The sequence below is a fragment of the Gigantopelta aegis genome, chromosome 3, assembly GCF_016097555.1.
Source record: "Gigantopelta aegis isolate Gae_Host chromosome 3, Gae_host_genome, whole genome shotgun sequence".
NCBI classification, from domain to species: domain Eukaryota; kingdom Metazoa; phylum Mollusca; class Gastropoda; order Neomphalida; family Peltospiridae; genus Gigantopelta; species Gigantopelta aegis.
Window position 1 is genome coordinate 77,811,991 of NC_054701.1, and position 144,179 is coordinate 77,956,169.

Here is a 144,179-nt window from a genome sequence, read left to right on the forward strand (position 1 = left end):
AGTAAAGTAAAGTTTGTTTTTTATTTAACGACGCCACTAGAGCACATTGGTTTTTTATCTTATCATCGGCTATTGGACATCAAACATATGGTCATTCTGACGCTGTTTTTTAGAGGAAACCCGCTGTCGCCACATAGGCTACTCTTTTACGACAGGCAGCAAGGGATCTTTTATTTGCACTTCCCACAGACAGGATAGCACAAAGCATGGCCTTTGTTGAACCAGTTATGGATCACTGGTCGGTGCAAGTGGTTTACACCTACCCATTGAGCCTTGCGGAGCACTCACTCGGGGTTTGGAGTCGGTATCGGGATTAAAAATCCCATGCCTCGACTGGGATCCGAACCCAGTACCTACCAGCCTACCGAGGCCGGTGCGAAATGAATACGTCACCGGCCTCTGTGGTGGTGTGCTTTAGTCATTGGACTTAAGGCTGGTAGGTACAGGGTTCGTAGCCCGGTACCGGCTTCTACCCAGAGCGAGTTTTAACTTCTACATCCTCTTCTCTCTCACTAACAACTAAAAGCAAACCCACTGTCCTGGACAGACAGCTCAGATAGCTGAGGTGTGTGCCCAGGACAGCGTACTTGAACCTTAAAGCACGAAAAACATAAATGGTATCTAACAAACGTGTAGTATTCTACTTGTTACATATTCTTAAAAAAAAACAGGTTTAAAAGAAATCTAAAGTGGCTGTCACGGGGATCCTATAATACCCGTAACTGAATAAAACACGATTATCCAAATATCTCTCCTAACTGTATATCTATTTGATCTCTCTGTATCGGGCAGTCTAATACCCGAGTGGCTCGGCTCTAGGTATAATCAGAGATAAGATCTTATATATAGATATATATATCTATATATATATATATATATATATATATATATATATATATATATATATATAGCACGTTTAGTTCACTAGAAAACACAACAAAACACAATACACTTTGGAATCTGTATTAACACTACGCTGACAAATGTACTTGCCGCAGTAGTTAATTAACAACAACAATATAATAACAACCCAGAGCTAATCACTTAATTAGTTAATCACTAGATGTCTAGTTTACACAATATTCTAATCACTTCACCGTGATACAACACACACACGTGTGATAATTGAGAAACGCTTCCAGGGGAACTTAATTAATAAAGGAATTACAACTCTATTCCTAACTGGTTAATTTTTAATTAACCCTTAAATACTCAGTCAGTAACCTTGTAATACAGAATTAATACTGGTACATATCACAATAAAAGACAATAACCTACAGTTTACCTAGGTCCTCTAGGATGACCGGCTAAGCTTTATCTTACCAAATACTCGTATAAATATATTAGAACAGTGAAGCCTACAATTTACTTCGTCAGATTACCGGAGACACTGTCTAAAGAATATTGGTATAATACAGTATTAAAATATTTAAAGTCACATCAATCACATCAAGGTTATACAACAGAGCAGAAAAATATATTTACCAGTCCAGTCGGACAAACGTTCCCCGGGAGCCTTCCAATGTTTCTCCCCGATATATCTAAAACCTATCTATTTATTCCAAAATTTCAGAGACAGCGAATATCGCCTGGGGGCACAACGCGGTACCTCACCTATCATGTGATATTTCCACAACTCCCAGGGACGGTATTTTTTCTTAGCTGGCCAGACTTACTGTCGCCAGTTCGCTAGAATACCCCGGTCGTAAAACGCACTACCGGAGTTATTACGTAACTACTGGCCACATGGCCTCCACACCTGGTCTAAGTGCATATTGGGACGCAGCTCTACCACGTCGCGCGGGGGTATTACGTAACCAAGCTGCACACGGCCCTCTAAAACAATTAACATCGCCACAGGCGAAAAGATAAGAGCATGTTCCGTCACAGTGGCAGTCTCAGTTGCATGACACAAAATATTAATTTTTCCTGTGAAATGTAAAGTATATGCCTTGAATTACACTCCACACACATACATAACACACACATACATACACACAAACACACACAGGCTACATACACACACATACACACACCTACACACACACACACACACACACACACATACATACACACATACACACATAGGCTACATACACACCTACACACACACCAATACTCCCATTCCCCATCCACATAAACACACCTACTCACCAACACCCCCACACACCACACACCAACACACACACACACACCAATACTCCCATTCCCCATCCACCCATCCACATACACACACCTACTCACCAACACAAAATGTGGGATCATTTATCACAATAATGTGAAAATGGCGAAATGTGGCACTTGCACCGTTATGCGTTGTATGTTTGTTTTTGTTTTGTTTTTCTTTTTTTGGGGGGGTTGGGGTTTAATTAGGTTGGGTGTTTTTTAGGGATAGGTGGAGTGAGGATAAAATTGGGCCCTGCCTGGACTGTTTTAAAATAAGTAAGTATGCCCAGGTAGTCCTTGTTTTGTTGTCTGTCTTTTTATCATTGGCGTAGACAAGATTTTATATTGGGGACATACTGATATTGAAACTGGGGTGGGGGAGGGACACTATCTATGAGTCATGCTGTGGGGCGACTGGCAAATAAAAAGGTGGTTCGGGGGTGGGGGGTGGGGGAGGTGTAATTTCACGGAACATATATGTCCCACCCGTGGCAACGCATGTAGTTTTTATCATCTGCGTACGGGCTCCCATCTTAATTTTTTCTTCTCTTTAGTGCGATGGGTGGATGTGGTGGCCGATTTTTGCACGAATTATCAAAAATGCCAGAATCTGGACAACATTTAAGCCTATTTATATTACTACCAAACAGCTATATAGGGTCCATGCGAATCGCTACATATTTTAACATGAATTACATTCCTAGTCTGGTGCTCGTCGCGGTAAGACGTGTTTGTGCATACTGCACGTGCTTTCGCGGCTCGACTTGGGGATCCTTCACTTTTGTTGTTTTTATCAGCGAAGTGAAGTTTTCTACTGGGATGTATGCGGCCATTGGAACTGACTGAACGCTGGAACGCTTCTCGTTTCGACAGTCTGCACCACCAGGTTGGATTCTTTTTTAGCGAGATTCCTTGCCTCCGCGTCATTTCTCCGTCTGACTATGTTGACTTTCTTTTTTTCGTGACTCGTATGACGGCCATTCTGCAGAACGCCACGGTTGTTCGCATTTAGTCTCTACATGTCCGAGTCTGTTCTAGCAGCACTGGAAGATTGACCGCCCCACTCTAAGAAGAAATAGGAAGCGGGGTCGGCCACTACTACTCTTTTCTAGACTTTATTTTGTTTTATTGTGATACCATCTCGTATCCTCCGGAGTCGGGCCCGTCCGCACCACTATACCAACCTATGACGACTGGACTATACCCTAGTCTGATTCTCTCTCTCGTTCAGACAGATCCGGCTTTTCAAGATCTGTATTTCAGCACAGTACTACACCTTCAACGTCTATTGACTGTCAATCTAGGTGGGGGGTTTTTTGACGGGATGCAACCCATCTCGTCCCTACAAGCTGTGCACCCTAACGGCCTTAACGAGGCCACTCGCGTGGACATATAGATCGGACTTTAAACTTTTAGACCTTCGTTTAAAAGTTTGTCGAAAATTACTTTCTTTTTTTAATATTATTAAATAGTCCGATCCTCTCTTCTTTCTCTTATTTATTTTTGGACTGTCCTTCTAAAATGCTCCAGATTATATAAATATTCGACCGAGCAGTCAGTTCTTTTTATTTTTGGCTTGTAACTTCTATTTTTTCTTTCAAAATTCTGCCCATTTTCAACTCTACCCCCCCCCCCCCCCCTCTCCATCTTATTTAATTTCTTTTTGACCACCCGATCTAATCTAGCGACCAAATTTAATGAGTAAAATTGTCTTTATTATATTAGAGATGCTCATCAAAATTTTAAAGGCCCATTATTTAATTTTTGGATGTAAATTTCACAATTGTCCGCTTAAAATTGTTTTCTGTCCCGGGACAAGCCCCTGGCTACCCAGAGACAGGCCCCGGGCATGCTCGAAACTCTAGTGGTATATGAGCATGTAAAAACTATTCGCACTCGCACTCGCATGAATTACAACTAATATTGAGAATAGAATGATGGAACCACACGGTAAAAAGATGTTAGGCCAGTTTATTTTGCTCGAACATGTCCATCGTGTTTGTTTTCGTTAATACGATTTTTTCCAGCATTGGGGGTGGGGGGGGGGGGGGGGAGTTGGCGCTACTGACACTGACTGCGTCTTGTATGCTTACGTATGGTTTATTGTCGATTTAATTTTCGTCAGTTTGTCATGCTAGTATTACATTTTTTAACTGTGAAAAGAAGGGGATTCCCCCTAAACTTTAGTTGAAAACAACACCGTGCACTCTTATTGTGGAAGAGTTGGCGTGTCTTTCCATTTGAATGGGGGTTTAATAAGGTTGGGGGGGTTTTAGGGATAGGTGGAGTGAGGATAAAATTGGGCCCTGCCTGGACTGTTTTAAAATAAGTAAGTATGCCCAGGTAGTCCTTGTTTTGTTGTCTGTCTTTTTATCATTGGCGTAGACAAGAACTTATATTGGGGACATACTGATATTGAAACTGGCGTGGGGGAGGGACACTATCTATGAGTCGTGCTGTGGGGCGACTGGCAAATAAAAAGGTGGTTCGGGGGGTGGGGGGAGGTGTAATTTCACGGAACATATATGTTCCACCCGTGGCAACGCATGTAGTTTTTATCATCGGCGTACGGGCTCCCATCTTCATTTTTTCTTCTCTTTAGTGCGATGGGTGGATGTGGTGGCTGATTTTTGCACGAATTATCGAAAATGCCAGAATCTGGACAACATTTAAGCCTATTTATATTACTACCAAACAGCTATATAGGGTCCATGCGAATCGCTACATATTTTAACATGAATTACATTCCTAGTCTGGATCTCGTTGCGGTAAGACGTGTTTGTGCATACTGCACGTGCTTTCGCGGCTCGACTTGGGGATCCTTCACTTTTGTTGTTTTTATCAGCGAAGTGAAGTTTTCTACTGGGATGTATGCGGCCATTGGAACTGATTGAAAGCTGGAACGCTTCTCGTTTCGACAGTCTGCACCACCAGGTTGGATTCTTTTTTAGCGAGATTCCTTGCCTCCACGTCATTTCTCCGTCTGACTATGTTGACTTTCTTTTTTTCGTGACTCGTATGAGGGCCATTCTGCAGAACGCCACGGTTGTTCGCGTTTAGTCTCTACATGCCCGAGTCTGTCCTAGCAGCACTGGAAGCTTGACCGCCCCACTCTAAGAAGAAATAGGAAGCGGGGTCGGCCCCTACTATTCTTTTCTAGACTTTACTTTGTTTTATTGTGATACCATCTCGTATCCTCCGGAGTCGGGCCCGTCCGCACCACTATACGACTGGACTATACCCTAGTCTGATTCTCTCTCTCGTTCATACGGATCCGGCTTTTCAAGATCTGTATTTCAGCACAGCACTACACCTTCAACGTCTATTGACTGTCAATCTAGGTGGGTTTTTTGACGGGATGCAACCCATCTCGTCCCTACATGCTGTGCACCCTAACGGCCTTAACGAGGCCACTCGCGTGGACATATAGATCGGACTTTAGACTTTTAGACCTTCGTTCAAAAGATTATTAAATAGTCCGATCCTCTCTTCTTTCTCTTATTTATTTTTGGTATATGAGCATGTAAAAACTATTCGCACTCGCACTCGCATGAATTACAACTAATATTGAGAATAGAATGATGGAACCACACGGTAAAAAGATGTTAGGCCAGTTTATTTTGCTCGAACATGTCCATCGTGTTTGTCTTCGTTAATACGATTTTTTCCAGCATTGGGGGGGGGGGGGGGGGGGGGGGGGGGGGGGGTTGGCGCCACTGACACTGCGTCTTCTATGCTTACGTATGGTTTACTGTCGATTTAGTTTTCGTCAGTTTGTCATGCTATTTTACATTTTTTAACTGTGAAAAGAAGGGGATTCCCCCTAAACTTTAGTTGAAAACAACACCGTGCACTCTTATTGTGGAAGAGTTGGCGTGTCTGTGCATTTGAATGAATGTAGGTCTGCTCATAATATTACGCTTCAGTTGAGCTATTCACCCACCTACTCGAGATAATTGTGGGCGAATATGTTTTAAGAGTTGTGTGACGGAACATGCTCTTATCTATTCGCCTGTGGCGATGTTAATTGTTTTAGAGGGCCGTGTGCAGCTTGGTTACGTAATACCCCCGCGCGATGGTGGTAGTCCTGCGTCCCAATACACACCCAAACCAGGTGTGGAGACCATGTGGAGAGTGGTTACGTAATACCTCCGCGCGACCATGGTATCTCTCGCGAACTAGACGACGACCAGTCTAGGCTTCTAAGAAAGTATACCGTCTCTGGGAGTTGTGGAAATATCACATGATAGGTGAGGTTCCGCGCTGTGCCCCCAGGCGATATTCGCTGTCTGAGATTTTTTAATAAATAGTTAGGATTTTAAAGATATCGAGGAGAAACATTGGAAGTATCCAGGGGAACGGACGTGGTCCAACTGAACGACTTATATTAGTTCAGACCGGACGTGGTAAATATATATTTCTGTTCTGTTGTATAACCTTGATGTGATTGATGTGACCTTAAATATTTTAATACTGTATTGTACCGATATTCTTTAGACAGTGTCTCCGGTAATCTGACGAAGTAAATTGTAGGTTTCACTGTTCTAATATTTTTATACGAGTATTTGGTAAGATAAAGCTTAGCCGGTCATCCTAGAGGACCTAGGTAAACTGTAGGTTATTGTCTTTATTGTGATAGGTACCAGTATTAATTCTGTATTACAAGGTTACTGAATGAGTATTTAAGGGTTAATTAAAAATTAACCAGTTAGGAATAGAGTTGTAATTCCTTTATTAATTAAGTTCCCCTGGCAGCGTTTCTCAATTATCACACGTGTGTGTGTTGTATCACGGTGAAGTGATTAGAATATTGTGTAAACTAGACACCTAGTGATTAACTAATTAAGTGATTAGCCCTGGGTTGTTATTATATTGTTGTTGTTAATAACTACTGCAGCAAGTACATTTGTCAGCGTAGTGTTAATACAGATTCCAAAGTGTATTGTGTTTTGTTGTGTTTTCTAGTGAACTAAACGTGCTCAATATTTATATAAGGTCTTATCTCTGGTATACCTAGAGCCGAGCCACTCGGGTATTAGACTGCCTGATACAGAGAGATCTAATAGATATACAGTTAGGGGAGATATTTGGATAATCGTGTTTTATTCAGTTACGGGTATTATAGGATCCCCGTGAAAAGTTGAAAGAAACGGGGAATACCCAAACAAATAGTCTATAATATATATGATTAGCGTCGGGTTTCTTCCATGTAATTATCCGGTCTGTGGGGAAAGTGCATATAAACGATCCCTTGCTGCATTAAGAAAAATGTAGCAGGTTTCTAGTGATGACTACGTGTCAGAATTACCAAATGTTTGAAATCCAATAGCCGATGATTAATTAATCAATGTGCTCCAGTGGTGTCGTTAAACAAAATAACTTCTGTAACTTTGGTACTGGTTCAACATTACATTTAATGACGTTTAATGTTTTGACTCGACAATAATCAAAATAAAGGTCTGTGGCATAAAATTTAGGGGGAGGGGTATTTAGGACAAAATAGCTGGCGATCATTTGGTTGTCCACAATTCCGCTTTTATTACATAAATATTTCTCAAGCTCTGGTAAAAGTGTAGGTAAAAGTATAGGACACTCGAGACAGGATTAAATCTGCTTCCGCCACTTACCGACCGGCCTCGGTGGCGTCGTGGTAAGGCCATCGGTCTACAGGCTGGTAGGTACTGGGTTCGGATCCCAGTCGAGGCATGGGATTTTTAATCCAGATACTGACTTTAAACCCTGAGTGAGTGCTCCGCAAGGCTCAATGGGTAGGTGTAAACCACTTGCACCGACCAGTGATCCATAACTGGTTCAACAAAGGCCATGGTTTGTGCTATCCTACCTGTGGGAAGCGCAAATAAAAGATCCCTTGCTGTTAATCGGAAAGAGTAGCCCATGTAGTGGCGACAGCGGGGTTCCTCTCAAAATATGTGTGGTCCTTAACCATATATCTGACGCCATATAACTGTAAATAAAATGTGTTGAGTGCGTCGTTAAATAAAACATTTCTTTCTTTTTTTCTTTCCGCCACTTACCGGTGACTTATACCAGCAAAGGACAGGACAGTACATGTCACGGCCTTCGAGGTACCAAATAGGACGTGTGGTAGACTTGAGTCCACTAAAAGTGACCGATCCTGCGACCCATCACACCTGAGGCAAACACTTTACACCCAACTACATCCCGCCCGTTATAAATAGTACAAGAAGCTAGACGAGATTTTATTATATTAACGGAACAAAAACACAACAAACAAACAAAACCATTACAGCACGTCATTGGCCTTTTTCTTTTCTAAGCTGACGTTCAGTAAATGTAACAATGAATGAAGGAAGGAATGTTTAACGACACCCCAGCACAAAAAAAAAAATACATTGCCACCCAATAGCCGATGTATTTTTCGTGCTGGGGTGTCGTTAAACATTCATTCATTCAATGTTACATTTACTGAACGTCAGCTTAGAAAAGAAAAAGACCCTTTACGTCTTCCACTTGAACCACACTCCGAACTTCACAATACCCTCCATTTGAAATGAATATAGGGCGTAATAAATTAACATCTTACACACCCGTTGGTGAGAACACATGTGCGTTATTTTTTTTATAACACATAGTTGTTTACACATGCACGTGTGTTGACAATTTCAAGACATACGACTGGCTGCTCCTAGGTGATGACCACCAATGCCATACGTCCAATAAAAAAAACCCAGCACGGTCAAAATCGATTACACTGTGAGGTATAGTTAACCTGGCATTCATGTACATGTGTCTGTGACGCGTAAGTCAGCTACAAGGGTTGTAAGTATCTTTTAGTCGATAAAGATGTTAAAATTTGCTTTAAACCAGGTTTTTGAGGATATGTAACAAATAGAATAATACATTCGTATCCGTTATATACCATTTATCTCACAACCCGTGGTTTAAAAATGTATCAAACTCGCTTTCGCTCGTTAGGGAGGAAGGAAATGTTTTATTAACGACGCACTCCACACATTTTATTTAATGTTACATGGCGTCAGACATATGGTTAAGGACCAGACAGATACTGAGAGAGGAAACCCGCTGTCGCCACTTCATGGGCTACTCTTTTTTTATTTAGCAGCAAGGGATATTTTATATGCACCATCCCACAGACAGGATAGCATAAATTACCACGGCCTTTGATATACCAGTCGTGGTGCACTGGCTAGAACAAGAAATAGCCCGATGGGCCCACCGACGGGGATCGATCCCAGACCGACTGCCCATCAAGCGGGCGCTTTACCATTGGGTTACGTCCCGCCCTCTCTCGTTAGATACAAACAACTCGTTGTGAGATAAATGGTATCTAACGGCCACTCATGTATTATTCTCTATTTCGTTTTAGCAGGAGAGATAACATCTTGACCGTCTGGGCGTTTCTGGGGATGAAATGCACGTTAGCATAGTTTAGAATATTGGAGCTTAAACACATGGGGGTGGGGGTGGGTGGGGTGGATACGTGCGTATAAATGTCGGCTCGTTCGAACCCAACTTCGATTTGTTTTTGTTTTGGCCTACATATGCAGTATTCTTTACAGCTTCGCAATGCAGATACCAAATGTTGTTCGCGAAATTTATACGCCATTAGTCCAAGGCGAACCCAGTAAATTGCGAAACCCACACTTTTGCTACGTCCGATTAGGATTAGGCTTAATATGCGCCAAGGTGCATTTAAAAAACAAACGTTGAATATTCGGTTGACAGTACTACACCCCTAGATTCCTAAAACCATCCGATATACACACAGTATGCAGCATTATAAACTAAACTTGAAATAAAGTGGTAGCTTAACTGAACAAATGCGATACGTTCTCGCTTGCCTATTAGCAAGAATAAGCCGACTGAAAGTAGACCATGAACAGGTACATTAATTAAAATTCTAAACACGATTCTCAGGTGTTTACTTTGCGTCCTATTTTAACCATTTTCGTTTCAGTAATTTGTTACGTACCTATATGCAGGATCACAGTTCCCCTTCAAGAAATAATCCACACATGAGATAACTTGACTTAAGTAATTAACGAGCATCCTGAATGTAATAAATATATACTGACGGGGTATGGGGGCTGTCCCACCCAATCACACACTCCCCACCACGTTATATATTTTCCTGTCGCCCCGTAACACAGACTCACGGACAATGAGAACCCCTCCACTCCACCCACACTACCAATATAAAATACTGGCTGTGCCCGTTTAAATATAGGCCTATCTTATTGGCAAAAAAACACAATATTGTACATTCAGTAAAGTCAAAACAAATATCATGACAATGTAACATTACAGAGAACAATTTGAAACAAGACTACACTACACATGACTACACTACACATGCTATCGTTAAAACTAACAGTAATACAACTGTCAGGTTTAATAACGCAGTGGAGCTTTGTCAGTTGCATTCAATAGGTATGGGGGGGGGGGGGGGGGGGGGTAGCTGTCGGTTGAGTGGTCGCATGAGGTGCTTATGTTGCAGGATCGAACCACCTCAGTGCATTCAACTGATTTTTTTCTCGTTCCAACTAGTGCACCACAACTGGTCAAAGGTTGTGGTATGTGCTTTCCTGTCTGTTGGAAAGTGCACATAAAAGATCCTTTTCTGCATTAGGAAAAATGTAGCGGGTTTCCTCCGATGACTGCCAGAATTATCAAAATGTTCGACATCCAATAGCCGATGATTAATTAATATATGTGCTCCAGTGGCGTCGTTAAACAAAACAAACTGTTCAATAGAGATGGTACATACAAAAGACCCCTTGCTGCTAATCGAAAAAAGAGTACCCCTTGAAGTGGCAACAGCAGGTTTCCTCTCTCAATATCTATGTGGTCCTTAACCATGTCTGATGCCATATAACCGTAAATAAAATGTGTTGAGTGTGTCGTTAAATAAAACATTTCCTTCCTTCAATTTAAATGTATTTAAAGGGACTTTCCGGAGTTGGCTGCCATTATAACATGACGATGACTAAAATTACATATAGATATTTTTTTGTTTGGAATATCAGTGTATGTACACATAGGCGTACGGGCTCCCATTTTTGTGGTTTGGGGTGGCAAGCTGGCTTTTGCCCGAATTAAACAAAAAGTACCCAAATCTGGACAACAATGTTTATTCATATTAGCATTACCTACCAAACAGCTATATAGGGCTGCAAATGAATCGCCACACATTTTAACATGGATTAAAACTAATATTGTGTGTAGAATGATGGAAATACATGGTGAAAATGGTTCAGGCCAGCTTATTAAAATCAAATTTTTCTATTGTTTTTGCCCAAATTTGAGGATTTCTCCAGCACTGAGGGTCATTTGCCACCCCTCCCCTTGCCCCGTGTCTCATACGCTTATGTATGTATATAAAATAGTATTTGTTGTAATAGTTAATGTTTGTAACAGCCCAAACCAGGATTTTACCTGCCAATAATGTATGAACATTTTTATATTACTTAGTATTATGAAAAGTGAATGCTACAAACATTAGCACACTAGTATTCTAAACAAAACAAATATCTTTAATATGCAATTTAGTAAATAAAAAAATAAAAAGACTGAAAGTACGAATGTACGAAACATCTTAAAATGGCTGCAAATGTTTTAGTGTTTGTATGTAGTTGTTTTTCGGCTATTATAAGGCATCTTTTATCGGTTTATCATGATTGCTCTTTGTAAGCATAATTAACAGATTATTAAAATACTGTTATTCCATACTGTTAGTTTTCAGGTTTTAATTCCTGGGATTTTTATGAAATTGTATGTAATATGCATAAACAGAGTTGTTTATAATTTTTATTTGAAATAATTACGACTATTAGTATTAGAGCTGTCTTACCAATAAATTACACAAAATGCTTAAATTATCCATTATGGCAAATCTAATATTGTTGCTAGTTCATGTTTGTAGAAGTCCTAAATTTATTTTATGTGAAATAAAAAAGCTAAGTACCTCATTAAATAGGTAACTATGTGTAATTGACTTTAATAAATCATATTTACATCGAATAAAATAAGAGAAAAAAGATCATATTCAGTGAAACTTTATTTGTGTTCATGGGTAGAGTATAATCAATACAAACACATATGAACAGAAACCAATAATAATCATTAAAAAAAAAAATTACATGCACTTTGTTCTTTCGATCTACGTCGAATAAATGTCCAAAAAGCAAGCCATTTCAAACACACTGTAACATGTATGTTTAATAAATTACAAGGAATAAAATATACTGTCGAGATATTCAACGTGTTTGATATAAATAAAGACAGCCAGCATTCACACTCGGAAGTACAAAGCAATCACCTAACATGCCATCTATTTACATACTTACACGTCAACAAATCAAAAGGTAGAAATATCACAATGGCGTCTTCTGATCTCGCCACATTCAGTACTTGTGTCTTACATATATATATATTACCCGGCTCTTGCTTTTATTATTCTTGGTTTTGTATCAAGTCTGTGTCCAAATAATAGTTCTTAATTATGTTAAGCAACACTGGAACCAGCATACCAAAAGGTTTTTGCTGGCAAAAACAAAGGTTTTGAAATTGATGCTGAACAATAAATTGCCAAATATCACATAAATAATAATAAACTTATATTAAATCATAACTTTTATTACATTTATAGTGTTGCCATGGTAATAAAAATCTTGGATGAAAATAAAATAATACAAATGGGACCACAAAAAAAAAGGTTGTCTACAGAATATTTAACATTCAAAATAATATTTTGTAACATTTTCAAACCCGTTGACGATTTTGTTCCATTATACGTAGAAGGAAAGTTACTGCTATAATGCATGTGCCATTTCTTTGTCATGAAGAACAACACCATATTAAAGTAGATAATTGTTGCAGAAAAATATTAATACTTAATAAACTATATTTAAAGAAAATGACCCCCGTTTTAAGCTGTGTAAAATATTTTTGGCTATTAAAGCTTCTTCTTTTCATTTTTTAAACATTAACTTACACATTACTTGTTTCATTTAAATTATCAATTTTGGCTAGTCAAACATGTTTCTGGTTTTCTTGGTGTTTGTGGTAGGTAAAAAAATCATTGCTTAGGAAACCAAAAATTAGGGTCAGTGACTTTAACAAATAAAATGTAAGAATGTAGTATTTGGACATGCAACAGATACTGATGACTTCCCCACTAACCATTCTAAGTCCAACATTTCATTTGATGTAATTCACTCAAGTTCTCAATGTCATAAGATGATAAATTCTTTGCATTAAATTATGAAAACCTCTGGTGGAGGATTGACATAACTCATGCAAGTTTCATACCTAGACATTATTTACAAAGGCCCTCTTATGAATCATACACAGTGTACAGGCTGAATGTAAATAAAAAAATCAGAATCTTAAAATACAAGTGATAATCATCTATGGTCCGTCCCATCCTCTTACAAAAATGTTGTGGGTTTTTGGTAAATAATTTCAGTGTGGTTTGATGTAGGGGGAAAAAAAAAAATCATTATTTTTGTGTGCAATTTAGAAAACAATTGGCTCAGAAATAAATAACTTGAAGTAAATTCCTATAGTACGGAAACAGTCATTCCCAGTGGGAAGGACCATAGATGATTCTTATACTTCTTTGTAAGGAGAATCAGGCCTGGTGCTTGTATAACTTTAAAAGTCTAGACTCAAGACTCTAAGAGTCATGACAACGCCATACACATTTTATGTGTATGACATCATTAGAGATCGAGTCTGGACTCTAAAAAGTTTTATAAGCATGGACCCAGCATGATGCTGGATGTGCGTATATCAAGATGATGTTATATGTATGGGAATATATCTTAGTATGATCTTGTATGTATATATCTCAGTATGATCTTGTATGTATATATTTACAGTTTTATGTTGTTTATCAAAATAGCAGCACCAAATTTTAGGTGGTCAGCAACTCATTTAAAAAAAATAAAAAATAAAAAATCACTTTCTATAAAAAATCCCAACTGATTTATTCCATTCCGAATTTATAATCCTTGATATGCATCTATAAATTTTTTTAAAATATAAAAAATGAAATATTGACCTATATAATACAAGATAAAAAAAATCTTATTCTAGTGGCTTTGTATTTTCATTTAGATGAAACAACATATTACATACACCTGTACCAATATATGTATGCATATTAGCTTTTAGTCTTTGAATATTTAAATTACTTTATCAACATGTACAAAGCAACACCCAGATTAAGATGTTAGCCAATTTGCTAAATATGGATGGTACTTCAATTTAGAAAATAAATTACATTTACCAACTAATTGAACCACCATGTCAGGTGTAAAAAAATAAATAATTAAATCACGTTTTGCTGTTATAAAAGCTTGTATTTCACCATCTACATTACTAGCTTAAATCCTGGGCGACTTTGGTGGTGAAACCAACCACCAGTGACCTTATATTCACCCAAAGTAAACAACATGCAATTAGAATTGATTAAAATCAGGAATTATGATCAATAATGCATTAGAGGTTTTGAAAAAAAAAAGAGAGGAAAAAAGAAGATGATAAACTATAGAACATTTTCATGTCTTGCATCAATATATGCCAAAAAGCTTCTTTGGTGAAATAAATTTAAAATTAGTTTTTGACATGGGTTGTCTTTTTTTTTAACTTTCTTAGATCAAATACTTTCATAAACCACACAAATATTTTGATAAAAACATTTCAACTTATTTGCACTTCCTATACAAAAGCTTGGAGGGGAAAGAAATATCTATTCTCATTATGCACAGAGTTGTAAATATCCTGGTTAAATCAGTGACATTTCACCTCTCTTCTCCCCCCACCCCCCCCCCCCCCCCCATTTTAAAAACAAATTTGGATGAAAATCTTGTATTTTATTATGCCTTTAGCGACAAAAAACCCGATATGAAATCATGGCAACTCATTTTTTTGCATAATTATTCTGCATTGATGGGGGAAGATCCCATAATTATTCTGTCTGAAGATTAAGGTAGCAAACCAAATGCCAATTTGTACTGGCACTTATCCTGTTTAGTATTTTTAAATTCAATACTATGAAAAACAATGAAGGTACATATCTTGGAAAATAGGGTTAGGCATAGATTTTCTGGAGAGGTGTGCATAGTGGTTGCATTATTTTGGAAAACTAAACTTTCAGTAGCAAAAGGCTGACCAAATATGGTACCCTCCCCCCCCCCCCCCCCTCAACTTCCAACAAGATAGGACATCTATTATCACCACAATGACCCTGAACTTTTAACAATGCCACAGCACATTTTAAACCAAGTCTATTTGATGTTAACATATTGTTATTTCGACACTTGATCGACCAAGGAGAAACCCACTGCACATTGCATACCATGACCTTGGTTATACCAATTGTAAGAAAGGTTGGAATATTGACATGGCTACATATACATGTAGTTTTAAGAAATATGTCTATACCTTTCTACTTTCTTATCCTGGAATTGGCCACTGGTGTAGTCAGAGGTTAAAATCCAGGATGGGCGTGCCTGAATTGTTTGGATATGGGCACATTAATAGAGTTCCCTTCCACTTCTATATCTTTCTACAATGTACAGTTTTAAGTTGTTCATAATAAATGTTTTGTGGATTTGGTTTCTTTTTCTCTTTACCTGCGGGTATACACATTCAACTGTTTTATCATCAGGTAAACCTGTCGAAACCAGATGTTTTACTTGGTACCTTCAGTGTTGGGGGTTTCACTGTATTCATTATATACTGAACTCCCTTAAACACACACAACTAAAGATTTAGTTTTTGAGTTTGTTATAGAACACACAATACCTCTAATCTTTGTATACAATTGTTGGGTTATTTGCTGCCAACAAGAATGCATAGTTCTACAAAATCATTTAAATGTATTTTTTTTTTCTCTTATTTTTTTTTTTACTGCTGTAAGTCTGACAGGTGAGTTTTCAATGACATTCAGTAATATAATAGGCTACAAGTTGAAACTAACAACATGAAAGGTCACAGCATTTGAACCGGTTTATAGTCTGTCCCATCATTCTACGAAAATGTGTTTTTTTGGTAAATAATTTTAATTTGGTTTGATGTAACAAAAAAAGTAAGTGTTTTGGAAATAACCCCCCAAAAAGTACTTTCGTGTGCATGTTAGAAAACAATCTGCTCAGAAATAATAAACAAAAAAAACTTTGTAGTAAATTCCAGTGTAAAAAAAGGCGTTCCTTGTGGGCAGGACTGTAAGTGATGCTTTGGGAGGCTAGTTCTTTACTTTATCAAATCACTTAAATATAAATCAACCTGCCTTGAACAGTTACCTTCCTTAAAAGAACACTTTTTCAGACCTCGCCATTTAAAGGAGCCATCATTCTGTCCCCATCACTCCTCTGAAAATAGTTTGAGGAGAATAACTTTTAGCTCTCTTTAGCATGTCAATTTACATCTTAAATAGCTTCCCACAATCTAAGTTAGGGAAGCAATTAATCACTCCACTCAGTTTTGTTTTTTTATGGCCAGGTCAGCTTTTTGAAAATGAAAATAGCAGATTAACATACAATGTAACTAGTCAAACCTGAACAAAAGCTGAATTGTTCTCATAAAGCCAACTACTTAAATAGTTCAGGTTTTTTTTTTCTCCCAGTATTTAATATTAAAGCTGGTCTGCTGTATGAAAAATATTTTATGCAAAAAAACTAAAAACAACAACATATATATATATATATATATAACGAATCTGAAATCAGATAAAAAATCTCTGCAAGTTGTTGTTGGTCTTTTTTCCCCCTAAATTAAATGCCTGCTTAGATTTGACTGTACTGCCAAATATTTATGGTCGTTCAGAAACTACATTAATAATGCAAAATCAGGAATTTTCAAAACAATAATTTTCATAATAATAATCACAAATACACTATCCCATTCCCAAACTTGTCAAGATTGTTGATTAAAATCCCGGTATATCATATGCAAAAAAAAAACAGGGAACCAAATTTGTGTGTACACACAAACATGCCCTTGTAAGTCACACACACATACACATACACACACGTGCACGTACATGTGCACATGCACGCTCACACACACAGACAGACACAATCACATATAAACTCTATGCTCCTAAATTCAGTCAGTCATTTTATGTTGTCCATATATCTATATTATCTATTGTATCAATATCCGTCCATTAGATTACTCAAACGAACTCCAGTTCATGGACACACACAGAGGAACAAATGTCAAAAAAAATAATAACGGCTGCAAAGATTAACAAGCAAGGATAGGTGTAGACCAAATCAATGGTTTCCCATGACGATACTTTGTAAAACGGTTCCATTATAACTGCACGTCAGTCACATCAGTCAAAGATCTGTTTATTGTCGTAAATAACACACAGAAGGAAAGGAAATCCCACTCTGCAAAGTAAAGACAGAAGAACTCTTGTGGAAATTAAAACTCTTTTTTTGTTGTTGTTGTTGTTGCCGAAAAAAAACCTTCGATGAATGCAGATACTTCGAAAAAAGGGAAACAACTAGTTGCTTGGTGCAGTAAGGTCACAGCACATCCCACTGCTCGGTACTATGCACGCCTAACATCATGTGGAGGTGTCCATCTCATCCTGACCATCGTACAAGTCTGACGGCTTATAGCCGTTGATTATTGTGCTGTCTTCCGACCCGCCTGTGGCGGTCACAGTCGTTTTCATTTTCATAACAACAGATTCTGGCGCGGAAACCCGGCGCTCGTAAACAAGCACGTATGCAGCCTTTGTCTGAAAATAAAAATAAAATGAATGAATGAATGAATGAATGAATGAATGAATGAATGAATGAATGAATGAATGAATGAATGAATGAATGAATGAATAAATAATGGATGGACGGACGGATGGATGGATGGATGGATGGATGGAATGAATGAATGAATGAACGAACATGCAAATGAACAAACATCCAAATAAAATAAAAGATTCAGATCTTCTTGTTTTCACTCCTCGTTGTTCCTGAATACCGTAAACTGCTTCATTGGTTGAATCAATGAAAGGTCATCTGAACATGGGATAACAATGACTTTGCTCAGATCTTTTAACAGACAAGACATCAGGGTCAGTAAGATCCAGTTTTAATTTGATAAAGGATGAAAGAAGGAAATGTTTTATTTAACGACGCACTCATCACATGGCGTCAGAGATATGATTAAGGACCACACATATATAAAGAGAGAAAACCTGCTGTCACCACTTCATGGGCTAGTCTTTTTTCGATCAGTAGCAAGGGATCTTTTAAATGCACCATCCCACAGACAGGATAATACATATCATGGCCTTTGTTACACCAGTTGTGGAGCACTGGCTGGAACAAGAAATAGTCCAATGGGTCACCAACGGGGATCGATCCTAAACCGACCGCACATTGATAGATGTAAGAATTACAGTAATTTAACAATAAATCCCTAAGATTGATCACAGTAGTCAATATTTTTAACAGTAAGCCATTATTACATGTTCTACATTGTTACAGGTAACATACAAATGTATTTGTGGATAATCACTAGAGACTGTGAGTAGACCTACCACAACAGCATCTTCTGAAGACTGACTCACACTCGAGTCATCAAAATAGTACCATTCCTTGTCATCCTTGTTTTTGCAAAAAGCAGTATCTGCAAAACAGAGACAATAATAAAACAAAATACTCAAAATAAAATGTTTTACATAACAGACAATTTTTTTTTATCAAATTAGTAGCATTTATCCTGGAACCATTTTTTCTAATGGCTGATTATGATGACCGATCAAAGCAAAGTCATATACATCTACTAACAGATTATGATTTTTGACATCACATGCATAGCCACATTACAAAATCGCTCATTTGACCTCTAGGTCATTGTACAATTTAGCTGAAATAACAGCTTTTCCCCTTAATTTTTATGGTCTGCAGGATAAAGATAATAACAAGTTAATGATGTAGGATATCAGCTTTATCCTGTTCAGGACAAATTCTTACCTTCACAGGATAAAGCATTATGAGCTCTCAATTTTGTAGGGGAGGGCGTAGGCTAATTTATGCCCAAAATAAACGAAAATGCCCAAATCTGAAAATGTGTATTCATATTTATATTACTACTCAATTGCTATATATTGCATTTCAAATAAATCACTATGCATTTTTACATAGATTATTCAACTAACATTTTGAACAAAATGATGGAAAAACAAAGTAAAGATTTTAGGCCAGCTAATTTCCTCCCAACTTCTCCATCGTTCTTATCAAAATGCGAAGATTTTATCCAACATTGGGAGGGCAGTTAACCCACCCAACCCTATCCACGAACAGTCACTTACAGTGGCCTCCACCAAGTCCTCCAAAATGGTTTGACACGGCTATCAAATCATACGTCGCGTCCTTGTGTCTATCGTCAAGAATGTAGTCAGTTAGCTTCAGACCTCTGAAAAAAATAAGTGACCATGGAAATACATCCAACTTAATGAAAAATACTACACTGATAAACTATAATTCCTAAAATCAGGAACAAAAAATATCTTACATTGAAAAGAAGGAAGGAAATGTTTTATTTAACGACGCACTCAACACATTTTATTTACGGTTATATGGCGTCGAACTTACATTGAAAAACCCCGAAAGCTTAATTGAAATTCGTAACCAATGAAATATATTTAACTTATAAGCAACTCTTACAATAGAAATGGCATTTCATAAAATACATTTAACAAAACAGAAATTTCTACATTAGTATGAGTATTTTATAAAATGAGTGTCGTACTTGATAGGAAATTCCACCACTGCATCGATCTTGTCACGCCAGTAACGGTTATACGAAAATCTCTTCAGATGAATAATAAGTATCTGAGGCAAAGACCACAAGTCAAATTTTTTGGTTGCTTGTTGGTGCTTTTTGCATTCTGGGCAATACCTGCAAGGAACATAGATTGTTTGAAGAAAATATGGCATGGAAAGCAATGTCAGCAAAATGTCCTACAATATTAATGTGCCAATATATATTCACTATACAATACTAAATATTAGAGTATACTGATAAAACATTGAACATTTTAATTAAAGTACTAACAATAAGCAAGTTATTAAATTTAATAACTGCTTACATTAAACAAAATTGTTATCTGTTACATGTTTAGGGAGCAAACTGGCATATACTACTGTCAACACTTGTGATTCAATGATTTTTACAGGATTTTTTTCATCAAATAGTCACTGGCTCATAAATATTTCTGTCAATATTTTTCTTGCTGCTAACTAGTTTGAAAAATACTTTTTAGATGTTAAACAAATGAGTAGCAAATGGTCAACAATGGAATAAAAAAAATCCATTATTGCAGTTTATAAATTTGCAGCTATTTGCTGTTTTAAGCATTTACTTTTCAAAAGAGAGAACAGCAAATAAAAAGATCTTCGGACGATTTACCTCATACCTTGTACTCCTCAAGCAGATATACAACAAGAAGCCATGTCCAATTATTTCAAATATATTAACTGATAAAGTGTTTCAGATAACAACAAAGAAACAACACACTAATTCCTACCATGGATCATGCTGGCTCAGTTTTTCGGAATCGGTAAAAAGCTTCAAACAGTCACCCAGTTGAATTGGCTGGCGTTTTTGCATTAGGTTTCGGTTTTTCATGGATTCGTCTTGTTCAAAATCCTAAAGTAACAAATGTGCAAACATAACTAAAAGCTATCTTAAAAATCTCATTAATGTGGTCCCAAATGACTTCTTGCGTCAGCCACCACTAAAATCTAAGATATTCCTTTTTTTCAAATACATTCAAGATTCCTTTTTTTATTAATGTTTTATTCACCTGCTTTCTGCAAATAAATGCCAAATTTCCCACATTTTAATATGCATTTAACCTACTGCACTTTCATGATTACTTATTCTACGCTTTTAAAACAAGGAAGGAAGTGGTTTATTTAACGATGCACTCCACATTTTATTTACAGTTATATGGCGTCGGACATATGGTTAAGGACCACACAGATATTGAGGGAGGAAACCCACCGTCGGCACTTCATGGTATACTCTTTTTGATTAGCAACAAGGGATCTTTTATATGCACCATCCCATAGACAGGATAAGCACATACCACAGCCTTTGATGTACCAGTCGTGGTGCACTGGTTTGAGTGAGATATAGCCCAATGGGCCCACTGACGGGGATCGATCCCAAATCACCGCGCACCACTAGGCTACGTCTCACCCCTTTTAAATCAAAAACCTTGCACATTACTACTATTATGAAAATAAAACAGATCCACAGTACATCTAGTTATAGCTGTGTGTACAATAACACGCCAATAATCATATTGCAAGAGTATGACAATTTTGCACAACCTGTTACAACCATGTATAATGTGCCAACATTTAAAAATAAAAAAATTTAAATCAATATTTGACTTGTACAAGCTCTGTGTAAACAAAACTTGACTTGTGCAAGCGCTGTGTAAACAAAACTATCATTCTAGCAATTTTCATAGACCAGTATTGACATAGTCAGCTTACCTCAGCTGCTTTATCATCATAAAACTTCTCTTTGGCAACTGGATCCCAGTCAACAGCCACGTAGGTTCGAGCTGGAAAAGCAAAAACTACAGATAAAATTCTAATTTCTACTTAGCAGATGACAGTAATTTTACTGTATCTGTTTTACAGTTACAAAAAAAATGCACAGAGAAGTGCCATGTTTCTTAAATTATAATGAAATGTCACAGATAATGCAAGTACCAGAGTTATGATACACAATTTAATTTTTCTTTGAATATACTCATGACACCAAATCAAATATTTTACCCTTGAAAAATAAATCAAACAAGCATTCTTAGGAGTATTTTCAAGTGCAATACATACTTAAAATTTTCAGATTTCCACTTTTGACAGTTATAGCACTTGAATAAACACCCATTAAAATTGATGTTCGATCTGAGACATTATAAAGCTATATAAATATTATAAAAAAATTCAGCTACAAAAATTGTATGTTAGACAGATGGATTGATGGATAGACAAAATAAAAAAAAAAAATAAAAAAAAATATGGTACCCTCCATAAGGGACTAATAAATAAATATAACTACTTATACTTAAATATAACTACTTATACTTAACAATTTTCTACCTTGCTTTTGAGAAACAGAAATGTTTTTCATCATATTATTAGTGATGCTCTCGTCCACATGTTGTGGCTATACAATCAACACATTGAAATTGTAATAGTATTTACAAAACCAATTAAAAATTAAGAACAACCTGCAACAAGTTACTGTACTGGATTAATTTTGTGCAAATTCACTTTACAATGATACAATTTTCCCCCAAATTTACCATATAAATGAAGTTTATTTACCCTGTGTCCATATATAACTTTCACCAAATTTAAAAGATTAAACAATTAAAAAGCTCTAAAAACAAAGAATATGTAACAAAATAAGATTGAAGATGAAATACAGAAATATACAGCATGAGGAAATACATCCATTGGCTATTTGGAATTTTGGTACACTCCATCATAAATAGGTGACAATGCACTGGAGTTTGAGGGTATGATTAGTACAGGGGTTGAAATTAGATGAAATTTCTGACAGATATTCCACCCAGGAAAGCTATAAATTGTGTCAACCCGAATCACAACCTACCAGACCAAAACAGGGTTGACTCAAACTAATGTGTGAATATATAAACGTAAAATGATTGCTGGTCCGACAGATAAAAAAAATCAACCAGCCCATGGCGATGTTGACCAGCAAAAACTGGTAAGAATGGCAGTTTTACAACCCCTGAAATATTATGAAAACTAATTAGAACAACTGATCTAAGTCCGTCCCACAGGGAACACTTTTTTCACACTATGGAATTTACTACAAGTTATTTATTTCCAGGTCGATTGATTTATAAACTGCACATAATTTTTTTAGTTTTTTGTTATTTTCAAAACACTTTTACTTTTCTTCTTACGTCAAACCAAACTGAAATTATTTATAAGAAAATATTTTTATAGAATGATGGGAATATAGGTTCATCTTCAGAATACCTGTCAACTTGAGTGGATGTCCGTCGTCTTTGAGCTTGGTGTCGAGCTCGGTGCTGCCGTACGAGTTGACGGCGGTGAACGTGAACATACGCCGGAACTTCTCCTCTTCGCGGGTTTCTTCTTCGTCCTCCTCGCTGTCCAACATCTTGCCATTCGTCTTGTTGTCCAGTTCATCATCACTGTTCCCAACCTCCATGCTGTTCACGCTTTCTGAAAACAAACAAAAACAATTTCCTTGTTTACTTTAGTAAAAAACAAACAAGAGTAATATACTACTCAAAAGAATTTAAGGGTCAAAAATCTATAACCAAATAAGTTTCAGAGTGTATGAGATTGATGATGTAAACTATACCAAAAATTTAATTTATTGTTCCATATTTACAAAAAACCACAAATAAACGTCACTGTATACAAGAAAGTCACATGACATGCTGTCAAAGTTGAAGGTTGTCAAACATGGATTTTACACATTAGAACATTCGTTTAATAGTGTGTGAATCCACCCCTGGCGCGAATACACTCAACACATCGTTGCCTCATGCTGTTGATCAGACGTCTGAAGAACTCTTAGGGAATGGCCTGCCACTCTGCCATAAGAAGTTGACCCAGATCATGAAGGTTGGCCGGAGGGGCATGGTTATCCCGAACTCTCCTGCCTAATTTGTTCCTGGCATTCTCTATTGGGGCCAAGTCAGGCGAATATGCTGGCCAATCCAACCTGGCGATACCTTGTTGTCTGAGAAAGTCCGTTACCAATGCGGTGGGGTCTGGCATTGTCATCCTGCAGAACTGCCCCGCCGCCAATCTGCTGAAGGCCTGGGAGAACCAACAGCCGGATAATCTCATTCAGATAGCGGATTCCATTCAGATTGCCATCCACCACATAGAGGGGGGTCCTGTGGTGGATAGAGATGCCGCCCCACACCATGATGCTGCCACCACCGAACCGGTGACATTGTCTAACGTTAACGTCAGCGAAGCGCTCCCCAGGACGTCTGTAGACACGAACCCGACCGTCGTTGAACTGGAGACTAAACCTGGACTCATCAGTGAACATCACTCGACCCCACTGAACACGTTGCCACCGCAGATGAAGTGTGCCGTTCTGTGACGTGGTAGGAGTGGCGGTCGAACAGCCTGGCGACGGCAGCGTAGATTATTGGCTCTCAGACGATTGCGTATGGTTTGATCAGACACTCGAGTTCCAGTCGCAGTCCGCAGATTGTCACGTAATCGGCGTGCAGTGGTTGTGCGTTGACGTAGAGCCATATTGGTGATGTAGCGGTCCTCTCTATTTGTAGTGCTTCGGGGTCTTCCCGAACGTGGACGATTTCGAACAGAATTCGTTGCGTGGTACCGTTGCCACAGTCGGCCAACGACACTCTGACTGACACCAAGTCTCAGAGCAACATTTCTTTGCGTATTGCCATCCTGAAGCCAAGCAATAGCCCTTCCTCGATGTTCGATAGTCAGTTGAAGCCGTACCATTGTGCACCGTACACGAACGCAAGCTCCAATTATACGGAAATTCAGCATTGGGAACATGGAATACACGTGCAAAGCGTGCAAATGAAGCGCTTTGTGAAAAATCAAGTTATGGGCACTTAGCAGACCTTTCGCTTTCGCCCTAATTTACATGCAAATGTAAGCATGTTTTCGCCATTAGAACTAGTCGACAGTGTCAATGACAGTGGATTTTAATTCATTTATGGGTTGCTTAGACCCACTTTCGTCAAAATGGAACAATACCATGCGTGACATTATGGTCTAGCTAATATAATTGACATTCAGAAAATAATGTCGAAAATATCGTCTGACCCTTAAATTCTTTTGAGTAGTATATATGAATCCTGACAAGTTTCGTAAAATCAGTATGACTCACACACGAGTGTAATAATTTCTTTATTATTTACTTTTTTATGAATAACAAAGACCGTCTAAAAATGTTTAAACACAACTAGAAGAAAACAATGAAATGAAATCATATTTCATATGCAGTCTGAGCTAGGACTGGGGAAGCAATGTCATGTTATGACATTGTTTCCCAAAATTATGTCATTACACTTGTTATTACACATGTCCTTCATACGATTTTTATTAACTCGGTTATATGGAATCATGTACATAATAAAATTGTATATTTCACCAGTGATAAATTTGCCTGCCAAAATTTTTATATTCTTTTAAAGTACTAAATCTGGTTCCATAAAGCCCATCCAAGTTTAATATTATGACACGGCACTAAATTCAACAGTTAAAGTTTGTTTTGTTTAACAACACCACTAGAGCACATTGAATTATTAATCATCGGCTATTGGATGTCAAACATTTGGTAATTTTTAAGTCTTAGAGAGAAAACCTGCTACATTTTTTCAGTAGTAGCATGCGATCGTTTATATGCACCATGCCACAGAGAGGATAGCCTTTGATATACCAGTCGTCGTGCACTGGCTGGAACAAGAAATAGCCCAATGGGTCCAGCAATGCGAACTGATTACCACTGGGCTACGTCCCGCCCCCTAAATTCGACAGCTTACAACTCTAAAAAGGATCTGGACTAAAACCTACACACAATCAGCCTTTTGAAATAATACACGAATGATAGGTTAGGTCTCGTATTGGTAGGTCAGGTCTTGGTTTCGGTTACATCTTTGAATTTTCCCATAACCATTTCTTTGCTTGTAATCAAGTGTTCGGAATGTATATTTTTTATAATTTTCTCAGGTGACGGCACTGTATCAAACAATACCAAAATTATGGTGCTGAAAATTCTTACTAACCCCATTTTAATTGCAATAAAATCTCACAGGATTTCATCTCATGGGAATTAAATGGTTCTAACTAAACATCCAAAGCCGTTCTTATTAGCAGCCTATTTTGCCTTCAAGTTGAGATTTTGAAACTTAAAAGAATAGTAACCCAATAGGTTACGCTGACAACAACTTATTTCGAGGGCAGCACAATCCACAATTAAATGCGAACTTACCTGCATTTACTTGCACCTCTTCCGTCTCCTGTGGGTTGACACTCGATTCATTCTTATCCTTCTCCGGCTTGACTTCGACGTCACACTGTGCCGGCACCTCATTGTCATTTGTCACTTTCGACTTGCTCTTCACCCACCATTTGTCATCAGGGCCTGGTCGCCGCACGTATCGACTAAAGACAGAAAAACCCCAGTTAACTCACATGACTTTTAGGGTTTATGCAATAATTACTAATATAACGCTATATCCTGTTTTATGCTAACCAAAAGTAGGAATAGAATGTATAGAGCAAATTCAATTTGTCTTAACATAACAAATTTAAGGTGTATAAAAATGTTAGTCCTTAGAGGATATTATATTGAAAAACATTTTCCAATTTCAATTTTTATTCATATTTGGTGAATGATAGATGAAGCACAATGTGATATACTTTCTGTGAGAGTAAAATGTATCCCAAGTTAATAATAATAAAAAACTAGATACCGGTATTAGTAATCAAAAACCTACTTTTAATAAAATTTTAAAAACCCTATACGCAAATACTTTTGAAATATTTAATATTATTCATAATAGAAAAAAAAAAAAAAAAAAATTTTTTCCAATTTGAAATGCAACTAACTAGTTACAGAAACGTATAACCGAGTTTTCTGGGTGTAGAAACTTGCAAGACTTACGACATTCTCTCGAGAAGTATGTTGTACAGATTGTCGTAGGTGCACGATTCTCTCGGAACTGGAAGCAGTAGAGGCTGACCAAACAGCTGGTTACTGGAAACATACGTGTCCCTTGCTGATGATCTGTGGACCAAAATTATAACAAAATTTAAAATGCATAATTCTAAAACAATGTCATTAAAAAGTGAAATATTTGCATCAATCATTACAAGAGACATACTGCATTACAGAGTCGAGGTTTCAAAATACATATCCATAAAAAAGACAAATATTTTAATATATCACAGAAGAAAACAAGATGTGTTTTGTTTTACTGTTGTTTTACCAACTATAAATAAAGCAACACTTTAAAAGCTATCACAAGTTAAAGGGACATTCCTGAGTTTTAGGCAATTGTTAAGATGATGTGAATCAACAAACACTTTTTAATAACTGTTATCACTGTCATTTCTAAATAAAATATTAGTGACTATATATTAAACATGTTTCTGATCGTCCTAATGGTTGTACTAGTTCAAACTTAATTTTAATCCCTAATATATACTTTTTCGTACATACGAAATTATTGGGATACCAAATCCAGTTTGGGCTACTTACAAATATTATGATGACCAGAAACACATCGAATATACAGACAAGATATTCTAAACAAGAAAATATATTTAAAATGTAAGTTTAATCGTAGAAATATTGTAGTAGTCGGAAACATCTTACAATGCAGCAAACTCAGATTAAACAAAGATTTTGAGAGTACTGCTAAAGCAATACATGTCCCCTACAGGACCTAACAAATTTGCGTATCTCTTACATTCAAAGGCCATACCTCTATGAAAAGTAGATAAATCACCATGGAAGATAAACTTGATCAACACATCAGTTAAAGGGACAAAAAAACCCACCATAATTATTAGATATATAATTACTTTTTTTCCCTGAGGTAAATAGGAACAATCATGATTTCAGGATCATCAGTAGTATTGACAGGCACTTCATATCTGAAAAATAAAAATAAGTTAAAAATTAAATTAAAACATACACAGAGATACACTGTGTGTGTAAAACTATTTTGCTACCAACATTTTTCTTTTTGTGTTTTAAAAAGTAATATGGATGTAATTAATACTTTAATTTGGTAATTTAATAGATTACTGAATACGTACACAAATATATCATCCCTGTCGAGAACATGGTTGAGTCCTTCGTCGGGTGCAAACAGGCGATGAAATCTGTGGTTATAAACATCAGTCACAAACATCTGGGGAAAAAACAGAAACAATATAATAAAAGATTTAACACACTTGTTCCTAAGTACAGTTTTCAACAAGAAAATAAAAATCATTTTAGATGCTTCTTTTACAAAATAAAATGATGAAGTCAAAGTTCAAAGTGTCCCAAGTGTCAAATTGAGCATTGAATACTGCCATGTCAGCCATTGGCGAGATATTTGACAGGTCTGGGTTGTTTTACTTAGACAGTACATTCAAAGTAATTTCATAGGAAATTAGTATCTGTGTGCCAGGCACAAGTATTCTTGAAACACGCACAGAGTGCCACTCCAGTTAGCATTAAATCCTGAATTCATCAGTCACCTAGCATATATTTAAAATTTACACAATTAAAAAAACAAAAACGTTCTCATGTGCAGGAATGCAAATGAATTCTATGACAAACTGACACAAAATGAGGCCTGGTTGGTGAGCTATTCAAAATATTTAAATATGAAAAAAATAGAGATTATAGCTTTAAATGCTTTGGGGTTGTTTTTCTAAATAAACTTTTTATGTTGTTACAAACAACATATGGAACTGTACCTTCAAAATGTTTACATATAAAAATAATCTACAGCAGATTTTGGCTTTGTTTTTGTTCTGTTATAATCTTTTTACTTTGTTACAGATAACCGGCACTTGACCGATAAGCTATTCAAAATGTTTACATATAAAAATATACTACTGTAGGGTTTACAGCATTCACTGCTGGGTTTTTTTGTTTGTTTTTTCAAATAAACATAAATGTTTTACTGTATTTGTAACAGACAACATATTTAAAGGATATCAAATCAGATTCCATTTGATATCATGTTTATTTTACAATGGACATAATATGAAATTGTAGTAAGTTGAATATCCTATCTATTACCCATAATCGATTTTAATTTATATAATATTTATCATGTTTACTTAACGAGGGACATAAACACAATATGAAATTGTAGTGAGTTTAATATCCCATCTATTACCAATAACTGATTATAATTTATTTAACTGATCTACTAGTAGTTTGTTTGACGATCCAGTAAGGTTGTAGTGCGCCAATCAATGTCGTCATGTGACGTCAAAGTGTTATGTCCCACTTGGCGTTCTAGTGGGACGTATCACTTTGATGTGTACTAAGGTATTTTTAACCATATGGGTAATAAAAACACTGTACCTTATCCACTGGCACTTGCACAATCTGTGACAAAGAAGCACACAGGTCTGCTACACTCCCCATTTTAGGCACTGTAAGTTTATACTGTACTGGTTTAGCCTCGGAGGCAAGAGGCACCCAAAACACTTCCATCTGCCGTTCCTTCTTTATGGGTAGCGGTAAAGAAAGATAACAGAAAGGGTCAAAGGTTACTGAAATTTTGTCGCAATCCGGACAGTTAACAGTTGATTTGAGAAGTCCATGAAAAATGTCAATAATAATAGAATCATTTCTTTGCCGGTAATTGTCCCAGGCTTCTTTTGCAACAATCTGAAAACAAATGGTAAATTTTTATGAATCAAGAGTATTAAGCAAAACAAGGACACATTATTGAAGCACAAATTGCAAAAAAGAAAGACACCCCCCAAAAAAACAAAAAAAAACAACAACAACCCAACCCTGATTATTTTTAGTCTGTATTCTTCACAAGCAAAATGTGTTTTTTTTAGTCTTTCTTAATTGTTTGTTAAGATTTTGAAACTTTATTTTGTGAAATTCAACAATATTTTACTTTAAGACAGTAAAACCACCAATATAAGTCACAAACGTGAAAACAGAATAAAGTTATACCCTAATTTAAAACCAATTTGACAATGAAAATAAATCAAGCTGAAAATTTAATAACAATCTGTACAATAAAGATACATGTGTACAAACTGTGAGTGCTCTAGTTATAATTTATGTCAATAATAATAATTTTTAAAATATGAGCATACTTCATCGGGTCTGCCATCTGCGTCTTTCAGTTCCAAATACGGTTTGGTTCTGATGCGATTGAGATCCTCATGCAAACCGTCTAACAGAAACGCCATTAGTTCCTGAGAATCTTGCTGCTGGTATCCCGAGAACTGGGGTGCAAAACGACCCACAGCAACCTGAAAATATAAACTGATCTTCACAGCTAGGGTTTAAAACATATGTACAGTCAGACCTCGTTACGACGATCATCGTTACTACGACATTTACACCATTTGACCACAAACTGTCGGGAACGAACGTACATCAATGTTATTCTGTTCATTACACCAAAATTCACACCTTCCGACACCAACAGAGTAAAGTGGGAACAAAGGTGCATCCGACGTCTCAAAACACCTCTTTACAACAACATTACATAATCACAGATGTTGTAGCATGTTGGCAGTACACACAGCCGTTTGTCATCATTGATTTCGTCGCCAGCCGACAGTGTCACATGATGTCCGAGTTACCAATGTCGGCTAATCTGTAGACGTGCATTACTTTTGAAAGTAAGTCTTTAGTTTCATTCATTTAAGGGATTAACTTGGAACTATCAAGTCTATTAGTTTCATGACATTTTGTAAACAAAGTAGGTACCAATCGATTAGATTGACAGTAAATGCGTCATGATTAATAATAATATACTTAATATATAATAATGGTTTGTGATCCATCCCCATAGTTGGGCCCATTGGGCCATTTCTCATTCCAGCCAGTGCACCACGACTACTATATTAAATGATGTGGTGTGTGCTATCCTGTCTGTGAGATGGTGCATATAAAATATCCCTTTCTACTATTGACACCCAATCGCCGATGATTAAAAAAAATCAATGGGCCGAGGTCCGAGTGTATATGTAAGATGGAATATAGAAAATTTTAGGGGTGATCTTCTTTCAAAAATAATGTATCCGGTCTTCCAACATTAAGAGCAATTCTTCACTCATCAATGAATGTTCCTCAATTTTATGAATACAGATACTATTATTATTTAAAAAATTAAACTTCATGGTAAGCATTACTGAATCATGTGACACATTCTTCATTTAACTTAGACATATCCATGAATTTGAAACAACGAAGGAGAAAATCCCAGTATTTTCCAATTATCGGAAATGGAAAAATCATTCTCTTTACTACTTTCAGAACTCCTTCAACTTTTACTATCATAATTTTTCTATCTACTTGAATTTACCTAATAATCATCAATGATGATCCTAAGTTTTGATATGTCTGCCTTTCCCAAGTTGGCACACATCTTAAAATACTAAAATGAGATCAGATTAAAAGCACTTGCCTTGAAGTTTCGTGGCACCGTGTAGCTGTATTTGCCATTCCACATGGTCTTGATGAGCTCGGCATATGACCGTGCGATTTCTCCTTTGTTTCCTAGAGGGTTGTCCTCATTCACTTCGCTGACCCATCGATCACTTAACATGAACTCTGTCAGCAGTGGTACGTTGCTCATACACTGAATAAAATATTATTTATAGCGTAAGTTATGTTAAAACCCAAAACAAAATTGTGATGGAATATTAAAAAATGGTGATAAAAATAGGTACGTGGATGGAACTGGTTTCATTTGATGTTTGTATTGCATTGAAATCAAACTTTATACAAATTTTAGTAGTCGTATCTAAATTTACATCCTTTTCAAGGGTTTTATTTGGTTTCTGGTTTTAGTGTCAAGTTAATGCCTATTTTGGAGTCGGGCAGTTTTAAACTGTGACATTTATTAATAGTAAACTTGGAAAAAAGAGTGAATGAGGATAATTTTTACAACTCGGTCAAGCTACAGCAAACAGATTTTTCTTTCATTGACAGACACACACAAATAATTAATTTAATATGACAAATCTTTTTTTCACAATGAGGTACCTGTAAAGATGAATTCATGAAGCAGGTGTTGCCAAGATTGGCCAAACCACAGACGCCCGGCACTGCACTTCCCTTTCCGGTTTCATAGCCATTGTAGCAGCCACTCGTCCCACCGTAACTGTTGTAACCAGTGTCGTAGCTACTTCCACCGTAACCACCACCCGATCTGAAAGGAAAGGAAGGTTCAACAACAGCTCAGCACATTGTTTAACCGGCAGCTGTTCTCAGCACCTTGTTTAACCGGCAGCTGTTCTCAGCACCTTGTTTACCCGGCAGCTGTTCTCAGCACCTTGTTTACCCGGCAGCTGTTCTCAGCACCTTGTTTACCCGGCAGCTGTTCTCAGCACCTTGTTTACCCGGCAGCTGTTCTCAGCACCTTGTTTAACCGGCAGCTGTTCTCAGCACCTTGTTTATCCGGCAGCTGTTCTCAGCACCTTGTTTAACCGGCAGCTGTTCTCAGCACCTTGTTTAACCGGCAGCTGTTCTCAGCACCTTGTTTAACCGGCAGCTGTTCTCAGCACCTTGTTTAACCGGCAGCTGTTCTCAGCACCTTGTTTATCCGGCAGCTGTTCTCAGCACCTTGTTTATCCGGCAGCTGTTCTCAGCACCTTGTTTAACCGGCAGCTGTTCTCAGCACATTGTTTAACCGGCAGCTGTTCTCAGCACATTGTTTAACCGGCAGCTGTTCTCAGCACATTGTTTAACCGGCAGCTGTTCTCAGCACATTGTTTAACCGGCAGCTGTTCTCAGCACATTGTTTATCCGGCAGCTGTTCTCAGCACATTGTTTAACCGGCAGCTGTTCTCAGCACATTGTTTAACCGGTAGCTGTTCTAAGCACATTGTTTAACCGGCAGCTGTTCTCAGCACATTGTTTAACCGGCAGCTGTTCTCTAACACAGGGTTCACCCTGTCCATTGCCAAGTTAGCAATTGTCTAGTTTCTATACAAAGTGGCTACAACATTTAGTCTTTGCCTAATAACATGTACCTTAAATTAACCATTTTAAAAATAATTTTCATGGAAATACACTACGTATCCGAAAATTAGCTGAACCAAAATTTGTTCCAGTGCAAGCTCTGCTAAGGCCCAAAACACACTGAAGCTTGGCCTGGTGAGTATGGTACCAGTGAATCAAATATGACAACAAACTACCTCTGTGTTGACGAAAACTACAGATCTGGCTGCAGTGTCCAACTCACCAGACTATCAGGTATTTACTTTTTTTCCTTCTTTTTCTTTTTTGTTTAACTAAACTGCAAACTTTTTTCAAATAATAGCTGAACCAAAACCATGAAATGTTACTGTTTTGAAGATTACAGTATTAAATTATACAAACCTTGTAGTGTATGACCTGTCATGACTAGAGTTGTAGCTACTTGTACTGAAAAAAATACAAACATACAAGACTGTTTATTATGCTAATTTTCATCTTGTTTAATTGTGGATATTATTATTTTGGAAGGTACGGTAGGTATAAAATGATAAATAAAAAGTAACCAGAAGACTAACTCACTAAACTCTTACAACTTTTTAATCTCGCAGTACCATGAAAAAAGGTGGGGTGGGGGAGAATGTCCATCCGAAAGCAATCAATTCTACGACCCATCTCATTTCAAGCTTGAGAGCAGTCTACCAATGAACTAAATTGCATTCTGTAACACAATGAAAATATCCATATTGTGTAGGTCTTGTCAGTCTTTTAAAAAGTGAACATACCTTTTCGCTTGCCGTGGCCATGTTCCATCTTCATTTTTCTGCTCAATAACTATCACCTAGGAAATGTAAGCAACAAACACATCTGAATGCTTTGTTATACATGTATATAAATAATGATTCTCAAGACACTGGAATCAGATAAATGGATGAACATATAGATAGGGCAGAAAGAAATATTTAACACCTCAGTCTAAAATATGGTTATTTGGCTGACAGAAAGAAAACCCATTGCTGTTGCAGACTATTCTTATAGAAAAAGCAGCATGGGATCTTTTATGTTCTTTCCCACATACAGGACAGCACATACCAGTCCTTTTAATGGGTTTTGACAAAATACATGTGGTAAGATATACATTGTGAAAAAGGTAATAACCACATCGAATCCATCAAGAGCAACTGATCGATCCCATGACTCACCTCAGGCGAGTGTGCTTTACCACAGAGTTACATCTGACATGCCTCGACATGCAGAGCTGATCTTTAGCAAATGAATTTTCAAATTATCAGAGCTTGCGTCGATGGACAAACCTAACATTACGAGTCCATTCCACCACTCAGTGGTTGGGACATAATGATATTATATGCACTTGACAAGCCAGAAAATAATTATAGATAGAAGGAATGAATGAAACGACACCCCAGCTCAAAAATACACATGGGCCATTGGGTGTCAAAGAAAGATTATTATCCGACATAGCACCTGTCCATGGTAGAGGCCTGCATCTTGTAGTGTATTGTCGGGTTTATTCAGATGTTCGTACGTGCTACTCATGTAGCGATTCCAGAGTCGAACATCTTTCTCATCAGAGATCTCGAACATGCGCCTCATCTCTTTCTCTAGGGCATCTGTGAGTAACAATAAAAAGGTTTTTTTTAAAACATGTAACAACCTGAAATTACTGTTAACAAACTGGTCAGGTACTCAAAAATCAACAAAAAACAAGAATTCTGCAGAATTAAATGTCTTGCCTGCCATAAATGTTTTGGTGCACTGTGATGAATATCCATAGGTGTAACTATAAACCAAGTTTTACTGACTTTGTAAAATGGTCGCCAGAGGCTCGCATAATACAATTTTTTATTCCTAATATACGATATTGACGATACCGAAAAACACCGGGAATAACCTCTCCGTCTGTCGGTCCGTCCCTCCCTCTCTCTATACTCTTCAAAAAAAGTAGGGGAACTCTAATAAGAACTTAAAATTGCCAAAATTGTAAAGTATATTTAGCTGTGGAGAATTGTTATATGATAATAGTGAATTAATTGGGTAAACATTACAACTGGTAGTTGGTTTTATGACCACCAAAGATCTTGAAGGACGACTGGGTTCAGAAGTGAAATTTGAAAGTTGACGGGTTTTTTATCAGTAAATCGCAAATTCAAACAATAAAAATGACTAAAAACAAAACAATAACAACTGTATGATCAACAGAATGAAAAAGATTGACAGAAATAATGTTCCACAGTGATTAATGGACCTTCCTGGAAATTGTCAAAATCGAGAATGACACCACGCGCACATGTACGGAGCAACAGTGTGATGCATGTGTTTCCGTGTGTTGATAAACAGACCTGAACGTTCTTTACTAGGATGTCTGTGGTCAAAACATGTTTTAATATTTCAAGTTTCCCTACTTTTTTTGAAGAGTATAATTATATAATTATTATTATATAACAAAAAAAGAAACTTCCGATTTGTACATATAGTATTTGTGTTAAAGAATTCATTGTGTAATGAAATTATATACTGTAAACTGTATTAATATTGCGACGTGTTTTTTCGCGAATGTATACCTTAGCGCATGTTCGCGACATGTAAATTTCGCGAACCGTTGACAGCTAAAAAAAAAAAAAAAAGTGGATAAAGACAGCTCACTGTAATTGTTATAAAGTTACTGTCTGTAAATCAATATTCTGTTATCCTACATCAAGCAATTGTGCCTGGTACAGAGTCTATAGAGGGGATTAGGCCCTACCCATCTCACCTGTGTTAGAATCACAACTCACAGCTTCAGTTGTTAACTGTTAACACCCTTTGGTAGATAAAACAATAAACGATTGGTCGCCATCGATTGAAGTTACAACTAACTTTATGAGGGCCGTGCTGGTGGAGGGCATCGTGGTTGGGACGGTGGGGGGGGGGGGGGGGGGGGGGGGGGGGGGGGGGCGGGAGACCACCGGAGGGTAGGAGGTAGGCGTAGGCGTAGGCGGTTTGGCTGTAGGAGAGTTAGGGTTTGTCCGGGGGGCTCCGGCCCCCCCTCCCCTGGGCCTCGGCCCCCTCCTGCCTGCCACACTTGGATTACCAATACCGGCGTGGCGCCTCTTCCAAATGATACACTTTTCCGTGTGGCGGTTAAGCTATGGATGAACCATACCCCTAATTCCCTTAGGGCTAAATAGTAAGATATAGATTAGAGGTGTTTAAGTTTTGACTGCCTGGTAAAAAATGTGGCTAAATTGTTAGGAATAGGTTTTTTATGTTAGAAAAAGGCACAAACAAATTGTTAATGTCCCCTAAAATATTTTTTGGAGTAAAGTTCAAAATTGCCCCTATATTTCTGTCCCGGACCACTCCTGCTGGCTATCCAGAAGTGGGGCCCGTGACAGACATGCTTGAAACCCTAGTGGTATAGGAGCATGTAAATATATATTGGATTGGATTGAAGTTACATAAAACAATTAAAGGGACATTCCCGAGTTTGCTGCAATTTTTAAGATGTTATCGACTGACAGACTTTTTAACAATTGTAATTACATATCAAATATATTTTGCTGCATACAATATTAGTGTCTGTATGTTAAACGTGTTTCTGATCGTTTTTCGTACGTGCGAAATTTGAAGACAAAATCCAGTTTGAGCTTCTTACAAATATTGAGACGACCAGAAACTCATTGAATATACAGACACTGATATTCTAAACAAGGACATATATTTAATATGTAAGTTTAATCGTAGAAATATTTTATTTGTCGAAAACATCTTACAATGCAGCAAACTCAGGAATGTCCCTTTAACGATTAGTCGCCATCAAGGAGAGCTCATGTATAGGCTGTGCCTGTTGAGTGAATCTTTTTGTGAATTTTATTCTCAATAAAATATTTCAAACCAAACCAAATTAGTCGCAGTGTATGTTAGCTTGTTCAATAAACATGTAAACAGTAAACCTATTCACGCGAACTGGATCGTTTCTGTGTTTGATGAAATAAAGTGGAAACGTGAAGTTTTTACCACAGGGTGGAGAAAGGTTGGACTAATTTAATTACTAGTACACGTATCTGTTAGCAATTCAAATCATTCGTAAGTAAACGAACATTAGTATTCACACGCTCAAGATTTATGTTTATGAGTTGGCGAAATGGAACAACTACTAGTAATTATTTCTGAATATTTTTGTTTCTGATCAGTGTTAGTTACCAGTTATTAACTTATTTGTGTTACCTTTTGTAAAATGAATATTGTTTTCCTTTATGGTTTACTAGAAAATCGAGACATCACTTTAAGCACACTTCAAACTGGAAAATAATGCGTGCGTATTAATTTCGCGACATAAGGTTGGACGTGAACGACGCTAAATTTATACACACGCATTTTTTTCACGGTTTACAGTAGGTAGTATTAGCCTTGAGCTGTAGTATCAGGATTCATGAATTTTATCGATTATTTTTGCACTGTTAATCATCGACAATGTGAAATTCAATTTGCACGTGCATGCATGGTTTGACATGTCCCGCGTAGTATTCGGTCAATTTGTTTTACTTGTCTTACTGACATTGTTGTCAAGTGAACGAAAACCCTTCAAAATTTGTAAAACAAATGACAGTTTTTTACATTGTAGAATTTTTAGTATGCCAAGAATACCCAATAATTTACGCGAACGGGCGATTGGCATGCTTGCAAGGCATGTTGGGAGTTCTAGTCGAGCGATTCGAAATCTTCGCGTAAGATTTCGACCGACAGGAAGCACCACACCGTGGATGTCCGCGTGTTACAATGCGTGGTCAAGACCGCTCTATCATGAACACGCATTTGCGCAATCGATTCCAAACTGCCACTGCTATTGCTGCTAAAACACCTGGGCTTCATAATAATCAAATCAGTGGGCAATCGTCTGCGGGAGAACGGTTTACATGCACGATGTCCTTACGTCGAATGCGGTTTAACGCAACGTCATCATCTAAATCGTCTTAATTGGGCACGTGTACACACTCGTTGGATACGGCGATGCTGGAATACCGTTCTTTTTTCAGATGAATCCAGATTTTCTTTACAACGTGGTGATGGCAGGGTGCGCGTCTACCATAGGAGAAATGAACGCTATGCTGACTGTTGTGTTCTTGAACGAGATCGTTTCGGGGGTGGGGGTTGTGTCATGGTCTGGGCAGCCATTGCCCATGGTTATTGTTCACGACTAGTCGTCATTGATGGCAATTTAAATGCTCAACGTTACCGCGATGACATTCTCGCTCATCACGTCATTCCTCTGTTCCATAACAACGTCAACATCTCAATTTTTCAGCATGATAATGCCACCTCTCATACAGCTAGAAACACTGTAAATTTTCTTAGGACAAATAACATTGATGACTGGCCCGCTAAAAGTCCTGATCTCAACCCCATCAAGCATGTCTGGGATAGTCTTGACAGACGATTGAGGCGTCGTCCCAACCCACCCGCTAACATCAACGAACTTCGTCAAGCGCTCATTCAGGAGTGTAACAATATTCCACAGGGAGAAATCAACACTTTAGTCAATTCTATGCGCCTGCAGTGGTCAATTCACGAGGTGGTCATACCCGTTATTAAGTGGATTTTATTTTTTAAACCCCTACCACACTTGGTCAAAATTTCTCCCAGTTTCTGTTAACCTATGGCCATGATTTTTGCACCAAACGATGCATCATGGAACACTATTTAAACGCATATATAACAATTATTCCCCCGGTTTGTTTTCATCAAGTTATGTTCAAGCAAAGTTAGCGGAAGTTTCTTATTTTGTTCAGTATATATATAGAGAGAGAGAGAGAGAGAGAGAGAGAGAGAGAGAGAGAGAGAGAGAGAGAGAGAGAGAGAGAGAGAGAGAGAGAGAGAGAGAGAGAGAGAGAGGTTATTCCCAGAGTGTTTTTCGGTATCGTCAATATCATATATTAGGAATAAAAAATGTTTTGTTCCTAATATATGATACCGACGATACCGAAATACACGAGGGTAATAATCTCTTTATCATACAAGCTCAAGCTTAATACAACGGGTTTTTGTAAACTGTACACGCAACTTTAATTCCAGTCCGCCATTACTAGATATTCAAATGACGTAAGAATATGTGGCGCGGTGACATCAAACACGGAAATGACATCAAACACGAATGACGTCATTTTGGATGTCCTTACATCAAAATAACGTTTTTTGTTTTCTGAACGCTGGACAGCTTTCAGTGTCAAATTGTCATTGAAATGTTTTTATTTGATGACTATGAATGCATATGTCAATCATGGAGTGTCACCCAAGTACGTTTGCTTAAATGTCAATAAACCTAGTGCTGAGACCTCGACTAATTTACATCTTATTTGCAAAGTTATCAAATTCTTAAAGCCGCACACCCTAGTTCCATCCAGCGAAAATAAATTATAATTTGGTTAATCTACAAACCTGTAACACACTTAGATCACGTTTTTATCAAATGGAGTGAAAAAGCAGGTTTTATATCGATAAATACCATGGGAATCCCCATGTCCCAATTGCTTGAAATAATTTTGAAAGTTAGTATTCTGATGTCACCGGTAGATGTCGCTCACAGCACAACAATGCCTACGTCACGACAAATTTCACAGACTTGGGGTGCGTTTGTTTCACCTCTCCTGGACATGTTCCAACTGTTCTGTCCTGGTTGTACCCCCTCTCCAGATCTCGTAAGACTTAGCAAAATTATTGGTTTTAAGGGTTTGTAACGTTTTGTATTGAGACACTTACTTGTCTGAACTTTATTGTTACTGAAAATGTTCACGAACTGTGAAGAAAAATCTCACAAATGAACAACAACAAATAGGATGTTGATTGCGCGAACTGTGCACGAGAAAACAAACCGAACCAAAATGTTAACGGTCACGTGATATACCAGCGTCTGTGACATTGAAATGGAAATATCCCTCTAAAAATAGATTGGACCTCGCTTGCTTAACGGTTTTTTCTCGACAACACGTCTTGTGAAAAAATGCAAAAAATGCATTTCGTGGTTTTACAAACATCAGGATTACCAAAAGCAATGGAAATGTGTATTCTAAATAATAAAATGTAAGTAAAGTGCAATTTTATTTGTGAAAAATGGGGTTTAATAGCGAAAAACAACGCCGTAATGGTTAACAAATAAACGTAACTAGGGTGTGTCCCTTTAAAGTCTGTGATCTGAAAAATGCACTGAAAATGTAAGATATTATATGATATATATATATATATATATATATATATCTATATATATATATTGCCAATTAACTTTGTAAACTGCGAAACCGACTGTTTCGTCCGTGCATTGCTCACAGAAGTTTAGTTTTGTGTAACCCATTTATTTTTTTGCACATTTAAATTTGGAAAGTCATTTACATGGTAATGCAAATGTTTTTTTGGAGTAATCCATTTTATTTCTGCATTTATAGATTATGCCAATGTTTAATTCTCATAGACCAGCAAAAATCCACTAGGGGTATTACCGAAAAATATTACAGCACAGCATAATAAAAAGATGCCTTCATGACACTGACAGCCTCCACATGTACAATAAGTACAACTGATTTTGTGGTGTGTGACTCATTCACAAGGATTCATTTACCTTTATTGTTAATAATATACCATCTGCATGTTTATGTATTAAATATAAGAAAGAAATATATATTATTTTAAGAAATTTTGAATGGCAAACCTGTTAACATTAGCCTAAAAACCATTTAAAACATTTCTTTAAACAAAAATACTAATACATCACAAACCTCAAACAATTAAGTACACAAACTAAATCTATTATGGTTAATGAGATATATACATTAACAGAAAACTTGTCTAAGCTACACTCTTTTAATCTAATATTTTATTAGTTCCAAATAAAATCAGTTCGGACATTAAAAATACAACAAGATGTATTCAACATGCATTAAGTCTTTTTTCTGGGCAGGATGGGAAGATGTTAGAAGTTCTTTATAATTTAAGAAAAGAATACAAAAACAATCAATAACATCAAAGAAAACATAATACAAAAGAGAATCCACAATTTTCAAACTACAATAACTACCGTATGTAAAAACTGTTAAACCAAAACAGTCACAAAAAAATTATTTTATTAATATACTCATTTTCTTCATCCTTTATGGTAGTTAAATGATTTTAATACGCATTTAATACAACAAATGAGGACACTTTTTGTACCTTGGTGAAATAAAACTTCAAACTATATTAAATTTGTCTCTACTAATAGAGGTTTGTTAAAATCATAAAACATTTGGACTATAAAATTATGACACAGGTCATTGTTTCACACCAATAGTCTAGTGATCAAATCACTATGCATGCCACAGTTAGAAAACTAAACACATGCTCTAAAGCTTCTGAATAATGGTCCCCATCTTCCACAAACAATTCAATACAGCACTTACTTGCCGAGAGAAAAGCTTAGCTTAACACAAAAAAGTGTGCGTGTGAAACATGTACCTATGGTTGTGGTTCTACTGAAATCTGCCGGTGTAGCAGTTTCCGTAATGTCACTGTCAGTACTATTGGAATTATTGTAGCAACAAAGCTTTAGGATGTGTAGGTACACTTCAACCTTAAGTTGCTTCAAATACACGCCATCGTCTATGACTTTTCTAGCAATGGGTTCCTGCAATATACAGAAGCATTCTAACACAATCTACAAGGTACAGACCACTACACCACATGCAATATATATTTGAAATGGAGGAAAAAATGTGTTAAAAGTGAAACATTATCTCAAATCAGGACATAGTGATTCACTTCAAACACTCGTGGGATTAGTAGATGAGATCATTTCAGGTTAATTTTAATTAAATTATCTCCCCCTTAAAGCCACTTCAAAAACCTTAATTTTTATGTTTCAGTTCTTTTTGCTACAAATCTGTTGGGTTGGTTTTTTGGGTATATTACTTTAGGTTTTTTTTTTAATAATTAATTAACAAAAATTTAAATAAAAGTAAACCAAACCTGGCTGAAAAAAGTACCAAATAATAAATATAGAACAATTCTAGAATAATTTTGCATGTTTGATTCATGTAATTGCAAAATCAACATGAAACGATCTCAAATATATTACACCACTACACACAATGCATCAGGACAAAAAGAAAACACATAAAAACAAAAATCAGAAATGTTCACAGCAACTTGTCAAGTAATCAAGTGGTCCTTATGTAACACAACTGAGCTATTAAATTTTATTGGAAAATCTTAATAGTTATTTCCAAATATATTCATTTACAATAACAAAATGTTACCAATGCAGGGCTAGCACTGGATCAGCAGAAATTTTGCCACATTATCTATTAAACTTCAAAACTATCATTCATTTCATGAAATTATTTCGCCAAATTAAAATAAAATTCACCAATTGGTTTTAAAATTTGCAATTGGCGAATTTAGGGAGTCCAAAAGCTAGCCCTGTAATGTGTTATAATTTACCAATTAGTGTACAAAAACATGTTTATTTGTTTATTAATTTAAATGTCGTGTAGACAATTTAGAATAGAACAGATGTTTTACGACACTCCAGCATCATAGACAATTTATGTAACATTCAAATCAAAATCTCAAAAATATTTTTTTGGTTCATGTTATGCATTTATATAAATTAAAGTGTACGCATGTTGTTTTTCAATCAAATACGGAGTTACATAAGCACCACTGTTTACAACGACAGGTTGCACTGTCAGTCTATCCTGATGCTACCTATTGTATCAGTTCGACTGAACTGTTTGTTGACAAATTTGTTGGATTCAGAATTTTCACAAAGCTTCAAGTCGAGAAGGTACACCTCCACTTTACAATGTTTGACAAACATTCCCTGCTCAATGACCTTGCGAGAAATAGACTCCTAGAAAAAAACAGACAATGTCAAATGGTCCTAGATCAAAAGGCGGGTAGTTTGAGATGACAATGCAGGGCTTCTATATTATGGCTAGTGATATTCAATCTTGGGCTAGTAAATAACTACTATTGCCATGCCCGATGGCTAGTGAAAAAAAGAGTCAAATGTTGCAGTTACGTCTATTTTGTAAATATGAATATCGTGACACACCCCAACCCTCAATGTTAGTGTTTTTAAGCTCCCTCTTTAGGTGACATATCTGATTATTACTATTATTTAGTAACATTGTATAAACTTAAAGTAAGGTAGAGCTAGTAAATTTTTAAAATCACTGATTGGCTAGTGGATTAAAAAATAATTTTAGAAGTCCTGCAATATAAGAAGAGGTAATGACAAAATCTAAACATATGAACTGTACAAACCATGGACGTTTAGTTTGGTTTAGTTCAGTGTTTCTGCCAGAGGGTACTGAGGGCAAAATTACGTACCTTAAAATCTCAGTAATTCATGGATTTTTTTGTGTTTTCAGACAGTTGAAAGTAACAGAACTGCAGTTTAATATGTCAAAGCACATAAAATGCAATGCAATTTAAAATAATTTAAACTCATAACCACCTAGAAGGGGCACCTATGGTCTGTTTTGTTTTTATTACATACCCTCAAATTCTTCTCTGACAGAAAGCCTGTTCATGTACCTGTATGCTATCAATAATCTAGTATTCTGGGTAAGCAAATATTATTCAAGTTATCATTTATGTGTCCATCAAAAATGTAATAATAATTCTGTAACAGGCCATTGAGATATGAATTGTGAAAGAGATGATAATAATAATAACCCAAGTGATGTGGTAAAACATGAATTGTGAAAGGCAGAACTATTACTGTCAGCGTCAAGTTGAACAAAATGAATTGTGAAAGATGTAAAAATATGTCTGTCCCAGTCAAATGGCGAAATATGAAAAATTAAAGGAGCAGACCCTAGTTTTTAAACATTATGACATATTTTTCACTATTAAAGCCATTTTTAACCATTTAAATTAGGAGTACTTACATTTTACTATTTAGAATATTTGTTTTCATACACCTGAAGTGGTTCTGGTACTCCAGGTTTTTGTAATAACCCAAAATGCTCTTTTTTATAGTTCTAAAAATACACATTCATCTGAGAAGTAATGGTTATCGAGACAGGCTCTTGTCTATTTATAGACAATATTTTCAGGTTTAAACATCACAAACTTCAACTTTTCTCAGTTATAACCGTATCCAAATGTTTTGTAGGTTTGTAGACTAACTGAACTTAGTGTCCATTTTCACAGGCTAAAACTAGGGCCTGCGCCTTTAAAGATATAAAAATAATACTGTCCCAGTCAAGTGATGAGATACGAACTGTGAAAGATATAAAATAATACTGTCCCAGTCAAGTGATGAGATACGAACTGTGAAAGATATAAAAATAATACTGTCCCAGTCAAGTGATGAGATACGAACTGTGAAAGATATAAAAATAATATTGTCCCAGTCAAGTTATGAGATACGAACTGTGAAAGATATAAAAATAATACTGTCCCAATCAAGTGATGAGATATGAACTGTGAAAGATATAAAATAATACAATCCCTGGTCAAGGATGAGATATGAATTCTGAAAGATATAAAATAATACAATCCCTGGTCAAGGATGAGATATGAACTGTGAAAATATAAAATAATACAATCCCTGGTCAAGGATGCGATACGAATTGTGAAAGATGTAAAAAATAAATAGTCCAAGTCAAGTGATGAGATATGAACTGTCAAAAGAAATTTAAAAAACCTTTAAAAAACCCACCTCAGGCCATGTTGTGATATACTCATATGAATTGTGAAATAGGTTAAAAACAATATTGTCTCAGTCAAGTTATGAGATATGAATTGGGAAAGAGTTAACCAATACATGTAGTTGCTCATACCTGTCCTTCAACAGTCCCATACCAAGCCACTAATTTGGTCCAGGCCTCAGCTGGCAGTAAATAGTAGTCAAGATCATCAACCAGGTGTTCCTTCAAGGTCTTGTTGTCTTCTGGAAAACAGACAAAGAAAGAAAGAAAGAAAGAAATGTTTTATTTAACGACGCACTCAACACATTTTATTTACGGTTATATGGCGTCAGACATATGGTTAAGGACCACACAGATTTTGAGAGGAAACCCACTGTCGCCATTACATGGGCTACTCTTCCGATTGGCAGCAAGGGATCTTTTATTTGCACTTCCCACAGGCATAGCACAAACCAAGGCCTTTGTTGAACCAGTTATGGATCACTGGTCGGTGCAAGTGGTTTACACCTACCCATTGAGCCTTGCGGAGCACTCACTCAGGGTTTGGAGTCGGTATATGGATTAAAAATCCCATGCCTCGACTGGGATACGAACCCAGTACCTACCAGCCTGTAGACCGATGGCCTGCCACGACGCCACCGAGGCCGGTCTGGAAAACAGACAATAACTGTAGATTATTTCATTCCAATTGAAAGCCATTATAAAAAATCACATTCTTTTTCAGGGCATAAGATTTCAAATTTCATGGGAAACACTTTTTCAGTTCTGTGCCTTGTGATCATGGGAATCCATTGGAAACTAGTTTAAAAAAATTATATACATATATATATATATATACATAAATTACATTCTTTTCCACATTTTTTTTTAAATACAAAAAGTGTATTAAAAAAAGTGTAGCAAGGTATTTCCAAAAACAGTTTTGTTTAACAAACCCACTACAGCACTTTGATTTATTAATCACCTGCTATTGGATGTAAACAATTTGGTAATTAATTCAGAGTCTTAGAGAGGAAACTCACTACATTTTTCCACTAGTATTAAAGAATCTTTTATAGCATATGCACAGACAGGATAGCCTTTGATATAACAGTTGTGGTGCACTGGCTGGAATCACATCGAATCTAAACTAATCGCACATCAGGCGAGCACTTTACCACTAGTCTACATCCAGCAGGAAATATGAAAAAAAAAAAAAACCTCTCAAAAACCTGAAGCGAATTAATATTTATTGTAAGAACCTAAAAAATTATTATAAAAATTAATTTACCATCAAAATACCTTGAAGTTCATACAAAAATCCAAACCGAAAATGTACACAACTACATTTATCAATAAAATAATTTAAAATGTGACATGTACAGGTACCTTTCAGTAAGGAGGAATTATCGATTGGTCCAGGATTGGCACTGTCTTCGCCTGCCTGATCTATGTCCCATGATTCAAATCCAACAAACTTCTTCCACTGCTTAAACCACCTTATGTCAACCAGATACCTTGAATAATAATTAATAAAAAAATAATAATTAAATAACAAAAATACTTAGAGGGGACAATTAAGGCATTTGGCCTGGTATGCATATTCACGATATTAAAAAGTAAAGTTTGTTTTATTTAACGACGCCGCTAGAGCACATTGATTTTTTATCTTATCATCGGCTATTGGACGTCAAACATATGGTCATTCTGACACTGTTTTTAGAGGAAACCCGCTGTCGCCACATAGGCTACTCTTTTTACGACAGGCAGCAAGGGATCTTTTATTTGCGCTTCCCACAGGCAGGATAACACAAACCATGGCCTTTGTTGAACCAGTTATGGATCACTGGTCGGTGCAAGTGGTTTACACCTACCCATTGAGCCTTGCGGAGCACTCACTCAGGGTTTGGAGTCGGTATCTGGATTAAAAATCCCATGCCTCGACTGGGATCCGAACCCAGTACCTACCAGCCTGTAGACCGATGGCCTGCCACGACGCCACCGAGGCCGGTCATTCACGATATTAAATGCACATTATTGGTTAATAGCAACAAGTATAGTCGTATAGTTAATTAATAAAACGGTTAAATGTCACTGCTATTATATATAACGGGTGCAGCCATTCTGTACCATCCCAGTGAATACGCCCTCTGGTGAGCTGGTGGTTACGTAGTGCCTAATGTGTCAGATCAGGAATTAGTCTTCGAACTGAAGAAACAAAACATACTTGATTTTTGCGGATGCATCGCAATGTTCTGTAATAATAGTCATCCCAGTAAGCCAGCAACAACTATATATTATTTTTCAATACAAAATAAACCACCATTGTCAAAGTGTTGAAATAACTGTATTATGTTTTGTACATAAATTAACCCATGTACTGAAATAATAATCGGAGTGTTTTCTTGGTGAATTGGTCTTTTCTTTCTGTGGCCTGTACCTGTGGTTCCTGATTGGCAGGTGTGTATTTAGACGGTCCCCAGACACTGTCTAGACACTAAAAAGATGTGCCTCTTTTATTAAGATCACAGAGTATGTGTGATAACCGCACGGATATCCCTCAAATCGTAATAGACTTATCAGCCTTCCTGCTTTATTACTGTAAGTATTTTTCTAAAACCCTTAATTAAGTAGACTTTCCCCATCTAAAATCACAAAACTGACCAATTACGTCGTCCCAAAGAAAAGAAAAGTATCACTTGGGTATTGTGAGTGGTCATTTTTTGCTCGAAAATACCCTACCAATAAGCCTAATAATATGCATTTTTTCTTTGGATTTAAAAAACCCCCCAAAAAATTGTAACTCCATTTCATTCTAGTGTTGCAAATTGAAATAGATTTAGCTAAATAGTTTATTACACTATCAAGTCATTTATGTTGTTTTACAAGTCAGGTTGACGAAAGCGAAGTGCCTTGTCATAAATTAGAGCGTTTGTATACACTGTGCATACACGAGATGGACGGAGCTGACGTCACTTCGCCCCAAGCTATACCACCGGACATCACAAAAACGAAACAAAATGGCTGCAGGAATAATCATTTTTTTTTATTGACTCTAAAATTACGCCTTTTTTCATTTGTTAAAGTGTCAGTATGTGTTGGTGGTCCGGGTATGTATTTTTCCAACACATAAGGCTCTTTTTTCAGCTGACCCTACCGTTAAAGGTCCAGGCTTATAGAAAACATGATTCACTATTGTTTGGTATCTACGTATACCTTTCACAATATATATGAAGTATCAATAAAACAAATTCCAAAACATTTACCCGTTTTTAATATATTCGCAATAAAAAGTTACGTTCCCCCCCCATCACTTGCCAAAACACCTCTGACTCCATGAGCCAAGTCACGTGACCCTATGACGCGCTATCTGGCATACTATGAAAGCATTATTGTGCACAGCCTTTAATACCTGACTGGACCTGACCGTTTCAAACATTTGATTTGGAACACGTTTAAAAAAAAAAAAAAAAAAAAATGTATTCTAGTTAATTGAATTGTATGGATGGAATATTCTTTTGGATATAGTTATCAAATGTTAAATATGGTGAACCAGTGTTTAGTGTTTGGATGTACCAAAGCTGCAGTTTTTCCAAACTTTAGATAAACCGACAATCACAGGGTTTGCATGGAAGCGGTTCTGAAACCGAAAACATGCGTAATGGAAAGGACCATCACGATGGGATAGGATCTGCAGTGACCATTTCATCCCTGGGGATTACGACAATTATTTAAGGTGGTTAATAAGTATGACATCTAATTTTTTATTTTTTTTTAAACATATCTGTTCCAAGTCTGTATCCCCAACGGCACATGTTCTATGATTGCGCATGATACAGCAAAGAAGAAACTATGACGAACACCAGCTAAACTACAGCTCAAAAGGGTGGGGGAGGATACCAGTGCAGGGGCGGCAGTGTAAAATATAGTGGTACGGCTCGAGGTTGCCAGACTCTTCTTTCAAATTCATTTGTGAAGGACATTTTAACAGATACAACAAATATAACCCTCAAAAGTGCGTCTTTGATGGGTGGTACGGCCATGCGCTGCCCCTGCAGTGGCATAGGGAGGGGGCCACAAGAACATGCCCCCACCCCACCTCATTAAAAAAAAAATTAAACTATTAAATTTTATAAAATCATACATACTCATGTATATACATAGTGTGGGTTGTCCACCCCCATCCTAATATAAATATACAGCACAAATCTAAATACTACCACCCCTCACCCTTACGGTGAAGCAGGACAAATTGGGGGTTAAGATGCTCATTTCAGAGATAACAGGCACATGTAGTATCTATGATTACCCTAGTTCTGCACAAAATTGGAGCACTTTTTTTTTTAACAGCCTGTATCCCATACATGTTTCAACTACAAGGCTACTTGACACAGTAGCAGTGCTAAATTCATGAAATAAAATTACATGCATTTTTTTGCCTGATGAAACTATTTAAAAAAGATTTCAAACAAATACACTCACATTGACATGACTTGTGGGAGTAACTGCTATATGATAAGTTGGGTGCACCGTAACTTTGACCCAGCAGTAAATTATTTGGTTTAGTACTACTTATAGGGGAGAGAGGCAAATCATTTTGTGTTACTGGAGGAAATGCTTCTCCCTAGAATAACTCCAGCATTACAAACTTTTGCTCTTTTTTTTGGTTGGGGTGTGGTATGTGTTATAAAGGCCATTTTAAAATTAATTACTTTTAAAAAGCTTGTTTCATTTCAGGCTTCTAGATTATGGTAGCCCCACTCCGAAGGCTAGTGATATTCAATGTTGGGCTAGTAAATAACTACTATTGCCATGCCCGACAGTTAGTGAAATCTTTTTGGGTCAAATATTGCAGTTAACTATTTTGTAAATATGAATATTCTGCCCCCACCACAAACCCCTAAATGTTAGTGTTTTAAAGCTCTATCTCCCTCTTTAGGTGACATATCTGATTATTACAATTATTTAGTAAAATTGTATTAAGGCGTAGATTTTTGGTGCCGACCGTAAACTTTTTTTTACCCCCCCCCCTCCCCTTTTTTATTTAATAATCCATTAATATCAATCCTAATTTTCATTGACTCTAAAAACAACAACTGCAGCGAGATGCCACGAGATCTGTCAATCCAAGATCTCGTTACTAGAAGACCCGGAACACTTCGCGCAATTTTACTTCCGAAGAGTTCCAAATAAAAAACTTCCGAGAGCCATTCGGAACTCCTCGTACATTTTCACGAAATGTAAGCGTAGCGGAATGTGATGAGGTATTCCGATTGGATTCACAAGTTCCGAGTAGTTCCGAATGAGTACAAGAACACGTCCGAGAGCATGTGGTGCCAATGGCGTCTTCCATTTACAGAGAAGAATGTCAAAAATGTGCTCATTCAAATCAAATAATATTATTTAAATCAATTTCAAATGAAACGACATTCAAAGAATTATTTTCTACCATTCACCCTCCCGGTGTCAGATTTCATTTTCAAGCCAGCTGAACTAAAGGATGACGATATCGCGGTGGATGATTCAAACGTCACTGTTGGCCAGCTGGCCGAGCGTTTTTCTATTAAATATATCAAATTTTGTTGCACAACAGATGATGAACTTGACATAACTCCAGTCACCTATGTCAAAAATAAAAATGTGTTTGATATCCCAGGGGTTCAATAATCCCATCGCCCGACGCCCGTGCCAAGTAGAATTTTAATGTCGGGCAAGTAATTATGTTAACTGCATATGCCCAATGACAAGTGACTAATTAACACCTAAAACTGTTTGGTTTTTTGTTACAAATCTCAGTAAAACCTTTGGAAAGAGTTCCAATCGTTCGAGCATTAACATCTAGCTCTAAGGAGAACTAACCCTAACCCCAAATGCTGGAATGATCGGAACTCTTGCCAATGCATTAACACCAAAACAGAAAACAATGTTTTGAAAAGTTCAATAACATCTTTAGCGTTATTCCCCTTTTACTATAGACTAAGATCGGTAATTTCCTCCACTGAACATTTGACTGAATTCGTACAAGTAATCGGTTCGATGATCTTCAAACTTGGAAATAGCGTCCAATACACTTTACGCAATGTCCGAGTAACTCTCCATTCCTGAAAAATAATGGAGACGAGACCCATTATTTTTCAGGAATGGAGAGTTACAAATACTACTGAACAGACAAATATACTACTCAAAAGAATTTAAGGGTCAGACGATATTTTCAACATTATTTTCTGAATGTCAATTATATTAGCTAGACCATAATGTCACACATGGAATTGTTCCATTTTGACGAAAGTGGGTCTAAGCAACCCATAAATGAATTAAAATCCACTGTCATTGACACTGTCGACTACTTTTAATGGCGAAAACATGCTTACATTTGCACGTAAATTAGGGCGAAAGCGAAAGGTCTGCTAAGTGCCCATAACTTGCTTTTTCACAAAGCGCTTCATTTGCACGCTTTTCACGTGTATTCCATGTTCCCAATGCTGAATTTCCGTATAATTGGAGCTTGCGTTCGTGTACGGTGCACACTCCAAATTCGACAATGGTACGATTTCAACTGACTATCGAAGATCGAGGAAGGGCTATTGCTTGGCTTCAGGATGGCAATACGCAAAGAAATGTTGATCTGAGACTTGGTGTCAGTCAGAGTGTCGTTGGCCGACTGTGGCAACGGTACCAAGCAACGAATTCTGTTCGAAATCGTCCACGTTCGGGAAGACCCCGAAGCACTACAAATAGTGAGGACCGCTACATCACCAATATGGCTCTACGTCAACGCATAACCACTGCACACCGATTATGTGACAATCTGCGGACTGCGACTGGAACTCCAGTGTCTGATCAAACCATACGCAATCGTCTGAGAGCCAATAATCTACGCTGCCGTCGCCAGGCTGTTCGACCACCACTCCTACCACGTCACAGAACGGCCAGACGTCACTGGTGCACACTTCATCTGCGGCGGCAACGTGTTCAGTGGGGTCGAGTGATGTTCACTGATGAGTCCAGGTTTAGTCTCCAGTTCAACGACGGTCGGGTTCGTGTCTACAGACGTCCTGGGGAGCGCTTCGCTGACGTTAACGTTAGACAACGTCACTGGTTCGGTGGTGGCAGCGTCATGGTGTGGGGCGGCATCTCTATCCACCACAGGACCCCCCTCTATGTGGTGGTTGGCAATCTGAATGGAATCTGCTATCTGAATGAGATTATCCAGCCGTTGGTTCTCCCAGGCCTTCAGCAGATTGGCGGCGGGGCAGTTCTGCAGGATGACAATGCCAGACCCCACCGCGTCAGGGTGGTAACGGATTTTCTCAGACAACAAGGTATCGCCAGGATGGATTGGCCAGCATATTTGCCTGACTTGGCCCCAATAGAGAACGCCTGGGATGAATTAGGCAGGAGAGTTCGGGATAACCATGCCCCTCCGGCCAACCTTCATGATCTGGGTCAACTTCTTATGGCAGAGTGGCAGGCCATTCCCCAAGAGTTCTTCAGACGTCTGATCAACAGCATGAGGCAACGATGTGTCGAGTGTATTCGTGCCAGGGGTGGATTCACACACTATTAAACGAATGTTCTAATGTGTAAAATCCATGTTTGACAACCTTCAACTTTGACAGCATGTCATGTGACTTTCTTGTATACAGTGACGTTTATTTGTGGTTTTTTGTAAATATGGAACAATAAATAAAAAAATTGGTGTAGTTTACATCATCAATCTCATACACTCTAAAACTTATTTGGTTATAAATTTTTGACCCTTAAATTCTTTTGAGTAGTATACATTTAGTGCTTCTTTATTTGTGCAATCAAACCAATTACTTTCAATATTATTACATTATTAAGCACTGTATTAAATTAAATAGGAGTAACACAATTGGTTACCTTAAGAAGTATGGGCAAATGGAAAAATATATGGGGCAAGTGAATATCTGATTGGCACTTGCCCTGTGGCAAGTAATTTTTTTGAAAATTTTTGAACTCCTGATATCCTTATGGAAAACCGAAAGTCTTTAAAAAAAAAAAGAAAAAAAAAAGATTTCCCTACCTACCCTATTTGTTTTTGGCATGTAACACTACTAACAGGAACCAAACAATTTTTTTTACTTGGCCTAACTTAAAGTAAAGTAGGGCTAGTGAATTTTTAATCGTGGCTAGTAAATTTTTATAATCACTATCTCATTGCTAGTGAATTTTATAAAAAAAAAATTAGAATTCCTGCATTTCAGGGCACTATAACATGGCACTTGACAGTGTTCGAGATTGACGGTATCCCGATATCCCGGAGATACCAGAATTCAATTTTGGATACCAGACTTCAATAACCCAGTATCCCATCAGGATGTTGTTGTTTTTTTAATGCTGCATTTTTATTTTTTGCTGAAACGATGAAAGTCGTTATTTACTGTTGAAGTTAAGTAACAGTATTTTCGAGCTTGTACTCGGTCTAATCCTATGCCATAACAATATCTCCCCCAACTCCTTACCCAGTCTAATGCTACACTGGAGCAATAGCGGCATAGCAATGGACTGGGAACCGCTATTGTTTGTTTTTATTTGAGATATTGATTCCACATCTGCAGAAAATTGATACAGGTAGAAACACTTATATATTACCACGGCTGTAGCTAGCGGGGATGGGGGGTGTGGGGGGGCAGTTGGTGTTATAGAAACTTAAAGAAAATTCTCTTCTTGACTGTTTAAGGAGTTTTATACTATTAACTACTCCCCCCCCCCCCCCCCCCCCCCAACAAAAAATCCTAGCTACGGCCCTGATTACTGGTAAATTAATTTATGTCGGTATTACTCAAAAATAAATGCAACAAATCTTTTTGCTGATTCAGTTTGATTGCAAATTTCACTAAATACCCAATTTCGATTGCGGCGTAGCAATAGACTGGGAACGATAACAGTGTCTTCCAAGTTTGTTATGTTATTTATTAATTCCATTTAAGTGGGATAGTAAATTCTTAGGTGTGATACCATATTTTGAAATGTTAGTATCCAACTGGGATACTGCCCAAAAATTTTAATCTCGGACACTGCTTGACTATTAAGGCATGACTAAACCATTATGTCTTATAAAATAATTTATAGTTTGATAAGCTGCCAGTAGTCCCCATAATTTATGAAGATACCTGTTAATTGGTTCGACAGTATTTACATAAAGGACAGGGCTTTAGTAAGATCTCACTAATTTGGGCTCAACAGGTTCTTTGTCTGAAATCTTGTAAACTTTTATGTACATAGTATAAAACTATTGTTACTGGTAAAGAGTTGTAGATATTCAGAAATGTATTTCAAGTTATTTAAAATCCAATTGTATTAAACAGCATAACATTTCAGTCGTTTTGAGGTGAAATGTTTTGAGAGATCAGCTTGTTTATATTAAACTTGGGCGTACTTATTTTGGACAACGTTTATCGCTTTAGTATATGAAATCTAAAACCCTGAATGGGGATGCAGTCAACTAAGATTAAGTTATATTTTAATTTTACTTGATAGTCCTGTTTTAAATATTCAGTTCTTAAAACATTATTAAAATCAGTTTTAAAATAAATTTAACATTTGCAATACATGCATAAAAAAACCTCTTTTTAAAACATATAATGTCATATTGCATGTATTCCAACTCTTGAAGATGTCTGAATATTTAATACTGGCCACTTGAGGTCACTACTGGAAAAAGTATTCAGTAATGTGGTACATTACATAGGAGTGATATTTTCTCAGTAACAAAATATGAATATTTTCCAATTAACTTTAATTTACTGACATTGTGTACCATACAAATATTGGCATTTTAATGTTACGGTTTATTCCATATCAAGATTTTTTTTATCTTAAAATCTTTTAATCAGTCCAACACTGTCTCAATTTTAAAACCCTCCTTCCATTCCAGAAAGTACATCAAAACTACAAATCTTGACATTTATAACCCAGCTGTAAGATGGTTAACTCAATAAATGTACTTATAAATAAATGTAGTCTTTTATTGAAATGTTACAAGCATACCACTCAGTCCACTGTTACCAGTTGAACTAGTGACATAAGATACAAACATTACAAAGCAAACAAGTTTAGCCAGATGAACATTATGATCAACTTAAATGTTGTGATGACTGCCTAGGGCAATGTTCCCACATTCTCAATCACAACTTTCTGTTTCTTGGGACACTCCCAACAGATAAAAAAAAAAAAAATACTGTAACACAACACATGGTTTAATTTCTTTAAAATATTCACAAAGAGAAAAACCTAATCTTTTATTAATTATAACAAATTATAGATTTGTACATAAACTGATTAGTAATGGATTATAATTATTTACGTCCGGATTGCACTTTTTTCCCCACATAAATCTTTGATCAATGGCAATGCGTCACAGAAACCGAAAACTCGACTCGAAACTATGTCAGTCTGGCTGTTCACATAACACTAATATATTCGTATTTCACTTTACAAAATAATCGAATACACTGTCTTACCAAGTGTCTCCCTTTTTAAGGGATTGCTTCATTAAATTTCCTATTTGAAGCTTCTGGGTTTCGCAGTCCGGTGGTCCAACTTCCGCCATTTTCGTTTAGCGATCACGTCTTTATTAATAGTTGTAATACTTGTTCTGATTGGACGAAGCAATAATGACGTTAACAGCACCAACCCACGTTGTAATTGCTTTGTTCATTGGCAAATACCTGCACTCGACCACGCCTTTTAAAGGGGCAATCTCAAATTGAATAATGACGAAAAATATTTTTAAAAATTTCATTTGAAATGTAAATATTATATTTTTAATTACATTAAACCACAAATAATGACAAATGAGTTATTTCATTTACTACTATTTATAAGTGAATATAATGCAAAATTCAATACAGTGATCATAAGAATAATACTAGTATGCAAGTTTAAATTTGAACTGCATCTCCATATTAACAAAGAATTGGCTACGTCTTTGATGGATTTTTAATTAAGATTTTCGATATACACATGTACCGTATATTTCTTGCCAAGAATTCCTAAGAAAACCATTGCGTATGCAAAGTGGCAGCACATTACAATTTTGATATTATCATAATTATGTAGTTAATTATGCAAAGATTAAATGTAGTGTCAATTAATTTGCAGCGATTATCATGTTCTTAAGGGGCGTAGCCAGAAATGTTTAGCATTACGCACGCCGCATTATTGGGAAAACTTAATTACTGAAAAAGGGAAGAGGATATTTTATAGAACAGACATCCTCGACCTATTTCCAGATTTGTTTGCATTACGCACGTGCGTGCTGTGCGTAATGGGAGCTACGGCTTTGTTCTTTGCGTCTGTGTTGTCAATTAGGCCTATCTTGTTCAAAGATTAAATTTTCAAGAATCCTGACTTGTTTGTTAACAACCATTGTAAAAAGTACGTATGATTTTTGGAAGAGATTGACACCAATAATTAATTCACTAACTGTAACGATGTAACACACACACACACGCACGCACGCACACACAAAATGCTCAACAAAACAGAAAAAGAAAATCCAAAACAAAAAATGAACACCTCTCTCTCACACACACACACACCACCACCACCCACACCACCCCCAAACCAAGCAACAACAAAACAAAAGTACTGGTGAGGTACATGATAGGCTACGCCCATATGGAGTTTGTTTGAAAACCATAGATATTAATGAATATGTTATGGGTATGATTTAATTCTAATTATGTGAAATTTTTCATTGCAGAACGTGATGTCTGATTAATGAAGTTATTGTTTTTAATTAGAAAGGGAAATTTTGTTTAGTATTTTCTTCAAAGGCTAAACAAGAATTTCCTATGATGTTCAGAACATAGACAAATTATTTATAGACCGGGAGCCAGGTGAGATTTAATTGTTGCGAGAGTTCCAAAAGGTTTGAGGTGGTTGAGGTGTAGAGGGACCCCAACTGACTACAGAAACCCAATTCTTATGTAAATATAGTGCGGGAGTAAATAGGGGGCGATACTGAAATTACCCCCAAAATGGGATTTAATTGTTGTGAAAGTTCCATCCAAAATTCCTTTGCTACTTATTAGAGGACATCTCATTGAGCCCAAATCCACAACTTAAGAAAAAATATTTTGCGGGAAAGGCTACTTAAGAAAAACTCTAATTAGTGCTAATTAGGGATTTAATTGTTGTGAAAGTTCCATCCTTGGAACCAAATGTAAAATGTAGAGTATGCTCACCCGATTCAGAATTACCAATTTAAGAAAAAAATATTGCGGGAAAGTGCACTTAAGAAGAGGTCAAATGCTAATTAGTGCTAATTAGGGATTTAATTGTTGTGAAAGTTCCATCCGAAATTACTTTGCTATTTGGTAGAGGACATGTCACTGAGCCCAAATCCACTGCTTAAGAAAAAATATTTTGCGGGAAAGGCTACTTAAGAAAGACTCTAATTAGTGATAATTAGGGATTTAATGGTTGTGAAAGTTCCATCCTTGGAACCAAATGTGAAATGTAGAGTATGCTTACCCGATTCAGAATTACCAATTTGAGAAAAATATACTGCGGGAAAGACAAGATAATGACTTATAGCATCAATGTGAAAGGGTTTTTCTTTCTTTAGAACATGGACATGTAGTACATCATTGGATAGCTTTTGGTGAGTATTGTACAGATAAGTCAATATTATGTATGAATATGGTATACAGAGTCATAAAACATGTTAATAGCCATTTTTAATTAAATATAGTTTTAAAAAGTCTCTTTTATTCCTTCTAAAAAACTATGCGGATTTAGTTTATATTACCGGTATACAATTTATATATGCCTAAATTATCTCTATTTCTTAGGTAAATTAAGAGAATATACGACATTTTGTATTATAGTGATAAAATAAAGTCTCTGTCTAAAAACCACAATTAAATATCTCAAGTTAAAAAGCTCAACGTTTCGTCAGCTAAATGCTGACATCCTCAGGAGCATACTGTATTACCTGCCCATTAATATTATGTGTGCATTTCAGCTAAAAAGTTTCACTCAATATTAACATCATCATCCAATTCATCATCATCAAGGACAAACGTGTGTCTTTGATGATAGAAACATGCCATTTTGCATTTTAGGACATATCTTAGGAAATATTTTTGAAATGGCAACATTGGAGATTTATTCGGTGATTGTTGTGGCAGCCATTTTCAAAATGGTCATTTTGGCTGCCATGGAAGCCATTTTCAAAATGGTCATTTTGGCTGCCATGGAAGCCAGTGTAGGTGTCAGAATTGAACATACAAGTTTTTATTGCTATAGACACACTTAATAACACAGATTTACACATATAAGTCCGTTACACATCTTGTAGTTTACTGCTTAATGACAATTTCATGTTGTTTTTTCGTTAAATAGCTAACATAGTTTATACTGGACTAGTATTTCAAGGGCAGCATCAGAATTAATGCCACCAAACACTATTTATTGAAGAACACCTCTTGGTCAATACCGATGCACTTTAGAAACAATCTATGGGGAACCAAATGTGAAATGATCAACACCACACAGTTCATCGGGAACATACAAATCCTGATCTAAATTAAGAGCCGTAACCAACAGTGTTTGAACGCAGAAGAAGAAAAGGGTTATGTCCACCATATCTCTTTGGGGAAAGTGACTTACATAGTTAATTATGTTGCGAACATCGCAGGATTCATATTACACTGGTTAGTACATATGCCCAGTGCACATATTGCAGGCATGAACCTCGTTGGTAATATGAGTCGATGTACCAGGAATAATTTTTGAATGGTATGGTTTTGACGAAGATGAGATTATTCCACGATAACCATCAGCCAGGGAGTGCCACCCCTGAGAGGAATGTGCCTATCATTTCTCTTGTATTCCTGTTTTTGTAATGCTGCCTATCATCACTCAATGTGTGTAGTGAAAACAGAAGTTCGCATTCTGAATCCCAACCAAATATTCATAATGCCACACATGTATGCCAGTGACAAACGTATTGAATGTATATGTCTTTTAAGTCAGATTGAATATCACTTAATTGTGTTTCTCAGATGCCTTCATATGAAGATGGCAGCATTCAAAGTGGTAGCAGATCTATATTCTTGATGGTAGTGAAATAGTGGATGTCCTAGTATATGTAGGCTGGAGTTGCCTCTTCAGGATCGACAGATTCCTTTCCCAAAAGTCACTAATGTGACGCATCCCCACCCTCCTACAGTAGAAGACATGTATGATTTATACTTCATCAGTCAAAGACTGCTGCAATCATAGAGCTGAATCATGAACACTGTTCCAAATTTGTTTTTCAGTTCTGCAGTTGGAAATAAAAATAATTCTCTTTCTTTAAGCATTTGAAAAGCAAACTTCATTTTAGCATACAAGTATTTTATCATTATTGGTTTCTTGAAACAACACAAACTAGGTGACTTTCAGTGCATTTGCAAGATTTGGCAACACTTAATGAATAAAATGTTGATGTGTATGCTGAATTTTGGCAGGGTGCCTGTCAATAAAAAACAACATGATAACCATTCTTTGCTGTTGCTATTGACCAGGAACATGAGGAGAATAATGCTTCTATGAAAGGTGGTAGCAGAGCTGGAGTCATTTATGAAGATTGGTCAAAAGTTGAAATATTTCAGACAATATGAATAGACCAAATACACACAGAAGATATTTCTGAGAAATATCAGATTGGGACATATGGAAAATATATTTAAAGAAAGCAGCAAATAGATGAGGCATTGAAGTCCAAGCTTTCAATGATATGATGAACAGACGTATTGAGATGGGCAATGACAAGTATGGTATATTTATGAAGGAATGGCTTGTTTCTTAGATCGTTTCGAGATGAATAATCTTTTCTTCAAATGACTTCTAGTTTATAATAAATCCAAAGAACAACAGCATCTGTCTTGAATGAAGACTGTTCCAGACTTTATTACATTTCTTGTCAAATACAGACACATTTTGCTTTAAGTAGGTGATGTTGTCAGTGAAGGACATTATAAAATCCAAATACACACAATGGACAGTTTTCTTGGTTCTGCGTTGGAGTAACATAGAGCTAGAAAGTTTGTTTTGTTCAATGACTGGTTAATGGATGTCAAACATTTGGTCATATAATCTAAGAGGAAACTGCTATAAGTTTTTGTTTTGGGTACCAGGCGCGGGGCACTGGCTGAGGCAGGAAAGACCAATCAGAGCTTGGGTTCACCTAAGGGATTCAATCCTTCGACTCAAGCATCTCAGGCGAACACTGTACTTACTGAGTTAGATCCTGCCCCCAAGGAGAGGTAGAAGTCAGTGTGGACAATTCTACTGTAGGCCATTAATGCATGTCAAAAATTACATTTATGTCGCTGCAAGAAATGGTGTTGAAATGTTTTCAGGCTTTTCTGTTATGCAGAGACATGTCAGTATGTTACACAAGCAGATCCTGGTGGTACAGGGGGTGTAACCACTTTTATGACATACTAGTATTTGCTGTATTGTGACAGGCTGCATGGTCGAAAACTATTTGTTATTAACTCTTTAAAAACAATCTTTAATATATTTTGCCTTGCAATAAGGGACCATCTATAAAGTACATTTGCCCAGAAAGGGGGGGGGGGGGGGGGTCGGGCATTACAAGGGGAGGGGTATATACTTCAAAATGTATTATTTTATTGGTGTCAGATGAATGCAGTCCATGCTCCTAATTGTGTCCGATGTACTTTTCAGCATCGAAGATTAATTTACACCTGAACACGCATGGGGGGGGGGGGGGGGGGGGGGGGGGGGGGGGGGGGGGGGGGGGGGGGGGGGGGGGGGGAGTAATTATCAAATATACAAAAGGTGTACATGGAGCAGGCATGATAAAAAAAATCCCTGATTTTAAAAAAAAACCCACTTTATGGATGGTCTCCAATTAGCAGTCTGAAAAACCCATTTTACAGTGACAAGCTGGCGCACATCACTCAGCAAACAAAATGGCTATTAACATGTTTTATGACTCTGTATACCATATTCATACATAATATTGACTTATCTGTACAATACTCACCAAAGCTATCCATTGATATACTACATGTCCATGTTCTAAAGAAAAAAAACAAAACCTTTCACATTAATGCTATAAGTCATTATCTTGTCTTTTACGCAATATATTTTTCTTAAATTGGTAATTTTGAATTGGGTAAGCATACTCTACATTTCAGATTTGGTTCCAAGGATGGAACTTTCACAACCATTAAATCCCTAATTAGCACTAATTAGAGTCTTTCTTAAGTAGCCTTTGCTGCAAAATATTTTTTCTTAAGTTGTGGATTTGGGCTCAGTGAGATGTCCTCTACCAAATAGCAAAGAAATTTCGGATGGAACTTTCACAACAATTAAATCCCTAATTAGCACTAATTAGCATTTGACCTCTTCTTAAGTGCACTTTCCCGCAATATTTTTTTCTTAAATTGGTAATTCTGAATCGGGTGAGCATACTCTACATTTTACATTTGGTTCCAAGGATGGAACTTTCACAACAATTAAATCACTAATTAGCACTAATTAGAGTCTTTCTTAAGTAGCCTTTCCCGCAAAATATTTTTTCTTAAGTTGTGGATTTGGGCTCAGTGAGATGTCCTCTAAAGTAGCAAAGGAATTTTGGATGGAACTTTCACAATTAAATCCCAGTTTGGGGGTAATTTCAGTAGCGCCCCCTATTTACTCCCGCACTATATTTACTTAAGAATTGGGTTTCTGTAGTCAGTTGGGGTCCCTCTACACCTCAACCACTTCAAACCTTTTGGAACTCTCGCAACAATTAAATCTCACCTGGCTCCCGGTCTATTATTTGTATCACAATGACCTAGTAATAGTATGCGACACTTTGATGGTCCTGTAAGCATCTATATGCAAGATATGGTCCGGACAAGGATTTACTGTTATATGCAGTAGACCATGAAAAGTATGTCACAGTGATTTAGTAATAGTGTGTGTGAGACACCACCATCCCAAGTTGTTCCTACATGTGAGGTTTGATGGTCCTGTAAGCATTTATATGCAAGATATGGTCCAGACAAGGATTTACTGTTATGTGCAGTAGTCCGTGAAAAGTAGGTCACAGTGATTTAGTAATAGTGTGTGCGACACACCGCCATCCCAGGTTGTTCCTACATGTGAGGTTTGATGGTCCTGTAAGCATCTATATGCAAGATATGGTCCAGACAAGGATTTACTGTTATATGCAGTAGACCGTGAAAAGTAGGTCACAGTGATTTAGTAATAGTGTGTGTAACACACCGCCATCCAAAGTTGTTCCTACATGTGAGGTTTGATGGTCCTATATGCATTTGTATGCAAGATATGGTCTGGACAAGGATTTACAGTGATGTGCAGTAGACCGTGAAAATTAGGTCACAGTGACCTACATGTGAGGTTTGATGGTCCTGTATGCAAGATATGGTCCTGTATGCAAGATATGGTCCGAACAAGGATTTACTGTTATGAGCAGTAGACCATGAAAAGTAGGTCACAGTGATCTAGTAATAGTGTGCGACACACCACCATCCCAAGTTGTTCCTACATGTGAGGTTTGATGGTCCTGTAGAAAAAGTTAACAAGACAGATGTATGTATGGACGGACGGACAACACCATACCATAATACGACCCATTATAGATGGGCATATAAAAACCCATCAACCCTGCAATATAAACAAAATACAAACAAAAGGTTTAAAATATATGTACTTTATTACAAATCATATAGATCTGTAGGGAAACATTTTTATTTAAGGGTTTGTAAAACTGGAGGCGGACCATCACTAAACGAAACACACTGAACACAATATGCAAAATCACAATGAATCAAAACAGTAAGTCTAAAATTTACCATAAATATATAGAGGATATGTCATGGGTTTGGGTGTGTTGTTGTTTTGTTTGTTTATGTGTTTGTTGGGGGGGGGGCATTGGAGGGGGGCAAATATGATTTGTATCTCATTTACTGAAATCTGAAGTCATACATGATGAGTATGATACAAAATTGCAGACTTAAAAGATGATATATGAATCATATTTGACAACAACAACAAAACCCACCCAAACGATAAAATAATAGTTTTTATTACAACAGTAACACCTTTTGGGTGTGAATTTCACTACTTTCCCATAGTACTATCATTTTAAAAATATTTTCAGAAATTTCACCAAATATGATACAATAAAGGCTATAATTTAGTTAGCAATCCATCTGTATTTCTATGCTATTTACATAAACTTAGACATGTTTAAAAATAAATATTTTTCAATATCTAGTTACAAATTCCTTAAGACTAGTATAAAAAACGACCATATAAAATGGTCAGGGGGAGGGGTAGGGGTGGGGAGATGGCTTGCAATATATCAAACACTGTCACACACAATAGCAACTATATTATAATACTTCACATAGCACCACATTTTTTGTATGTAGTAAATGCTACACTTTTTAAAATACATGTAAATGGTTTCTGTTGCCATCTCCAAATAGCGAAACATGAATAAAATCAACATTTTTATTGTAAATTACTAGCATCTTTAGAAGAAGGAAAACAAACACTTTGTCAAGCTAGCAAGGTAATACAAAGAAGGTAGTTAATAGAGCTGGGGGAAAAAGCAACTTTTTCTGTGTTTTTTTCAATAATAATAATAATAATTATTATTATTATTATTATTATTACATGTGTATTTGGGTTTTTTTTGCTTATGTGATCCCAAGTCCCACTCACTAACAGTGTCACAGATTAATTATTATTCCTTTTATTTATTACATAACCAATTTTTAGGGAGTTTATGAACAGGCAGCAACCAGTGCCCTAAGACTAGTAAATCAAAGGTACAATGAATGGTATGTACTGACCTGTCTGGTGGGGGGGGGGGGGAAGAAGTCTATATACACATGTATGTGTATAAAAGATCTCCTCCCACCCCCTTTCTTTCCCTCTCCCTCCCCCACCTCTCTCTCTCTCTTAATCTCCCTTTCTCGCCCCTCCACCCTTTCTCTCCACTCCACCTTTTTCTCCACTCCATCCTCTCTCTCTCTCTCTCTCTCTCTCTCTCTCTGTCTCTCTCTGTCTCGCTCTGTCTGTCTCTGTCTCTCTTCTCTCTCTCTCCCCCTCTCGCCTTTAGCAAATTTCGTGCTATTGCCACTATGCTGCATGTCATCTACACTGTAGTCTGTCTCCAGTACCATACACTGTATAGCAGCATATATTGCAACACTCTGGGATCATTTTCAGCCAAAAGCAGCATATGCAGTGATATATAAAATAGTTAAAAACACAAAAATTAAAATTTTTCATTAATATCATTTAATAAAAAGCTTCATACGTGCTTTAATTTGAATCACAAATCATTCAATAAATTAAAGAACTGTTGCCATTGGAGGCATTTCCGACTAATAAAAGGTCTTTTAAAATTACACTTAAATTATCCAAATTTTTTCTTATTTAGAACATCAGTGTTTCTATATTGGGTGTATTTCTGGTCATGCTTATGTTTGTAGTAGCTTAAACTTCTTTTTATTTTCTAATATATATTTTTTTCATACATACAAAATTATTGTAAGATAAAAATCTACTTTGAATTACTACAAGCACCAGGATGACCAGAAACACATTAAATATACAGACACTGATATTCTAAACAAGAAATATGTTGCATAATAATAATATGTAATAGTAATTGTTAAAAAGGCTCTTCAAGTTGGGAACATGTTACAATAGCCACAAATTCAGGACAGTTTCTTTAACTTGAGAATTCAACCACTAATTTTGTGTGTGGAATATGTGCAATTTAAAATGACTAGATTTGTCATCCTAGCATTTGAAATCAAAACATTATCGAAACAGTAACAAGTTATTTGAGCATTGTACATAAAATCATTCATATTCTGTTACAACTGAAGACTTAACAAACATTCTCAGGCACGACGGAAGCAAGTAGACATGGGGGGGGGGGGGCTGACTCAGATTGACGACACAAAGCTAAGTTTCTAGGGGGTTTGGGGGTACACTCCTCATTAAAATTTTGAAAACTAGATGTCCTGAAATGAAATGTCCTGCATTTGTAAAATTCATCTCTTCCTTAAGATTTACTACCAATAATATTTTTATATTTCCGCCATGCCCGATTCTGAGAATATTGCTAAAGCAATACATGTCAAGAAATGTTTATATCTCCTAAGTTCAACTCTGCCAAAAATGGACACATTGTATTATTGACATAGTTATGGCCCTTGAACAAATTCCCCTAAAACTAACTTGCTCTGTAACTCTACATGATAAAGCTATGTACAAATTTCAGCTCAATATCTTAAAGCATTGTGGCAAAAACAGTCCAGAAAATTCTATTAGGGACAGACAGACAGACAGACAGACAGACAGACAGATAAATTGAATAATTCTATTGAATAATCCTTCAATATATAACAGACAATGGATGGACAGAGGGACACTGAAAGACGGAAACAAAACCAATAGTCCCCTCTGGTTGGACTGGTAGGGAACTAAAAATAACCAGGGGGTTTACCAAAAAAAACTAATCTTGTGGAGATGGGTCTATACAGTGTTACAAGAAGAACATGGTCCTTTAAGGAGTTATTTTTTTCATATTCTCTATTAGGTGGTTTGTTAAAACATTTGACTAGACTCAAATAAGACACATTATCATTTATGATAACGATACAAATATATGAGTACCAGTATTCATTTTTAATCCCATAATGCTTAACTGTTGTATTTTGAAATCATGGGTACCGGTACATTTTTCCTTTTTAACAATTTTGGTTAAGTTATTAAATAATTAATAATATTAAATATAATAATAATATTCAATATGGGTACCCTGTCAGAATTAGTCAATCAGGATACAATCAGTGCCCGATTTATAAGGGGGCAAAGGGGGCAAAGGAGGCAACTGCCAGAGGGGCCCCCCCAGACTAAGGACTTCCTTTATAAAAATATTTTGATAATTATAAAATTAGTTCGGTTTTTTTATTTGTCATGTAATTTAATTTCTATGTTGAGGGACCCCCGAACCTGAAGTGCCCCGGGCCCCCCAAGGTCTAAATCCGTTCCTGGATACAATATCTGCTTAAACACATCAACACCCATTTATTTTAACTGAGACAATTTCTCTAAAATCAACAACCTGTATATTTTAACACGTATACATATCACTTGGGATTCACCACATTGCTATTAATGTGAGGACATTAAACTACCATATAAAGCGAAATATATCTTCTAAGGCACTGAAGCATAACATACATATATATTTGTACTACAGTAACTGTAACAATAAATTAAAATTTAAATCCATTCCAAGCCAGTTCTTTAAAATTGGATTATTTTGGTGGATATTCTTGATTTTTGCACGACCACAAATATTTAAGTCAAAATATCAGTAAGATGATCATTTGTTTTATATCATTACTAGATACTGAAATACTCTGTTTGTTAAGCTGGCAATCTGACCACCAATAATGAGGTTGATAACAGTGAAATACTCTTTAATTTTGTAATAATTACACATTAAGATGATACAATATTTTGTCCATTTTAATTAATTCAAAGTGATCAACTTTTTCACGAGCGTACAAATCACACACTTCTTGGCACCCTTTTCCCATCCTAAAAGCAATACATATTGATTTTACAGACACTTGTTTTAAAAGCATAAGGTGCATAAAGCCACACACACACACACACACACACACGTACACGTAGCAGTGCTAGCTCTGGGTCGGCAGGAATGTTCGCCAAATTATCCATTAACTTCTAAACTTTATAGATACCCAGTTATTTTGAAACATCAGTTATTACTCAAAATTATTTTTGACAAATTAAAATAAAATTTGCCAATTGTTTTAAATTTCACAAATGGCAAATTTGGCTGAACGCCAGGGCTTGCCTGCCTAGCTTATGGTTTTTAGGCTTGCGAAAAGGTTAATAATTGTGCATGGCCCTTAATTTGGAACCGAAAATATGACAGAAATGTTTCTTAATACAATTTTCAATTAAACCAATATTTGATTAGTATTATCAGAATAATCAAGAACTATTAGAGATGAGACAGGTATTTCCAATAAAATATAAACTCAACAATATTATATTAATTTATATTATTTAAACACCTTTCATAAAGTTGTTCTTTTGAAGTGGGTCATTATTACACTGTTACACAGATTAGTACACTGTTAAGGTTATTGTTTAGATTTCTGATGTTATGAACAGAAAATACCCCATACTTATTTGAAGCTAGTCACAACAAAAAAGTGAGAACCTTTCTTCAATTGATAACCAGAAAAATATGACACATAATACTATTAATAGCACCTTTTTATACAATGTGTTAGATATTATCAAACAAACATTTATTTTTCAAAATGTTAAAGATAAAAACAAATCGAGCCTGAAGGAAAGCAATAAAGGACTGTTTATGGACACAACAAATATAATCTACTTTACATTATACCATCATTAGGTTACAAACATATATAGTTTTTAAAAAATGAAAAAAAGAAACCCACTTCCACCACTTAAGCTGCTCTTACTGATTAGCAGCAAGGCATCTTTTACATGCAGTTTCTTGAGCGTCACAATTACCAAATGTTAAATACTTTTAATAGCCATATTTTCAAATAAACTGAGGTATCCATTCCTTTATTTTTATGTTCACTTTCCCTGACAGGATAGCACATACCACATCCTTTGATACACCAATCATTGAACAAGGCTAGAATGAAAAATGTCATACATGTCCATTCACCAAGTGAGATCGATTCTTTTATCACCGTAGTAAATACAACATCCACAGAGAATATGTGTAAGCAAAGATATGTTCCGAGCATAAAATATTCCTGCAGCAATTTAATATCAGTGCATCAGAAAAACTGGTTCTTGATAATTTGTTCAATTCGATCATTAGGGTTAAAGTTAATGTTAGTTTTAGACTTAGAATAAAAATTCTGGAAAATAACATGCAGTGGAACATATGAAGAGTTCATTTTCAAAACACGATACACACCAATTCCCAGATTTTGGACTTAGTACAACTCAGCAATATGACAATGGAGTTTCCATCAAAAGATGATCTATGCCCATTTAACAGTATCTGTCCTTTGTGTGATATATTACTGCTTTCATTTGGTGCTCGTGAATATCGTGAATTCTCAAGCTCCAAATTGTGAACACGACTTAACCAAGTGGAGAGTTTTCTGACAATTTATAGATAATCTGCACTGTCACTCCAATCTCATACACCTCAACTCATAATTGCATGAATGATTTGATTTGTGGTTTGTTCTGCCATATTTCCCACAAGTGTTGAAGATTGAGACAGAAAATCCCACCTCAGTTCACAAGTTGTGTTCACGGGTTATTTAGCTAAAGAAACGTTCTTCACAACTTGTGAAAAGGGAAATATGATATCCGCGACTCCTAATGAATACAGCATTAGTTACGTCATGTCATGTTCAACAAAATCATGTTTTTCACAAAATGAGGAAAATGGTTATATTGCATTTTGGAAATGAACTCTTCGAACCTCTAGGAAGATTCAATATATTTTATTATGACATAATAACTTGTGACCCTCTGCTGACAAAAATAGAGACAAATTCCCACAAATCAAAACCGTATGCTACACTACTAAACTACAACTTTGTCACACAAGCAATCCACAAAATATTAATAATTTTAAGAAATACCAGGTTATAATGTTCCACACCTCATCACATCAGGGAAGTAGGAGGAAATAATTTTTATACATACACGATTCACAAAATATATAAAGTTTTAATTTAAACATTTGATGGCAAAAAACATGTAGCAGACCCAACAGGCATAAAATAATAATTTACACCTCCACCAATCCACTGATCAATTTTTAAATAGCCTGAAACTTCATTGTCAGTACCCTGAAACTTCATAACTCTGGACTTCAATGATCCAAAAATCTCACCAGTCAAATAAAATAATTTTTTGAGAGTTGAACCAGAACTATGCCACAAACACACAAGGCATAAAATAATAACCCCCCCCCCCCTCCAATCAGTTGTTAAACTGCCAGAAACATCGTCAGTACAGATAAACTTCATTAATCTGGACTTCACTAATCCCAAGATCACACCTTACAGATTGTAGTCAAATAAGAAAGAAATACAGATAAACCTCTTATAACCAGATGTTCTATACGCTCTTTTCAAAAATAAGTACAAAACTTAACCTCTCTAAACCGGGTTATCTCCTAAAATGGAACATTATTCTCTGTTCCAAGGGTGTTTGGTTTAAAAGAGGTTTCATTGATACTGCATTTCGAGATCTGAACCAGAACTTGTAATGTCCACTCTTTGCAAAACTAATTTTTATAAAAACCATGTCTTTTTGACATGGCCGGTTCTGGTTGTCAGATCTTGATTTCATCTCTGTAAATATATTCATTAAAGGGGAAGTCTCAAACTTGCATTAGAACCAAAATTATTCATAATTTTTTCTTATAACATGGAAAGATTACACCCTGAATTACATGACCCCTCCAATAATTTTTTCTTATAACATGGAAAGATTACACCCTGAATTACATGACCCCCCCAATAATTTCAATTACTATTTATAAATTTATTTTTTTATTCATAAAAAAATCCAACAAGGGTAACTGGCTGGTTAAAACATGATATCACAGTTTGAATTTGAATTGCACCTCTAGATTGACGAAGAAGTGGCTGCTCTTTTAATGGACATGTGATGAATATTGTTTTATGTACTTCAGACTTTTTAGCAAAGATTTTTGAAATCCCTGTTTAAACCAAGTGGTAATACATTACAATTTTGTAATTTTTGAGTTCATTCTATAAAGATTATATGTGGGATCAATTAATTTTAGTTATTTGTCACAAAAACATGAAAAAAAATAGCCAAATATGACACTTGCAATTTTAAGAATGCATCTTTAATCTGCATATTTAGCTTTCAGATCCGGTCAGTCAGTATCCAAAATAGTGAGAATCAATGCAGTAGGATGGAGTCCTATCAATATTCAGTAAGAGTTTTTACTTCAAATGCTATCTGGATTAAGAAGTTATCAGAGCTGCTATTGCTATTGTCCCGTGGTATAAATATCCCATAGTAACAAGACTAGACAAGGCTGTCATTGTTTTGTTGAAATTTGACACTGTTCTCTCAGTATTTGTTTTCCTTTCAAGTCTTTGATAGATGTGATCACAGATTTACAGAAGAAACATTCCTTCTTTCCCATCAACTGCTGAGTGATGCATGTTCTGCAAAGGAAAAACAAAACTTAAAAACTCAGGAATTTTTTTTACATTTGCAAACCCCTCTTATTGGTATGATTTTATGAAAGGCATTTACCATATACAGAGCACACATTTTTATGCAGTTCAGTTCAGTTCAGTTCAACTTTATTTTCGTGCTTCTATCCAATTAAAGTTCAAGCACACTGTCCTAGGCACACACCTCAGCTATCTGGGCTGTCTATCCAGGACAGTGGGTTAGTTGTTAGTGGTTAGTGAGAGAGAAGAGGGTGTAGTTGTCTTATCCATTGAGTCATTAAAACTCGCTCTGGGTGGGAGCCAGTACTGAGCTGCGAACCTTGTACCTACCAGCCTTATGTCCGATAGCTTAACCTCGACACCACTAAGGCTGGTGTTTTTATGCAAACAGTCATTCTTTTCACATATCCGTTATAAAATTTTAAATCATGCGAATTGTCCATCAGTTACATGGTGAATCTGTTAAATGGTTACATATTCTGAAATTAAAAATTGCAAACTTTAGAAGATTATTTTTGAAACAAATACCATTTTTTACTCCTGAAAAACATTTTTATATTACATATTATATGAATTAATTTTAACTTGATTTTCATAGTTATATCCAATTAAGGTTCAAGCATGCTGTGCTTGGCACAAACTTCAACTATCTCGGCCGTCTGTCTGAGAATATGTGTTAATGGTTAGTTGTTAGTGGTTGTTGAGAAAGAAGTTGATATACTGATGTTATAGCTTGCCATAGAGCCATTAAAACTTGTTCTGGGTAAGAATTGGCCTTGAGATGTGAACTCGGTACCTACCAGCCTCAAGTCCAACTTTTGGTTTATCTACTACACCATTGAGAGTGGTGTTATCTACATAACATGGTTACGTTATATAATTCAACAAAACAGATGATGAAAGATAAAATTCTGATATACGTGAAGAGTATATATGTTACAAATCACAATAATTATTAATAATAATAATTATTACAGTTTGGAATCACCAATTTATAACCTGCTAATCCTAATCTTTTTTAAAATGACTGCCAAGAAAATCATACAAGACAGTCACTTTGGTGTTGTGGTGATCAATTTACAATATTTTTAAACTTACCTATGCTAAGTACCCTAAATTTTTTCCAGCAAATAATAACGGCCAATTTTTGAGATTCGGCCAAAAGTGGTCTACAGAAAGAAGAACAAATCGGCAAATGTTACTAATATCTGATCGTACTTGCAAGACTGATGGCCACATGGAACAAACACTGCAGCCTGTTGACTGGCGTAGCAGATAGTACACAGGTCATCTTCGCTGACGTCAGACTGAAACAGAATAGTCAAACTAGTGTGAAAAATAACCTGAAAAGTTCAAGTTTGTTTTGTTTAACGACACCACTAGAGCAAATTGATTGATTAATTATCGGCTATTGGATGTCAAACATTTGGTAATTTTGATACACAGTCTTAGAGAGAGGAAACCCACTCCATTTTTCCATTATTAGCAAGGGATATTTTATATGCACCATCCCACAGACAGGATAGCACATACCACAACCTTTGCTATAGCAGTCGTTGTGCACTGGCTGGAATGAGAAATAGCCCAATGGGCCCAGTGACATGGATTGATTCTTGACCGACCGTGCATCAAGCATCCCTTCCCAAATTACCATGATTAATCCAAACAAAATATGTTGCTGGTCTCGTGTCAGTGTGTGCATTGATTTTGACATTGTTTAATTTTTATTTACCATGGTAGCTATACCAGAAATAATGCTGTGTCACCTCAACTAATAATAAAAAATAATACCAGTAATTAAAAAAAAATGCATGGATGCATCAATTTTGGGACTTTGCTCTGACTAGAGACAAGACTATATTTTTGAGGGCAGCCATAACAGAATAGTCATCTGTTCCATTGTTTAGTGGAGGCTGGCACCAAAATACTGTTGTATTGGATCAATTAACTGTGACTCTGGTATTTAATTTTGTTTGGCAAATCTGCTGTTTCTGGCCTAAAATGCACTCAGTTTTGGTGTAAAACCCACCTGCTGTTGTTGGTCCAGATCTGTCTGTTTTTTCTGTAGATAAACCAACATGTTTTCTACATCCTCCACCTCTTCAGCACTCACCTCCTCAACTGAAACCAGCAAAACCAAAACTTTATTTTCTCTCTTCATGAAGCAAAGTATTGTTGTTAAAGAGACCCAAAGAATACGCATATGTGTGTGCGCGTGTGCGTGCGTGACGCAACCCTGACATTTTTGTGCTTTGGGACAATAAACATTAAAAAATTGGGGGGGGGGGGAAGAGATTTCCTCAGATTAAAAAAAATTATTCTTAATAATTAATCAGAGGTCAAAAGTGGCTAAAATTCCTGCCAGACATTCAGTCCAATAAGCTACAAATTCTGCCAGACTGAATCAAAACCTGTCGAACCAAACATGATCAAATAGTATCAATGTAAAATAATTGCTGGTCCGAAGGGACGGAAAGCAAAAAGATCTCCTGGCCTGTGGTGATGTTAACTGGCAAAAACAACACTATTTTAACCACTGAAGTCATCAAAAAAGAAACATTGGCTATCTATGCAATTATTACTATCTATGGTCTATATTGTTATTCCTAATAACTAATAAACAATACCAAAACCAATTTGGAATAAAATCATCCAAAATAAATTTTATTTCAATCAAGATAAAAATTATATTTATTTCAAAAATACAAACTAGGTTAATCCTGACTTACAGTTTGACAGTGAAAATGATTTCTCTTTTGGCTTGGTTGGAGGAATCCTGCCCAGCACAAACTCTAATGTGGACAGCTGAAAACCGGTATCTGTCAGCAACGCCTTGGTTGCCTTCTCTTTGCTGAAACGAACAAGCATTTTGAGAATACTGCTAGAATACATGTCCCCTATTGGCCCAACCAGTTTTCTTATCTCTTACATTCAAGGGCCATAATTCTGTAAATCATCATGAAAGTCAAACTTGATCTATAACAGTACATGGTAAAGCTATACACAAAATTTCAGCTCAATATTTTGAGGCATTCCGATAAAAGAAAGTCAGGAAAACTATATGTGAGACAGACAGACAGACAGACAGACAGATAGACAGACAGATAGACAGACAGAAGGATGCTGACAAACCTATAGTCCTCTCCTGTTGGAATAGGTAGGAGACTAATAAGATGTTGGCCTGTGTCCTTGTATATCTTAAGAATGTGAGGTATTCCAGAATGTTTATTGTATGTCTAAAACTAAACCTAACCCTAATGTATAAATTGAATATATAATAATTCTTCCTTCGAAAAAGGTCAAATAAAAACCTGCTCTGATATGACTTTGTGGCCACAAGGTCTTCTTTTTTTTTTGTATGTTAAAATATTCTTTTAGATAAAAATTGTTAAATGATTTATTTCTTACATTAAAATAAAACAGTTGGATAAGAATTGTGCTCGTTTCTATTTCTGGCCAAGATATATCATCAGGGCTGATACACTAAAATAAAAGCTGAAATAATATTTTAAAAGCCAAAAGCATTATATAATAGTCCAAGCTCCTGTTTAAGCATTACAGATAAAATCCAATATACTCTGAAAAACTTATTTTTAAGCATCAAAAAGCTGAAATCAGATAAAAGGCTAAAAATCACAGCAATGTATCATTCAAGAAAAAAAACCCCAAAAATCCCAGTGTAGGAAGAATTTTCTCTGTCCTGGATGGAGGAGCCGGCATAAGTTGACACCTGTGTCCATGGCAGGCATGCACTACAACAGCTTGCTCTGAACCTGCATGTTAAGCCTGATCACCTGACCTGACCTGAAGAATTTCCTTTTATTTTGGGGAAGAGGTTGTTTTTTTTTTGGGGGGGGGGGGGGGTATTGAAAAAACATTTAGGTGGGGTTTTTTATGGACTAGTTGATGATTACTGACTTACTTAGAGCCAACTGGTTTGTTGATGAGCTGATTCAGAATTCCCAAGGCAACTGTGAGCACAGGGAAGTAGGTGACACTATCCAGACCTGTAAAGAAAACAACAAAATGTTATTAAGCAACAAAAAAATAAAAGGAATATTTGTTATAGGGAGGGAGGGAGGGAGGGAGGGTGTGTGTGTTAGGAAACCAGAGATACAGGAAGGAAAACAGTGTGCTACCATATGGGCAATTATGGACTAACAAATTGAAGAGATTTACAGAAGCGGTTATGTGATATATTAATATTAACGAAATTAAGAAATAAAGCATACCTGGTATGGGTAGTGAAACAAGGCTTTCAAAGGCTCCACCCTTGGTTGTTATTCGACTGAGAACTTGACTTAGCAGCTGTAAAAAAAAAAAAAAAAAAAAAAAAAAATTAAATTCAAACTCTAAAACACTACAAGTACAGAAGAAATCTATAGAATATATTAAAACTCAATTTTTTTTTTACATAAATGAAAAATCAGCTCAATTTCAAATGGAATATATAAGAAATGAATGAATGAATGATTAACAACACCACTGGGTTATGTCCTGCCCCATACCTGCTAATGAATGCATTACGTTCTGTACACTTACTTGCATGATACGTTTAAGAAAGAGTTCCGCCGATGGTCGGGTCCAGTCGGTGAAGAGTTGGGGCGCTATGGTCGCCACCATCTCCAGAACGCGCATCAGACACACGGAAATCTCAAAACACGCCGCACAGATCTTCAACTGACGACCTTCCAGAAACAAGTGTTCAGTCTTCGACACAAGCTGCTGGATCTAAATGTGATGACATTCACAGAATAATTCTTCTATTCAAAATTAATATTTTAAAAATTTAATAATTTTTTTAATAATTATATTTTCAATAATTACTATAATTAAAAGATTTTCAAAAATTACGGTAATTAAAATATTTAAATTTTCAAACAAAACAATATTTTAAAATATCAACTGTTTATAATTTTGTCATAAAGCTTTACTGGACATGTCATTTTCAAACACTTGCACTCCATGCAATGCTAAACAAATTAAAAAATTAAGAATACTACCTTTCCCAAGAGACAACATTAAATTCTTCTAATTTATAATAATCCAAACTGACTTGTATGAAGTGACCATCTCACTGAGTCAAAGTTTGACTTTAAAAAGAATATTAAATAAGGTTACACCTGCCATCAGTGAGATAAGTGACAGAACTTGATGTCATAAAATGTTGTTTCATCTAGCCACTAAAATGCCTGTAATTTGATTTGAATATGGATCAATGGTCCAGGTATTACTGTTTTTGAAACACGAGGAGGGTCCTACTCAAATTAGGAAGACAATGTTTTTGTATGAATTTAGGGTAACCAAAGACCACTCCTGTAATATCTGAAACTAACATCTTAACCCCTAATTTTTCTGATTTATTTTAAGGGTGTGGGTTTGTAGTATTTATATCTAAATTGTATGCATGTAGCACTTTTAACCACATGTGTTACTACTGTCCTCTATGGCATTTGATTTGGTAGAATACACCATAAACATGTTACTGGCTACGTAACACTGGTTTGACTTATTTTGCTATTTTATATATACACAACAGCGTAAATTATGGGAAAATTAGAGCATTAACAAACTCACCTCCTGCATGATACCGACGAACTCCGAGAATGACCAGTTCAGCTGGTTCATCAGGGTGTCCAAGAAGCGTGTTGATGCCGGTTCATCGTCCAGCAGTATCTTAGCTAGCAGTGACTGGAACTTGAGGGACGGACACGGCTCTGTGGATAAGCAATGTTTGTTTAAAAGTACTCTAGCACATACATGTACACTACTGCTTTTAATTGGGAGCAAAAAAAAGAAAGAAAAAAAAAAAAAAAAAAAAAAAACAAGCTTGTAAGGATCTTTACTTTAAAAAGAAAGAAAAAAATGTTTTATTTAACGACGCATTCAACACATTTTATTTACGGTTATATGGCGTCAGACATATGGTTAAGGACCACACAGATTTTGAGAGGAAACCCGCTGTCGCCACTTCATGACCTACTCTTTCCGATTAGCAGCAAGGGATCTTTTATTTGCACTTCCCACAGGCAGGATAGCACAAACCATGGCCTTTGTTGAACCAGTTATGGATCACTGGTCGGTGCAAGTGGTTTACACCTACCCATTGAGCCTTGCGGAGCAATCGCTCAGGGTTTGGAGTCGGTATCTGGATTACAAATCCCATGTCTCGACTGGGATCCAAACCCAGTACCTACCAGCCTGTTGACCAATGGCCTAACCACGCTTTACTTTAAAGGTCTGTACATAGTTAAGACTTGCAGAAGTAATGTAAATTTCAGTACAAGCCACAGTGTATAAAAAATATTCCAACACAGAACTCCTGTAATTACGAAAATGTCCGTGGTTAAAAAACCCAAATATAGTTCACAACATGAAAAGTGCCATGGAGAATTAATAACTCCACAAATTTCTCCATGGCATTGCCGATTGTCATGGTCAAATGCAGGTGTTAAGTACATACAAGTGGGGTTTTCCTTCTGATTGACAGCTTATATACAGCTAGATTTTTTAAATTGACAAAATCAATTATAAAACGAACAAGAAATGAATCTCCAAGTTCTCATAGTAAAATACTGCTAGAAGTGACTGAGAGATCTCTGAACCTCCAAGGGACCCTGGAAATGTGTTTTACATTTTCACTCAAAAACAGATTATGTAACTTACTCTGTAAGCTGACAAAACTAAACTCGGTTGGCTGTACTTTAGAAGGCACAAGATTTGGCAAGTAGCGATACCGGAAAGCAAAACCACAGCCCTGCAAAAAACCAAAAGTGAACATGTCAATATAAGTTCATAGAAAGAATCTGAACAAAATTATATCCCAAATAGTTTAAGTGTTTTTTGTCCATAATTCCGGTTTGACTTGACATAAAAATAAATAAAGAATAGCTGTTTTGGAACTAACAAACGGTTCTGTGTGTAATTTGTAAAAACATTGTCAAGATATAAATAAAACAGCAATACATGTCCCTAGTGAAGAATTCTGTCTGTTAAATCATCACATAAATAGCTATATTAAAAATTCAATATTTATTGCATGTTTTGTTAAAGCTCTGGTGTAAGCTGGGTGGGGTGGGTCAAAGGGTTTGGACGAACCCCGTGCCGAGGCAAATAATTGTTTGTTTTTTTAGTGCAATATTCATATAGGTGTTCTGGAAAAATGTATACAAAAGGGTCTGGCAGGTTCATTTTTGACCCACTCCCCCATGTCTAGACCATACTATGCCCCTGTAAAGACAAGTGGAAACAGAGATCGATACCTTCCAGAGTCGAACTAGAATCCAGTTGGTGTGCGCCCAAGATCGGTTTTCATAGGGCGCAATCAGAGACCTCAGCACAGAACTTTGGCTGAAACATAATAAAATATGTTCAGATATCACAGCTAAAATTGTACCCAGCAAAAAGAAATACTAAACATAGCTTCAAAACTGAGCTTTTATCATTATCTGTTGAGAACTATTGTTATTTTTTTATATTGTCTGTATCTGGTTATCCTATACATTGACATAGAAGATGACTACAAATAGGTTGGGGAGTAGTAATTTGATTTTCAACTTGATAGTGCCAATGCAATATCTTCATAGTTTGAGAGACCAATAACAACCTCCTGCTCACCTACTTCTTGTGATGCATATGCAATATCTTCATAGTTTGAGAGACAGTACCCTCCTGCCCCTACTTCTGATGCCTATGTTGTATCTTCATAGCTTGAGAGACAGTACCCTCCTGCCCCTACTTCTGATGCCTATGTTGTATCTTCATAGCTTGAGAGAAAGTACCCTCCTGCCCACCTACTTCTGATGCCTATGTTGTATCTTCATAGCTTGAGAGACAGTACCCTCCTGCCCCTACTTCTGATCCCTATGTTGTATCTTCATAGCTTGAGAGACAGTACCCTCCTGCCCACCTACTTCTGATGCCTATGTTGTATCTTCATAGTTTGAGAGACAGTACCCTCCTGCCCCTACTTCTGATGCCTATGTTGTATCTTCATAGTTTGAGAGACAGTACCCTCCTGCCCACCTACTTCTGATGCCTATGCAATATCTTCATAGCTTGAGAGACAGTAACCTCCTGCCCTTACTTCTGATGCCTATGTTGTATCGTCATAGCTTGAGAGACAGTACCCTCCTGGCCCTACTTCTGATGCCTATGTTGTATCTTCATAGCTTGAGAGACAGTACCCTCCTGCCCTTACTTCTGATGCCTATGCAATATCTTCATAGCTTGAGAGACAGTAACCTCCTGCCCTTACTTCTGATGTCTATGTTGTATCTTCATAGCTTGAGAGACAGTACCCTTCTGGCCCTACTTCTGATGATATGTTGTATCTTCATAGCTTGAGAGACAGTACCCTCCTGCCCCTACTTCTGATGATATGTTGTATCTTCATAGCTTGAGAGACAGTACCCTCCTGCCCCTACTTCTGATGCCTATGTTGTATCTTCATAGCTTGAGAGACAGTACCCTCCTGCCCCTACTTCTGATGGTATGTTGTATCTTCATAGCTTGAGAGACAGTACCCTCCTGCCCCTACTTCTGATGCCTATGTTGTATCTTCATAGCTTGAGAGACAGTACCCTCCTGCCCCTACTTCTGATGCCTATGTTGTATCTTCATAGCTTGAGAGACAGTACCCTCCTGCCCCTACTTCTGATACCTATGTTGTATCTTCATAGCTTAAGAGACAGTACCCTCCTGCCCCTACTTCTGATGCCTATGTTGTATCTTCATAGCTTGAGAGACAGTACCCTCCTGCCCCTACTTCTGATGCCTATGTTGTATCTTCATAGCTTGAGAGACAGTACCCTCCTGCCCCTACTTCTGATGCCTATGCAATATCTTCATAGCTTGAGAGACATTAACCTCCTGCCCTTACTTCTGATGCATATGCAATATATTCATAGCTTGAGAGACAGTACCTTCCTGCCCACCTACTTCTGATGCCAATGCAATATCTTCATAGTTTGAGAGACACTACCCTTCTGCCCTTACTTCTGATGCCTATGTTGTATCTTCATAGCTTGAGAGACAGTACCCTCCTGCCCCTACTTCTGATGCCTATGTTGTATCTTCATAGCTTGAGAGACAGTACCCTCCTGCCCCTACTTCTGATGCCTATGTTGTATCTTCATAGCTTGAGAGACAGTACCCTCCTGCCCCTACTTCTGATGCCTATGTTGTATCTTCATAGCTTGAGAGACACTACCCTCCTGCCCCTACTTCTGATGCCTATGTTGTATCTTCATAGCTTGAGAGACAGTACCCTCCTGCCCCTACTTCTGATGCCTATGTTGTATCTTCATAGTTTGAGAGACACTACCCTCCTGCCCCTACTTCTGATGCCTATGCAATATCTTCATAGCTTGAGAGACATTAACCTCCTGCCCTTACTTCTGATGCATATGCAATATATTCATAGCTTGAGAGACAGTACCTTCCTGCCCACCTACTTCTGATGCCTATGCAATATCTTCATAGTTTAAGAGACCAGTAACCCCCTGCCCACCTACTTCTTCTGATGCCAATGCAATATCTTCATAGTTTGAGAGACAGTACCCTCCTGCCCCTACTTCTGATATCAGTTTTAAATCAGTGACTGACATACCTGTCAAGTGAAAGAGACTCTAGCACCTTCAGTGTCTGAGGATAGCAGGTGAAACAAGCCAGAGCCTGCACCAGGTTGTCACGTAGATCTAAAAAAAAACCCAAAAACATTTTACCTCATTTAATCTGAAAGTTGAATTGAACATATGTTTTACCCACTGACCAGTCTTTCTTTCTGTGTCCTTTTAGAACTATGGTCTCAGTTCTTCCCACTCTGCTGTCCATCTCCACATCCCAGTCCTTGTCTCTCCAACCACAACAGGTGAGTCTCTTATGGTTATCCATGCCACCCACCTGCTATATTAGCTTTCACTGTGAACTTAGTCTGATCACTTCTATTTCTCCTCTGCTACTTGTGATCATTAGTTAATGTCAAATCAGCTTTATTAGCAGCACAGGATGAGGCAGCCAGGTGGGTGCAGGGAAGAACACAGTGTGGGTCATGAACATTTAATATTGGCATAGAATTATAATAAACTAATATAAAAGTACTACACTATAAATGGGACAAATTCTCAAAGAGACAAAGAAAGAAAGAAAGAAATGTTTTATTTAACAATGCACTCAACACATTTTATTTACGGTTATATGGCATCAGACATATGGTTAAGGACCACACAGATTTTGAGAGGAAACCCGCTGTCGTCACTACATGGGCTACAACAACAAAAAAACAAAAACACCAACAACAAAACCAAAAACAAAACAACAACAACAAAAATCAAAAACAAAACAAAACAAAACAACTAGAACTGCTTTGGGCTTAATAATCTGCAATCAAGGGGTACAATTCAGATACTGTTAATTTCAAATTCGGTGTCGTGAATGATAAATGTCATGTTTTTAATGTAAATACCTGATGGAATAGTTATGCCGTTATGGGATGTCTTGTATGCAGTGGGATTACATTTGAAAGATGTATGAGAAAATACCATTGAAAGAAAGAAAGAAAGAAAGAAAGAAATGTTTTATTTAACGACGCACTCAACACATTTTATTTACGGTTATATAGTGTCAGAAATATGGTTAAGGACCACACAGATTTTGAGAGGAAACCCGCTGTCGCCACTTCATGGGCTACTCTTTCCGATTAGCAGCAAGGGATCTTTTATTTGCGTTTCCCACAGGCAGGATAGCACAAACCATGGCCTTTGTTGAACCAGTTATGGATCACTGGTCAGTGCAAGTGGTTTACACCTACCCATTGAGCCTTGCGGAGCACTCACTCAGGGTTTGGAGTCGGTATCTGGATTAAAAATCCCATGCCTCGACTGGGATCCGAACCCATTACCTACCAGACTGTAGACCGATGGCCTAACCACGACGCCGGTCTCAAAGAGACATGCCTCCCCATGTTAAATCTAGAAAATAAATATTACGTGCCTTTTCAATTTATAGTGTACTGATTATTAAAAAGTGTAAAATATTAAATTATTATAGCAACCCGAAATGAGGTGTGTATTATGAATTTGACATGAATGTTGAGAAAATATTAACTAAACACAAATGAGATAGTCTATTCATTAAGATACACATGTGCACAAATACATTACAAACATGAATTTTCATAAATTGTGTGCAACACACAAGATTGAGTTGTAATGTTATTTTAAGACATTCATTTATGTCATCTTACCATTGCTTACAATCCTCGAGTCAGCAAAATGGCTAATGAGGAACTCAGCATACCTCTTCAGTAGGATATCATCATAGCCTGAAATAAAATCATGACATCCTTGTTTAAATCATCAGCATAATTATATATAGTTTTATGGTAAAACACTGTCATGTTCAACACAAACTGGACAAAACGCAACAATAAACAATATTAATAACTAGCTAAAGGTTATAGAAAGGCATTAAAAGCTACCAACTAGTTTTTGAGGTACATGGATGTAATTTTTTTGTGTGGTTTTTTTAATACATAAAATGCATTTTGGGCCAATGCAAATACCAGGACGACAAAAAACACTTTGGTTTTTCACAATTTATAAGCTGAAAGTTGTAAGGAACTGGAGCGGTATGTAGCCCAGTGGTACAGCATTTGCTCGATGCATGGTCGGTGTGGGATCAATCCCCGTCGGTGGGCCCATTGGACTATTTCTTGTTCCAGCCAGTGCACCACTACTGGTATATCAAATGCCATGGTATGTACTACCCTGTCTGTGGGATGGTGCATATAAAAGATCTGTTGCTGCTAATCAAAAAGAGTATCCCATGAAGTGGCGACAGCGGGTTTTTTCCCTCAATATCTGTGTGGTCCTTAACCATATGTTTGACGTCATATAACCGTAAATAAAATGTGTTGAGTGTGACGTTAAATAAAACATTTCTTTCCTTTTTTTTTGTAAGTCACTACTAAAAGACCTGAAACCTGTTCAGTAGGGTGAGCGATTACAGTCACTTGTTAGAATGCTTTATGTGCCTAATGTTATTTGTTTCATTTCTCGTCCCAGCCAGTGCACCATGGCTGGTATATCAACGGTCATGGTATGTGCTATCCTGTCTGTGGCATGGGGCATATAAAAGATCCCTTGTTACTAATAGATAAATGTAGCGGGTTTCCTCTCTGAGACTATATATCAGAATTACCAAATGTTTGACATCCAATAGCCAATGTTTAATAAATCAATGTGCTCTAGTGGTGTCGATAAACAAAACAAACTTTTAACTTTTCATGGTATTTTTCACACTAATTTGACTATTCTATTTCAATATGACATCAGCGAAGATGACCTATGTACTATCTGCTACGCCAGTCTTTATTTGTTTATGAAATGACAGAAGTATCAGTCAAATCGTTTGCAGACGCTCACCCTCCTGAACACGACTGTAACATCTGAAAATATTGTACACTGCCTCAAAACTAGGGTCAGTGCCTTTAAAGTTTTAATTTTAAAAAACCGGATGACTAAATACATTTTCTTTAAAGCAGCAATCACTATGGCTTTGAGAAAAGTAGGGTCAAGGCAAATTTGTTCACATTGCTTAGGTTTTGTTTTGTTTTTAGTTTTTTATCACACTGACACCTTTCCTTTTTTAACTCCTTTGAATTCCATCTCAGTTCTTCCTGATCTGTCAACTCCTCCTATCTTTCAACTTCTTTCACTTAGGTTACAACAAAGATTACTGTATGACAATTTACTTCAAGTCCTATAACTTACCATCAATAGCTTCAAATCTCATTGTAGGATGCATGTAGTACCGTAGTGCAATATAACAGTTGATACATGACTCAATGTAGAATTCAGGTAAATACTGAAACAGTCGGCCATATTTTGACGCTTTTTGTATTGTCTTCAAGACGACTCTTAGGAGCCAGGCAATGTCAGTTTGCTTTGTCTGTTTAAGTGAAGAAAAACATAAATAAGTGTTTCATGTCACAACTACAGTTACCTCTTTATACACTACTGAAATGTTAGCCATAAACATTTTGCTGACACTGATTCATATTTTCATTCCAGCCAGTGCACCACAACTGGCTGTGGTATGTGCTATCCTGTCTGTGAGAAAGTGCATATAAAAGATCCCTTGCTGCATTAGGAAAGATGTATCAGGTTTCCTCTGATGACTATGAGTCTGACTATGAGTCAGAATTAACACGTTTGACATCCAATAACCGATGATTGATTAATCAATGTGCTCTAGTGGTGTTGTTAAACAAAACAAACTGATTCATATTTAAAACATACTAAACTCAACTAAAATATCTTCATAAGAAGATTATAAAGTTAAAGCTCACATGTTAGACAGCCTTACAAAGTAAGTATTAAGATTCGTAAGGTGTCGACATTGTGACAATTTCTTAAATTTAATGATTAAAAGAAATATTTAGAGCGAACAAAATGACAAGTATCGTTAAGAACCAACATGTAATGAGTCTTATCTGAATATGCATTTCGGTAGTCTCATAAATGCACACAAATAAAACAGCATGTGCAAGATAACTGTGTGAATTACAGTTAAAATTTTACTGAAAAACTTTTAAAGAAGTAATCTGTGATAAAAATTTGTCACTAGCAAAGATTTGAGATTACAAGCTCTACTAGCTCTTAATTAATTTTGTTGTGTATATTTACTTTGGAGTAAATAACGGCAATCACCCATCCCATCTGACGAGCCTGCTCAGTGATTTTGTCCAGAAATACCTGCTTGGCATTGCCCAGGTAATCATGCACCTCAACCATCTTTAAATAAAAAGAAAAATCTTTCTAATTAATCTTGATGAATTTCAGTTTATTTATTCAGCCATCCATTTTAAATATTCATTCACATAAAATAATTTTGTTCTCAGCATAAATAGGATGGCATTATAGCCAGCTGGAATTTGAATGAACGAACGAACGAATGAACGAACGAACGAATGAACGAACGAACATAAACAACATAAACATACCTCAGTATAAACAAACCTGATTTTTTACACAATTTAGATACCAAATGTGATGTAGGCAGTAAATAGAAAATCATTGGCAACATGATGTCATATAAATGACAAACTATAAAGTAATGTTTGAACTATATTTTCCCTAATTATTTAATATATTTATACATACATCTGCTGGGCACCTCTTGAGTTTTTCTTCTGTGTCTTGATATGCTAAAACAAATTCCTTCAAATTGTCTCTTAAAGCACACATCTGAAAGAGTTTTAATTTTCAAATAAAAAGTCAGATAAAAGCAAAGTAATAATCAAACTGTTATATATTATTGAGTTAAAACATAAGAAAGCCTAATTACCTAATTTTGAAGTTATCAAACTCAGTGGGGGTTTTTTTAGGTGTGGTGTCGTTTTTTAAAATTGTATTTATTTATTTAGTTGGGTTTTTTAAAAAAAATTTTTTTTTTTTAGTGATTCTGCAATGTCAGAAATGGTATCATCACACAAAATAAAATAATAAAATAATAAATTGTACATTTTATTTCTGGCTAAGTCTGTACTGGAAAGATAAGTAATGTTTGTTTTATGACACCTCAGCACATTTTAAACTACGGTTATTTAGTAATGAACATAATATGGTTATTTCAACATTTTGTCAATAGAGAAAGAAAAGAGAAAACCTGCTGCCACCATATCGGCCAAGGTAATATCAATAAAGCAACAAATAGATCGTTTATATGCACATTCCCATAGACAGGACAGTTCATACCACAGCCTTTGATGTACCAATTATGGAGCACTGATTTAAATGGGGAAAACCCCAAATCTATCATGAGTGATCGATCCTGGGACCCACTGCACATGAAGCAAATCTCTCGGTTTCATATACATTATTTATTTCCATACTATGGGACCCATTGCACATGAAACAAATCTCTCGGTTTCATATACATTATTTATTTCCATACTATGGGACCCATTGCACATTAAGCAAATCTCTCGGTTTCATATACATTATTTATTTCCATACTATGGTGACTGAGTTTATACCTATGTATTTACAGACAAAGCCTTCAAGATGATTGTTTTAAAATATTCCATAACTGAATCACATTTGATAACTATAAAACATTCAAGAGTTACCTTTCCTAACTTAATATAAAACATTGAATAGTTACCTTCCCTAGTTGTTTGTGTGCTGCAATGTGGTAGAGCAGAACGAGGCTGTCAAGTAGTCTCATCAGGGTGTTCCCACTCGGCATCTCGCGATCTGGGTACTCAGCTATAAACACACACAACTAAGTGATTGGTCTGAATAAATATTTCTTACACATAGTCAATGACCAGTGCTATTCAAACACAGAAAAAAATTATCAGTCTGAACATTCTGAGAGTATTGTCAAAGAAATACACTTCTTCTACTGGGTCCAATAAACTTTCATGTCTCTTAAGTTCATGGGACATAACTCTGTCAAAAATGGGTGAATTCCCATAAAAAAAACACTTGGTCTGTAACAGAACATGATAAAGCTATACACATAATTTCAGCTAAATATCTTGAGGCACTGTAAGAACTAAAAAAAAAGGTCGGAAATGTATATATAGAAAAGACAGACAGACAGACCGGTAGGGGACTAATAAAATTAATATTTCTTGAACACACAACCAGTTAGTGACTAGTGCTATTAAAACGTCTAAATCAAATCAGAAGCCCATGACTAATGCTGTTAAAACTAGTGTTCAGTCTTTTTATTAAATCATGAAGGAAGGAAATGTTTTATTTAACGATGCACTCAAAACATTTTATTTACGGTTATATGGCGTCAGACATATGGTTAAGAACCACACAGATACTGAGAGAGGAAACCTGCTGTCGCCACTTCATGGGCTACTCTTTTCGATTAGCAGCAAGGGATCTTTTATATGCACCATCCCACAGACAGGATAGTACATACCACGGCCTGTTACACCAGTTGTGGAGCACTGGCTGGATTGAGAAATAGCCCAATGGGTCCACCGATGGGGTTCGATCCTACACTGACTGTGCATCAAGCGAATGCTTTACCACTGGGCTACTTCCACCCCAAATATTAAATCATGAAGTCTGAACACTAAATGTTTTATATGTACAGGGGTCTGACTACAGCATTTTCTCCCATCCCTTGCCATGCAAGACAGGAGTATTTCATGACGTCAGCCCATGCAGAATAAATCGGTCTTGCATGACCACGTGATTTCTATAGTTTGAGCTGATATTAACATTGAGTGACGTAATGTAAACGGCAAAATAACGCAAGAAATGCTTTTTATATTTCATAAAAACAAGCAAACCTGCTTTCATAATGAAATTATACTATCATTTTTGGTTTATACTATTAGTATAAACCATTATTGGGTACAATCTTTTCAATAGATATAATTATTTTATTGTAAGATAAAAAATGTTTTTTATAGTTTTTTCATGTTTTCCCAAAATGCTTGTTTTTCATCTACTGGATGCAAGCATCGTCCCTGACAACAAATGATGTACCCGTGGGAGGAATAGCCCTGTCCCACATGGACACATAAGAAGGATTCTTTTATTCCACAACATCCATGTCCAGTAAAAACAGCACCCACACTTCTCAATAAGAGCGGGTAACTGACTAAATTGACTGGTTACTTTACTAAATCGCTAGACACTTTCTTTAGAAATAAATAAGAAATAAACAAAACTTTATTTTATTAATTTTCTAAACTTGGCATATTATGTTTAAATTGCATTTGAGAGCTCATACTTGACAGGCAAGCCTTTGGCACTCATAATTAGTCTTTTACTGTCTTTACATGTTTTTATTGAGGACACTGCTAATATTTACTTTTTTCAGACGAATGGTCTTTTGCTCCTTTTTTGTCCATCTTCACAACTTTTCCATCATCTGACAGAGAAATTCCCTGAGCTTTGTTTACTTCAGCTGTTGAAAAATATTAATAATAATATTTTCAAAAAGCCAATCTAACAGAGTAGTTTTAACAATGAAAATTAATTTGATTTTAAAAATCCAGCACTGTATTTTTAGACAATGAAAATGAGTACTGCAAAATAATATCCAAACAATACTGGCTGTTTAAAATGTTTAAAAATAATGAAATAAACTGGATCCCTCTTAAACTGGACATTCGTCTTGGTCCCAAGGGTGTCTGGTTTAGAGGGGTTTCACTGTAGTAACAATGGAAAATTCCATCCACAGACTTCAACATTTCACACTCACCACCAAGTGTTCTGTTGAGGTGTGACATGAGACCACCACAACGCTGGAAATCAAAGTATTCTCTGGAGTCAGTCCAGAACTGCTGCATGGGCAAGAAAGCGTCTGAAAAATATATAACAAATGACAAAGTAAGATAACATAATGTCCACAACATAATGAAAAATGGGTAAATTGTCGTGAAAGTCAAACTTGATCTGTAACAAAAAATTATAAAGCTATACCCCAAATTTCAGCTCAATTATCTTGAGACACTGCCAAAAAAACATATCTGCAAAATAAATTTTCGTATCTCCTAAGATCAAGGGTCATGACTGTCAAAAATAGATAAATTGCCATGAAAGTCAAACATGATATGTACTATTATATGACAAAGTAATACTCAAAATGTCAGCTCAATATCTCGAGGCATTGTGAAAAAAGAAATCCATAAAGTTATATGAGGGACAGATGGACGGACAAACTGAAATACTGACATGTATGGAAAAAGAAAGTTTGTTTTACAGAACGACACCACTAGAGCACATTGATTTATTAATAATCGGCTATTGGATGTTAAACATTTAGTAATTTTGTAACAGAAAACTCAACCTTCACTGAGGGGATTTGAACCACAGACTATCAGTATGAGAATCCAGCGCTCTACCAACTGAGTTAATAGGGAAATTCCCACTAGCTACTGCCAGTAGGAGCACTTTATACCAACACTACTACAATTTTGACACACAGTCTTAGAGAGGAAATCCGCTACTTTTTTCCATTAGTGCAATGGATCTTTTATAGACAGACAGATAGACAGACAGACAGATAGACAAGATGGAGACGAAATCTATAATTCTCTCTGGTTGGACTGGTAGGGAACTAAAAACAAATATGTCTGGATCAAAATTGGAAAGGAATTAAACAAACCTGTGCTCTTAACAAATCGTGTCGGGTCTTCGTTCTGGAAAACGTTCCAGTAATACTGGACGGCCTTGATGAGGCGATGGAAGAAGCACAGACTGACTGGCAGGGGGCACGTGTTCACCTGATACACCCGCATCACCCCACTGTTCTCGTGAAGAAACGAGTGCAGCTTCTCCATGAAAATATCTCTCGACGTTTTCTCCTGCGGTGTAAAAGTAACAGAAATAATGTCATCCTTATTAAATAAACATTTTGTTTATTGTAACCTAATCCACTAAAATTTATTTTCAATCAGTCTATTGGCATTTTAGACAAGCAATTAAACACCCCCACCCCCACGATGAAACAGGTGAAAATAAAGGCTAGTCAATTAGTGGAATAAAAATAAAATAATTTAAAAAAAATGATTTTCTGTAATCTAATCCACTCAAATTTATTTTGAATTAGCTAACTGGCATTTCAAGTAAGCAATTAAACACATCCACCTACCCATCCCCTCACCTACCCCCCCCCCCCCCCCCCCCCCCCCCCCCCCCCCCCCAATTAATAGATTTTGGCTAAACAGAGTGCAAGTTAAGGCTAGTCAATTAGCGGTTGTAATAGACTGATGTTTATAGCAATTCATCTCATGCAATTGTCCCTAAAGATTTGTTTGGTCTACATTTTTTATACAGATGTTCAACCAAAATAATACAGGAAATTCTTAAACACTAAAAATTAAAAAACTGGTTTTATTGCAGTTTCATACAAGGATCCAAAGTGGGTGCTAAGGAGGTGAATTTCCATTCAGTATTTAAAGTGCCAGAAAAATCTAACATTTAGCAGATGAATATGAGGAATGTTTTTCTTTTACTGGGAAAGATGTAATATAATGTTGGCTGTGTGTTTTTAAGGAAGGCAGTCATAATCATATTATTATAATGATTTTTATTAAATACTCACATCTTTAGGATCATTGTGTATCAGCAATACTTTTAACATTTCAACTTGAATTTCTTCAATTTCTGAAAATATATTAAAATGATTCATATTACTGTATGTGTGTATTTACAGTGGACCAAGTGTTCCCATATATCTCTCTCAGTATATAATCAATTTAAGATGCTATGATAATTAATTTCTGTCTTCTGTTGAACAAAAACAAAGGTATTACCACTATTACATGCCTTTTATACTATTTTTAATCAGAAAACTTATCAAATGAGGTATTTAAAAAAAATATATATACAAATAATAATTACAAGTAATAATTACAATCTGAGCTCATAAGCAGTGTGTTCTTTATGTACAAAATGACATAAAAAATCAAATCAAACCTATATGTATCCTAATGGTGTCTGTCAAGAAAGAAAACTCATCAAGAAAGCTATATTTGTTGTTTTGCTGAGAGGTAATAAGCACAACTGTGAAAGTTGTTATTACAAATACCTTCAATTTTCTTTCTGAGTTTATCACAGGCAGCAGCGTAGGTCTTTTGTCGGAGTTTTTCTTCAGTCGTCAGAGGAATTTCCGGAACCACTTCTTCATCATCCTGGAGACCACATTTAATATACGATAAATTTTTTGTCATTTAACATAATTAACAATACATAAACATATAGTGTATATAAGTAGGCAAATCTTTCTCTGTTATCTTAATCAGAGCTCATTTAAGACAGCAATAATAATGTAAAGAAATATTTAGTTAAACTGCATTATACCGTAAATCTTTCTACATCCACATACATTGCTCAAATCTAATGCTGTTCATAGATCTAGTCATCATTAATGTTAAAGTGGCCGATATGCAGGTGAAATAAAAAAATTAAATTATTTGTTTTTAGACAGGATTTATTGAAAATAACAAATGTTGTGAATGTAAGTAGCATTATTTGGCTGGATTTTTTAATTAAAGGTTTTCTACTGTAACAGTGATGCATTTTTTAGTGTGCATTAAAAATTATTCAAGGAAGAAGATAATCAGTGCAAACTAATAAAATACAGTTCTGGCCTCGGTGGTGAAGTGGTTAGGTCATCAGACATAAGGCTGGTAGGTACTGGGTTCATACCCCACCTGAGGACACTGCTAGGATCAATGGGTAGGTGTAAGGCCACAGACACAGAGTGTCTCCCACTTCATGGGTGCAATTATGGGTGTCTCCCAAGTGAATGACCCGAAGTGGGGTACAATTACCACAAAGACACTGCAGGTTCCATGAGATAGCTCAACTAATAGCAAGCATGGACCATGGCTCTCTCAATAACATTAGTATAGGGTTCGCCCTGCCCTTTGCCAAATTAGCCAATTGCTAATTTTTATACAAAGTGGCTAATAAAACGTGGTATAAATTAGCCCTTTTTCAATCATGTTCAAAGAAATACTCTACGTATTTCAAAATTTGATAGTAATAATAAGTTTAAGACAACAAGACAAGACCTACCTTCGAAACAGGTTCCCACCAAACTGAAGGGATAATTTCTGCTAATCCTGCATCATCGGGAGGCTTTATGTGCATAAAGATTGGAAACTTGATCTTGTCGAATGTGCACACTGGGTTAAGGTGCAACAACCAGAAGTATACTGTGAATCAGGAAATGTTAGCGAACATAAAATAATAATTAAATTTCCATTAGATTCATTACAGTGTAACATCATCCCATTGGTCCAGTCATAGCAACAGAAATTTGTTCATTTCTCAATGAATGTAAAAATTAAGTTGTCATGGAGCGTCATATCTCATGCCGTCATTTTATATTGGTACTTTGTCTTATTGAGTGTTATTGTTTAGAACCCCCAAAGAATTATTCATAATAAATTATGAATATTTAACATTGTTATTATTAGTTAGTATTTTTTAATTTTAATTATCAGGATTGAGTATTATTTCTTTTACATTCATTTGGGTATGAAAAATAATGAATTTGTTTTTTCCATACCCAGATGAACGTAAAATAATTAACAGACAATCCTTAATTAGTGCAGCCATACAAATTTCACATTTATCTTTGGCATCACACCTTTGAAGGACAGTGTTATTATTTGGTAAAAGTGACAACATCAGGATACCAAGAGTCTATTTTTCATTGAATAAACTCTAAAAAAATAACAACAAAAAATAACAGACAGCAATCTAAAAGGCTTTCACAATCAATAAAATAAACCCATGCTTTGTTAACTAAAACCACCTGTCACATTTAGGTGTGTGCTGTACACAATAAATTATATTCACTGAGAATAAAATTATAAATTTCATATAAAACACGTACTCATGTAATACAATCTGTATTCTACTAAAAGGATATAATACATAAACCAGCAGATGTCTTCTTGTCTGTGGATGTTTCAGTATTGCAAGTGTCAAAGTGAGATACTGTTTCTGGAAAATAGTATAAAGACAGAAAATGTTAAATACAAAACAATACAGACCAAATATTCCTAACAGTAATCTTAATATAATTAGTAAACAATTTTAAACAATATAATTTTTTTCTCAACTCAATCTTATACATCATATAAAATTTAATGTAGTTTATAAATTCCTTTAAAAATATATGTTTTCAGTACAATACATAATTTGCTAAAAACAGTAAACTGCTGCCAATTAAAAATATTTCTGTAATTCAAATAAGAGTTTTACTTAAAATAATTCCTAATAACTTGTTTATAATAATACTTTCAGTAATTAAAATAAAATTATTACTTTATTAATGTTGTACAATATTCATCTTTCTAAATAGCACAACGATTCATTCACAAACCATTATTATAAGGTAAGTTTATGAATACACATTATCCAAAAATAAAGTTACCACACATCATTAAATAAAAACTTTATCTCAGATTAATAAATAAGTAAATTACAGGGCTCGAACTTAACGACAGTACCCATGGCAATTGCCGTAGTTGTGATTAGAATTGACATAGGTCAGGGAATTGACCGATGGCACTGTTTTGCCAATGGATAACAATTATTGCTATCGGTTGAAAGGACAGTTTATTGATTTTCATATTTATTATCAAAATTACTGGTTACAAATTGCTGTAGGTGGGATCAAAATTGCTTTCAGTGAGTATTTTGCCAGTGACGAAAACATTACAAAATTGCTGTCGGTAACAAATTCTTATCTTTGACCCTGAAAAAAGACAGTATACAGTAACGTACTGGGTGTCTGAAGTCTGGCGTGACAGGGGAAAATCTGTATGAAGACAACAGAATAATGGCTAGATATTCAAGGCACAGCTTCAACTCGTAGTCCTGAAAAATACAAATACATTTGTTACTAACTCAACAAAATGCTAAAACACTACATTCATGTAGTAGTGTTGGTATAAAATGCTCCTACTAGCAGTAGCTAAAATGCTCCTACTGGCAGTAGCTAGTGGGAATGGAGAAAACTTAGGTCAGGTCAGGTCAGGTCATAGGGTTTTACGTGCACATTCAGAACACGCTGTTGTAGTGCACGCCTGTCATGGGCACGAGGTGGGGGGAGGGGAGAGGAGAAAACTTGGAGTGTTTTCTCTTTTATAGATACATTACCTGTCCTCACACGTCGATGTCCCCTCCATGCGAGTGGTATGGTCCGAACATCCCAACAGCCAATGGGATGGCCTAAAATTCTTCACTGTATGCCCCCTGTAGTTCTGTTCATGTAACTTCCAACTTCCTTCTTTTCCTTTCGGACCAGACCACTTGCGCCAGGGGGAAGTGCACTTGTGAGGATGGGTAATGTGAAAAGAAATTTCCCTATTAACTCAGCTGGTAGAGTAATGAACTTTCAAAATAAGGGTCTCTGGTTCAAATCCCCACAGTGGAAGTTGATTTTTTTGGTTACATTCACATAATAAATGTTATTTAAATAAAACATTAAAGTATATACCATAGGTCCATATCTGAGACAGAATAACATTAAGTAAAATGCTATGAAGAATACAGAAATTTAAGATCCGAGGTCATAAAAACAAAAATAAATATTTAATGTAATTGCAGCATAAATTAACAATAACTGAATACCAATTTAGTATTAATTTTACTGAAGTATAATCTGACAATCTTATAATCGGGCCACTCACAGCAACACTTTGACTCACCCTTACAACTTTTGAATGGCCCGTGACTGAATTTCGTTAAAAAAATAACTTACTTCAATTGTACTTTAAAAACATGTTGTCATAGCATACAAACAATAATAACAACACAAAAGAAGGAAACAGAACTTGTTTTAGTTTTATTACAAACTGTAATTAAATTATGATTATGTTGTCATGGGACCCACACAATGAAATATGTGGAATATTTTACCAAGGTTCGGTCTTGGAATGATTGTCGTTGGCATCATTCGCAGTGACGATTGGGTATTTGGAAAAGTAGACTCGGTATATTCTGTAAGAATTTAAAACGTTCCAACACAATGTAACTTCGGACAACCCCAGGCTTGTAAACAAAATCTTTCTGCGAAACATAGCATAGAGGAATGTTACGATTGCACCTACGAATACATTTAGGTAGCCGAGGTTTTCCGAATACATAATCAAAACCGGCCGAGGCATTCCGAATGGTTTTAGACTGTTTGATAGACTGGGGAAGTGGTCGCTGTTATGCCCTATATGGGTTTGGTTGCGCAGATACTAATAAGAAACCAGTTGAAAACAATAAATAAAAAATAACTTTCTCATCTCTTACAAACATTAGTTATTTGCATTTTGATACATATGCAGAATTTTTTTGGTTGCCAAGCGGGCGAAGCGTGATAAAATTTTGACTTGCCTGATGTTATTTTGACTCGCCATGGGCGATCGGGCGACCGTAAAGTGCACACCCTGATCTTATCTATGAGATAATTTCATTAGAGAACACCTTCGATAAATCTCTCTTTTGTAGTATAATATTGATATGTATATGTTCAAAGGTACATATATCTGTGGCATAGTTACAGTTTGTTTGTTTAACAACACCACTAGAGCACATTGATTAATTAATCATCGGCTATTGGATATCAAACATTTGATAATTCTGACACTTAGTCATCAGATGAAACTCACTATATTTTTCCATTTTATGGGATCTTTTATATGCACTTTTCCACATACAGGAAGCACATACCATGACCTTTGACCAGTTGTGGTCCACTGGTTGTAACGAAAAAAATCACAATCAGTTGAATGGATCCACCGAGGTGGTTTGATGCTGCGACACAAGCATTTAACCGACTGAGTTAAATACTGGCATAGTGGATATTAAGCGATTGATCTAGATGTGTAGATAATTTATTTCCTATGTGGTCGTGTATTTTTTTTAAAGTGAAATTTTAATTACAAACATTTTTTTAATATTAGACCTAATTTGTAGATTTATAATATGTCCTGGGTACATGCATTAAATCATTATAAAAAAATATAACTGAGAATGCAAAAAACCTTTTTTTCTTTTCATGAATACTTAAACAGACATCTAAACCAATTGCATTTCTGCCTATCAGGCTAAGTTGAAAAGAAAATGAAATGTTTTACCTGTAGAAGAGCCCAAAGTATGTCAAGTATCTTAGCAATGTACGGTTCATCTAACTGTTGGTCGCAATCACAGATCTTCAATAGGAACTTCAGTAAACAGGCTTCAACAACGTAGGCACTTTTCTGCAAAAGAAAAACAAAAGGTGTTACTAAGTGCTTTTTACGAAGATAGGAAGGAAAATGGTTTATTTAATGATGCACTCAACACATTTTATTTACAGTTATATGGCATTGGACATGGACCACACAGATATTGAGAGGAAACCCGCTGTCGCCACTTCATGGGTTACTCTTTTCGATTAGCAGCAAGGGATCTTTTATATGCACTATCCCATAGACAGGATAGCACATACCATGGCCTTTGATGAACCAGTCGTGGTGCACTGGCTGGAGTGAGAAATAGCCACTGGGCTACGTCTCGCCCCTGTTATAAATGAATGAAAGTTTGCATTGTTTAATAACACCACTAGAGCACATTTATTAATTAATCATCAGCTATTGGATGTCAAACATTTGGTAATTCTGACAGTCATCAAAGAAAACCCATAGCATTTTCATGTTAGCAGCAAGGGATTTTTTATACAAATTGCTGTATATTGATACAAACTGTTACATTAGTTTCGAACAGTGTCTGCCAGCATGCTTTCTTAACTATGGTTAATTGGGGTTTCTGTTTTTGTGGAAGACCTGGTTGGCCGAGTGGTTAATGTCGCGGGTGTCAAATGTCATATATGCACTTTCCCAGATAGGGCAGCACATACCTAGGCTTTTGATATACCAGTCGTGGGACACTGGCTGGGATGGTATTAAAAAGCCCAATGGGTCCACCAAGGAGGTTTGATCCTACAACCTACCGTATATTGCCGTGTATTAGCCGACTTCTTGGATAAGCCTACCTCTTAGTTTGACCCTAAATACCAAGTACAAAATCATCGGCCTCATGTATAAGCCGAAGTAATTTTTTGTCCAGTGGTACCTTGTATTGATTTCAATAATACTGTCAACAAATAGGCTTGTACTTTTCTTTTTCATTAAATTATATTTTTTCACACTTTAATTATTACATACTGGGTAATCACAATCACTATGCCATCTAAAACTAATTTAGCACCGATAAATCATAACAGGAAAATAAACAATTCAAGCTGTAACAACATATCACCAATTTGTTGCCTCTATGTATAAGCCGACCGTCTTCTTTTGGAAAGTATTTCTAGACTTCAAAAGTCGGCTAATACATGGTAATATACGGTTAGCATCTCAGGCGGTGTTAGAATAAGAGTGAAAAGAAAACTAGCATACACACCAATAATGGACCAAGGTTCTCAAATATGTGGGCAGCTACAAGCATGGCAGTGCATCGTCGTGTCCGGTGTTCCGTCAGGGGAGGTAATAGGTCTTCTGCTTTCCCAGCAATGAATTCAGCACCATCCACCTGTAACACATATCATTTAATATTATCAGACATGGTGGAGCAAGGGGGACTGGGTGGGGAGGCTCTAGCCCCTTCAATAATTCTGAATAAAAAATATTATTGGTAGTAAATCTTATGGCAGAGATTATCAATGTTAACAATAACAGAAACCTTGAAGTCTATATGTTATATTAATAAGTGCTTACTCATTGTTACTTCTGTTTAAATTAGAACTTTTAAAACATAATTTAAATGTATGTATTGTAAATAAAAGCAGAAACAAATGCAAACAAAAATTAATTTTGACAATATCTTGAATCTATGAAAATGGTTTTAATTCTTATTTTTCATGCTAACACATAAAAGGACACTCTTTGTCAATTAACAAAATAGATATTTTGTAATGATGTATTTTACATATGAGACAGCATGCACAATGCTTTTTGATAAACTATAGCGGAAAACAGGTTACAATGAGTCAAAAATGAGATAAACGGTTAAACGGTATTAAAAATCTTTAAAAATAAATATTTTTCAACCTTATCATCTTCTATCATTACTGGCAGCAACTTCTCCAAGTAGTTAAATAGCAGTTGGGCCTTGACCAAGTCTAGTTTGGGTGGATCCTGCAGGGGGTGGTAACCTTCAACAGGATATGTATTACAGTTAAGGACACAGCTGATAAAAATTCTAGATGAAAAAGCAATACCCAATTTAAAAATATTTAAATCTTTATTAATCATGCAAACAAAATAACAAACTTTAAGTGTATATTTTTCTTGTCAGTTGTGAATAAGAAGCATTTAAATGTTAATAAACAGTAGAAAAACCAGCTCACAACTATAACCACAATTGTTAATAAATAAAAACAAAGTAATGTCACTACAACTTTTCAAAATTGTCGTAAATAACAAATTCTTAAATTTAAGCCCTGTATAGTTGCATCAGAGGTCTCCATTAAGGGACATGAACCAAATACCTATCACCCATAAAACTGAAGGCTTAACCACTACACCAACAAGGCTGGTTATATAGACAATAACTTATGAGTTACGAGGAATTACGGATTATGTCCCGAGTGAAATTAATGTTATCAGTCATGAGTTTTAGTGAGTGACTGATAACATTAATTTCACGAGGGACAGATAATCCATAATTCTGAGTATCGAGTGGTATTTATTACCCATAGTGTAAATAGTTTAGAAACTTAAAACTTTAAACTTCTTACATGACACAAATTATATATGGTAATATACAAGACTTGAAAGTCTGAGGAAACAGATGATGTCATGAAAGAAAAGCAATAATTTCAAAAGCTATCTTTAGGTACACAAATCAAATGTAAGCAAGAGAGGTCACATTCGTAATGATCTGATGTTTCTAGTAGGAAGTGAATGAACTACAAAGAATTTAGCTTTATTTTAAATTTATTTATCTAAACATTCAATGTTGCTTGTAAAATCTCATCAATGAGAGACTTGACAGTCGAGGAAACCGATGACATCACCAAACTAATGTCATGACATCGTCCCTAGAGAAAAATAGAAAATATATCCACCTGCATCTCACTACCCATATGGGTGATACATTTAGTATATAGCTATCAAAAGGATATCTGAGAGGTGTTGAACCGAAGTTTGCTCGCAGGTTTTCTGTCACCGATAAACTGACAGCAGGAAAATAGGCACAGTTCGGACCCAGCTTTACTGAGGAAAATGCCTCACCCATGTTATTTCCATTTCTGAAAAAGAAGAAGAAAACTAAAAGTCCACATATATATATATATATTTTTTCATACCATAGATCACAATCATGACTAAAAAATATCTTTAACCTCTTATCTACCATCCATTTAATCTAAACAATATATAATTTATGATTGCACTAAGTTTTATAATCTTAGAGAATATAAAAAATTGTTAAAAGATATAAAGTTGAAGGAAAACATGTTCAGATTTCACAAACACATTTATTTAGAAGTACAATTCATGTGATCAGAACTAGATACCTTTTACACAATGGAAAATTCTAACCATGTTGTCTGTCGAGATAGCCGAGAGGAATGCATAATAGGCGAGAGATTAGGTTAATGCATGACACAAACAAATTATTATTGTATAGGTTATACTCTGAACATGAAACTAATATAACATAACATGAAAAGCATTAACATAGAAAGAAAAAGAAAGAAATGTTTTATTTAACAACGCACGCACTCAACACATTTTATTTACGGTTATATGGCGTCAGACATATGGTTAAGGACCATACAGATATTAAGAGAGGAAACCCGCTGTCGCCACTTCATGGGCTACTCTTTTCGATTAGCAGCAAGGGATCTTTTATATGCACCATCCCACAGACAGGGTAGTACATACCATGGCCTTTGATATACCAGTCGTGGTGCACTGGCTGGAACGAGAAAAGCACAATGGGGCCACCGACGGGGATTGATCTCACACCGACCGTGCATCAAGTGAGCACTGTACCACTGGGCTACGTCCCACCCCTGCATTAACATGGAGTTACTATTCCAAAAATGTAAAGAGCTAATACCTGTAAAACGTTATGGTTCCGTTATCACAGTCAATTGCACAGCTGATTACATCTCCAGTTAACCACGGCTAAAAATAAATTTAAAAATTATTCATAACTAGATGAGATGACTTTAATAATAGGAATGGTAAAGTGTAGTTTACAAGATATCAGATTTGATCTTTTCAGTAGTTTTCAAAATACATTAATTTTATATTTCTCTTCTTTATTAAACGCTTCTAACCATGTACTAATAAATAGCAAATATACACACCTCTCCATACTTCTGTGTTTTCACATTCCATTTTCGAAGTCGGCTTCCATCATAAGCATATGAATCTGGCGTATCACCCACTCCTTCCTGTAAAAACAATAACAGTTTGTCATCGTCATTCTAGTAGAGACACCATTTACATTAAAAGTGTCAGCTTATGGCTAATCAGACTCCACTAGCACACATTGACTAATCAATCATCAGCTAATGGATGTTAAACATAATTTAGTAATTCTGGCACTTAGTCTTTGGAGGAACGGCAAAGTTTTACCATCAGCAGCAATACATCTTTTATATGCACTTTTTCACAGATGGAACAGTATATACCAGCAAGAGTTTGATCTTATGACCCAATCACCTGAGGCAAACACTCAAAACGACCGAGTTAAATCCCACCCTGAAATAAACAACAAGTGATTTAACTTACTTCTTGTGAAAATTTGCAATGAAGAGTGCACCAGCCAAGCTGCATAACTCCCTTAGAACCCAACATCAGCTCATAGATCCATTTTCCTGAAAATCAAAGTGCAAAATACTGTATTCTAAAATAAGAAGACTAATGTTATCACCACAACTTATTTATGTTGTAGATAATTAACTATTAGGGGTGTCACGATACGACGATACATTGATGTATCTTAATACTACTGCTGATGATATAATACAGAATACCCTTGCTTGTGTATTGATTCAAATTTTAATCCTGTACTGATTTAGCACAACCAATTCATACTGAGATGTACTTATTGGGAAGTTATTTCCTTTAAGAGAAAGCAGTGAAGTGGACAGAATATGTGCCTGCTTATGCCAATATATCTTTGATATGTTTTTACATTTAACTATGTTTAATCAGTGTGTCACTTTTATCATGTTTATTCCTATTTTAAAATCATTTCATCCATGTTTCAACTTTTTGTTTTTAGGGGAAAACACTGTGAATCAGGTTTTGTGATATGCATCATATTGTCAGTTATATATTGGGATACGTATCATATTGTGGGTTATGTATCGTATCATGAGGTAGGTGTATAGTGACACCCCTGAAGACCTTTATCAAAGTGAAGTTAAGGCAGTGGAAAAATGTCTGTATACTGCTATACATAATTAACTCAATATTTTCATCAACATACTGCCAAATGGCATGGGGAATTTGAAAGCAAAGTTAAAAATACTCCCAGCATGGCAGTTTGGATACTAAATAGCAAGAGGAAAAACAAACTACAGTCTCATAGACTTACATTGTGCATGGATTTTCATAGACAGAACAGCACATACCAAGACCTTTGATATACAAGTTATGGAGTAACGGTTGAGACAGCGAAAACTAAGTGGGTCTGAGGAAGATTGATCTTATAAATAACTGCACCTCAAGCAAGCAGTCTACTAATGAGTTAGATTCATCCCAAGGGTAACTTTAAAGAATTTCAAACATTTGGCATTTTGTGAACTTCAATCATTGGGCTATTTTTCGCTCCAGCCAGTGCAAAACGACTGCTGGTACATCAAAGGCCATAGTATGTGCTATCCTGTCTATGGGATGGTGCATATAAAAGATCCCTTGCTGCTAATCGGAAAGAGTAGTTCATTGCATGGTGGCAGTGGGTTTCCTCCATCAATATATGTGTGGTCCTTAAACATATAACCATAAATAAAATGTGTTGAGTGGTTCGTTAAATAAAACATTTCCTTCCTTTCTTCTGAATCTTCAAAAAATCAATAATCAAGACAGTATGCACATAATAAAAAAATATATGAATATAAAGATAACAGAATCTGACAGTATTTAATGGGGGTTTTCATATTTTTGGCATTCAAAACCATAGCCTGACATAATAAAAGAAAGCTCAGACCATGTGTTTGCATCATCAAAGTAAAATGGGGATGAACTACAATTTACTTCTCCCATCCACACCTTTAAACACACAACTGTTAGCTCTCATGGTACTGAAGTTACTGTGACTGGAAAGCTGAAAACGACAAGAAAACATAAATAAGAAAAACATGCATAAATCGACAGTCAAACATTTGACGATTGATTGATCCTAATAATTATAAACCTGCACTAAATTTGTTTATTACCACCATAATTATTATAAAGATGAAGCAGAAAATGCCAAATACATTCCACAGGCAGGTAATTAATGTTTCACTTTCTGTGTTTTTAACAAAGTCAGTGAAAGACAAAATAAATCTGGACATAGTGTATGACAACTGTCTATAGGAAAAAAATGTGAAATAGTGTGACCCAGATAAAAAGGGGGAACTGTCAGTTTATCAAAACTATGAATAATAAGCCAGGGTTTCTGCCAGAGGGTAAAACAGGTATGGCGCCATACCTAAAGTTTTTGGCAGATTTGGGTTTTTTAAAGTTAACCTTTTGACTAAATTAATTACTCTTATCATTACTGTATGATTTTTGTTTAACCCTAACCCTAAAGTTAACCAAAAAAGATTTCTGGGGAGGCCCCCCATACCCCCTGTTGACTGTGGTTACATTCAATTCCATAGCGCCATACACAAACATTTCTTTTTGGTACAAACACTGCAAGCCTTCAGTTAGATTTTTAAATACAATAACTGGGTTTAAAAATATGTTAATATACTGAACAACAAAAGAAATGCAAAAGTTTATAAAAAAAATTTTTTTTTTTGTTCTTTGTATAATTAATTCGGTAAATAGACTGTGAAAATGGGTCTAAAATGTTCACAAGACATTGATAATTTTAATAGATAGTAAAATAATGGAATTTAACCTAAATAATTTTATATATATTAAAGAAAACCAAATTAATATTTGCAGTTTATTTTGTTGTTCATTATTATTTGTTTTCAATGGAGCCTTCTAAGACATATAATTCCTGCAACTCACCCCAAGTCTGTCAGGCTCAACAATGAGGGTACCAACATTGGACAGAATGTCAAACACAACTTCACTTGGTCCAATACGACCCATGTCTGTAGACGTCTGGTTATCTGCAACAATATAATGAAAAACAGGAATGTTTAATATGACCTCAGTATGGGCCTACACATGGTACAATAGTAAGAGTGGCTCTTAAGATACCATTCAGTGTTTCCCCTAGGCCCCATTCGGACCCCACACCGACCCCGTAAATTTCTATGCCGGGACCGTTAAAAAAAAAGTAACCTTGAAAAAAACGAAACTCACTTTTTTGAAGAATCTAGCCCCACCCTCCCATAATAAAAGATGAATGTCAAAAATTGTAAACACGTGTTGACTTAAAGAATTAAAAATGGCGCCGATTTTCCGTCAACACGATTCAACATTGTTAATTTCCGTAAGCTCTTTTTGGGGCAAATTTGATTGCCGTCCCAGAATATCGATGTACACAAACTACTTTTAACAGGACAACTTTGCAGATTATATTTTTTGTCTATACCATATGAAAATAAATGACAGTCATGAGATTATGAGATCAAACAAAAGCTGTCATTTCGTCTCTTTGTCGGCTAATGGCTTCTGTGGCTATTACTGGATGAATCGATTGCAATGAATGTAATGAAAAGAAAGTAATCATGTGTTTTGACAACTTGAATGTGCCAATTGTCGATCTTTTTGTGTGATTTACTTTAAAGAATTTTGAGTAATATATGTCAGCAATGGATGAGGTATAGAACACTGACTAAATGGCATTTATCTTAAACCAGCCTTGGTGGCGCAGTGGTTAAGCCATCGGACTACAGGCTGGTAGGTACAGGGTTCGCAGCCCGGTACCGGCTCCAACCCAGAGCGAATTCTTAAAGGCTTAGTGGGTAGGTGTACGGCCACTACACCCTCTTCTCTTTCACTAACCACTAACTAACTAACAGCTAACCCACTGTCCTGGACAGACAGTCCAGATAGCTGAGATGTGTGCCCAGGACAGCGTGTTTGAACCTTAATTGGATATAAGCACGAAAATAAGTCGAAATGAATGAATGAAAATTTATCTTACAAGTTGCTTGAAAACATATTGAACAAGCAAAAATCAAGATTTACAAGATAAATGGTATTATAAGTCACAAGTCCAATATATTATTTCTTACATACTCTTAAAATACCACAAATCTCACTGTTCTCCCCAATGGTTGTAATAAAAATCAGTGTTTATTGTCCGGTTATTGTGACACTTGTTTGTGTTGTGTACATTTTCTAATTTCAGAGACCTGGATGGGAAAGAGTTAATGAATGGAAAATGGACTAATTTTTGTATCATTTGCACTCAACACATAAAGACTTAATATAGTCTACTAATGATTGTTGCAAATAACTTGAAATTTTATACATGCATATATCACAAAAACTAGGTTTACTCACGCGAGGTATCTGCCAGAGGGTACAGAGAAATTAATGAATATATATATAGTTTTTAGATAGATGGTATAAAGAGAACTGCTATTTAAAATTTGTCAAAGCACATCAAATGCAGTGTCCTATTTCTAAACATTCAAACCTAGCAGAGGCACTTATGATCCATTTTGTTTTTATTATGTACCCTCAAATTATTATTCTGGCAGAAAGCTTGTGATGTGTGTGTGCATATATATTTACCAGAGCATGCTTGATGTTGAGTGGAAACTTCCTCCAGTGATTTCTCAATATGGCTTTGAAGATTGTGCAGCCCGAGAGCTTTTCTGATGAATAATATACAAAACATGTAAATACATCATTCCTCTAACATTACATCCACAATGTCAGATAGACTTTCTAATTTTAACAAAGTTGTCAAAATTTGGAAATTAATTAATTTGTACTTTCAAATCTCAGTGACATGAAGAATAACATTCTTTTGAATTAATTAAATTTATAAAATAAAGGAAAGAAATGTTTGTTTAACAACACCTTATCACACTTCAAACCACAGCTTTTTTTTTTCGAGAGTGCCAACTCTTAGTCCTTTTTCCTTTTTAACAAAGAGCAATTTTAATGAACAGGATTTTTAAATAAAATTTAAATAGCTTTTATTGGAAATGATGCCACATGTAATTTATCTCTTTGATATTTGGCTACAACTTTTTCCTCTTTAACCAAAAAGCAATTTTAATGCATATAATGTCACCTCCTGATATTTAACTACAATTTTGCAAAATATTTTTTGTCTGGTGTCAATTTCACTTTTTATTATGAAGTTATTATTTAAGACTGAAATTGTCTTACTCTGCTCCTGACGCACTGGCCTCAGCAGCCATTTCTCTTTCTGAGAAGACATGTTGCAGCAGGCTCGTGGTGTAGGGATCTATCAAAATACAACAATTTAAATAGAGGATTCATTAGGAGTATTTTTTAATATGGAAAATATTAACTGAGGCTATGTTAATTAGTATTAATACCGACAAATACTGATTAACTAGCTGAAGTTGATATTTTACATATTGAAAAACACAACTAGCGAATTCTATTTATCCTATAACACTTCTAAAATATCATTTTAATTAAAAAATTTGTAAACCATAATACTAAAGTTGCTGCCATCGGTAATATGACGTCATCACGGTTAGCACAAATTAGTTTGATGTCAAACATTTTAACCAAATCTTTGAAAATGTTAAGCTCAGATATACCTGTAGGTCTTGTTGGCTTGTACAAATGACCCATCAACAGCAACACATTACCTAGAGACGTAGCAAATTTGCATACCATTATTAACCGGGTTAATACACTAAATTATCACATGGGTTTATGACATGGACATCATGGGTAAGTTATGGGATAATAAGAGAACTTTATTAAATACAAAAATAGAAAGTCTATGAACAAAACTTAGATAACATATATTATTGATACTCAAGTACATGTATGCATTGTACATGCACATACAGTCATGGACATTGTTTTCCAAACATTATTGTCAGGTTGGGGGCTGACAGTGTTCCAATGAGAGTAAATTTGTTAACAGCAAGTTCAACAAGCATCAAAAATCCTTCGCACAGGGAATGTCTTTTTTCATACTATGGAATTTACCACAAATTGTTTATTTTTGAGCTGACTGTTTTCTAAATTGCACACACAAAAACAGTATATTTTGGGGGTTATATTCAAAACACTTTTATTTTTATTCTTACGTCAAATCAATCTGAAATTATTCCAATCACAAATAAGTCATGCGATGGATATAGGCCCTAATATAATTTTAACACACTGGTTTGTGATTTGGGATCTTATACGGATTTCAACTCGATTTATAATCCTTATTGTGTGTATACGTCTAGCTACATTAAACATTGTCACCTGTGACCGTGATAGAGCGTTTATAAAAAAAAGGAGATTTTAGTAAATGTTTTAAAAAGTGTGTTACATAATGCTGTTAACTACACCCACCCACCCCCTGTAATGCTACATAACATTTGGACCTACACCAACCGGCATCAGTTCGACCCGTACCCCCCTTTCAATGGGGTTACCAGTCATATTGTCCCGGGGTCATATTGTCCCCGTGTGAAAACGTCCCTGGTTCCTACCAAAACATCCCCGGTCACACTTAACACAGACTACACAACGCATACACAATAATTATTTGAGAGAAGTGGAATCAAATTCAATGTCATTTCAACCCTATTCAATCCCTGAATGCCATTAGGCCTATACATCAATATTTTTCTTCCAACATTTTTTTCCCCGTGCCCAACACCGACAACTCTTTCGCCATTATGCCATTTCTAATGAAAATGGTTGCATATAAAATGCGGAATGTCCTGGCATCTCGTAAACTTAGCTGTGTATCGATTGATATATTTGATAAAATAATAATATGATTGTTATTTCTTTATTTTACAGGGAACATCAAGAACCAATCCCTCAAATGGGATAAGCGAACATATTTTGCCAAAATAGTTCTGTAAAAACTGCATTAAAACAGTTGTAATTTGTGTGTTTATGTGAGTTCTGGGGTTTTTTTAAAACCATTTTTAACCTTGAAAGCACATTGGGGTATTATTTAAAATGTTATGGTCCTTCGTACGCGGGGATGGTACGGTCCTTCGTATGCAGGGAAGATTTGACGCTGGGAAGTTATGACGTGGGGACATTATAACTGGTCACCTTCAATGGTTAGGGTAGTTTTAGAGATAGGGTTAGGGTTAGTCTTTAAAGCCTTTGATATAGAGGGGTAACGGTCAAACTCTTTCCCACCCACCACCCCCTCGAGCATTACGTAATGTTTGAATGGCCCCTAACACGCTTAATGCCAACTATGCACAGCTGTCAGCTGAGAATGTGCTGACGAATAGTTCAGGTTAGGTTGGAAAGAATCCTTTCGTTTTGAGTCGTAACTATGTTTTGTAAATATTCCTTGCAATTTTAACCAATTTTTTCATTAAATAAATTCATTCACATTAAAAAGTTAATCATAATGAACAATGGATTAAGTTGGACACTGCTGTCCAAAGTGAATCGTGAAAAAGGTATCAGGTCGTTTCGTAACCATACCGTTTCATACCATACCGGTTCGTACCCAAAAGCATACCAGTTCGTACCCAAAGGCATTCCAGTTCATAACCAGAGGAACATCGGCATACCAGTTCGTACCCACATTTGTACATGTTATTTAATGAAAAACAAAACAACAAAAATCCAAGCCAACTGCATTTTAATAATTAGCAATTAGAAATTGTCACGAAGAATCATGTCAAGCGAAGTCAGCTTATTTGTTGATATATTTCAAACACATAACATTTTTCTTTTTACATAACAAAAAACATTTTATGTACAAACATAATAATATTTACAAACATAGTAATATTAACATAATTATATAATTATATATAGAGATATTGAAACCCAGTACATTCATACAATTGTATTTATGGTAAAGGTAAATGTGAAATTAATAAAAACTTATATGTTGGTATATTTCTCAAAACTTTCAAAATGTGACTTATTCCCTATTTAGCACAGAGTCCTTCAATTATTGACAGGTGGAAGTAGCATTATGAACTTTTAAATTTGCATATGACATGAAATTTGCATACCGTTATTACACGGGTTAATACAATCAAATATTAAAGGGACACACCCTAGTTACGGCTAGTTGTTAACCATTATGGCGTTGTTTTTCGCTATTAAACCCATTTTTTCACAAATAAAATTGCACTTTACTTACCGTTTATTATTTAGAATATACATTTCCATTCACCTGAAGTGTTTTTTGGTAATCTTGGTGTTTGTACTACCATAAAATGCATTTTTCGTATTTCTGAAAAACGGACGCACGTTTGAGAAAAAACCGTTGAGCAGACAAGGTCTAATCTATTTTTAGACGGGATATTTCCATTTCAATGTCACAGACGTTGATATACCACGTGACCGTTATCATTTTGGTTCGGTTTGTTTTCTCGTGCACGGTTCGCACAATCAACATCCGATTTGTTGTTGTTCATTTGTGAGATTTTTCTTCACAGTTCGTGAACATTTTCAGTAACAATAAAGTTCAGACAAGTAAGTATCTCAATACAAAACGTTACAAACTGTTAAAACCAATAATTTTGCTACGTCTTACGATATCTGGAGAGGGGGTACAACCAGGACAGAACAGTTGGAACATGTCCAGAAGAGGTGAAAAGAACGCACCCCAAGTCTGTGAAATTTGTCGTGACGTAGGCATTGTTGTGCTTCGAGCGACATCTACCGGTGACATCAGAATACAAACTTTCAAAATTATTTCAAGCAATTGGGACATGGGGATTCCCATGGTATTTATCGATATAAAACCTGCTTTTTCACACCATTTGATAAAAACGTGATCTAAGTGTGTTACAGGTTTGTAGATTAACCAAATTATAATTTATTTTCACTGGATGGAACTAGGGTGTGCGGCTTTAAATGGGTTCATGACAAAAGAATTGCTCTTTGGCTATGAAAAGGTATGCTTTTTGGTTATGAAAAGGTATGCTTTTTGGTTACAAAACGGCATGCTTCAGTGATGCACAGCACATAATTGCTCATTTAATGCTTATAAAAGATACTGAGTGATTATTACAACAAATTTTCTGCTAAATGTTACAATATGTTTGTAATATAACATTATAATTGTGTATTTAAAAAAAATATTAATGTTAGGTGTAATGTATGACATTATTTAATTGGTTACGAACTGGTATGCTAGTGGTTACGAAACGGTATGGTACGAACGGGTTTGGGTACGAAACGTCTAGAAACCGTGAAAAACAACAACACACCACCTTGAATATGGTACAGGTCCCTTTCATGTTCATCACGTCGTGACACAACTTGACTAAACCCACGACTTTTCTTTCCTTCAGACATAGTTTGCTACTAGAAACTAAAGATGCATTTGGTTTTTTTTTTTAACTGTACATCAAAATTGTTTGTTTACAATTTTCTGCTTTGTCTGTTGCAGGAAGCCGCCATCATAATGGTACCGCAGCAAATTTGTTGTTATTTAGTTAATTAAAATCATATTTATTATAATTATTTTGATTTTGTTTTGTTTTGATTTTACAGTGTGCATGTCTAGTGTATAAACGTTCAATGTTTTTTTTATATATAAAAAAAAAGGCAGACGCTTAAGAACAAACCAATTTTTATTTTTAAGTAGGCCTACTAGTGTGCATTCGCAAAAAATAAATGATTTATTGTCATATAGATATAATCATACCTTGACGTTATTTTATATTTTAAAAGATAACAAAATTATGTCATTTCTAAAATAAGAATTATATTTTTAGAAAATATCATCTTATTTTCATTTTGTCCACCATGACATGAGCTGAAGATATTTACTAGGCAACCAGTAACGAATACCCGCACGTTCTTTAACGAAAGGGAAAATAATCTTTATTTAACACCTCAGCTCGTTTTAAACTACGACTATTTGATGTCGAGCATATGGTTATATTGACATATGGTGAAGAGAGGACATGATGGAAGAAAATGCTTTATTTAACGACGCACTCAACACCTTTTATTTACAGTTATATGGCGTCGGACATATGGTTAATGACCACACAGATATTGAGAGAGAAAACCAGGTGTCGCCACTTCATTAGGCGACTCTTTTCAATTAGCAGCAAGGGATTTGTTTTTATATGCACCATCCCACAGACAGAATAGTACATACCACGACCTTTGTCACACCAGTTCAACCCCTGCAATGAAGAAAATGTCCACGGCAAAAAAACATGCCACTGAAAACAATAATATAGTCCCAGGCAAAAAAAGTGTCGTAGAGAATTAAAAACTCCACGGCAATCTCCACGGCATTGCTGATTGTCGTGGCTAATTGCAGGGGTTGCAGTTGTGGTGCACTGGCTTAGAACGAGAAATGGCCCAATGGGCCCACCGACTGGGACAGATCCTACATCGATCGCAAAACAGGCGAGCGCTGTACCACTAAGCTACGTCCCACCCCCAGAGAGGAACTCTGCCACCATTACAAACTATACCGAATAGCATCAAATTACCTTTAATTACGCATTTTAAAGTAGACAGGACAACACATATCACGGATTAGACTTTGATATATATCATGCAGTCGTAGGACACTTATTGAGCAAGCTAATTAAAATTAGCTCCACTGATTAATAACTATTAGGCCTACCTGCAGACAAGTAGAGCTAATTTTAATCAGATTGCTGGTTGAATGGGCAGGAGAAACACGGGTTCATCGAGAGCGATCGATCCTACAACTTATTGCTTTTCAAACGAGCGCTCTACCACCGAACTATATCGGTTACATTCATGACATAGCTGTGTGTGTGTGTGTGTGTACACACAATCAATTATACTCGTCATATTTAAAGGGGCGGTGAAGTCAAATACAAGCTTTATCTGTTGGAAATATGCATATCCGGACCAACACATACTGACAGATTAAAAAATGAAAAACGCTACTTTTAGAATTAATAATAAAAAAAAAATTGTGATTATTCCTGCTAACTGGGGCAGCCATTTTGTTTCTTTTTCGTTTGCGTCCGGTTCTCTAGCTTGGAAGAAAGTCACGTCAGCTCCTATATGCACAGTGTAAACAAACGCAGTGATTTATGACATGACAAGGGGCTTCGCTTTGATCAACCTGACTTGTAAAACAACATAAATGTCCAGATAATATAATAAACTATTTAACTAAATATATTTCAATGTGCATTAACAGAACAAAATGGGGTTATAGCATTTTTCCCTCTGAAAAAAAATCTAAAGAAAAAATGCATATAGTATACTATTAGCAAAAACGACCACCCACGAAAACCAAGTAATACTTTTCTTTTCTTTGAGACTATGTAATTGGTCAATTCTGTGATTTAGATGGGACGTCTACTTAATAATATTACATAATTACAGTTTAATAAACCCTGTCGGTTGACAGGTTATTTGTTGGAGAACATACTAGTATTCATTTTCATTAGCAATATGGTGACACGGGTCCTGACCCACTACATGCTAATTAATAACACAAGTCCCTACATTTTCTCCATACCATTAAACAAAGACTAAATATTAGGACATGTCATAACGCTTCAGGTTCCAGACGGCGGCAATTGTCTGGTAATCTACCAAATATACACATGATAATCAGGAATCATAGGTCCTCCACCTATGATTCCTGATTATCATGTGTATATTTGGTAGATTACCAGACAATTGCCGCCGTCTGGAACCTGAAGCGTTATGACATCACCTATAATAGACCAATTAAGTAAACAGTATTTCCGAGTTATTTTTGCAAACATTATGTGTGAGATCGATTAATTTGTAGTTATTGATGGCAAATAAATGTAAAAATAGCAAAGTATGGAACTTGTAACTATAATATAATTTCACCTTTAAACTGGTGGTGCTGTCTACAAAATGTTCTATACATTTTCACTAATCAAAAATAATATCCAGTATGACAATAGCGGATTTCCGTTGAGTATACATTTTATATTGTCGCAATTAATATTTGTCAAACACTATACAGCTGTAGATTAAATAATGTACCGGGGCATCTTATAAGAAAATAGTCATTGAAAAATCACTTTCTTCATACTGCAAAATGATAGTATTCTTTAGATAATATCATTTTCCTAAAAGGAGGAGGAGTAGCCATTTTTGGGACAACAGCCGGTGCCCTGGGGATAATAAATACAGTTGCGTAAAAGCACTGGCACGTAGGGGCCATTATGGATGAGAAGTACGACATTATCGTACTTGGAACGGGACTGAAGGTATATTCATTTATCGACAGAAATATTAATTAAAATCATTTTCAACGTTGCAATTTTGCTTATTACCTCCCTTGGAGATCGAATCCTGTGCTTACCTGCAAAAATGCCAGCCTACGGACCAGCTGTGATGTTGATAGGCTATTGTTAACGTGTACACTTAATGTTTGACTTGTTGTTATGGCTTTGTCATGTTTCTAATGTGTCCTAAGAAGACTGATCTTTAGAATTTTATATCCAGTTCTTTAGCCTCAGGCGCTATGGAGGCTGGAATATGCTAGAATTTAGAAAATTCATGACATAAATTTATTATGATCTTGGTTGATAATATGGAAACATTCTAGAATTTCATTAAAATTTGTGACACAGTTTCAGCAGTATACATGGGCAGATCCAGGACATGTTTTGGGGGAACCAAGAAAAAAGGGGCACATTGGCTTGTTAAAAGGGCATCGTAATTTATAAAAGCTTTAATATTTTCAGTTAATATGAATGCGTTTGTGTATATATCACAGTGTACGAACGGAAGTGTAAACTAAATAACTAGCTGTGGTTTTCTGGACCATTAGCTGCATTAATAAAGATCATTATACGAGTTTGCAAGCTTGTGGGAGCATTTTTGGGGTGGCTAAAGATCAGGGTCCTAATTAAGCATGGCACTATGTGCCTTGTCAGAGGGCACACATTGCCCGAGATGTATAGGGTGGTCCGGGGGGGCATGCTCCCCTAGGGAAATTTAAAATCTGGATGGCTTTAAATGCCTTTTCTTGGCATCTGAATTGCAAAATTAGGCGTTTTTGAACAATAAGGCGTATCATAAAATATTGTTTGTGTTCCGGTTACCCGACCGATCCTAATTTGAACCTGCCGACCCTAAAACTTTTTTTGTATATCCAAAAATGTTTGTTTAATATAACAACGATTTCCACGAAAACATTCCAAAACTATCACAAGCACTAATTTGGTGTCATTTAGGGGATAACCCTACTGTGTTTTCCGATTTGCGGACGTATATCGGTGGTTTTACTGTTGCAAATTTAGTTTTATTGGCGACCCGTTAACCACGAAATGTTTTCTTCTAACAATTGATTGATGGAGTTACTTCCCTTCAATTTGAAGTTCGGTAACTTTCGTGAGATATCGGGCGATGAGTCGGAAAATTGTTTTCACGAATAATATGTGATCTTTTCCGATTTACTCTACATCTAGCATAGCGAGGTGTTCTGATTAATAATAATAATAATAATAACTATATTTAATGATTTACTCCAGCGACAAACTGGTCTTGTAGAAATTTAGTGACCTTCTGATAAACTAGGGGAGGGAATGTTTACCGATACTGATGGAGTTTACTGCCAAATCAAATGATTAAATATGTCAGTAAGATCTTGATGCGTTTCGTTATTTTTTGTAAGTGGTCACTGGGAACTTCGCGGGTTTCCTCTAAAAACAGTGTCAGAATGACCATGTGTTTGACGTCCAATAGCCGATGATATTAAAGATAAAAATCAATGTGCTCTAGGTGGCGTCGTTAAATAAAACAAACTTTACTTTTCAACATTCGTTTGAGCATCCTGAGCATTTGTACTGCATTTCTATTCATTGGACCAATTGATTGCTTCAAACCAAGTGTGTACTTTAATATTGGATTTAATATTGGATGCGTACAGAATAAAACTAACATTGCAAATTATAAAATTGGTAAGTCTACCATTTCTTAAATACACTAGGAAAGATAATATTCATAAAAATTTGTTTAAATGTTATTGTTGGACAGATAAATATAGAACCCTTCTTGTCAGTTTTCATTAAAAGAAATTGTTATAACTTATTTACTGGTTTCTATCCAATTAAGGTTCAACCAAGTCTGTCCTGGACCAGTACAGAAGTTAAGTGTTAGTATGAGAGTAAACCTGCCTATTATTAATCAGCAAGGGGTCTTTTGTATGTACTCTCCCACAGGTAGGTTAGCACCATGTTGCCCTCAAAATCAAAATGCCTTGCCTTTTATAAATTTATAAGTTGCCCATGTAAAAAGAAGCCTTTAAACACACCTATGTGGATAGTACTACATATTTCCTTTTTTTAATTAAGTTATGAAATAGGTATAGAAAATAAAATGGCCATACAGTTTTTGTTCTTTTGAAAATTGTATAATGGAAAAAAAAGCCCTTGTATTTAAAACTGCACATAAAATATGCCCCCAAAATGTCACTTTACCATGCCTTACTTCATTTCTAGGGAAAACACTGTGATGAATGGTATTGTTGGTTTGCGTAATGGCTTTAATAGTGAAAAATATGTCGTAGTGTTTAAAAACGGGGGTCTGTTACTTCAAAATTGTGTAGTGATCTCTGAAACTTGTATAGTGAATTGCGACGCGATACTGAACAAAATATTTCCTGGTATGGTAACTGAACCCCTGAATGGAGCAAAACTGCACACATACATACATACATGCATGCCCCAAGACTCCCAACACACACACATGCATGCATGCATGTGTGTGTGTTATGAGTCTTGGGGCATGTTCCCCTGTAATATCTTTAAAAAAAAATTCAATTGCTTTTATATGCATTCTGGAGTACATATGGGTATCAATATATTGGACTCTTACAAAAAGACACATTTGAAGACATATTTCAACAATAATCTTTATTATTATTTGCATATTAATGTCAAAACTTTGATGAAACATAATTTGAAAAAGAAATATGAAATTATTTGACTGAGCACAAGCACATAATACATATTACTGAATTATTGAGTGCAAATTTATTTGTTTGATCTTCGGAAAATGGAAAAACCCCAGCAAAGTTATCCATTTGACAGTTACAGTTTGTGTACATGTATGGATGTTTTGGAACAGCATTACAGGGCTTCTAGAATTTTCCTAAAATCCACTAGCTACGGCCCATGTGATCAGTTATTTAAAAATAATCATTAGCCATTATTGAAAATCCACTTGCCCGACTTCAGTATGTACAGCAGAGGTTGTAGAATTGTTTTAAAATTCACTTCCTATAAGGCCAGTGGATTAAAAATTCACTTAATAAAACCATTAAATGAAAGAAAATGTCTTATCATTGTACAGTTGGTAATAGATATCAATATGACTGAGGTCATATCTTGTTTATTATGTTGCACAACAGATGAGTCATACTTTTTCTTGTTAGGCAAGAAAAATATTCTAAAATATTCATGAGTTTCAAATAGTTATCTAGTACAATAACTAACAGCATTAAACTATTCATGTTTTACGACACACCAGAACAAAATATACCTTCAGTGTTTCTGCCAAAAAGAAATTTTTGGGTATGGCGCTATGGAATTGAATATTTACAATGTGTGTACTTCATACACCTGCTATCCCTAACAAAGAAAATGGTTTATGGTTAGGGTTAAGAAAATCATACAGTAATAATAAAGAGTCATTAATTTTGTCAAAAGGTTAACTTCAAAAAATAATATCTGCAAAAAATTTGGGTATGGTTCCATACCCGTTTTACCCTCTGGCAGAAACCCTGACCTTGGTTATTGGGTATGAAACTAAGGTAAGTATACATATGAATGAAATGAATAAATTCAATTAAACATTAACAAAAAGTTTATGTTGTACACAAAATGCATCAAAAGATAATCATTTGCTAGTGCTGATGCAATTTTTTAACAGGCTTCCTCTGAAGACTGTGTGTCAGAATTATCAAAATTTTGACATCCAATAGCCAATGATTGATTAATCAATGTGTTCTAGTGGTGTTATTAAATTAACAACCTTTAAACTGTTTCAGTAATTAATTTTAAAATGGCCTTTCAGGCTTTCTGCCAAAAAATAATTTAGGGTCTGTAATAAAAGAAAACAAATCAGTGCCCCAACTAGGTGGTTATGAGTTTGAAATCTGTTGAAATTGAACACTGTATTTCAAACATGTACTTTTGACAAATTTCAAAGAGAAATTCTCTGTTAATAGTGTTATAAAATACACATTTAAATTTTGTTTTATTTATTTCCAAGATTTTAGGGTACATAATTTTACCTTTTGTATCCTGTAGCAGAAACCCTGCCTTTATAGAACACCGAGATAATGCACAGCTATGCATACTGATTACAATTTTACTTCTAATTAACAAACCAAAACTCGGCAATAGAGATTGTCATGTATAAATTATATGGAACAGTAAAACATGTTCAAAGCATGGCTAGTCTGTGTTTTTTTACATTATTTCAGAAATAATTGTTTGACAGGCAGAAATGTCATAAAGCTGATGAGCACTGAGGAATGTACTGTTTTCTAGAAACATACACGTAGATCGTTTATGGACAATTGCACTAAAATAAATCTTAGCAAAACTTTACAAATACATACATAATAGAAATGAAAGCATGTAAAAGTATGTAAAACTACTAAAAGCACATGAAAGCATTAAGGACCTTGAAATAAATGAAACTTTAAAAAAATGACCCCAAAACAATCGGTGCACATCAGTGTCAACATTGGACCCCATCCTTGCAAATAACATATCTTTTGTACACCCACTTTCACATATTTACTGAATATAAAACAGACATTTACATGTACACTGAACATTTATTTTAATTTTGTTGGTGTATTTGGCAGTGTTACATTCACAGAGTTTGTAAACAGTTCTTTGAATGAAAAATGTATTGCATTTGAAAATGGAAGGAAAAAAAGGTATTTTGTTTGTACTGAGTGCATTTGTTTTTGTTCGTGTTTAGGAATGTATTCTCAGTGGGATGTTGTCTGTGAGTGGGAAGAAAGTGCTGCACATGGACCGTAACAAGTATTATGGAGGGAAGAGCGCTTCACTGACACCTTTAGAGCAGGTATATTATGTTTTCTATTTATAATATATAATATTTTTTTTTAAGGATTGTCTGTTATTTCTTTTACATTCATAGGAGTATGAACCCCCCAAAAATCATCCGCAAACTGAATCGGCAAAACCATTTTCACACAATTGCGGATGATTTTTTTTTTTTTTTTCATATCCAGATGAACTTTTTTTTTTTTTTTTCATATCCAGATGAACGTGTAACAAAAATAATAGAAAATATGTCGAATTAAATTTAAAACATTTCCTAATAATGTTAAAAGTTCGTATTTTATTTTGAATTATTTTTGGTTCAATAACGCTCAATAAGACAAAATACCAATATAAAGTGACCTAATGAGATGTGGTGTTCCCTGATGACATAATTTTGTACATTCATCAAGATATGAATAAACTTGCATTGCTACAGCTGGACCAATAAGATGATGATGTTTAAGAATTAACCGCAATTATTTTTTGGTTCATGCAAGTATGAACCGAAAAAATTATGTGCACACTGTATGACTCCGCGTAGCGGGTTCATACAAAAGTGTGCACATTGTTTATTCGGTTCATACTTGCATGAACCAAAAAAAAATTGCGGTCAAACCTTATAATTAAATTTATATGCGAAGAAAATTAAATTATATTGTAATGAATGTAATAGAAATTAATTATTAATATTACAATTTTTTTTTTTTGAAATTGTGCTGTTTTTTTATAAACATTAAGAGAATCGAACATGTCTGATGTTAACTTTTGCCATATAGTTCCCCAACTACAAACATTCCTGGAAATTCATTGAATTTGTAAATGTAATTTTTGAGGCCTGGAACATATGGAATTTTTAATTGAATCGTGGAAAGTCATTGAAAATAAAAATTGGTTGAAATTGTTTTTAAAGTAACATTAGGAGTGAAAATTTGCATTGAAAACATTTTAGCATTGGGTTGATAATCACACAAAAAACTTGTAGAAAGTCATTGAGTTTAGTTGGTAACAATACATACATGTGTGAACCCCAAGTCATTTAATCAAGTTTAAAAACAAAATGTTTCTACAGGTGTTTTTTTTACAATCAAATGTTCCATAGTCTAACCATCACTTTATGGACAAATGTATAGTTTTTCATGTGCAGTTAATATTTACTTAAAATATTTCTTTTCACTTTTCAGGCATTTGAGCATTTTGGGAAAAAATTATCTAATCCTGAGAGCTATGGTAAAGGACGTGACTGGAACGTGGATCTTATTCCCAAGTTTCTGATGGCTAATGGTAAGTTATATTAAATTACAATAAGTTGTCTGTCATTTTAGGAGCCAGATGTAACTCGGTAGTAGAAGGTTTACTTATAAATGTGAGATGGGTTCTAATATATATGCTTTATCCCCCTTGTTAAACTCATTGGATTATTCTAACTATGGATTGGCATGGACTTCGGGGATTTAAAACAAAATCCGATCAGAATTATAAAAAGTATATAATATAGATATTTTGTGATGCTATCTCGCACATGTATTTATTACCCATATGGTTAAAAATATCTTGGTACATATCAAAGTGATACGTCCCACTAGAACACAAAGTGGGACAGAACACTTCGTGACGTCGCACAATGACGTCATCAGTTGGTGCACTATAACCTTACAGGAACATCAACGAAATGAGATGAATGATATAAATTAAGATGGATTCTGGGTAATAAATAGGATATTAAACTCGCTATGATTTCGTATCATGTTTATGTCCCACGTGAAATACTTTTCATTGTCACTCACTAAAGCTTGTGACAGTTGAACATTATTTCACTCGGGACATAAACATGATATGAAATGGAAGCTTGTTTAATATCCTATAATTATTACTCCAGCAGGCACTCATAACGGGGAAAATAAAAATTATAATTTCTCATGCATTGGTTTAACATACACTACTATTGGATGATTTGACGCCAACAACCAGTCACCTTGTTTGTACTAAATATGATGTCATCTCGATTTGGCAAAGCACACACAATGATGTCAAGTAGTTTAAAGCATTTGCATTACGTCTTTCTTGTTTTAGTGGTACTTTAATGCATGGATGTATGGCCGATGTAGATTATATTGAAAATAAAGGCTTAAAAAAAAACCCCAAATAGCTGGGGTAACAAATAGAATAACAAACTCAGTACCAGTACTCTGTCCCTCATGAAATAATTTTCACTTGTCACTCGCTAAAGTTTGACAAGTGAAAATTATTTCACTCGGGACATAAATTTTATAATAACTGGTAACTCGTTTATTATCCTATATATATTTTTGTTCAAAGAACTTTGTGAAGAATGAAGTACTTTTCTCTGCTTTCTTGACATGTTTTAACCTCCTGGCAACTAGAACGACCATTGTTGACTTATTTCAATACCTGCCCTCCTCAACCATTGCCACAATTTACTATTCTATCTATGGGAAACATAACCCTGTTGTAATTTGTAAAGTGCACGCCTGAATCATGGTGGGTCTAGGATCGATCACTGTCTGTATATCAAAGGTTGTGGTATGTTCTGTCCTGTCTGTGGAATGATGCATATAAATTTACCAGGTTTCCTCTCTAAAACTATATACATGTCTCAGGGGTTTCCCTAGAGCAATAAGCCGACACGGCCCGTGCTCCCTTAGCCAGCCAAGTAAGCGCCTTCATGTCTGGTAAGCGCCTTAACTGCAGGACCGTGTCGGCTTAATTTATAACATGTATACAAAACAATGGAGCTGTGATTCGTAACGTCATTAACCACACATCACACTTCCATTTGGTATCTCTGCAATTCTTTAGATGTTCACTTTGAGGTCCATTGATCGCACCGTTTTAATTGTCGGCGGGCTTGTGCTGGTCACGTGGTACAGGTGATCGGCTACTACTAATCTGCCAGATAACTGCTTGTTGTAATAATGTCTGTATGCTTGGGAATTATGCATCAAGATAAATCAAAGAAAATACCTATTAATTGAATAAACATCTTTGAAGGTGAAATTCTTGAGTAAAACATGTCACCATTATTTTAATTTTGTAAAGTCTTTGAACCAAAGTAATAAAAACAAACCGACACTGCATGTCAATTTGAATACACATGCCAGTTCAGGGCCGAAAGACATGTCGGCTATCCCAAGGGCTGAGTTCAGCCAGACCGAGCGAAAACAAAACGTTCGCTACACTGGTTTGTGCGCTTCACGTTAAACCCAATGGATACAACGGACACAATCAAATAGTTCGCGAACGTTAGGAAGAAAGTTCATTGGCTGAACTGAGGAAAGCTCTCGGCGTAATATATGTCACGCTTCAGAGTCAGCTGACACCCACGTGTCAAGAGACATCGTTGCGGACATGAACAATACGATTACACAGAAGTAAATCTTGATGTAAATGTGTAGAAAAACAATAGTTGTTTGCATCAATGAATACCTAACTGCAGTTTCGTTATTTCCTTTGTCTTTGTTAATTTTGTACCTATGGTCGAGAGCACGCACTGAGATCGCGATCGCAGGAAATGAACATGCAGTATTTATACAAATTTATACACTGTATTAGTTTACAATAATCATATTTGTTAGATAATGCTAGATATGTATTTGTTAAACTGTGAGGTGACAAGCATTTAACACGACGCTGAAATCAACAGCAACAACATGGCGCAAATTATGAAATTGTTGGGGTTGGGGAATTGATGGGTTTTTTTTTTTTTTTTTAAAGTTTTAACACCCCCCCCCCCCCCCCCCCACACACACACACACACAAAAAAAAACCCAACATGATTTGATGGATTGAAGGCAAACACTTAACTGTTTTCAACCCACTACCCCACTTCTTTTGGCTTGATTTTTGTGTTATAATGATGCTATATATGTAAGTGCCTAAAAAAAATCCTGGGGAAAGGCCTGTGTCTAAATTACCAAATGTTTGACATCCAATAGCCGATGATTAATAAATCAACAGGGTTTGAACTTAAGAATTTATCTCCCACAGCAATTTAAAAACAAAATTGCCATTGGTGAAATGGTCCACCGACGGCAATTTAAAAAATAAAAGACTTGCAGCAAATAAATAAGACTGAATGGTTATTTTGCTGTATGTAGACATATTAAATGTACAAATGGTATATACTGGCATATAATATATACCAAGTATAAACATTTTGCCATCATCGAGGAGGAGCTTTACCAATGGCAATTGCCATTGGTACCATCGTTAAGTCGAGCCCTGAATCGGTGTGCTTTAGTGATGTCGTTAAACAAAAACTTTTTTTATTCATGGGAAAATTAATATAAAAGATCCCTTATTGCTTTTTAAGTAGGATTGACCTGTGTCATGACAGTGTGTAATGTTTTCTCCATCTTACTAGTAACCAAATGTAAAAATAACCTCATGTCAGAAAACACTAAATAATTGTAGTTTAAAATGTAAACTCTTTTATATTGGTAAACGTTTAACTACAATTTATCCTATAACTTACCCATGATGTCCATGTCATAAACCCATGTGATAATTTAGTTTATTAACCCGGTTAATAATGGTATGCAAATCTGCAAGGTCTCTAGGTAATTTGTTGCTGTGGATGGGTCATTTGCTTACAAGCCAACAAGGCCTATATACCTGAGAGTAATGTTTTGAAAAATTTAGTTAAAATGCGTGACATCAAAATAATTTGTGCTATCGTGATGACATCATATTACTGATGGCGGTGACTTTAATGTTGTGATTTACTTTTTTTTTTAGTAAAATGTTAATTTTGGAGTGTTATAGGCTAAATAGAATTCGCTACTCATGTTTTTAATATGTAAAATATCAACCTCGTCTAGTTAATCGGTATTTGTTTTGGCAGAGTGTTAATGTTTTCCATATTAAAAAATACTCGTGATGAATCCTCTATTTATCGTCTTGTAACTTATTGTGTGTTATTGAGATTCTGTGTTCTCTTCAGTTACTTTGCAAATTGATATGGCATTGCCATAAATATATACACACACACACACACACACACACACACACACACACACACACACACACACACACAAGTAGTTAAAAAATGTCTTGTTTTAATTTATTTTAGGCCAACTGGTGAAGTTGCTAATTCACACTGGAGTAACGCGCTATCTGGAGTTCAAGTCCTGTGAAGGCAGTTACGTGTACAAGGATGGTAAAATTTACAAGGTCCCTGCTACGGAAAAAGAGGCATTGACAACATGTAAGTATTAAAGATACTTTTTAAAAGAATTGTGCGTAAAAAGATATTAATACCCAAGCACCATCTCAACAAAAAAAAAAGAAGAAAAAAAAGGATATTCATATTTACAAAATAGACTTTAACTGCAACATTTGACAAATGTTTTTCACTTGCTGTCGGGCATGGTAATAATAGTTATTATCTCGCCTTCATTTAAAAGTCTTTAATCTCATTGGTTGTTTGCCGGTGGACAAATCCCTTATACCCCTGTGGGCGAAGCCAAATTCTCTTATACCCCGTCTGTAATTTCCAACAGTTTCCAGCCACCCCAGTTAATTCTAAAGCAGTAGTTAGATTATAAACAATTTCGTATTACAAACATTTGAAGTTAAAAACTCGTTTATCGATGGAACTACTTTTCGTCACTGGCAAGTGGTTTCGTTTGCGTCCGCGTGGTACGGCGCCATTAAAAAATTGTTAACAATTATTGTCTGGCGTTATTTTGATTATTTGACTATATGGTTTAACATGTCGGCAAGATAAATTCATTGTAGAAACATCTCTCGGGGTATATAGCTTTTTATCCTCTGTGTGCTCTGTAAAAGAATACACAGAGGGTACGTAAAAAGCCATATACCCCTCGTGATGCTTCTACAACTTATATTAACTAACCCAACATTGAATATCACTAGCCAGGGGAGTAGGGCTACCATAATCTAGAAGCCCTGTACTAGCCCAACATTGAATATCACTAGCCAGGGGAGTGGGGCTACCATAATCTAGAAGCCCTGTACTAGCCCAACATTGAATATCACTAGCCAGGGGAGTGGGGCTACCATAATCTAGAAGTCCTGTACTAGCCCAACATTGAATATCACTAGCCAGGGGGGGTGGGGCTACCATAAATCTAGAAGGGGAGTGGGGCCCTGTACTAGCCCAACATTGAATATCACTAGCCAGGGGAGTGGGGCTACCATAATCTAGAAGCCCTGTACTAGCCCAACATTGAATACCATGGGAGTGGGGCTACCATAATCTAGAAGCCCTGTACTAGCCCAACATTGAATATGACTAGCCAGGGGAGTGGGGCTACCATAATCTAGAAGCCCTGTACTAGCCCAACATTGAATATCACTAGCCAGGGGAGTGGGGCTACCATAATCTAGAAGCCCTGTACTAGCCCAACATTGAATATCACTAGCCAGGGGAGTGGGGCTACCATAATCTAGAAGCCCTGTACTAGCCCAACATTGAATATCACTAGCCAGGGGAGTGGGGCTACCATAATCTAGAAGCCCTGCAGGTTTGAAGATTTGTATCCTTATACCAAAGAATCTGGACATTCTTCAATATGTAATATTTTCAGCACTGATGGGAATGTTTGAAAAGAGGCGGTTCCGAAAGTTTCTGCAGTTTGTACAGACTTTCGACGAGAAGGATCCCTCCACTTGGGAAGGTCTGCAGCCGAATTTTCCCGTCACGGAGGTCTTCAAGAAGTTCAGTCTTGATGCAAATACTCAGGATTTCACGGGCCACGCCATCGCTCTGTACCGTGATGACAAGTGAGAACTCTTTACTCTATGCTATTATGAACAGACAGACAAAAATACAAATAGACAGACAGACAGACAGACAGAAGGATGGAGAAGAAACCTATAGTCCCCTCCGGTTGAACTTGTAAGGCACTAATAACAGCAGCTATTGCTGTTGTTAATACCTTACTGGTTCAATCAGAGGGGACTATAGGTTTCGTCTCCGTCCTCCTGTCTGTCGCATATACTGTTTTCCAGATGGGTTTTTTTTCACAATGCCTTGAGATATTCAGCTGAAATCTTGTGTATAGCTTTATACTGCTATATCAAGTTTGACTTGATGGTGATTTACTCATTTTTCACAGTTATGGCCTTTGAACTTAGAATATATGAATATTTGTTTTCCACACTTTTGTTTTGGCAATGCCTGACAATATTGAGGTGAAATTTTGTGTATAGCTTTATCATGCACTGTTACAGATCCAAGTTTTAACTTTCATGGCGATTTACCCAATTTTGACAGTTATGATCCTTGAACTTAGAATATATGAAAATGTGTTTTCCAGACTTTTTATTTTTTGCAATGCCTGAAGGTATTGAGATTAAATTTTGTGAATAGCATTATCATGTACTGTTACTGTTCTGACATTCATGTAGATTTACCCATTTTTCACAGATTTATGGCCCTTAAACTGTTGTGCCGGGTAGGGAACATGTATTGCTTTAGCTTGTTAGGAAAGGTTTTGTTTTTAAAAGTCACCTCATTGTTTGGCAAGGGGTTTATATATATATGTATGTTATGTATATGTAGGGGAGTGGGGTATACCATAATCTATGTATATGTATATTTATGTATATATATATATATAGGTTTATATAGATATATATATATATATATATATATATATATATATACTCTTCAAAAGAAGAAACGCAAAACCACATTGTCATAACATTTGGAGAGATGATTTAATTATTGAATGGTGAGTCCGATAATTACCAAATTAGTAAGTGATGAGGACCACCAGAAGGTCATCTGGAGTCAATACCGGGTGTGGCCTCCGCGTGTGTGACAACTGCAGTCGAGTCGACTGTGTTGTGGTTGTGTTAAGATGTCACCTCGAACTGGACGTCTATGAAATCCTACCTCATGTAGCACGTACGGGATATCCTGCGCAAACCTGGTTGAAGTAGTCAATCGTTCCCGAAAGTGGCGTACCCGCGGTCCTGCCCGGGGGTAGTGACCCGTGGTTGACCGGATCTAGGGAGGTCACGTTCCATGTTGCAACGGTCCCACAGTCTGGAGATGGTGCTTGGGGACACATGAATGCCCTGGCAACGGCCGTTCTGGATTCGCCTGCGTCTAGTCGGCCGATGGCATTGTTTTTCTCTGCGGTTCACTGAGACGGATGTCCTGGATTGTCAACTGTCGGCCAGATACAGAGGCCAGGCAAGCGAACACCCTGCACTTTTATACTGTCGGTGTTCATGTTGCACGTGCAGACAACGCACGTGCAGTGGTGACATGGTTTGCACGTGGCTGCGTTTTTGCGAATATTCACATTTTTGGAACTTTATTGTACAGTAGCTAGCACCGTGGGAATGTGTTTGGGACAAAGCATGAACCGGTAGGAAACATAAAATCGGAGTTATAACCCATTTGTACCCTTTTGTGTTTCGTTTTTTGAAGAGTATATATATATATATATATATATACATACATACATACATACATACATACATACATACATACATACATACATACATACATACATATACATGTGTGTGTGTGTGTGTATGTGTATATATATATATATATATATATATACACATGTATGAATCTTAATTTTGCGTTGTTAAAATACCCTTGACAGGCAGCTCCAGAGACTTCGTCTAAGTTAATGTTTCGCTGCTTTTGGTCTTAAACCATTCCGATGTAAACTTTAGTAGACTGTTTTTCACAGTCATTTTAACATCTTATACGAAATATGTACATTAGTCGCTAGAGATTCACAGCTCCTACAAAGCTACTCATGACAACTGTCGATCATGCCCCCCCAATTTGTATATAGCCTCGATACCATCCAATTCGCCAAGGGACGGTACTCTTCATGCACATGCGCAATGGGAATGTGAAAGAGGTCTATTACTGTTTAATGATTTACAGGACTAGCTTTGGGTGAGCAGAACACTTTGACCAATTATAAATCTATTAAAGGTCACAAATTGCAACCCCCCCCCCCCCCCCAAAAAAAAAAACCCAACAAAAAACCACACAATTATTTTCCAACAAAATATTAATCAATCTTGAAATTGTTTCACCAAATTAAAATAAGATTTTTAAAATTCATAATTGGCAAAAATTTGATGAGGGGCAGAGCTATTTTTTTTCAGAATTATGTAGCGATCTTTGAAACTTAAATAGCGAATTGCAACGTGATACTAAACAAAATGTTCCCTGCTGTTGTCTTTACTATTTTACCAGGTTGTGGAAATACACATACTTGACTTACAAACAGTGTTGCCATTATTCATTAACAGGCCCTCAGATTTCAGGGAAACTGTCGTTTCTGGTACTGTGTCGGTAAAATCACAGAACCAAAATCTTGTTTCCCATGATTATTATATCAAGTATGACTATTCAGCAAAAAAAAAAAAAAAAAAAAAAAAAAAAATATATATATATATATATACAGTGAAACCCCTCAAAACTGGACCCTCAGTAAACCGGAATTCCCTCAAAACCGGACGTTTTACACGGTCCCGTGATTTGCGTATCTTTTAACACTAAAATTTACCCCTCTAAACTGCACCAGACGAAATTATCCGGTCCCACTGTGGTCCTTTAATGCAAATTTTACCGTAGGAAACTGGACAGTCACACCAACGTTAATCATTACTGCATTACTTATACTTTGAATACCCAGTCAGCCGTTAACGTGATTGCGTACGCAGAGCTAATTATATGTGCGTATATCAAATTGTTATATATGACTATATAACGTTATTATACCACAAATTAGATATATGTACTTGTATATAAATTATATTGCTTTGATGTAAGGCCATGAATTTAAGGCTCCCCAACCTTGACATGGTCAGAATGGACGGGGGGAAAATAAATATTTAAAAAAATTAAAATTAAAATATTTGTTTTTTACATGTGCGCATGTACTGTATATATGTATCTCCTGTAAAACGCATCTTGTCACTGTCAAATATCGGCCTGGGAGAAATAAAGTTCTGTTCTGTTGTTGACAAATACCAATTAAGGGATTAATTAATGGTTCTGATGTTTAAATAACTGGAGGAAACACATGTACTCCCTTTAAGCCTAACATACACGGCAGTCAAAAGCAATTTTTTCTGAGACAAAAACATGTTTAGGTCGATTTTGGTTTCCGTGTGCATTAACGGAAAACAAGAAACATTGTTTTGCAACTGTTTAGCGAAACATGTTTCGCGAATCAAACTTGTTTGATTTCCAAAACACATTTAGGTGTTTTACTTTGATGTGTTTTGCTGTGTGCATTACTTGTGAAAATGAAATTCGCTACAGACAAAACGTCATTGGATAATAATTCAATCAGCGAACGAATATGAGGCACATGACATCAAAATGGCATCTGCCAGTGAACCGGTGTGGACCTCTGCAAGTGAGGAACTGTTATTAGAAAAATGGGCAGAATGTAATAAAAAAAAATTAAATGCCGTTGTATCCACGAATGGACCCAAATATTTTGTTGTCGGCATCCCCGTCGACGAATTCTCATTATCATGAGCATTACCAAAAAAGCTATCCTCTTTTTGTTAGACGCTGCCATTTTGTTATCATGTGACTTCACACTGTTTAGGGGGCGCTACTGAGAATATTTTGCACGTTTTTGTTTGCCGTGTGCGTTGACTTGTTTTGACGTCTGTGGAAGGTTGATCGAAACATGAAATATGTTTCTGTTTTCGAAAAACAGTTCTGTTTGCCCTGTGCATTAGGCTTTAGTCCGAGTTTAATTGTTACAGAGTTAGATTAACTTACAAATTTGATTGAGCTCCTTTTCATAGCCTACATGTACATCTCGCGATTACCGCAATGAACGGCAAAGCAACTAGGAATTTAATTAATTTTTCCAATTGTTTGAACCCTTTTTTGTTGTTATTGTTTTGTTTTTTTATCTTTGCAAAGTTTATTTAACAAAATAAAGAGTAACCAAGAGTAAAATTGTTTGGCTTGGTTTGGTGGAAATTTTGTCAACAGTCACAGTGTTTCATTTTAGTATTTACTTTGGACATGTCGGAACGTCTAGTGAAATGCTGCCTTGTTGAATTATCGCTTGATGGTAAACTTAAAATAATTCGAAAGTTTGAAAGTGTACCTGTTTTTTTTCCTTCAGTTTTATTAGTTACTATATCAGTAGAGAACACCAACCAACATACGGTTTACCTCAATACTGAAACCTCTGTAAACCGGATACCCCTCAAAACCGGACATTTTCCGTGGTCCCATGGCTGTCCGGTTTTGAGGGGTTTCACTGTATATACAGACCTGTCAACCCTCCCGGATTCCGCGGGAGTCTCCCGGTATTTGATCAAATCTCCTTTCACCTGTGCGGGAGACAGTTTCTCCTGTTAAATGACATTTTTGTAAGCATAAAAAAAAAATTGATCCTCTTTTGTCAAAATAACAGAAGGGAAGTAACTCTGCCTTTTTTTCTCATTCGGAAAATGTCGACTACTTTCGGTTTCTGAGAATGTAACAGGCCGAATTGTCCCGACTGTTTAACCTTTGCCGAAGTGATAATTGTGGGATAGCCTATTCATATTGTTAAAAAAGCACATGGAGTTTATAAAATGACGTGTTATTATAATGTTTGTTGTCATCGTAATGGCTACGAAGCGTGTTGCCGCTAATTCAACAGGCTGTGTATTGACATTCAGTGTTGCCATATAAAAAAACTAAACTATCCAATTTAGTTCTAATAACACCTCTGAATTGTCAAATGTCTTCCCACTGGATTACATAATGCAACTATGAAAAATCTGAACTGCCAGACTCCCGAGTTGACAGCGATACACACGATGCATGTTAAAATCACATGTCACAGCAAGACAACGAAAAGACCAATTAGCTGTATAAACATACTTGTGTCAGTTAATTTTATATGTTTGTGCAGTAAAATGTTGGTTATAAGGGTACACTTCAAGAAATTATTTTTGTACAATTAAAAAATGTTGTGTTTGACATTGACATAAAGTTACTCATGGAAATGGGTATAATTCCGGTATATTTCACACGATGTCCGTAATGAGGTTTTACTTATGATTAATGAAAATACAATGTTTATTGCATCATTATAATGTTTTAAATAAGTACCACGCCACCGTTCCTCATAGTAAAAACTGAATATTAATTTTTAAGATTTATATAAATTTGTCTTTGGTACTTGGGTACACTAAGTTAGTGTGACTAACCACAAATGATAATGTAACGCAACCTGTAAGGCTGTAAGTGTAATACCGTAAATGTACTAATTAATTTTTTTATTTCTTGTTCATGTTAACATTTTGGGATAAAATAAAAACAATTTTAAATATGTATTAAATCATAATAATATTTAAACTTAAAAAAAGGTTGTTTTTTGGGGGTTTTTTTACTAAATCTTTTTTTTTTTAATGCCAAGATCTAAGGTTAAGAAGTATATATGACACTATAAAGTATTCATATAACTTATTGTAATAATGTTTTTTTTTAAATCTTGCGATTTTGGTTTAAATTGTGTGAATTTAAAAAACCTGCTTTTTGACAAAATCTCCTGCTTTTTCAACACACACCACCTGCTTTCTCTTGACTAAAGGTTGACAGGTCTGTGTATATATAATTATTTTTTAAAAACAGTTTCAGATGGGTTCCTTTGATCACAAGGCACAGAACTAAAATTTTAAATCCTATAGCCTACATATTTTCATTCTTATATCCAATTAAGGTTCAAGCACGCTGTGCTGGGCACACACCTCTGCTATCTGAGTTGTCTGACCAGGACAGTGGGTTAGTTGTTAGTTGGTTATTGATTAGTGAGAGAGAAGAGGATGTAGTGGCCTTACACCTACCCATTGAGCCCTTAGGAACTCACTTTGGGTTAGAGCCAGTACCGAGCTGCGAACCCTGTACCTACCAGCTTGTAGTCCGATGGCTTAACCACTGTGACACCGAGGCCGGTAGCCTACATTAATTGTTTTAACAATATGTCTTGAAATGTGATTATAAACATGTACTGTTAAATACGTAAATTTGTCAAACCATTTTTTGAATGCCTTCCATTTGTTTTCTGTATTTCAGTTACGGTTCATGCTCCTGTTCAGATTTAGTTGCTAGGTGTCGGCTGTACAGCGATTCTCTGGCTCGATATGGGAAATCCCCATACCTGTATCCTCTTTATGGACTTGGAGAATTGCCACAGGGATTTGCCAGGTACACTCAGTTTTAAAAAGTTAAACAATATCACTAGAGCACATTGATTTAAATTAATCATCGTCTTTTGGATGTCAGACTTTTGGAAATTTTTACATATATAGTCTTAGTGAAAACCCAATACATTTTATCATTAATAGCTGGTGATCTTTTATATGCACTTTCCCATAGACAGGATAACACATACCATAGCCTTTTATGTACCAATCTTGGTGCACTGATTGGGACGTGAAAATCACATTCATGTTCTTACCTTTGTTTGACACTCAATAGTCCATGTGTTGTTCGTGCTGGGGTATTGTTAAACATCCATTAATTTTTTATTACCATGAATGAAATTTTAATTATGTTTAAAAATATAACCAAATTAACAAACATGGAGATATTCTCTCTCTCTCTCTCTCTCTCTCTCTCTCTCTCTCTCTCTCTCTCTCTATACACATACATGCACACAGATTTATCCAGGATTTTTCACCATGGAACAGACATGGTTAAATAATTATTTATATTGGGAATTTTAACAGAAATTGGGAATTTTCAGTGCTACTTTATTTTGGGAAGAGGCCTATGTTCAGACCCACAGAATGCCTGGATAAATCCCTGAAATATAAACCACAGAAACATGTTTTAGTTTTCTTGTGATATATTTTTTTCTTACACACCCCTTGGTGAGAACACCATGTGTTATTTTTGATAACACATGGTTGTTTACACATATACGTGTGTTAACAATTTCAAGACATACAACTGGCTGCTCCTATGTGATGACCAGGTCACCAATGCCATACCATCCATTAAAAACTACACGATGGAAATTGATTACACTGTGATGTATAGTTAACCTGACAATCATGGTTCTGTGATGCATAAGTTAGCTACATGTGCAAGGGCTGTAAATAACTTTTAGTCGAAAAACATGTAAAAATTTGCTTAAAACCTGGTTTTTGAGGATATGTAAGAAATAGAATAATACATTCATGTCCGTTGTTTAAAAACGTATCCCATTCGCTTGTTAGATACATTATAAAACAACTTGTCAGATAAATTGTATCTAATAGCCACTCATGTATTATTCTGTATATATACCAGTATTACTTAAATGTAATTTTGGGTGTTCTAGACTGAGTGCCATCTATGGTGGAACATACATGCTGGATAAGAACGGGGAGATAGTATTTGAAGATGGGAAGGTTGTTGGAGTCAAGTCTGGTGATGAAACTGCAAAATGTGATATGGTTGTCTGCGACCCAAGCTATGCTGAGGATAAAGTATCCAAAGTTGGCAAGGTAACTGTATTGAGTGCAGGTGGTGAGGGGCAGACAAAAATTATAATATCTTTTGTACCCGGCTAATGAATAATATAAAGCAGATAACAAGTTCAAGGTGCTTGCTTTGAAATCCAAAAGCAGGTGATCATAAAGATACAGTGGGTGAATTAAAATTCGAACCACATTGTTAACAACTATGATAATTTACGCTCCTATCTTTAATTACTGTTAGATTTTCCTCACATTTTGTCCATTGTTAACAACTATAATAATTTATGCTCCTACCTTTTATTGTTAACAACTATAATAATTTATGCTTCTACCTTTTATTGTTAACAACTATAATAATTTATGCTTCTACCTTTTATTGTTAACAACTATTATAATTTATGCTCCTACCTTTTATTGTTAACAACTAATAATTTATGCTCCTATCTTTTATTGTTAACAACTAATAATTTATGCTCCTATCTTTTATTGTTAACAACTATGATAATTTATGCTCCTACCTTTTATTGTTAACAACTATGGTAATTTATGCTCCTACCTTTTGTTAACAACTATGATAATTTATGCTCCTATCTTTAATTACTGTTAGATTTTCCTCATATTTTGTCCATTGTTAACAACTATGATAATTTACGCTCCTATCTTTAATTACTGTTAGATTTCCTATAATAATTTATGCTCCTACCTTTTATTGTTAACAACTATGATAATTTATGCCTCCTACCTTTTAATGTTAACAACTATGATAATTTACGCTCCTACCTTTAATTACTGTTAGATTTTCCTCACATTTTGTCTATTGTTAACAACTATGATCATTTACGCTCCCACCTTTAATTACTGTTAAGATTTTCCTGTTTTTATCCAGACAAATCATGAAAAAACCATTACAATGACTCGGATTTCACATATTAGATTGAAACCATATCACCTCTTATCGATGCTGCTACGGTCTTCTAGGACAAAACACATGCAATTTTTCACCATCTGTGTCACTATAATGGATTTTTCATGATTTGTGTTTAGACAAAGTGTGGGGACAATCTAATGGTAATTAAAGGTAGGAGAGTAATTTATGGTAGTTGTTAACAATGTGGTTCGGACTTCAGATATTAAAATGTGAAAAACTAGTTGTTGGTCACAAACTCGGATGAATAAAACTTTGCGGACAACCAAGAACCTTACAAGAACTTTGGGGTTCTGGACATAATATTTTTCATACTATACAGGGCTAGCTCTGGCACTCGCCAAATTCGCCGATTGTGAATTTCATAAACAATTAGCGAATTTTATTTTAATTCTGCAAAATAATTTCATGTAGTAATTGATATTTTGATACAAAATATCTGGGTTTCTGCAATTTTTGAAGTTTTTGTAGATAATTTGGCGCAATTGTCTGCTGACCCAGAGCTAGCCCTGCTATATTACCTTCATCATTTGTGATTTTATGACATAAAAGTATACAAAATGATACTTAGTAACATACAATAGAAATTTTTTATTAGTTATTAGTTCTGTACCATTCCATTCGGAGAAGACTATTGGGTTTTTTCTCAGTCTGTCTGTTCGTTTGTCTGACAGGTTTTTTTTTAAATTTCTTTGCTGAAATTTTGTGAATATAGAATTACAGATAACCTTCCAGTTTCCTGGGAGTTTGCCCTTTTGTGACAGTTATGGCCCTTGAATTTGTGCGATATTGCAACTATCAAAGTTTTCAAAACTTTTCTTTGCAATCATCATGATATTGTGCTGAAATTGTGTATGTAGTTTTACAATCAGGTTTGAATCTTATAGGAGTTATCAGGTTGTCCAGCGATTATACTTTTTCCTACTTTTTGGTCTTTGTCCTATTTTTCCTACTTTTTCTTCAAAATACCTACTTTTTCCTTTGGAAATGCTGCGATATTCCTTGTGTTATTATAAAAGTCAACAGTTATGGGAATTAAAAAAAAATTGGCAGCAAGATGTATCTCCCAATTTGTGGCACCATATAATCTCAACACATTAAAATTACACCCTGAAAGCTAACAATTTTTTCAAGGATTAACATGCTTATAATGTACAATATATATGTATCACTTCAGAATCTATAATACATTATTGAAAACTTAAATTAATCATGTTAATCTGTTTTACTATGCATCAACATTACTATGCATGTAAATCTGTATATTGATTAATATAATGTACAGTAATTTGAAATAACTGTATAATGAGACTGTTATATAAGATTCATATTATTTTGGATAGAACACAAAATACAGGTACATACTGAGCACCACATAAAAAAATATTAGTGTTTTCTCAGTAATACCACTTTTTTTATTTAACACATAGGTTTTCTCAGTATGAGCATGAATAATGTTGTTACATACTGTTTCAATCCTACTTTTGTCCTACTGTTCTACTTTTTCCTTCTGTTTTCCTACTTTTTCTATATTTTGTTCAGTATTACATCTCTATTTGCTATGCAAATTTCAGAGATCGCTACACAATTATAAAACATTAAACAGTAGTTGCTAACCAATTTTCAATTGACTAGAAATATCGCTAATCAATATTTTGAAAACAAAATGTTCCCTGGTGGGGCATGTATTGTTTTAGCAATACTCACAGAATGTTTAAATGATTTGTACATTTTGGGTAAATAATATATGGTTACAAAATGGTTAATTTTGGCATCGATGTTCATTGCTTTTGTCTTTTTCAGGTCATTCGTGCCATATGTATTATGAAGCATCCAATTGCAAATACGTCCGATTCTCTTTCCTGTCAAATTATCATTCCACAGCATCAAGTGAACAGAAAATCGGGTATAGAGTTTATTACATTAATCTTAGTTTCACTGAAATCAGATGATTATTCAACAAGTAAACCCCAAATTTGTATTCTCATTAACATGAATTTGTTTTGAAAGTATGACCCTAGTTCGTGAGGTATGTACGTTTTCAGTTTGGCATATAATACGTTTTGAGAGACTACATCAGGACAGCCATAAACACATTAACCATGATTTGAGGAAATAGTTTTTTATGAGTTCTGATGATTACCTGGCTTAGAATCGGGGGAGGGTAGAGTATCGCTCATAGAAATTGAAATTCTAGGGCCTTTATGTTGTGACAATGAAAACTGCTTGCTAAAACTAACATTGCTTTAATTTTGCTTCAGATATTCAAATAAATATATGCTGTGTGTCATGCAAATTGATCATGAATATTGCTTGCTAAAAATAAGTTCTCTTTCATTTTGTTCAGATATTTATATATGCTGTGTGTCGTATGCACACATGGTGGCTAGCAAGGGATTCTTCATGGCTATAGTGAGCACTAACGTTGAAACCAGTAACCCAGAAGCAGAGTTGAAGGTTGGCCTGGATCTATGTAACCCAATTGAGGAGAAGTAAGTATAGAGTGGCCTGGACAGCATCAGTATTATTGAGTAACAATATAGACATCAATATTTCGGCAAAATTGTTGGCTACCAACGGATCCTGTAACATTGTACAGTAATGTATTCACTTCTTACTGCTGTTTGGTAAGCAGTGTTTTTGCCAGAAAGAAATTTTGTGGCATGACGTTATGGAATTGAATGCAACCAAAGTCAACGGAGTATTGGGGCTCCCCTAGAAAGAAAATGGGTTAAGTTTAGGGTTAAGGTTAAGAAAATCATGCAGTATTGATAAGAATAATTAAAACAAATTGCATGGCGTTGGCCGAGATATTGCACCTGTAGTAATCAGAGGGTTAAACTCTGCACTGAAACTGTTTTGTTAAATTTTATTTTTGTAGTGACAGTTAAAAGCATAGATAATCAATTGATGGTTTTACAGTGTTTATTATTTTATTATATATTTGGCATGAGTTTAGAAATGTTGTTTTGTTTTTAGATTTGTTTGGATTGATGACCTTTACAAGCCTACTGACAATGGAGCTGAGAGTAAGGTGAGCTTAATACCAACAAAATAATAACACTGACATTACTCAGCTGTATCTGTGTATTAAGGATAAAATGTACTGGATAGCAGAGACCTAATTTCTCTGAACTCTTGTAATTTTGCGATCTCACAGTGAAATGCAAAAAAGACTTGCATGGACAATGCGATGTTGCTTAAAGGGACAGTCCTGAGTTTACAACGATCATAAAATGTTTTCAACCAGTAGAGCCTTTTTTCTGATGACATAACATACAAATTAAATACATTGTCTGATTTAGAATATCGGTGTCTGTATATCGAATGCGTTTGCGGTTGTATACTAATGTTTGTAGCACTCAGTTTTTACTTTAATTTGTGATATAATTTTTTCGAACATACAAAATTATTGGGAGGTAAAATCCAGTTTGGGCTACTACATGCATTGGGACAAGAACAAAAAAGAAAGAAAGAAATGTTTTATTTAAAGACGCACTCAACACATTTTATTTACGGTTATATGGTGTCAGACATATGGCCAAGGACCACACACAACCCGCTGTCGCCACTACATGGGCTACTCTTTCTGATTAGCAGCAAGGGATCTTTTATTTGCGCTTCCCACAGGCAGGATAGCACAAACCATGGCCTTTGTTGAACCAGTTATGGATCACTGGTCGGTGCAAGTGGTTTACACCTACCCATTGAGCCTTGCGGAGCACTCACTCTCAGGGTTTGGAGTCGGTATCTGGATTAAAAATCCCATGCCTCGACTGGGATCCGAACCCATTACCTACCAGCCTGTAGACTGATGGCCTAACCACGAAGCCACCGAGGCCGGTAGGACAAGAACAAACACCTTGTAAATACAGACATTGATGTTTTAAATAAGAAAATTTATTTAATTTGTATGTTACGTCATCGAAAAGGCTCTATTGGTAGGAAACATTTTACAATGGTTGTAAACTCAGGACTGCCCCTTTAAGAGAGCTTTGTGAATTAGGCCCCTGGTTCACTATAGGAGATGTGTATTAAAAACAGACTGATTGCTTTAGAAAAATCAATTCTACCCTTGTGATTTTCATGTATGTTGAAATCCAATTTTGTGGAACATTTCTTTAAATCTGGCCTGGTCCTTTTAAAACTTTTGGAATCTAAGACTCAGACTAATAATCACTAATAATAATAACTTCATGTTAATCACCAAACATCCTTTTAAAAATGTTCTGGTATGTCTGTAAACATTCCCTTTTCTTTTCATTTCATTCCTTCCCTTTAACATTCCATTTCATTCATCATAATTTTAATCAAGTTTACCATCTGTTCACTCTTGTGTTTGTTTTTAACCCCGAGCAGGTATTCATCACAGAGTCTTACGATGCAACAACTCATTTTGAGACGACTTGTGATGATGTCATTAGCACCTTTCAGCGAATCACTGGTGAACCGTTCGACTTCAGCCAGGTGAAACACACAGAACTTAACCCAGATTGTGAATAACTTTACTAGAACAGAAGAGACTTGTCGCGGAACAAATCTATCCTTGGAACTCTATGGGAGGAACATTGCTTTTCACATTCTGCAACATAATATTTGAACATTACAATCACTTATGAACAAGCAGTAACCTTAGGGATAGGTTGATGATTGTTTTGAGGCTATGGCACTGATCATTTGAACTTAAATACATCAAGTGTAGTATTGATTAGTACAATGTATTCTGTAGATTTAGAACACTGTAATGTTATGTTTCATTATGTATCCTTGTTATTGATTCTATTGTATTTCGAATATATAAAATAATAACCAATTAATGACTATCAACAGGACTTTAAAAAAAAGAAAAGAAAAAAAAGACAGTTTAATTTGGTTTTCCCTCTGGGCCTGTGCTAACAACACTTTTAGAGTCTTAGAGTCAAATCTTAATGTCACACTGTACAGTTTGTATAGCGTTGCCATGACGTTAAAAATATTAAACACCATTAGTCTGAGTTTGAGTTTTATAAGCACCATGCCTGGTTAAAATCGTATATCAGTATATGTGCAAAATGTAAATGTTATCCATTAAAATTTGTCACTGTAATTGTAAAATCTGTGTGAGGTATAACTGAATTGCTTGTTCATAAGATGGTTGAAAATCATCTGCCGTATGGTAGACTGATTGCACAGGCTATATAAGCTACTCTGTAATGGGCAGTGGCGATATGGCTATTTTGTCTTCATTGTCGGTTATTTATTTTAGAGGCTTGTCCTTGTACACATGACCTTTTTTGTATATTTTATTATCTGATTTGTATATGACTTAATTCTTCATTGTGAAACAATATGCTATCTATAGGTAAAGTGTCAGTGTTAAATTGGGAATATTAATACTGAAATGGAGGAATGGTTGGAATGTTTTGTATCACCGGTTACAGAATTAGGTAGTCGAATACTTGATAACTATTTGATTAACTTGATTAATCTGTATAGTTTGAGAGTGGCTACTACGTTGTAATAAATTTCAATACCTGGATGAGAAGTAAACTGATACAGTAAATACATTTAACTAAAAGTTGAGTTTCAGAGGAGAAGGAAAAAAAAAAGAAGTGTTTTGATGTCATATAATAGTCTATTTCTAAAACCACATTGTCTTATAATTTTTAAAACAGCGCTGATAATGATGTTGAAATGCTTTAATTGATGGGTCTTTGTCACAAATTGTATATCCATTCCACTTTGTATTAACTGCAGCTGTAAATGATTTCAAATTTAATCAATATTTCTTCTTGTGTGTATGTAAAGGAGTGTTCTTTGAAGCATATGCCTTAATTTTTTTCAAATTAGCCATCCCAACCATTTTATCCACCCATGAAATTCTTGCACGATAAATCTAAATCTGATTTAGCCCGATGCATTAAGAAAACTATGGCACCTCTGTCTACATTTATTTTTGGAATATCCCTTAGACGCTGCTTGTTAGTGAAGTATGTAGCTATCTTGGTGTTGTGGTATCATTGCAGTGTCATACTAGATAGTGCTGTTAATAATGATGTATTGTAATTAATTTAATGATGCAACTGCTTGTATTGCATGACGATGATTTTACCAAGACAGTGGTATTGACTTTTCATTCAACTCGACCAATTAAATGTTTCTTGTATGTTGTCCACTTCAAATGTTTGTCTCATTATGTTCTGACCATGCTTGGATAATATTTAATGGATCTTTCTCAGTTTGGTGTAATTGTACTTAACAATATGAATGTATGAGTATAGATGTTCTTTTGATTTAAAACTAAAGTACATCACGATTACAACGACATTAATTTAATTAACAATAACACATACACGTGACATAGAGACTGTTATTTCTATCTTCATATCACACTATACAGCTTTTGAAGTAATATTCTTTGGGAGCAAATGTGCAATTTTATTACCACAATGTAGAGGGTTCGGCATAGAAATTAGTGAATTTTGAAAATTATGTGCTAAAGTATAAAATTCATGACTTTCTTTATTATTACTGACTTGGTAATGTAATTGGAAGTTTGCACCAGAATTAGGAGCAACAGTACTGGTGAAAACTTTTAAAGAGCTGTTCATTGGGTAGAACCCTGAACATCTTTGCATATAGGCATCATAACCCCAGAACATGTGGGCTCATGGAAATTGGTAACATTTTGATTTAACATGTTCTTGTGGTGAATTTGCAGTTTTCATAAAAATAGCTGAGACAATCGAACAGGTATAGCTCTGCTTGCCTACAGTTTATAATCCATTAAATAAACTGGAAAATGAAGACCAAAAGGAACAAGTTACGTTACAATGATGGAAGTGGTTATTACGCAAATAGCTGTAATGGGAACAAAGACTGGGAAGTACCGTATTGGTAGCTAAATCATATTGTTTTACAGCCAGTCAGATAAAAAAAAAAAAAAACATTTAAATGTTGCATTTAATAATTTCCCCTAAAAATGCTCACATTTTCCCAAAATGGCAAGCAGAATTTGATCCAATCTAAGACATTTTCTGTATCTTTAATATTAAGAGTTACATTTTTGGAGATGAATTTTAATTGTTAATATAATGCATCTTCTGAATGTTGTTTAATGTGGTTATGTACTAGCCATCTTGGTGTCTCTTGGAAGTCTTGGAATATTGTAGTTGGTGCTAGACACCATGTTTTTTGTGTTTTCTTGCAAGTCTCTCATAAACAGAAGAATTAAAATTGCCAGCTTGAGCATAAATATCAGGGTAAAGCTTTTTGGGAACATCCAGCACATGCAGGCGATCCTAACCTGTTTTGGGGCAACTTTTGCCATTTGAAATGAATGTTATTGGTCTAGTCACGCGGTTAAATGTTAACCATAGTACACTTGTGTATTACCTCAGAAATGACATTTGAGAAATGTTACCATCATATGTGCTTTGAAGTTCTTATTGAGTTGAAAATGCTGTGGTGGTGTTGAATAGAACAGAAAGTATAAACAATATAGACGTTGCTTGATTAGAAATGTCCATATGACTTAATCTTGACAGAATATTACTAGGATTACAATTAAGATAATTTGGAAATGGTAAATAGCTATTTTTGCTTGGAAAAATATTTCTTTATTGGATTGGGATAATCATAATACATGTTTAATCCAATATTTCATAAGTTTTTTTTATCAAATTCTATAAAAATGCATGAAATACTAATGTTTCTTGACTTCAAGCTATGCTGACTGCTAATGTTATTGCTAAATAAAACCACATTGTCTTATAATTTTAAGCTTCATGTTTGGAATTGTGCATTGGGAACTCATTACAACCATCATTTTAATGGCTGTTAATTTTAAATAATAATTTTTTTGCAATCATCATGGATTTTTTAAAATAATATGTTATGTTTTGAAAATCTTAAAGCATTCAGAAGCTCACGATTAGGATAGTGCTCGGATATGTATAAAGCTGCACATTTTTGTATTCTTGTTGGTAATAAGATATTACAGTACAGGGTTCATACGGGTCAAGGAATTCCTGGAAAGTCCTAGAATATACAAATGTGATTTTTCAAACCTAGAAAATTATGGAATTTTTAGTTTGATAATAGAAAGTTCGGAAAAAATTAAAATTGATAATATTTTTTTCCCCATTTAAAATAGAATAAAAGGTGATTGGTAGTTAATATCAAAACCTTGTACTATTAGATTTTAATAATGATTGCAGAAAATAAATCCTTTTTAAAGTCTTAACAAGGCCTAGTAAATGAAATTTAATTAATAAAAAAAGTGTACGAATCCTGCAGTTTTGCTATAAACTTATGTTGCATACTGTTCTTGTGGTTGCACTATCGGTGTAAATTACTTTCATGTTGATCATTATAATAATCTAAAGGGAAATGTGCAAGGCCGATCGTGTTGCTTCTGTGACTTTCATGTATTCAAATGAAACATTTTCAAATATGGTCAATAAAGTTTCAATATTGCTTTACACTGACGACTTGGTTGTTTCTTATTCAGTTGAATTATTGTGTTAACATATGCTACGGATATTAGATATGTTTGTCAATTAGCATGTGATGTATACATCAACACTGCATTGCCCAAAATGCACACGAGTGACTGGAAAGCGCTCGCTTGATGCGCGGTCGATTTAGGATCGACCCCCGTCGGTGGGCCCATTGGGCTATTTCTCTTTCCAGTCAGTGCACCACGACTGGTATATTTAAAGTTATGGTATGTGCTATCCTATCTGTGGGATGATGCATATAAAAGATCCCTTGCTGCTAATGGAAAAAAATAAAGCCGATGATTAATAAATCAATGTGCTCTAGTGGTGTCGTTAAACAGAAAAAGGAAACCTCTAGCATACAGTCTTACACACCCGTTGGTGAGAACATCATTCGTTATTTTTGAAAACATATACTTGACACGTATATACTGAAGAAAAAAAATAAACTTCCGATTTGTACATATAGTATTTGTTGTGTTAAAGAATTCATTGTGTAATGAAGTTATATAGGTAGTATTAGCCTTGAGCTGTATTATCAAGATTCATGAATTTTATCGATTATTTTTGCACTGTTAATCGTCGACAACGTGAAATTCAATTTGCACATGCATGCATGGTTCGACATGTCCCGTGTAGTATTCGGTTTGTTTTACTTGTCTTACTGACATTGTTGTCAAGTGAACGAAAACGCTTCAAAATTTGTAAAAAAATAACGTTTTTTTACATTGTAGCATTTTTAGTATGCCAAGAATACCCAATAATTTACGCGAACGAGCGATTGGCATGCTTGATGCTGGCATGTCGACAGAAGACGTTGCAAGGCATGTTGGGAGTTCTAGTCGAGCGATACGAAATCGTCGCGTAAGATTTCGAACGACAGGAAACACCAACGACTTGCCACGTCGTGGACGTCCGCGTGTTACAACGCGTGGTCAAGACCGCTATATCATGAACACGCATTTACGCAATCGATTCCAAACTGCCACTGCTACTGCTGCTAACACACCTGGGCTTCATAATAACCGAATCAGTGGGCAAGCTGTTCGTAACCGTCTGCGGGAGAACGGGTTACATGCACGACGTCCTTACGTCAGATGCGTTTTAACGCAACGTCATCGTCTAAATCGTCTTAATTGGGCACGTGTATACACTCGTTGGATACGGCGACGCTGGAATACCGTTCTTTTTTTGATGAATCCAGATTTTCTTTACAACGTGGTGATGGCAGGGTGCGCGTCTACCGTAGGAGAAATGAACGCTATGCTGACTGTTTTGCTCTTGAACGAGATCGTTTCGGGGGTGGGGGTTGTGTCATGGTCTGGGCAGCCATTGCCCATGGTTATCGTTCACCACTAGTCGTCATTGATGGCAATTTAAATGCTCAACGTTACCGCGATGACATTCTCGCTCATCACGTCATTCCTCTGTTCCATAACAACGCCAACATCTCGATTTTTCAGCATGATAATGCCACCTCTCATACAGCTAGAGACACTGTAAATTTTCTTAGGACAAATAACATTGATTTCATTGATGACTGGCCCGCTAAAAGTCCTGATCTCAACCCCATCGAGCATGTCTGGGATAGTCTGGACAGACGATTGAGGCGTCGTCCCAACCCACCCGCTAACGTCAACGAACTTCGTCAAGCGCTCATTCAGGAATGGAACAATATTCCACAGGCAGAAATTAACACTTTAGTCAATTCTATGCGCCTGCGATGCACTGCAGTGGTCAATTCAAGAGGTGGTCATAACCCGTTATTAAGTGGGTGTTTTTATTTTTAACCCCTACCACACTTGGTCAAAATTTCTCCCAGTTTCTGTTAACCTATGGTCATGATTTTTGCACCAAACGATGCATCATGGAACACTCTTTAAACGCATATATAACAATTATTCCCCCGGTTTGTTTTCATCAAGTTATGTTCAAGCAAAGTTAGCGGAAATTTCTTATTTTGTTCAGTATACGTGCTTCAACTTTTTAAAGACATACGACTGGCTGCTCCTAGGTGATGACCTGTCCCAATTTCAGCCAGCGAACGTTTCGCTAACGTTCTCGAACTATTTGATTGGTTCCCGACGTGGTCATTTGATTTACCGTGTAGCGCATTAACCAGTCTAGCGGACGTTTTTCTGCTCGGTCTGGCTGAACTGCCCAGATCACCAATACCATACCATCCAATGAAAAACAAAACCCCCAAACAAAACAAACAACGGTCGGATCGACCACTCCGTGACGTACAAAATATAGAAGACATTTCATGTTTTTTGTCTGTTATGATTTATATCTCAACGAATGAAGTTTACAATCATATCTCATGATATGATCGCAAACTTCACGAGATGAGATATAAATCATAACAGACAAAAACCATGACATTTTCTATTTATTATATAACTTTTGGCAATTTACCTTTATTTTTAAAATGCCAGCAGCAAAATAGTCCCGGCTTTCATAGATGTGAAGATAACACTTTTTACAGTGACGATAACACATTTTAGAGTGAAATTTTCACTGAGTGACTGATAACACTTTTATTTCACTGATATTTTAAGATATTTCACTAAATGTTATATAATAAATGAATGTAGTATTCTAGCTGTTTCTTACATATCATTAAAAACCAGGTTTAAAACAAATTTAAACGGGTTTTTTTCAAATAAAAATGTATTTATGGCGTATACCGTACGCTTTGCAGTCGACTTAAAGAGTCACAGAGCAATCAGTTTATTTCATTCCACAACACCCCAACACCCCGTCCTCGTTTCGTTTCTTTTCCCTTTTTTTATTATTATTGTTTTTAACGACATCTAATGTGCTGGACAATGTATTCATGATGCAGCGTAAGTTCCATTCAAATTCATACCTTTGGAATACCCTACACAAACATATACAATGATTTCCAAAACACATAAATCGTATTAGGATTTCAATTATTTTTCCAGCCAGTGTACCATGGTGTGGCGTGGTACATATAAAAGATCCCTTGCTGCTAATCGAAAAGAGCAGGCCATGAAGTGGCGACAGCGGTCCCCCCCCCCCCCCCCCACTTCAATATCTGTGTGGTCCATAACCCTATGTCCGACGCCATATAACCGTAAATAAAATGTGTTGAGTGCGTCGTTAAATAAACCATTTCCTTCCTTCATTTATTTTTATCAACTATTACTTCCTAAAATATACATACTATAAGTACATGCATTTTCTCTCGCTATTGGAAATCGTTTCTAAATCATTCTAACACTGGCTATTATAGATCGTGGAACCAAACCGATAAACATAATCTCTTTATTTGTATTTGTAACTTGGGATTTTGGATAGTAACAACAAATTGATGGCTTTCCCAAGGGAGTCTTCTTGTGATAGAAATAATAAACCATTAATATTGATCGATGTATCTGTGCGAACCTATTTCAACATTTTACATTCAGTGCCATGAGTCGAGACAATAAAGAACAAATAATAAATACATGTAATTCTGGAAAGAAAAAAAATTGTACGATAAACAAACAAGTTGTAAGCGAACAGCTTTAATTATTTATGAAAATCAATATACAAAACGTCGGGTTATCAGACATTCATATAAAGGAATCCATGGCTTAACAAATTTAAACAATAGCCATCGAGGCATTCCAAATCGTATATCTGCAATAAACAGACTTCAAAGGATGTTTTAACAAATTAAGAAAATATTACTAACAACAGCTTGAAAGTGACTGACTGACCCCCTGAGCATAAATCAGTAACGAAGTCTATGGGGAGAGCCACTATTCAATATTCAGAAACAGAAACAAGATTTTGGCAAGATGGTGAATATATAACAATAACGGTAACTACAATACAGTACTATAATTATAAGACATAATAGTAAATACGTTTTGTACATACAATGATGTAACATGTAGAGATATATGTATAGGACGATTGATTCTAGTGGGGGACACCGTAGAGTATAGTTAAGAGTAAAGTTCTACGCTTAGCCGTAGCAGCATAAAGAAATTAACAGATGTTGTTAATAACTTTAACGCTTGGGTTGCGTAATAATTGGATAAGTTTGAAAACTGAAGGGTTAATGTAATAATATTTCTTAATGTATATCACACGCAATTCAATAAAGAATGAACAAACAAGTATGAAGTGGAATTCATCCTCTAGCTCTCTTATATTACATAATGAACATATGCGATCATTTCTGTCCAGGCCAGAATATCTTCCGGTTTCAACATTTAAAGAGTGAGAGTGTGTTCTATATTTGGTTAGAATACATCTATATTTAGCTAAAACAGGTTTCTGTAAATATGGCTAAAGCTGAAATATATACGTAATATGTTTGTATAGTATACAGTTTGATGAATTATTAAGTACAGCAGCAGTGTTTTGTACAAAGTTGTCTTGAAGACGTTTTTTAAATTGATATAGGAAAGCATTTTTATTTGTGACATACTGAGCTTCCCATACACAAGAATATTTTTTTTTTTTTACATAGTAATTTGTTCACATGGTACAACCATTTCATTTTACAATTTGATTTACTCCGTAGTAGATCAATAAGTTCCTTGTAACAAGCTTGGAGTATACAATTATCGGTTTTTAATAACAACAC

General features: G+C 35.8%; 3 protein-coding genes across 7 annotated transcripts; 1 reads left to right on the top strand and 2 right to left on the bottom strand.

The window, feature by feature from the left end:
* Positions 1 to 12,208: 12,208 nt before the first annotated feature.
* Positions 12,209 to 55,155, bottom strand: LOC121369112 (ubiquitin carboxyl-terminal hydrolase 15-like). 5 transcript variants are annotated; one of them, XM_041493966.1, is made up of 22 exons: positions 55,061 to 55,155; positions 45,963 to 46,090; positions 44,727 to 44,836; positions 41,389 to 41,557; positions 34,393 to 34,538; positions 33,693 to 33,748; positions 33,313 to 33,357; positions 31,975 to 32,140; positions 31,394 to 31,567; positions 30,072 to 30,230; positions 29,317 to 29,625; positions 28,047 to 28,141; positions 27,810 to 27,881; positions 26,887 to 27,009; positions 26,212 to 26,384; positions 23,226 to 23,435; positions 21,702 to 21,772; positions 20,723 to 20,844; positions 19,945 to 20,094; positions 19,505 to 19,608; positions 18,731 to 18,819; positions 12,209 to 17,929 (listed from the first exon to the last, which is right to left on the bottom strand). In XM_041493966.1, the coding sequence occupies exons 1-22, from the start codon at positions 55,147 to 55,149 to the stop codon at positions 17,753 to 17,755; spliced, it is 2,937 nt and encodes a 978-aa protein (XP_041349900.1). In that variant the 5' UTR covers positions 55,150 to 55,155; the 3' UTR covers positions 12,209 to 17,752. The 5 variants fall into 5 exon arrangements, with proteins under 5 accessions (XP_041349900.1, XP_041349901.1, XP_041349902.1 ...); XM_041493967.1 differs by lacking the exon at positions 41,389 to 41,557 and adding an exon at positions 42,640 to 42,784; XM_041493968.1 differs by lacking the exon at positions 33,313 to 33,357.
* An 8,714-nt stretch (positions 55,156 to 63,869) lies between these two features.
* On the bottom strand, positions 63,870 to 108,055 carry LOC121368856 (E3 ubiquitin-protein ligase RNF123-like). The gene is made up of 36 exons (XM_041493605.1): positions 107,900 to 108,055; positions 103,881 to 103,959; positions 103,275 to 103,357; positions 101,592 to 101,695; positions 100,635 to 100,689; positions 99,150 to 99,235; positions 98,723 to 98,809; positions 98,470 to 98,537; positions 97,529 to 97,654; positions 96,453 to 96,570; positions 95,806 to 95,934; positions 94,500 to 94,622; positions 92,155 to 92,247; positions 91,284 to 91,368; positions 90,433 to 90,542; positions 89,441 to 89,543; positions 88,955 to 89,016; positions 88,016 to 88,214; positions 87,110 to 87,211; positions 86,717 to 86,812; positions 85,037 to 85,140; positions 84,034 to 84,117; positions 83,557 to 83,664; positions 82,642 to 82,819; positions 81,114 to 81,191; positions 79,479 to 79,566; positions 77,131 to 77,218; positions 76,535 to 76,625; positions 75,446 to 75,585; positions 74,411 to 74,599; positions 74,101 to 74,176; positions 73,791 to 73,875; positions 72,598 to 72,719; positions 71,898 to 71,989; positions 71,087 to 71,175; positions 63,870 to 69,856 (listed from the first exon to the last, which is right to left on the bottom strand). Exons 1-36 carry the CDS (start codon positions 107,982 to 107,984, stop codon positions 69,727 to 69,729), a joined length of 3,735 nt encoding a protein of 1,244 aa, XP_041349539.1. The 5' UTR covers positions 107,985 to 108,055; the 3' UTR covers positions 63,870 to 69,726.
* A 2,689-nt stretch (positions 108,056 to 110,744) lies between these two features.
* LOC121369113 (rab GDP dissociation inhibitor beta-like) lies at positions 110,745 to 139,552 on the top strand. The gene is made up of 11 exons (XM_041493972.1): positions 110,745 to 110,884; positions 115,620 to 115,727; positions 116,890 to 116,989; positions 120,798 to 120,932; positions 122,278 to 122,473; positions 128,775 to 128,906; positions 130,027 to 130,192; positions 132,894 to 132,996; positions 133,438 to 133,582; positions 134,070 to 134,124; positions 135,450 to 139,552. The coding sequence occupies exons 1-11, from the start codon at positions 110,840 to 110,842 to the stop codon at positions 135,591 to 135,593; spliced, it is 1,329 nt and encodes a 442-aa protein (XP_041349906.1). The 5' UTR covers positions 110,745 to 110,839; the 3' UTR covers positions 135,594 to 139,552.
* Positions 139,553 to 144,179: the final 4,627 nt, after the last annotated feature.

Bases quoted from the DNA above. Each gene is read 5' to 3' on its own strand.
- LOC121368856 (XM_041493605.1), bottom strand. From the start codon at position 107,984: ATGTCTGAAGGAAAGAAAAGTCGTGGGTTTAGTCAAGTTGTGTCACGA. The intron at 101,696-103,274 runs GTAAATATATAT...ATATTGTTGCAG, and splicing joins TCAACATCAAGCATGCTCTG to ATAACCAGACGTCTACAGAC. The intron at 99,236-100,634 runs GTGTGGATGGGA...TTTGATTTTCAG, and splicing joins TAACAGTTGTGTGTTTAAAG to GAAAATGGATCTATGAGCTG.
- LOC121369113 (XM_041493972.1), top strand. From the start codon at position 110,840: ATGGATGAGAAGTACGACATTATCGTACTTGGAACGGGACTGAAG. The intron at 128,907-130,026 runs GTACACTCAGTT...TGGGTGTTCTAG, and splicing joins TTGCCACAGGGATTTGCCAG to ACTGAGTGCCATCTATGGTG. The intron at 130,193-132,893 runs GTAACTGTATTG...TGTCTTTTTCAG, and splicing joins AAGTATCCAAAGTTGGCAAG to GTCATTCGTGCCATATGTAT.
- LOC121369112 (XM_041493966.1), bottom strand. From the start codon at position 55,149: ATGGCGGAAGTTGGACCACCGGACTGCGAAACCCAGAAGCTTCAAATA. The intron at 33,749-34,392 runs GTGCTATGTCGG...TACATTTCCTAG, and splicing joins CAGGCCTCTACCATGGACAG to GTGATAGTTATTGAGCAGAA. The intron at 21,773-23,225 runs GTATTCTGAAGA...TTGCTTTTCCAG, and splicing joins ACATCCACTCAAGTTGACAG to CTCGAACCTACGTGGCTGTT.